The 144179-nt window shown below is 39.1% G+C and overlaps 1 protein-coding gene across 3 annotated transcripts; it reads left to right on the top strand.

Annotated features, from left to right (window-relative positions):
• Positions 1 to 33794: 33794 nt before the first annotated feature.
• Positions 33795 to 116564, top strand: FBXL4 (F-box and leucine rich repeat protein 4). Of its 3 annotated transcripts, XM_042986854.1 has the most exons (10): positions 33795 to 33913; positions 51364 to 51481; positions 52138 to 52721; positions 61635 to 61980; positions 69788 to 70032; positions 77639 to 77648; positions 77748 to 77852; positions 98814 to 98885; positions 102926 to 103238; positions 115778 to 116564. In XM_042986854.1, the coding sequence occupies exons 3-10, from the start codon at positions 52210 to 52212 to the stop codon at positions 115939 to 115941; spliced, it is 1767 nt and encodes a 588-aa protein (XP_042842788.1). In that variant the 5' UTR covers positions 33795 to 33913; positions 51364 to 51481; positions 52138 to 52209; the 3' UTR covers positions 115942 to 116564. The 3 variants fall into 3 exon arrangements, with proteins under 3 accessions (XP_042842788.1, XP_042842787.1, XP_042842790.1); XM_042986853.1 differs by having other exon boundaries at positions 77639 to 77852; XM_042986856.1 differs by lacking the exon at positions 115778 to 116564 and adding an exon at positions 105028 to 105650 and having other exon boundaries at positions 77639 to 77852.
• The last annotated feature ends 27615 nt before the right edge of the window (positions 116565 to 144179 follow it).

The raw sequence follows: 144179 nt of genomic DNA, 5'->3' as shown, positions 1-144179 counted from the left end.
AGCAAGAGGAATGGGAAACAAAAAAGCCACACCATTCCGCGTCGAAGGTTCTGAGCTAGCGGCAAAGGAGAAACTTGAGGATTTGGACACAAAGTCCCGATAAAGTAAAGTAAATTATTTTAAGTATGACAAATTATGTTTCTAGTTTGCATCTATCTTTGTGGGATAGAAATGGAAGCTTAAGGAATTGTATGCCATTTTAAGTGGCCGCCTATATCAAGCACATCTTCAGGGGTAATTTTGATATCTTTGACTTCTAGGAGATAGTGGCTTATAGAGTCTATAAAATCTACTTGGTATTATTAATATCCTTAAGCTATTCCTCAAAGTTAACACTTAAAAATTTTGCGTACCAATGATCACGATCTTCTTGCATCGTGTTGTAATTTTGTAGGAACATCAAGGTATTTCAGTATTGTTGACGGTTTTCCATTCTTGCTATATATAACATGTCTAAATTTGAAAGTGAAAGCAAAGTAATGAGGAAATTTGCAAAGCACAGAAATATATTCCATTCGTTCCCTCCCTGCATTTTTTCCTTGCAGGTAAGGAAGAAGGTGCAATGTGCAAGTTAATCTATTTAAATGAAACCATAGCTTTTTAAGCTTTGAGGGAAAATATTTTTCAGACATTTACATGCATAAACAATTGCACTATGAAAGCTAAACTTAGTCATACAATCTACCTAGATCTTTAGAACATGCGCATACATTAAACCAGCTCAAAATTAATAAAACTCTCTAAATTATGCATGGCGCAGAGGGTGAAAAAAGTTGATAACAGGAACTGTTGCCTGGCCTGGTGCTATGAATTTGGTAATGCAACCCTATGGCTATGCACTAGAGAAGATCGTAATAAGGTATAATTGTTGCTTGCTCATTTGTTTGAACTCCAAAACTATATCAAATAACACTTAATTATACACATAGAATACCATTACAGCGAAGAGCTCGCACTTGAATAGCTTAGTATAAGTGAGGACATTTAATATTATTTGGCTCCAATAGGTGCAAAAAGATACAGAGTAGCAGCTGCTAATTAATCTGGAGTTCTAGGTTTGCAACCTCAAAAGAAAATCTAAAGAATATTTCCTGGAGTTTGAATATGTAAAGTTTTAACAGCTCCATCTGGTACATGCCCTCTGATTACCCAGAATGTTGGCTGGCAGTTTGAGGGACGCATTTGATAGCTCGCCAAGTTTAAAGGTCTATTGGAGGTAAAACAATGCCCACCCTTTAACAAGAGAGCCATTGTTCCTTAACAATGAAGCTCTCTGGCTTATTTGAATGTCAACAATTCAGAAAAGTTGATGTTTGGAGCCATCAAATAAAATGTTTTTGTGAAACAGTTTATTATTTCAGTGGTAATTATTTGAATCATTCATGGTAAAGGATGTTTGCTAATGAGAGCTTGGCTGCTGTAAATTCCAGAGAGACTGAATGCTCTTTGTGCTGACAAAAAGACCCAAATCACTGGAGAGCGACTGACTGGACAAATCATTCATCTATGCAAATGCCAGCCGAAATGGTCAGATGCATTTATTACCCTCCTCATTATAGTAAACAAGGCAGGAATCGTGACTGGCAGTTATCAACTTGCCCCGAAGTCTGATTTGGTCTCCTACCACTATTTAAATGAGAGGAAAAAAGGCATGCCGCTAGGGACTTTGTTGGTTTATAAAAGAGTAAATGTCACATAGCCCGGTGCTTAAAGACTTTTGATTGACAAATGTTTTATTTGACATATCAAACAATGATGGTTTTCATATCAAATAGTCCCTATTTGTTAGCAAAAATCTTAACCCCTTGAAGTTTGGCCAATGCTTTTAGCTCACTTCTGCCAATGCTGAGAAACTAGAACACAGATGGCAAGTTACATTAAAGGCAATACCAAATATCTCTACACATAATGTGCAAAGACCTAAAAATACTCTGCATTGGGTGACAGAAATGACACAGTGTTTTATCACAACACATATAGTGTAAAATGTTCTTCTGAACTGATAATGCAAATTAAAGTGATGTTGACCTACTTGCACTTACTAAGTATTCTTCTGCTGTTTAGTGCAAGATAAGCTAAACATTAAAGAATTTATACAGCATATGTCACAGTGAAATCTAAATTGTCTGGTGTAACTCTTCTTAAATGTCACAACAGTGTCACAACATGCTCAGGGTTTCAGGGCTCACAGTTAAAGCCACAGTACCCTCATATAACCTCTTGTTCTCATGTGCTCAAAACTTTTCCAGTCTTACTTCCTGGAGCTTAAGTTTTGTAGACTTCATTCCTGCCAGATTGCCATCTACAAGGGTACCTCCAAATACAGAAGTGTGCCAGGCGGATACGTGAGCTTATGGAATTTGTAATCAAGGTATGACTTGCTAAATGCCACACAACAACTTGCCTTGGAGACGCTTAGGATGATGGGTTCCCACACGTGCTTTCCTTTTCCCAGATTTTGGGCTGTCGGCACTGCTGCACTTTCAAGCCTCTTCTTTCTTAGGACCAAGGTGGAACTGTTCGTTGGGAAAAACTGGAAAAGCTGGAAAAGGTTCTAAACAAACCCAAAGCTGTGGTATGTTTTCCTGGCACGGACTACAATGTGGAATTTACATAACCCTCAACTAAGGGTTATCAGTCAATTGTGTTTCGTTCAGTTCATCTGTCATACTTTTAGGCATGTATACTGTTACCCTCAACATAAAAATAAATGTAGTCAGGGCTGCTGGGTGGCTCAGTCGGTTAAGCATCTGACTCTTGGTGGGGGCTCAGGTCATGAGCTCAAGGTTCGTGAGATCGAGCCCTTCATCGGGCTCTGCACTGACAGCACGGAGCCTGCTTGGGATTCTCTCTCTCCTTCTCTCTGCTCCTTCCCTGCTCATGCTCTCTCAAAATAGATAAATAAACTTAAAAAAAAATAAATGTAGTCATTTTTTTTTTTATAGAATTTGAGCATCTGGAAGAGTGTTTTTATCAGGAGAAATAGTAGTATTCCTCCTTTAAGTGCATGATTGTGAAAGGGGTGGTTCTCAAGTAAAATCATAGCATCTTGGATCTCAGCTTTCTCCACAGAAACATTTTCATTTTCACCGGAGAGAATGTGAGATTAGAGAACACTGATTGCCAGTACTGCTGTTTCATTCTATGTGGAGGGTCATCCGTTAGGGAGCTCTTAGCCTCTGTCACTCAGTGGCTTCTTTGGTGCGCTTGAGAAAAGGCTGAGCCCTTTCCTCTGCCTGTCACTTAGAGATGTGTCTTCCTGACTGCCTGGAGTAAGTGTGGGCTCAGATCTGTCCCTGGAGTGGGAAGGTTAGATCTCCAGCTCCCCGCCCCCCCCCCAGACTGAATGAGTAAATCTGCCTAACTCTGGGTACAGCATTAGAGAGCCCGTTGTTACACACGAATGTCATAGTATGATAGGAGAAGATAGGATTCAGGAAGCAGAGAGGGAAAGGTTAGGGCCTGAGATCTCCTGGGTGGGGAAAACACCTCATGTTGCATCCACCTATTCATCCTTCAAAGCGGCAAGAACATGAATCCCGGATATTGCGGTAAAAAATCCTGTAATGATAGTCGTCATAGTTTTTTCAGAAGTTTGATCATTTTCCTCTTGACTCCTTTATTTGTCAGTTGGTTCAAAACTTGGGTGAGCAGGAAAAGTATATTAATATTAACATACAGTGAAATTTGTTTCATTGATAAGATTTTGGGAATACATTTCTTCTGAACAAAATAGCACAAACACGTTAAGAAAGCCTGGACTCTGACCTCAGCTGCAGCAATTTCTTACCTGACACATCCCCAAAGGCAAGGGAATTAAAAGCAAAAATGAACTATTGGGACCTCATGAAGGTAAAAAGCTTCTGCCCGGCAAAGGAAACAATCAACAAAACTAAAAGGCAACCAACGGAATGGGAAAAGATATTTGCAAATGACATATCGGACAAAGGGCTAGTATCCAAAATCTATAAAGAACTCACCAAACTCCACACCCGAAAAACAAATAATCCAGTGAAGAAATGGGCAGAAGACATGAATAAACACTTCTCTAAAGAAGACATCTGGATAGCCAACAGGCACATGAAAAGATGCTCAATGTCACTCCTCATCAGGGAAATAAAAACCAAAACCACACTGAGATATCACCTCACGCCAGTCAGAGTGTCTAAAATAAACAAATCAGGAGACTATAGATGCTGGCGAGGATGTGGAGAAACGGGAACCCTCTTGCACTGTTGGTGGGAATGCAAACTGGTGCAGCCGCTCTGGAAAACAGTGTGGAGGCTCCTCAAAAAATTACAAATCGATCTACCCTATGACCTGGCAATAGCACTGCTAGGAATTTACCCAAGGGATACAGGAGTGCTGATGCATAGGGGCACTTGTACCCCAATGTTTATAGCAGCACTTTCAACAATAGTCAAATTATGGAAAGAGCCTAAATGTCCATCAACTGATGAATGGATAAAGAAATTGTGGTTTTTATACACAATGGAGTACTACGTGGCAATGAGAAAGAATGAAATATGGCCTTTTGTAGCCACGTGGATGGAACTGGAGAGTGTGATGCTAAGTGAAATAAGTCATAGAGAGAAAGACAGATACCGTATGTTTTCACTCTTATGTGGATCCTGAGAAACTTAACAGAAGACCATGGGGGAGGGGAAGGGGAAAAAAAAAGTTACAGAGAGGGAAGGAAGCAAACCATAAGAGACTCTTAAAAACTGAGAATAAACTAAGGGTTGACCGGGGGTGGGAGGGAGGGGAGGGTGGGTGATGGGCATTGAGGAGGGCCCCTGTTGGGAGGAGCACTGGGTGTTGTATGGAAACCAATTTGACAATAAATTTCATATTAAAAGAAAAAAAGAAAGAAAAAGGAAAGCCTGGACTCGGGGGGAAAAAAAGCAAAATTTAAAGAGGTGCCTGGGTCGTGCAGTTGGTCAAGCACAGCGCCCAACTTTGGCTCAGGTCATGATCTCACTGTTAGTGGGTTCAAGGCACATGTCAAGGTCTGTGCTGACAGCTTGGAGCCTGGAGCCTGCTTCGGAATCTGTGTCTCCCTCTCTCCCCGCCCCTCCCCTGCTCACTCTCTGTCTGTCTTTCAAAAATAAAGAAATGTTAAAAAAATAAAAATAAAAAAAAAGAAAGCCTGGACTGAGCTGGCCCTGGTAAGTACAGAGATGCCAAGGTTTAACAAAGCAGAGACAGGACCACAGTAACATACAAGCTTTACTGGGGAGTGTTTGGATAGGGCTGCGGGATAGGGTAAGCCCTTCCCAGCAACAGACCTTCCAGAAACAGCAGCAGGAGGCCACCACCCAGAAGGGGAATAGGGCAGATGAAATCCTAGAGAAATAGGGGGAAATCAGAGTGAGGGCGATGTGCTTAGGTGACGTGGCTCAGCAGTAAGGTGGGGAGTTTCTGGGTCAGAGAGCTCTGAAGGGCAACAGGGGTTTGGCTTCGTTTATAGCTACAGGCTTTGTCTTATCTATGGTGAGCAGATATTGGGTGGCTTTCACGGGGTATGTAAAGTAGTTAGGCTCCAAATAGGCTAAAAATATGTTTATTTGGAGTCTATTTAAAGCAATTGGATGTGTGAAAATTTGAGTTTGGTGCTGACAGGCTTTGGGCTAAAGGTCTTAGCCTGCTGTGAAGAAGTAAATAGCACGGGGGCCATTTTAGGCTACCAGGGGCTGTCTCTGGCTCATTTACATAACTCTAGCTCTGTTGAATTTTGTTTCTTTTAGATGTAAAAAAATGTCTCTTTAGGACTAATGCACCAAGGTTTGTTCTCTTCCAGCACAGAAAAGTCTCTGGGAGTAGAAGTTTTGCCTTGAGGAGTATGGCCTATAAAAGGCCTGCAGTGAAGGCACTTTTCTGATCAAATGAAGAGTTCGTTCTGAAATCACTCTAAGCATATGGCTGCTCATTTCACTTCCCACAGGGGCTCTAAAGCCCCTTTTTTGATGGAAAGCTTCCTGAGGGCAGAGAAGCCTTAGGGACATCTGGAACGGGTCTTTCCCCTTCAAAGCAATGACTTTTGTCTCGGCTTCAGCTTGTGGCATGGCAGTTTTTCTTTGGCGCTGAGATTATATGTGTGAATTTGTCTAGTCAAACCTGGAGTGGACCAGCCGTGTTTCTAACGCTGTCTGTGGCCAAATCCTGCCTGTTGGTCTGCGGCCATAGCTGCTCCTTGCAAGAAATAACCGTCTTTGTCCCGGGGCTTTTGCTGAAAAAATTGTTCCTTCTTGCATGACAATTGCAGTCTACTACTGACAATAAATATATGTTGCTGTTGCAGGATTTTTTACCTCAATACCCGGGGTTCGTTGTCTCGCTGCTTCGAAGAATGAAGAGGTGGACACAAAATGAGGAGCAGGCAAAAGTTTATTAACATATAAGATGGGAAAGGAAGAATAGTATGAAAGCTCTCTTTACAGAGAGGGGACATTAGAAAGTGAATGCCCTCACTGTAGGCAAAGGGCTTTGTTTTATAAGGTTCTGGTCAGCATGCTCTTCCCTTCTCCCCCACTTCCTTCTTGGGTCCTACCCTTAATGGCTTGATAGCTCTAGGTGCTGGGTGGTCCATTCCTGATTAGCTTGGTTCCAGTGTATGAGGGGTAGCCTATGGCCATGTCATTCCTTGTGAGTCATACCTTTTATGATCCAACACTTATTTTTAGTCAGTCTTTTGTCAAATTCCTGAGGGAAACCTGAGGGGGAGTGGGTGGTGTCTTTTACATTCTTAAGAGGAAACTTACACCTGAGGGGCTTTGCTGTGGTCAGACACTGCCAGCATTGTTCCAAAATATGTGTCCCCCCCCCCCCCCAAGTCATGAGATCAAGACCTGAGCCTAAGTCAGACACTTAACAGACTGAGCCACCCAGGCACCTTAGGGTTACTTACTTCTTTAGCTTGTTTATGTTATCTTTTTGCTCTCCTTGTTTATTTTAAAATTAGGAAAAGATTATAAAGTTATAATTAGGAAAATAGATTCAAACAGTATCATCAGTTGCTCTCTGGTTTCTCTCTCTTGACTGCTTTGAACGAAATAGATATATTGGTCTCTGCTTCTGGTTCCTGACACAGAGCCCTTAAAACTCTTATAAATTCCTAAGTGGTAAGAGCACTAAGAACACCTTTTCTCCTATTGAGATCACTGTGGGTGGGCTCCTGGATGAGGACAGGTTACTGGAAAGACAAAACCTTGATTAGAAGTTGGGAAAAGTAGTGATTTTCATCCTTGCTCCTCATTCCCTAGAGAGAAGAGAGAGTCAATGATTGATCATACCTACATGAGAAGCTTCCACAAATCCCAGTGATAGTGGGTTCGAGAACTTCCAGGCTCGCAAACACACTCATATCCGAGAAGGTGTTGCACCCCCATCTCCACAGGGATAGAAGCTCCTGTACTCAGGAGCCTCCCAGACCTGACCTCACTCTATGTATATCTCCATCTGGCTGTTTATTTGTATCCTCTATCATTATCTTTCAATAAACTGGTAGATGTAAGTGCTTCGCTGAGATTTGTGAACTGCTCTAGCAAATTAATTGCCCCCAAGGAGAGGGTTGTTGGAACCTGCAATCTGTTACCAGTTGGTCAGAAGCACAGGTGACATACTGGACTTGCAATCGGTGTGTGAAGTTGGGGCAGGGAGGGAAGAGACTACAGTGTTGTGGGACTAAACTTTAACCTGTGGGATCTGGGATCTGATACTATCTCCAGGTAGATAGTGTTAGCACTGAGTAAAATTGTAGGATACCCTGCTGGTGTCACGGAGAGTTCCTTGCTGTTGTGGGGAAAAACCTCTACACATTTGATGACCAGAAGTGTCAGACGTGTTCTGTGTGAGTAGAAAAGGAGACTCACTAGGGAAAAAACTAGTAGTAGGGAGGAAGTAGATTTTTCCCCTACTTAAGGAGATGGAAACTGAGTTTTTCCTGTGCACTGCTGGACTGTGCTTTTTAAACTCTGTTGATCTTATTCTTAGACTTGAACTCTTCTTGTGGTTGCAAGATGGCTGCCATTTGTCCTTGGGAAATAGCCTTCGTGGCTTATGCCCACCAGGGAAGTATGAGAATATTTTTTTCCAGTATTCTCATGAAAAGTCCTGACATTTAGTCTGATGGGACCGGGTGAAGTCATGAGCCCATCTTGGAACCAATCACTACAGTCATGAAATTTAACATATTGATTAGTGTAGGTCTGGGTTTACCCCCTTGGGCTAGCAGAGGTCTCATCTGACCTCTGATAATGAGAACTACTAGTGGAGGAGAGATGCATCACTAATCAAAAATTATCCAAGCAGTGTACAAGTGTCTACTCTTTCTGGCTATCTTCATTTGAAATGACCAAGAAAATATACACCAAAGCCACAATGTTGATAGTCTTATGACTCTTGCAACATATGCCTGAATTACCTTTCCTGTGTTGGCCATGATTTTTGCCATGGAGAGTTTAAAATGTGATCTTATTTTCTAGAAATTTCATATTGCTTAGTGTGCAGCATCTCGAGTCCCAGTTGTAGTGTTTTTTTCTTAAATTTTTTTTCCTAAAAGCCTGTGAAGAGTATGAATATGTGTATGGTCAGTCTAACTTTTTTTGGAAGGCTAATTAACAATGGTAATCAATGATGATAATAAACTCTTTACAATACAACTCATTACTTTTCTATCCTACATATATCTTCTAATAAATCATGATGGAAATTTGGTCACATCTAGAATATTTAGATACAAATTTTGACAAAAGAAGAAAATGACCAAATTAGTAATATATCAAATTTCATGAGGTTAATGCTTAGGAAAGGTAGCACATGTCCTCTGGATGCTTCTAGAACTGTGTTTTAAAAAACAGCCACTCAGGGTACCTAGGTGACTCAGTCAGTTAAGCATCTGACTCTTGGTTTCAATTCAGGTCACGATCTCATGGTTCATGAGATCGAGCTCTGCGTCAGGCTCTGCTCTGACAGCACAGAGCCTGCTTGGGATTCTCTCTTTCCTTCTCTCTCTGTTCCTCCACTGCTCTCACGCATGCTCTCTCTCTCTCTAAATACACATTAAAAAATACAAACAATGAAAAACAGCAATTCATTAAAGTACGCATAGAGTCCTGTAAAACATACAGGTCTGCTAACTCAACTTTCGATAGATCTACAGTGAGGGACTGAATGTGCAAACAGACAATGGCCAAGCCATAGATAAAAATAGAACTATGATATGAACGCCAGAACGCTAGAAAATAGAACGCTAGAACTGGATATGCTCATAACTTTATATCTCCACTCAGGTATAAGCTTTATGAGTGAAACATCTTAGTTTTATTCACTGATGTATCCCAAATACCTGCGTAGGTAGCAACCAGCCCAGGAAACGATACATTACCTACAGTAGCTAGCCTAGGAAACCAAACTGCTATAAGTCAGACTTGTGGAAAGTCCGATCACTATCTCTAGCAACTAATCCCGGAAGCCAAACAATAACATCTGTAACAAAATGGTCAGGACTTGATTGATAACTGACAGCTTCCCTAATTCTTGTCTCTGCTCCCAAGAACCAGCCAGAGAAAACCAAATATACACTCTTAACCCCTCACTTAGGATGCCCCACTTCTCGCTAGTCTGTTGACAGCTTCCCCATGCCAACAGCCTCCAATCAGAGCACACCTAAAAGGTCTCCTTTTTCTACTATAAAATTTTCCCACTCCTCTGCTTGCCTTTGGTCTCTACTACAATGCAAGTGATGGTGGCTGACTCCCTTGCTACAGCAAGTTCTGAATAAATAGCCTCTGTTTGTTCTCATTTAGACTGTCTTCATTTTTTTCCACAACAGTTACTTGAGAAGTCACCTGATTGTCTAGTGCATGTATTCTCTGATGTTTTCTATGCATGCAATGAAAACTGCAATTTTGTTCACTTAGCTGGTATTTTCAGTTGCATAATATCAGATGTTCTTAAAATATTAATTAACTCTGCCAGGGTCCTCATGTTGGTATCTCCATTTTATAAATGGAGCGACCTGAAACCACTAAATTGAATAACCTGTAATAAATGAAAGGCAGAGTTAGAATTCAAACTTGACATTTTCGTTTCACAACTGATCTTTAAACAAACATATAATAGGAATTGTAAGAGAAAAATATAGCTAGAACTGGATTTCATGTTTTCTTTAAATCAAAGTCTGAGGAGAGACAAGATTGAAGTTTATAAAATAAAGAAAAGTGTGTTTACCATGGGCATCCTCTGATATTTGAAAGGCAACATAAGGGCAAATGAAAGAAATCACTATTTTATTTGACTGATTTAAAACATATTTCTTAGTTGCTGTGTTCTTTGGACTGGTAAACGATAATAGGCAAGTAGAAAAATTGTGTAGTTAAATGAAAATCAAAGGCCTAAATCCTGCCCCAGGACTGATCATATCTACCTGAGTAACCATGGTCAAGAAGCTCCACCTCTCTGGAGCTCAGTTTCCTCATTCTTCTAAAGTGAAGTTTATAACCTCTATCTGCCGGACTCTTGTAGGAATTAAACGAGATAACGTGTAGCATCTAATACATATTGGTTCTTCTTTTCTTTCTGTTTAGAGTGCTGTCATTCTCAGAATCCTAGCTGTGTATCCATCCTGGAGTATCACTGTTATTGATTTGCCGGCCATTTTCTCTCCAGGTTGAACTCCTCCAGGATAGGGAGAGAGTCTTATTTATCTCTGTATAACCAGTTATATTTAACTGTGAAGGCTAGTTAAATACGGATGAAGCAATTTCGGACTTTAGGAAGCATAAACTCTATAAGAAAAGAATTACATGTGTGATGTAATAAAGGAATGATACAAGACAGCAAACATTTGAGGGATAAAATGTGTGGCACTGAGTGAACGAAAAAAAAAATGGGTCAATACATTTAAGGAAAACATCACCAAGGATGGATGAACCATGAGGTAGACCTTAGCAAAGGAGAAGATTTTGCTACCAAGATAAAGGTACAAAATATGGTGCCATGAGGAATGTACAAAGGCATAGAGGTAGAAGTAGACGTGAATGGCTTGGAAGGGTGGTGAATACATGAGCTTAACAAGCAGAAAATTTGGGGAATGGAAGAGTGAAGAAAAGGTTGCATAGTTATGGCCAGATAAAAAGCCAGTTATGGCCTTGAGGTTGTCAACAGGCATGTCAGAGCACCTGTCCATGCTTATGCTTATGTCTATGTCATGCCTATGTCCTCTGCGACCCCCCCCCCTCCACCCCCCGCCAAACCTCCCTACTTGCTGCTTCTGGAACATTCTATCTTTCTACTTCTATCTCACCTCCTCCACAAGGTCTACCTTGATCTCTATATTTAATATAGCCGTTTCTCCACCCCACCTCCTCTCCTAATTCCTCCCTAGCCTACTCTATAGTTTTCCTGTTCTCAGAGAACTAATCACCTCCTCATATACCACAGATAAACTTATTTATTATGCTCATAACTTTATATCTCCACTCAGATATAAGCTTTATGAGTGAAACATCTTAGTTTTATTCACTGATGTATCCCAAATACCCGGTGCACAGTACGCCTAAAAAGGAGTTATTGAATGAATAAATGGAGAAGAGGAAAATATTTGAAAACGAGACTGAGGTCTCAAATTTAAGTAAACCCTCTGCCAGCCGGTATTAGGATTATTGACATTTAAGACTCTGACCATTTTGGCAATACCTGCTAAAACCTAAACACAATCTGGACTTGTATTTATTCACCTGAAAGTCAGTTGAACTTTATAGAGGTCAGAGGAAAAAAGAGAAAGTAATGGATAAAGAGCGACAGATTTCACACTGATGTTGGGTGAGGCTGAGGAGACAAATGGAGAACAGAAAGCTCTCAATCAATGAGTTTAGTTTCAAATGTGTATTAAAAAAGCCTGAAGTCTTAATTCCTTTTCTCAGAAATGTAGAAAGGTCAGGAACCTTTGTGACAGAATTGTGTTTGATCTCCCAGCTGAAGTTTCCAAATGTTTTGCAGACATTTAAATGTGGATAAAAGGTCAAACATCTCCAACCAGAAGTTACAATCAGGCTTTAAAATTTGGTGCATTAAATGGTTACACAAACTAAATCTCCATTCATCAGGGAGCAAGAGTAACTTAGAAACAAAAGCAAATGGCACTTAAACATCATCAGCACAAACAGGAATTTGGCAATCAGCTTAATTCTGGGCAAGAAAACTTTCTTTCCCAATGGGAATAATGGTTGTAAATATAATGAGACTTTTGTGCCACATGGAGAGAAATAATTTAGCCATACAAATTCAGATTGAAGTTCCTTATTAGAATGAATAATATTTATCCATGGGACTCCAGTCATGTGACTTTGGTACTTAGCCAGGAATTAACAGTTGGAAGTTTGACTCATTTTTCCCCCCCTTCATACATTGTATTCTATTAATCAATCATCAGAATCTATGGACTTTCCTTTTGAAAGTTCACGAGTGCTTAGGCCTCTCCTGTTCTGTCACATCCTACTTAGAGTACGTTGGGTTTTGGTTTCCCCTCTATCCAGGGCCTGTGACTTATTGCTTCCAGAATAATTTTCCTAAAATTCCTCCTCCAACGTTCAACTTAATAAAGATTTATTAACCCCTCCTATGTGTAGTCTACCATGCACGGGTTAGGTCTTCCTATGCATTCCCTACTGGAAACCCGGGACTGATGCATTCTCTGCCTTGCTCTCATCTAACCCAGAATGTGGCCATCATGCCAGATCCTTTCCAGCATGTCAGTTTTACTCTCTGAATATCTCTTATCCAAATTCCTCTCCACTCCTACGGTTACTGTCTTTGTTCAGTAGTTAGTTTTTGCCTTAATTAATGCAGCAACCTCCCAAATTGGCATCCATTCTTGTTTCCCTCAGTCCTCATTGTGTTCAGAGCAATATTTTAAAAATATAAACCTTAGTCTGCAGTGGCCCATGTAAATTCCTTCAATAACTTCTCAACTCCAGGATAAATCCAACTTCTTTAAAATGGCATGCACTATTTTTCTTGGTCTGGCCTTGTCTAACCTGAAATGTTGAGAGTGGGCCTTTTGGTGTCATTAAGATTGGCATCATTTTCATCTCCACCCTTCGTGTCCCCAGACCAAAAATTCTGGTTATGAGGGAGATAGGGCATTGTCAATCCAGAATACATGCTTTGTTTTGTAGGGTCAAAGCCCAGGCTTGCAAAAGATTGTGTCTAAAGTCGTCTAGTTAAAGGGGCACCTGGGTGGCTCAGTCTGTCCAGTGTCTGAGTCTTTTTTTTTTTTTTAATTTTTTTTAACGTTTATTTATTTTTGAGACAGGGAGAGACAGCATGAACGGGGGAGAGTCAGAGAGAGAGGGAGACACAGAATCTGAAACAGTCTCCAGGCTCTGAGCCGTCAGCACAGAGCCTGATGCGGGTCTCGAACTCACAGACCGCGAGATCATGACCTGAGCCGAAGTCGGATGCTTAACCGACTGAGCCACCCAGGCGCCCCCCAGTGTCTGAGTCTTGATCTCAGCTCAGGACATGATCTCAAGGGTCGTGGGATGAAGCCCTGTGTTGGGCTCTGTGCTGCCAGCTCAACGGGATTCTCTCTCTCCCTCTCTGCTCCTTCCCTTTGCACTCTTTCTCTCTCTCTCTTTCACTCTATCTCTCAAAATAAATTAATAAACTAAAAAATACTACCGTAGTCTAGTTAAAGATTAATTTCTGCTTAGTGCCAAAGAAGAAATTGAAAGCAGTTTCTTTTTTTCTAACCAAATGTATCTTTTCACGAGAAATCCAACTCACCAATTCCAAACCAAACCCAGGCAAGCTTCTTTCTAGCTTCCCCAGGCCCTGTGAATGAGGAGGAGGGGCTGTGTTTCTAGCCCGGAGCACAGTAGAGGGCTTCACTTCTTATCTTTTTAGGCAGGCTACATTGCGAGCTAGAAGTAATGGTGACAAGCGGGAGTCAGAGTGGCATCACCCCAGGAATGATGAAAATACCTAATCTGAGCAGAGAAGGGTCAGCCTTTCAGCCACTGGGTGTTTCCTGTTACTTCAGACTTCCTGGGAGAAAGTCATGGTGCTCTTCCTCTTCTCATTCTAGTTGGGTGTAGACCAGGTACTTACTGATTGCAGCCGGGTTCTCAGGACTTGGGCTATAGGGGCAGAAAAGGGTTAACTCAGCAGACCACCATAGCTCCAACTCAGTACATTCCAAAGACTTGTCTTCAGCCTGGCCCTTAGCTAACTGCTAGGAGAGAACTTCTGAAGCCTTGGAATATTCTGCCTAATCAGTGTTTTCGTGTGCCTCGGGCCATGCCACACCTGTTTGACCAAGTAAGCTTGCTCTAAAGGTGTGATTTATAGGTGAAGGTACAGGAACTCTCATTCATTGCTGGTGGGAATACAAAATAAAACAGCCATTTTGGAAGACAGTTTCTTATAAAACTAAACATATTTTTTTTTTTAACGTTTATTTATTTTTGAGACAGAGACAGAGCATGAACAGGGGAGGGGCAGAGAGAGAGGGAGACACAGAATCTGAAACAGGCTCCAGGCTCTGAGCCTTCAGCACAGAGCCCGATGCGGGGCTCGAACTCACGGACCGTGAGATCATGACCTGAGCCGAAGTCGGACGCTTAACCGACCAAGCCACCCAGGCGCCCCAAAACTAAACATATTCTTACTGTGTTCTTACCAGCAACTGGGCTCCTTGGTATTTACGCAAAGGAGTGAAACACATTTCCACAGAAAAACCTATATGTGGATGTTTATAATTGCTTTACTCATTATTGACAAAACTTTGATAGTTTTTTTTAATGTTTATTTATTTGGGGGTGGGGAGGGGCAGAGAGAGGGAGAGAGAGAATCCGAAGCAGGCTCTGTGCTGTCAGCGCAGAGCCCAATGTGGGGCTTGAACTCATAAACCATGAGATCATGACCTAAGCTGAAACCAAGAGTCGGATGCTTAACTGACTGAGCCACCCTGGCGCCCCTATTGACAAAACTTTAAATTCACCAAGGTGACCTTCCGTAAGATAACGGATAAAATACTGTGATAATCCAGACAATGGAATACTATTCAGTGCTAAAAGAGAAATGAACAAGCCGTGAAAAGGTATAAAGGAAAGTTAAATGCCTATTACCAAGTGAAAGAAACCTATTTGGAAAGGATACATCCAAATGATTCCAACTATATGACATTCTGAAAAAGGCAGAACTATGGAGATGGTATAAAGATCAATGATTTCCAGGGGTTAGAGAGACAAAGGGATGAATAGGCTGGGCACAGAAAGTATTTAAGGCAATGAAATTATTCTGTATGATGCTATAATGGTGAATACTTGTTATTACAAATTTGTTCAAACCCATAGAATGTACAACACCAAGAATGCACCCTGATGTAAACTATGGACTTCTGGTGATAATGATGTGTCGACGTAGATTCATCAGTTGTAACAAATGTACCACTCTGGTAGGGGATACTGTGAATGTGTGGGGCAGGAAGTAGATAGGAAATATTTGTATCTTCTATTCAGTATTTCTGTGATTCTAAAATAGCTCAAAAAAAAAAAAGCCTATTTAAAAAAATAAAATGTGATTTGGAATACCTGGTTTTAGTCTGGGCAGGTAGTGGATACTGAGTAGCTGTGATCGTGCAGCCGTGCATGTCTACATGACTGACCTCCAGTAAAAATCCCTGGACACCAAAACTCAGTTGAGCTGTTTATTTGGGAACACTTTTTATGTGCTGTCAAACATTGGTGCTGGGAGGAGCGCCTGGGTGGCTCAGTCCGTTAAGCATCCGACTTCGGCTTAGGTTGTGAGCTCACAGTTTGTGGGTTTGAGCCCCGCGTTGGGCTCTGTGCTGACAGCTCAGAGCCTGGAGCCTGCTTCAGGTTCTGTGTCTCCCTCTCTCTCTCTGCCCCTCCCCTGATTGTGCTCTCTGTCTCTCTCTCAAAAATAAATAATAAACACTTAAAAAGTTAAAACAAAACAAAACATTGTTGCTGAGAGTATGAAGTACGTCCCTGTGCAGTCCCACTGGAAGGCGAGACTGGAAACTTGTGCCTGGTATTTCTTGACCTTCACCCTGCATACCTTTACCCTTTGCTAATCTTCATCTGTATCTTCTCACTACAATAAATCACTACAATAAGTCCTGTGGGTCCTTTCAACAAATCATTCAGCTTGACAGTGGTCTTGGGACTCTTGAAACAGCTGTCTGTACACATAAACCACCTAAGTATATTTTTATGCTTAGATTTCAGACGTCATGTTTTCACTTAAATTTAAATTTTTTTAAGTTTATTTATTTCTTTTGGGGGGGGAGGGGCAGAGAGAGGCAAGAGAATCCCAAGCAGGCTCCGCACTGCCAGCGCAGAGCCTGATTCGGGGCTCGAACCTACGAATTGTGAGATCATGACCTGAGCCCAAATCCAGAGTCAGCCTCTTAACTGACGGAGCCACCTAGGCACCCCTTAAATGTAAATTTATCGCATCATAAACAATGGTCATCATCTACTATTACTTTAATGCCTACAAGCTACACTATAAGGCTGCTGTCGCTTCACATACCAATCTCTTCCCCAGTCAGGAGTGGCTAGAGCGGCCCGTGGTTTTCACCTGAAGCTGGGGACACATCTCATCCCAGCTTTTGAAGAAAGAAAAAACAAAACCAAAGAAAGCAGTTCAGGAGACTCCCCTTAGAAAGTGGCGGGCCCTTAGGTCTTCATGGTGTTGTGCCACATGATCAGTACCTCCCTCTCTCTCTACCTTACACCTTGTATGATGAACTTAATTATAAATAAATATCAAACACTATAGCACATACCCAGGATGGTTCCAGGTGTAGCTAAGGTAATGGTTTTTGTCCTGCCCTTGTTTGGATGCTTTTCTCGTATTGAGCTGGATCACTGGCTTTTTTCCGTTGCCCACTGTTTGGGTCCTCTATCACCTAAGTTAAAGCATCACCAGAGCTGTAGGGTCAGTTCCAGACAACGATGAGCGTTTGCATCGGCATTCGTTCCGTTAGTGGTATTTCTCCCTGACAACATGCTCATTACAATGCCTGCCATGGCTTTCTGCTTTCCTAGGGGTGGGGTTTTTATCCGTGGGCCACGTTCTCTGCTCCCTGCATTGACTCCCTGACTCTATCTATGCCCACTCTGCCCCAGGGCAGTGATATGGGTGGTGCTTTGCATTTCAGTCTCCATTTCTGGGAGGAGGGAGAGATAGAATTGGGCTGAAGCAGGCTGGTCCACTTTCAGAGTATCTGGAGTTTATGATACCTTGTGACATCTTGGGGTGTACTGTCTATTTCATACCCATTTTAAGAGCAAGTTATAGTTATGCCAACCATGGAGTGTCTGTGCATCTTCCTAGTTCAAGTTTATAAAAATAAAGGCCTTTGGGGGCGCCTGGGTGGCTCAGTTAAGCATCCAACTTTGGCTCAGGTCATGATCTCAGGGTTCATGGGTTTGAGCCCTATGTCTGTCCTGACAGCCCAGAGTCTGGAGCCTGCTTCTGAGTCTATGTCTTTCTCTCTCTCTCCCCCTCTCCTGCTTGCACTTGGTTTCTCTCTCTCTCAAAAATAAATAAACATTAAAAAATTTAAAAAAAAATGAAGGCCCTTTTTTTTCTTTGCAGGACAGGATAATAATATAATTTCCCTTTTTATCTCTTAATACGTTTTACACTATTGAACTATCCTTGCATTTTTGAAATTACCTTTGCTGGGTCATTCTTTAACATTTAAAAGTATTCAAAGTAAATGGGTTGATCTTTTCCTTGGGAGTTTTGTGTCAGTTCTTTCAAGGGTGATTGGTCTGAAGTTTGCACTCTTCTTGTTAAATGGATGCTAACTTCGTATAAGGAAGAGAAACAGTTTCTTTCTTTATCTGTGTTCTGGACCAGTTTATATAACATAGAAACAATTTGTTCCTGGAAAGTTTGAAATAATTCATCTGTAAAACCATCTGGGTCCTGCACATTTTTAAGTAGTAGTTCTGTGACAACTTTATTTTTTCCATGAAAATTGATTTATTTAGATTTACTACCTCTTCAAGGGCCAATTTTGGAAATTTATATTTTCTTAGACTACTGTTCATTTCTTTAGATTTTATTATTATAGAGCTGTGCAAAGTATTTTCTTGGTGTTCTTTTAATATCCTCTTTGTTCTCTTTTTCATTTCTAACTTTGTGTATAGGGCACTTCTGACAGCATAATTGGTTCTTAAAGGATTGTTAGAAGTCGAGTCATTCTTAGACAAATTTTTCATCTTATAGATATAGTGTTATAAATCAGAGTTCTGGTCCTATTCATACTATAAAAATAGTAATGTTAATCATTGAAGTAAGTGCCAGGAAAATGCAAAATATTATTGTTAACTAGAAGCAAATATTTATAAATTTATGAAACAAATATTTAGAATAAAATATAGATTGCAAACACCTTTTTTTGAGGATTCCGCCCCCCCCCCCCCGGGAATTATACTAGATAAACTTTCTTAAAAAGAATTCAGAAAATTTTGGTTGGGATAGTCTTTTTCTATTCCTTGAAGCCGATAGAAATGGTCTTCGTTGATCACTTAAAGTCTTCTGCCTTAAAAATTCCATTGTGCCAAGTTTTCGAATGGAAAGTTCTGCAAGGTGGGATTCTTTTTCATGATAAATCCATATGGCTGATCAGAGGGTCCAAGGGGTAGAGATGAATCTGGAGAAAGAAGTAGAGAGGAGATTACAATATGTCTCATCTGTAGAATTTTGGGCTAGGTCCTACAGACCATGAAGAGCCACTGAAGATTCTTAACTATTCGTGCGGTAAATATAACTCTGGTAGCAATGGGTCAGAAGGGAGAAAGCATGAAGGCAGAGATACCAGTTATAAAGGCAGGGAAAGGAGTTAGGAGGCAGGAGGACTGATTAAAATAATATTTACAGGGTAAAAATTCCTAGAAACCAATTAAATGTAAGGGGTAAGGTAAGGGGAGACATTTAGATTGCTTTCCAGATTACCCATGGCCTGAATGATTGGGTACATGATGATATCATTAGTTAAGGCAATTTGGAAAAGGAACAGGTGACAGTGGGAAGATGACAAATTGCTTGGCACACATTGAGTGTTCAATGAACGTTCTGTGGAACATTCAAGCTGTATCTGGGATCCAGCTGTGTGTCCTGAAGTTCAGCAGAGGGGTTTGAGCTGGATTATGAATTTTGGCATGATTAGAAAATGCTAACCAAAGCCATGAGATGAGTTTACACAGAGAGAGTGGGGGAAGAAATGTAGAGGCCCCAGGACCAAATCCTCGTAAGTACCAACATTTTAAAACAATTATATTTAAATAAAGCATTTTAATTATTCCGTTCCCAAATTGAATACTTTCTTCTGACTTTTTTTTCAAGTACTCAGGCTCAAAGTTGGGAGTTGGAGTCCTTGCTCTCCTTTTGTGTGCAATTTTCAGGTACCACGGAGTCTCCTTCTATCATGTCTCCCACTGCCCCTTACTTTCCATTCCCCCTGCCTTGCCGTAGACCCCTAGCATCACCCACCTGGCAAGAGCCCTCCAGACAGTGAAGAAGCTCTTGTCTCTGATCATTGGGACCAATGGCTTGTCAGAGTTGTTTACAAGTATGTTTCAGCAAGGGATTATAAAAACAATACCTTGTGAACATATGAATGTTTCTTCACGCCCTTACATTTTAGTGTAGCCGTAGCTTCTTCCCTTTATTGGTGTTCTGCATTGTCCTTCTTTTAAAAGCCATATCTACAGTGCATAATAATGATTAATAATAATAATAGTAATAATAGCCTTCTTTAATGCTGTCTAGCAGGTACTCTTTTATGCACTTTACTAATTTTACCTCTATTAATCCTCACACAAACTGTGAGGTAGGCACTATTAGTAACTTTTTTATAAATAAGGAAACCGAGGCACATAAAGGTTAAGTAAATTACCCCAAGTCACATAGATAGCAAATGGTCGAATTGGAACTAGTTTCATTAAATTTAGCTCTATGGGCTCTTAACCACTGTGCAACACCATAATGTCTATTCTGAAAGTGCAAAACAAAAATCTTTCCAGATTTTCATTCCCCCGCTCCACTCCAACCTTTTACTTTTGCTCCACTCACCCTTAATCCTCCAGCAATTATTAAACCCTTTTTCGGTCTTTCCCAAGACAGGTAGTTTGATTTTCACAGAAACAACAACCCTCTTTCCTTTTACATCATCATTACTTTTGTCTTGAAATATTTAATTAAATTATGTAGTTGCCACTATGGCTCATAAACAGATTTGGGAACAAACATCCTGACTCTCCGTGAGCAAGCAACTCGTCTGGAAGGAATAGGAATACAAGGGAGTATTAGGGTGCACCTCACTGGTCTCAACATCCAGGGTGTCTGGCACATCAGTCCATGAATTTTGGAGACAACATTGAGAGCTGGGATTAATGAGGCATTTCTGTTCAAAGAATTTCTAGTGTAGTCCCCACCGTTTAATTTTGCTTTTGTTTCCCTTGCCAGAGGAGATATATCCAGAAAAACGTTTCCATGGCCAATGTCAAACAAATAATTGCTTATGGTTTCTTCTAGGAATTTCATGGTTTCAGGCCTCACATTTAGGTCTTTAGTCCCTTTTGAGGTATTTTTTGTGTATGGTGTAAGAAAGTGGTCCAATTTCATTCTTCTGCATGTAGCTGTCCAATTTTTCTAATGAAGACGTACAGATATCCAAAGACACGTGAAAAGATGCTCAATATCACTCATCATCAGGGAAATGCAAATCAAAACTGCAATGAAATATCACTTCACATCTCTCAGAATGGCTAAAATCAAATGCACAAGAAACAACAGGTGTTGGCAAGGAGAAAAAGGAACCCTCACACACTGTTGGTAGGAATGCAAACTGGTGCAGCCACTGTGGAACAGTATGGACTTTCCTCAAAAAATTAAAAATAGGATTACCATATGTTCTAGTAATTCTACTGCTGGGTGTTTATCCAAAGGAAATGAAACGCTAATTTGAAAAGATCTATGCACCCCACCCACCCTGTGTTTACCACAACATTATTTACAATAGTCAAGATATGGAAGCAAACCAGTGTCCATCCATAGATGAAGGGATAAAAAAGATTTGGTGTGTGTAAAATGGAATATTGTCCAGCCATGGAAAAGAATGAAATCTTATCATTTGCAACAACGTGGATGCATCTAGAGAGCATAATACTAAGGGAAATAAGACAAAGACAACACTGAAAGATTTCATTCATATGTGGAATTTAAGAAATAAAATAAACAAAGAAAAAAAGAGACAAACAAAACACCAGACTCTTAAGTATAAAGAACAAACTACTGTTTGTCAGAGGGAAGGTGGGTGGAGGGATGAGTGAAATTGGTGAAGGGGATTAAGAGTACACTTATCATGATGAACACTGAGTAATGTATAGAATTGTTGAATCACTACCTTGTACACCTGAAAATGAATATAGCATTAATTATATTAACACATTAGTACATTAATTATGCTTGAATTAAAAAGGAGAGAACTTCTGTTTTCTCTCAGTTACCAATTTCTTGCCATCTGGCCCAGAGCTTTAGGAACGTGTCATTTTCTGGGGTGCCTCCACGGCTCAGTTGGTTGAACATCCAACTCTGGTTCAGGCCATGATCTCACCATTCATGAGTTCGAGTCCTGCATCAGGCTCACTGCTGTCAGCATCGAGCTCCACTTCGGATCCTCTGTCTTCCTCTCTCTCTGCTCCTCCCCTGCTTCTGCTCTCTCTCTCTCAATAATAAATAAAACATTAAAAAAAAATGTGTCACTTTCCAAAATGATTATGTCAGTCACCTGATTAAAACTGTGCAGCCATTTGTCCATTGCCACAAAACAAAGTCCCAAGTCCAGCATAAAACCTAAATTCTCAGCATGGCATTTAAAGTCCTCAATGATTTATCCCATGCTACCTCTTCAAATACTTTTATCCTTCCCACGCTCTAGGAATATGAATCTATATTGAGTTTGAATTTTGAAAACCCATAATAAGCTTTATTAATAATTCCCCTAAGCAGAGTCCAGGCTTCTTGTTAATCCTCTGTCTCTCTCTTCATTTAAGAAACCACAACAGTTACAAAAGTACAGGAGAGGGAGGGAGAGGGGCAGTAAGAGTTTGTTCTATGAACTCTTTCGGGCCCTCTGGCAGACCTTATTTTCCAAATATGGTTATAGCGGTAATTCTGGTTCAGCCTGCCCTTCAGAACCTTGCCGATCCTCCTCCCAAGTGGTGGTGTCTCTGTTTTCTCACCTTCAATTTGGGCAGGAGCTTTAAGCCCTTCCACAGGCAATATATGACTGAAGTGATGCCATCTGACTTCCAAAGCTAGGGCACAGAAAGGACATGTGGCCACATGCGGCTCTATCCCTTTGCACTCCACCGCCATATTGTGATGAGGTCAGACAAGCTTTTTTTGCAGAGACACCACATGGAGAGGCCCAGGTGGAGAGGAACTCTGCAGCCAACAGCCAGGGTTAACTGCAAGATACGTGAGAGAATGAACCTTCAGATGATCCAGTCCCCACTTTCAAGTCTTCAGGTGAGGCCCAGGCAGCCTAGAACAGAGACACCAGCTGGTGCCACTGTGACGTCAAAAACTTGGCCCACAGAATCTATGAGTGTGATAGTTATTTTTCTCGATGAGGTTGGAGAGTAATTTGCTAGGCCGTCACAGAAAATGGAACAGGCCCTTTGGGCAAACGAGTAAATAAATGGTATATCTGGGGGGTTCCCTTCCCAGAATTTTGAGTTAGAAATGGCGGAAGAAACCCGTCCATTTCAGGATTACTCGCTCGATGCCATCCCAAACTCCCAGTGTCCTTTACCATGGGGTTGTAACTGTAAGATGAAATGATACTTGGTGCCCGGACTCACAGCCTCAGCTGACAGACTCTCACCCCTGGGCCTCTTATGCTTTGCCGGCCATCTTCTCTGTGCACTGGGCCTAATCAGATGATTTTTTTTTCCCCCTTTGGGTACTCCCTAGCCCTCCGTGAATGTTCACGGTGTTAGTTAATACCATCCTCAGTTGTCTTTGGCAGTTCACAGCAGTGAAATTATGGTGTAGGCTCTCCTTCGGAAATCACTCTCTGCTTTAGAATTTCTTCACATATCAATCTGTATTCAAAAACAATTTTTCACAGCACTGTTGAGAAGGAGGTAAGATTATCACAAAGTGCTGAGGGTAGGAAAGAAGTAGGACATACTTTGCCAATCTTTGCAACTCTCTCTCATTACTGATCCCAAAACGCTTTCTGCCTCTTTTTCCACCCCCCTGCAGGCTTTTTATCATGTTGTTGCCTTTGCCTGGAAATCCCTGAAATTGTTATCGTTTCAGCTCAGTTAAACATGCCAACTCCTTTAAGTGGCCATGCTTAGTGACAAGTTTGTCTAACTTTATGCTCATGCAGAATTTTGTTTAGAATGCTTTTAAACCCTCCTCTCATGATTAAGATATTTGTACACATGGATATTTGTAAGCCTAGATGGCGAAGTCCTTGTTAGACCTTATTTCCTCTGCAACATTTAGCAGAGTGCCTTTCACATAATAGATCCTCAATATAAGATTGTGGAGTTAAATTTCTAAATGAAAGGGATGGTGAAATATTAGAATAAAGTTATATTATAATAAGGCATATATGTAGTGAAATGCTTTAGAAACTTAAAATTGATTAAAGGCCTCAACTTGAGTCCAGAGTGTGTGTGTGTGTGTGTGTGTACATTTATACATAAGTCTATGTACATATGATGGAAATTGTGATATAAACTGGTACCTCATTTCCTTCAGCGTTTCTATAAATTGTTGCCACTATGGGCTTACCTTTGTATATAAACCCAGAAAAGGCTCTGAGAGACCTACCTGAAGGAAGTCAGTTATGGCAAGTTATCACACATACCTAGTATTTTATCTGTATAGTTAGTGAAAATCCAGTTCTGATTAAGAGTTAAACCCTCCAGTGACTATGACAATTTAGAGATTGAAATTAACAGAAAATATAAGAAAGGAGCAAGGAAGAAATTTCAGTGTTTCAACATAGCTTTTACTTTAAGTTAAAAATGTGTTAGCGTATTTCCATTTCAAAATGTTTCCTAAATACATTGAATAGCTTGTACTTTAGAAGGAAGATAAACCACATAAAATAATTGTTTAGAACAAGTACACATGAATGGATTATTTCTTACTAACAATATGATATACATCTTCCATTCAAAGGTATTAATATCAATCCTTTCATTATGCAAGACTTTTTTCCAGCTGCAGCATTCCAATTAACATACCCATCTATTTCCATATGAACAGGGATCTGAGCTAATTTTACACTAATTCCTAAGATGAATAATTGAGATATTGGACGCAACACCTCAAAAAACAAAGTCTTGTTTGGTATTTGAAGTGACAAGTCTTGAGCCATGAGTTAATCAAGAAAACTATACATAGGTCTTCATTAACATACTAAGAATCAGCCTACCAATAAAGAAATCACTGAACATGCACATTTAATGGTGTAAAATTCAATCGCACTTAACTCAGCCTGAAAATATCAGTATCTTAATAATTCTTTGTATTTATGTAGACCAGAACCTTTCCTGTGGAGAGAGCAAAGTTCTTTTGCATATCTTCTTTGATTAAGCACATTTAAGAGGAGATGCCATTATCCACACTTGACAAACTATCAAAAAGGTGAAGTAGCTCAGCCAAGGTCACACTGCCAGAGAGAAATCTAACTCAGCTCTAGACGTCTTGGTTGCAATTAGCACTCTCCTGAATCCAGAAATAAACAGGACAAAATCTATTTCTATACTTGGACACTTCCAAGATATTATAAGATCTCAAATACTCTCACCAACCTCTGCCTGCCTCGCAGTGCTGGATGCAATGCATGAGGAAGTGTGAAGAGAGATAAAGGAAGCACCTGACAGCAGTTACTGATTCTGGAAAAGGAATTAAATGGAAACCAGAGATATATCGATGTGTCCAACTGTTGTGAGCTGTGGCTTGGTTATAAACATTTTATAGTGTGGTTCAAGGGTTACTGTAATATGACCATACAGGCACAAAGCACTCACAGTAATATGGACCCCTGTGGAAATGCTAGAGCACAAAGGCCATCATGGAAGTGGTTCTGGGGAGCCCCAGGTGCCAGTCAGTGATGGAATAAGTAGGAGAAGTTTGAAGGGGAGGTTAAATGGATAGGGTTGTCCTACGCTCTTGGTATGACCCTAATCCTTCCCGAGATTTAATTTTGAGGTCAGGTTGGTACTTGTATTTAGCTAGGGAGTTGTATTTTAGGTGGAGAGAAGAAAGAAAGATAGAAAAGAAAAAGGAAACAAAGAACAAGAGAAGGAAAGCATGGACTAGAAGTTAGGTTTGATACTAGACCTGGATTAGAAAATGAAAGGTACATCTGCCCTCATCCCTCCATCCTGTGGCACTAGAAATGAAATTCAGTTGTCATCCTGGACAAGATGCTCTTTAGAAATGCTTCTAGTTATATCATTATCTTACCCTGCTTAAGTAAAGAGCTTTTACAAATTATAGACCAATACAATTTATTCCCCATATGCCCTCCCTGCATGCACAGAAGTGTGTTTTTTTTTTTTTTTCCTTAAGAGATAGCTTAAGGCAAGTAAAGTACTACAAAGTCATCTCAACAGCAACAGGTAAAAGGGCAAGATGTCCTCTATTTAGATATGTCAACAGCAAAGCTCACAGAGAACGTGAACTGACTGATTCAACACGTTTCCAGAAGATGAAGGTATATTAGAATCCCGAAGAAAACGAGGCTAAGAAAACTTTGCCCATAAATCAGCAATTACTGGTAGTTAGTCAATATCACAGGTTTGATAAAGTGCCAGAGCCCACTAATGGTATGAGAACATTAAGTCTTTGGTCACAAAGTCACAGCAAGACCTTGCTCAGATTTACTTTGGAGCTGTCTGGGCCTGGAGCTGTTGCTGTGAATAACAAACCTGATGTTTTTCTTATGCCCTCGTTTCCTTGCTGCACTTGCGCTGGGTGAAAACAAAGGCGGGATGCAGCAGAACAGCGGCTGGAGATGTGACATTACTGGTGGAGAACTTTGACATATAGAAAGTTAAATTGGTCAAGCCCATACGGTGTTGGCATAGGCCAGAATTTTATCCCCAGACTGTTCTAATATTGACTGCCGGCTCTCTCGATTACCTTGCAAGATGGGCCTGCCACAGTCTTCTGAGACTAAAGCGATGACCATTTGTGCCATCGCTTCACAGATTTTTCTCTTGTGCCTGCTTTTTCAGTAAAACAGAAAGAGACTGTGGATTACCTGTCCCTATTCCCAAGGAAATCTAAAACTATTGGAAGGAGTCAATACAAATGTTTGACGAGACGCTATGCATTTACTTTATTTGAGTCTCCACTTGAAGTCGAGGTGTTGCTTTGTAATATTAGTACCTGTTCACCGTAAGTCTTCACAATTCAGACATAATACTCTGCTGGTGAAATGGCCTAAAGCTTTCTACTGAAAGTGTAGTTCAGAGGTCAGTAGCACCCGGATCATCTGGGAGCTTGTTATGAGTTCAGAACTCAGGCTTTACCCGCAATCAGGATCGTATTTTAACATGATTCCCAGGAGGTTCATATACACATTAAAGGGTTTTTTTTTAATTGGATAAATTGGATATGTGACATTGTGTGAGTTTAAAGTACACAATGTATTGCCTTGACACATTCATATATTGTTTTTTAAAAAATGCTTATTTATTTATTTTGAGAGAAAGAGAGAGAAAGTGTGAGTGGGGGAGGAGCAGAGAGAGAGAGAGAGAGAGAGAGAGAAAATCCCATGCAGACTCCATGCTGTTGGTGTAGAGTATGATGCGGGCTTGATCTTGTGAACTGTGAGATTATGACCTGAGCCAAAATCAAGTCGGACACTTGGCTGATTGAGCACCCAGGTGTCCCCTTTTTGGGGACACACATATATATATATATATATTACATATAACATATAATATTATATATTGTAATAAGATTGCCAATGTAGCAATATTTATCACATTACATAATTATGCTACATTATCAATCTGTATTCATGATACTGTGCATTAGATCTCTATGGCTTATTTACTACTTGTTATAAGTTTGTACCCTTAAACACCAGCATTTTAATCCTTCCCGCCCAAACCCCTAGTAACCATCATTTTATTCTTTTTTTTTTATAGTTTTAACTTTTTAAAATTCCACATAAGTGAGGTCTGCCTTATCTCACTTAGCATAATGTGCCCAGGGTCCTTTCATGTTGTCACAAATGAAAGAATATCTTCCTTTCTCACGGCTGAATAATATTCCATTGCACATTGAAGTTTTAGAAGTATTGGCCTATAGGACTTTTACTATTTTTACCTAAATTGTATCCATCAATCATTCCATGTAAAAGAATGCCTGCTTAGATTCTTGTCTGTAGTTGAAGGCACAGACAAAATTGGAATAGAAAAGACATCAAACACAATTTGTATGTGAACTCTTTTAGTCTAAATGAACATGAATTATTATTAGTGGAAGAATAAAATACTAATATTGTCCCTTAGAAATATTATGGTGGCTCCTCCTATCCTCAATATGACTTTCAAAGAAAGTAGCTCAAAGACCCACTCTTCTGAATTTCAAATACTTGCATTGCTTCTCGAAAGAGGTACTTTTGACTGATTGCATTAAGCTTGTTTTCCAGCTGCACTAAAGGCTATGGAAAAATATTCATTATTAGGGAAATAGGACATACAAATATGAAATTAGCCCAAGACATCTTATCCTATAAAATAGTCCAACACTATATGAATAGCAATCTACTTAGTAAATAGTAAAGAAAGTGCCCGGTTCCATAACAGATCGATCCCAAGTGCCCATCGTTAAATCTTGTCTGGCCCGTCTCCAAGTTGTTTGTGCCGTCCTGGCAGCCACAGGCGTTCTCAGAGGGCAGGGGGCCAGGAGGCGGGCGGAAGGGGGAACGCAGCCAGCAGGCCATCCTGGCTTCTCACCCTCTTCTCTTACTGACTTGCTTTATGAGTCATTTGATTTGGAGGAAAAGACCCCTACTCGAAAGCACTCAAATCTCTCACCATTAAAGGCTGAAATGATACACAAAACAAAAGAATAGCTATAGAACTGTATATAATAGGGAGCTTTGTCTTCAATAATGTTCTGAGGAACCTATTAAAGAAAAGCCAATTTCTCCTCAAAATTCTGGGACTTCTACCAATTTAAAACCAGGAGGGAAGAAAAGCAAGCCTATTTGTAAATTTGTTTTCTGTCTTTTCTTTTTAAATGACTTTGAAATAGAGGAATTTTTCCCAATAAGGCATTGAGGAATCTAACCAAGAAACTCCAAACAGTTGGAGCATCTCAAAGATTGATATTTAAAGATGCACTTTTAGGGAGCTTTTGGTCAGATTACCACTGTCCTTTCACACACTATCGACGAGAGAGGCAGGGCTGCTGGATGAAAGAAACGCACTGGCAAAGAGTACTGGGTTTGAGGGAAGATTTATAATAAGGGTTCAACAATTGTGGTAAAGATTTCATTTTAAATTATGCTTAATAAATTATTCTTGAGTCATTTGTAGTTACTATATACATTTTATTACTCATATTAACCAGATGGGGAAAATATTTATGGCTCAATAACACAAATAGGATACACTCCTTTATTTTCCAAAGGATTTAGGTTACCCAGAAAATCATATTTTCAATTTTTTTTTAATAAGAGGTTTTCTCTTTTAATTTTTGTAACGTTTTTTATTTATTTTTGAGACAGAGAGAGACAGAGCATGAACGGAGGAGGGGCAGAGAGAGAGGGAGACACAGAATCAGAAGCAGGCTCCAGGCTCTGAGCCATCAGCCCAGAGCCCGACGCGGGGCTCGAACCCACGGACCGCGAGATCGTGACCTGAGCTGAAGTCGGACGCTTAACCGACTGAGCCACCCAGGCGCCCCTCAATTTTTTTGTTTTAAATACACAGATGATATTTCAGTGGGGAAGGGACAGTCACGGTTGTGCAAGGGCACAAATAAATAGGTGAATGATGAGTGTTTATCTGGGTAATCCAGTCCTCTCGAATCTTCCATTGAGGACAAAATAATACTGAGGGATTGCAGATTGAATTATGTGGAACATTAATATTGAAACCCTCACGTATTTATTTTACCTGCATGGACAGAAAAACTTTGCTTTTTTCTATTGATTACCATATCACTCTATGAATAGACCACAGGGATCTTCCTCATGCAAACACACAGGAACTCTTTCAAAAACATATTCACTTAAAAAAAGAAAAAGGAGGAAGAAGAGGGATTGTAGCCTCACTTGGCCTTAGCTGATGCCCTGGCCATGAACATCAGTTTCATGGCTGTGTTTTCCGTCCTCACAGAACCCTCGGCAGGAAGTTACCTCAGGAAGAGATCCACTTCCAGTGTTCTGTCCACTGTTTCCAGGTGGTATTTCTCCCATGTTATTCTCAACCATTGACAATGTTTTATTAATGTTAAGTTTTTAAGTAAATGATCCAAGCTATAGGAAAAGGAATAATACAAGTCAAAACAGCACAAACAGTATGAGTTAGATACGTTTTTATTTTTTAAATATATTTTTTAAATACTTGTAAAAGCGTTTCAAGATATCCCTTCTAAACTTGTATAAATTCAGTTTAGAGTTTAATCAGATTTGGGGCACCTGGATGGCTCATTCAGTTGAGTGTCTGACTTTGGCTCAGGTCATGATCTCGCAGTTTGTGAGTTTGAGCCTTGCATCCGGCTTGCTGCTGTCTGCACAGAGCCCGCTTCAGATCCTCTGTCCTCCTCTCTCTTTGCCCCTCCCCTGCTTGCACACACACACACACACACACACACACAGTCTCTCTCTCTCTCTCTCTCTCTCTCAAAAATAAACATTTAAAGTTTTATCAGATCATTTTAAACCATCTTACTGGTTTGTAGTTAGTGTTCACTTATCAAACATATTAGAAGTTCATTGAAGTTGCAAGTTAGGAGACTTAATTCAAGTCCTGGCTTGCCAGCAACTTGCTATAAGTCTTTGGATAATTTATCCTGTCTTTTGAGGCTTTTCTCTCCTCTGGTGACAATTCAAAGGATTAGAGGAGAATGAACATGAAGGTTCTATTCTGACATTTTGTGCTGGAAAGATTCAACTTCTTATCTTCAACATGTTTTAATAAATATTAATAATATTCATACATTTGCATACTACTTCATAGCTTGCAAAGTGCTTTCACATATATGATCTCTTTAAATCTTTCCAGTGTGTGTGAGTTAGGCACATTTCATAGAAGTGAGAGCAAGCTCAGAGAAGTTGTAACTTATCCAAGATCACAGAGTTCTTATACAGCAGAGCTGGATAGACAGGTCTTCCTACTCCCAAGTTCAATTTTCTTCTACTGTATTCAGGGTACTTGAAGGTGATGGTAATATGGATAGTTAAGTTTCTGTTAAATCATAAAGTAATGTGGTATTATTTTACAGAGGGTATTCTACCCTCTAGATGTAGAGTCAGAGAACTAGGTTTCTTTGACAGACAGTATGATTTGGGGAAGTCAACCTCTCTGAGCTTCAGTTTCCTCATTTGTAATAAAGGGATTTGGACTACGTGACTTTTGGGCTTACTTCTTGCTTAAAATTCTTTTTTTTCTTAAGGCTGTCACTATGCCTAGATTAAAATTGTGGTAGACTAACATAAAACTTTTTATAGACTATAAGAGGTTGAAAAAAGTTCACCACAAGATCATTCCTACTGGCTATTATTCATGCTCTCTGGCCATTGGCCTATTAAAAACCTTGGACTGACTGATATTACTGACCAACTAATAGTTTTCAGTAGACTAGTTAACTGAAGATTTCATAAAGAGGTACATTATTCTGCCTGAGCTACATAGTCCAAGGCCTGGAGTTGCATTTTCAGAGAGATCTTGACTCGACAGAAGACCTTACTTGGTAACCAGTGATAGGAAACCTCAGGGAGCACACTGTGAAGACATTTTTGGCCCTCCCTGCAGTGTGCTGAATATATGCTATCTCTGCCTCTCTGATACACTGTCTCGTTGTCATGCATACGCCTCACCCTGAAAGGTTATAGTTTGTAGGCATTTCGTTTTAAGACACAGACGAATCACTTGAAAACAGTCGAGGGTATGATGGTGAGTGTTTTAAGAGTTAGAGACAAAGAAGAGTTTTGAACCTGCTGCTTCTTTGCCCGCCTCCCCATCTGAGTCGAACATTGTAACTTTTGAAGCGAACATAGAATGGATCATAACTAGCTTGCTGAGCTGGTTCTTTATGCACAATTAAGCTTTGTTGGGACTTTCTTTATTTGTAATAGTGCTGTTACGGCGTGGGATGCTATTCAGCTCCAAACAACATTCCATTTAATAACTAGGCATTAGTTCACCCATTAAATCAGCGCCATCACTAACTGATAAGTATCGCCCTTTTCCTTGGCCCCACTTGGCTCTTCCGCTTAGAGAATGAAGCATGGCAATGTTATGGCACTTGAGAGGAGAAGGTTGGAGGGAGGACAGACTGAGCCATGATGACCCAAATTCCTCTAGTCACAGAAATGGAACTTTGCCCCGGTCTTTCCCTTTCCTTAAACATAAACTTATATACTTCCCAAGCAGCACTCTAAGTGCCTTTAAAAACAAAACTAAACCAAAGCACTAAGCAAAACAAATAATAGCACCAACTACTATATCTCTTATACACCAAAGAGACAAAACTGTATTGGGGGGTGTGCAAAAGATTTGCAACAAAAGATGTGAATAAAAATGTTCATAACAGCATCGTTTGAACATTGTTTGTCAAACCCAAAAAATAGCTCAATGTCCATTATGGTATATTTATACAGTGGAAACTCAAGAAACTACCACTATACTCAACATACTCAAAAACATGAATAGTTCTCACAAACCTAATGTTGAGAGAAAGAAGCCACACTGAAAAGAGTGTATAATGTATGAATCCAACTACATAAAGGCAAGAACCACTCTGGTATTAGAAGTCAGGAAAATGGCTACCTTTGGGGAGGAGTGAAGGATAGAGATTTAAGAAAACAAGGGGGTCTTCTGAATGCTAGTAATGATCTATTTTTTTTTTATCTGAGTGAATACATGAGTGTGTTCATTTTTCATGAAACTCTCCATTGGTATTTTGTGTCCTTTTCTGAATATATATTTTATACCTCGATGAAAAATTGATTTCAAAATAATGTTAGAAATGAGAAACTGTTTTAGTTAGACTGGGGCTGAGTGCCCTAAAGGTGTCAACTCAATGAAGTCTCACGGGCAAACATAAAAGGGCAGGTTTTATTTACTCATTAGTGAATTTATTTGCACTCCACTTTTGATTTTAGAATGGACTTGAGATTTGCAGAAAAGTTGCAAAGTTGCAATGGTGGTACAGAAGATTCTGCATACCATTCATATATTTCCCCCTTATTTGTTAACATCATATATTATAATAGTACATTTGTTATGACTAAGAAACCAACATTGGTACATAACCGTTAACTAAATTCCATTACTATTTTGCTAGTTTTCCCACTAACATCCTTTTCATGTTCTAGGATCCCATTCAAAATACCATGTTATATGTAGTCAACCAAGTGTCCATCTGGTCTGTGACAACTTCTCAGTTTTTCCTTGTTATGTTTTTTTCCCATTAACTTGACAGTTTGTTCAGGTGTTTTGTAGGCTTTCCTGGTTTTTCTGATGTTTCAAGGTCAGACTGGGTTTATGACTTTTGAGGAAGAATATCATGGAGATGAAGTACCCCTTTCTCATCACAGCATATCAGGGTGCATGCTAGAACTTGATTTATCACTGATGCTAATTTTCATCTGGCCAAGATAGTGTTTACCAGGTTTCTCCACAATAAAGCTTTTTTCTCCCTTCCATATTCTTTGGAAGCAAGTCACTAAGCTGCCCACACTCAAAAGAGACTGAAAATTAAACTTCAATTCTTTTTTAAAATGTCTAGTTTTGCATACAATTTTTACCACATATATCAGCTCAGTTCATATACTTTATAAATAAATATCTTTATTTTTCCTCTTTAGGAGCAATTAAATAGTAACGAGTAAGCATCTCTTCAGTATTCAAGGTTTTTCCATCTTAATAAAACCTTGTAACGAGATCAATATAATGCAAACTTTAAAAAAGTGGTATTGTATCTACTGAAAATAAAAGTAACCGAGTAAGGGAGATGTGAGAGCATCTCGTTCATGAGAGGTAATGGTCACAGTTTCCAAACGTTGTGAGGGAAATGAGTTTGCAGGACGGATTTGTATCTGGGGCAGAAGAGGTTTGCAAATTTGGTGAATTATGCCTCTAGAGCGCCTGTAATTTATTTTCCGCTTTTGCTCTGAGGACCTTACCACCCCTAGGCATCACCTGACCCACCAACTCTGGACTGCAAAAGCCCTAGCAGGAGTACACTACAGATGGCAGGCTGGCGCGAGGAAGGGATTACTCCTGCAGCGAATTTAAACCACTGCCTGCTGGGGAGTAACTGGGCGATTTATAGGGCAAGACTGAGTCTGGGAAGTCTGTAGGAAGCTCCTCCCCTCAGCCTAGGACAGGGCGGTCCAGACTCCGCGCAGCGTCTCAGGCCAGAGCGGCGCCCCACCTCTCCCCTAGCTCCGCCCCTTCCCCGTCTCGGCCCCGCCCCTCCTCGTGGCCTTCGCGTCTTCCTTCCGGGTCGCGCTGGGCCGCGCTCGCCGCCGCCGCGCCGCAGCGCGGGACTCTGGGAGCCGCCCCCGCGCCGGTGTCTCCCGGTGCCGCCTGGGTCGCTGGTGAAGCCCACGGCGCGCACCTCTCCCGGACCCTACAGGGTACGGCCCTTCCTTTACTTCTTCCTCCTGCGGGTCTCCGTCTTCCTCCTTCGGCGCTGGGGCGGGGCCGGGCCAGGGCGGAGCGCCGCGCTTCGGGGAGCCTGGGCGCAGGGCAGAGGTCCCCACCGATCGCCCCTCCCCCGAAGCCCGCGTCCCGCTGCGGAGCTTGCTGGGCACCTGTGAATGGCTTACGTGCCTTGGGTGCTGCTTCTCTGTCCCGCTCTGTCTGCAAGACGTGAGGCGTGCCGGCGTTCACCCTGCCTAGGGTTGTTTACACCGCGGTGTCCCTGGGCCGTGCTGACCCAGCAGCCACCCCGTCGGCCACCTGCCCGGCTGTGTACTTGTTGCTCTTGTGCGTGTTGCCTTGACTCCCCTCTGGCATCGATGGTTTTTGACTAATCAGGCCCATGTCTTCAGGGCTGCCACAAGATACCGGCAGTTTCTATGTTTAGGGGTGTCCTTAGAGTGTCGTGTTGACTTTAACCACCCACTGGGCTTCCTTGTCAACCTGTTTACAATGGGAGTGATTTTGGATTGCCTTGATGGTTCCCAAATGCTTATTGTCACATAGCCTCAAGAGGCCGTCACTGATTGAAATATATACGGATAAATAGAAAGTTAAGGTGATATAAACCTGTGGTCAGGTAGTGGCGTTGACAGGATACCGTGTTTGGCGTTATGCCGTGGAGGACTGACTCTACGCCAGGGGCTGTGATCTTGCTTGTTCCAATTTGGTTGAGGACACAAGCTGCCTTTACTGCTGCCTGGCCTGTATTCCTCGGTATCAGGCACATTTTATCCTTAAAAAGCTCACCTAATGCGTCTGTAGATCTGTACTGCATATTGTAGCTGTTGGTTAAGTAAAGGGACATTTTCCTAATACATCATCAACTATCCTATAGTCCTTTATTAGATACTAAGTTATTGGGAGAAAGAGACGGTGTACTGGTCTTCCTAGTGGCAGTGTGCATCACCCTATGGTAGGAACTCTCTTACTTCTCATTGAATTGGATTCTTCTTTTCATGCTTCTTTTCTGAGTACCAACTTCTTACACTGTCTCAAATGTTGGCTTTTCTGAACCTTCAATTTCCTGCACTTCTCTTCTGTTACTGACTTGAAAAGCAGGGAGGTCAACTCAATGTAAAATGGTTAATTTCTTCTTTATAATGCTGTGATCTAGTGATGCAATTATAGTACTCTGTACGTGGCATCTTAAAATATTGCTAACTGCTTATCTTTTACTTTGAACATGGTCAGTTAGCAAAAACTGCCCCTTTGTTCTTTGCTCTCTTAGTCTCTGCCTTAATTTTCCTAGGATCAACATTCTGTCTTAAGGAGCTAACTTTGCTGCCCTCTTAGACCTTTTGCCACATGAGGGGTGTGTGTGTGTGTGTGTGTGTGTGTGTGTGTGTGTGTGTGTGTATGTATGTATTCACCTCTGTTTTTTTCTAGTACTTTTTTAATGTTTGTTTATTTTTGAGAGAGCACCTACAGGTTCTTGTGTAGGAGGGATAAAGAGAGGGAGAGAGAGAATCCCAAGCAGGCTCCTGTGTTCTCGGCACAGAGCCAAAGGCCAGGCTTCATCTTACAAATTGTGAGATCACAACCTGAGCTGAAATGAAGAGCAGGCACTTGACTGAGCCAAGCAGGTGCCCCTCTTTAAGTACCGTTAATGATCTTATTCTTCCCATCTATAAATCTTTAACCTACCTCAAGAATATTTTCATGTGAGAAAGGAAGTAGGGCGCTTTCCCCCACCCAAAATTGTTAGCCAGTGATCCCATCTTTATTTGTGGGATTCTGTTTTTTCCTACTGATAACAAATACTCCCATTTATCCAAGGCCTTAATTCTTGTGTATTCTTAGGATGTTTTCTGAACTGTTGTTCAGTGATCTCTGGCTTCTTGTGCTGATACCGTGCTGCTTTTCTTATTCTAGCTTTATAATGTGTTTAATATTTAGTGATTAAAATAGTGTCTGGTATGTTGTAGGCCACTAAATATTTTTGGAATGATGACACTTGGTAGGGGTAACTTGATTTCCTTGTTACTCCTCTCTGCCCCCCCCCCCCCTTAAAGTCTCTTGTCTATTCTTGAAATTATTTTTTAGCTAGACTTTTTCATGGTGAGTTGAATTATTAACCATTGTTAGATAATAAATCCCTTTTCTTGGTACCTCAGAACTCGCCATGTAGAGTTGCTCCTCAGAGTTGTAGGTAGAAAAGCAGCTGTTCAAAATCCTCCTGTCTCTAGACTTTGCATTATGTTATTTACCAGTAAGTGTAGTGTGTCTCGTCAGCTATGACTCAGGACTTTCTCTACCTCGTTTCAGCAGCTCTGAGGGATAAGTGCCGATAAAAGTGATACCCAGGACAGCCCCATGTCCATTTGTATTTTACCATCCCAACTGGACATCTTAAATGTAATGAATTTTCAAGTGCTGCTGTAATAGATCCTCAGAAACTTTATTAGATTATAAAATAAATATATACATTCTTCAAAAAAAGTCAAGTAATACAGAAGTAGCCAGAGGAGAAAGTGAAAGTGTTGTGTGCCCACCTACCCCATAACTCCATTTCCCAGAGATCATCATTGTTTAATTATTCTCTCTCCTTCCGGACGTTAAAAATACATATGTATAAGTCTACATTTATTTCATAAATGGCACTGTAATATATATATATATATATATATATATATATATATATATGTATATATGTATATATATAATTTTCTATAATTTCCAGCTAGTAATAATTGATGAGCATCTTTCTATGTCACTGCATTTAACATTATCTTTTTAAAGTCTTTTTGGTATTTCAGTGTAGGAATAACCTAAAATTTATTTAACTGATCCCCCTGTTGATATTTAGGCTATTGCAAATTTATTTCTATCAGAGACAAACTGCAGGGATCATTTTTGTATGTATATGTTTATTTGCACTTTTGTTTATTTCCTTCGTGTAAATGCTTAGATAAGCAACTGCTGGGTCAAAGGCTGTATACATTTTAAATTATGATAGATTGTCATATTGCTCTTCAAAAGGTATTGGAAGAGTAAATTTATATACTTTATAAGAATGCTGCTGCTACCATATCATTGCCAAGATTTGTCACAGATCTGAGATTTTACCCTATTTGCAAACCAACAGTTTCATGGATACTGGCAGAAGACACGAGACTCCTGGGCCAGAGACAAAGCACAGCAACAGCAGTAACCAGAGTATCATCGTTTTCTTGTGCTTCCTTGAACCCCAGTTTCTGTGGGGTGATGTGATAAGGACTAGGTGACTCTAGCACACACAGTAGATTGCATTATAGGACAGGAAGCCTGAGTGTAGGAAACCTGAATCTTTCATTATGGGCTGCAAGTAAACTTGCTTAATCTTTGCCCTACAGAGAGGCATTATATTTGTTTTGCTGGTTAATAAGCAAACCTGCCCTCTGCTCCAAAGGGAAACCTCTCTTTACCATGGACGTTTGCTATGTAGACATCCTTGAAAAAATAATCTGGAACAGAGGCCATCAGTGCCTCTGCTTATAAGACCTACAGAAACATGAGAGACCTGTGAAGAATTGTCTCAAAACATAGCTGCTAAGATGATACCATCATTTTTACTTTTTTTTACATTTTAGTAATTTTATGGATGAAAAATGCTATTTTTTTACTCTTAATTTTTATATTTCTTTGCTTATTGGTGGAGTTAAATATCTATAAATGTTTACTGATCATTTGTATTCTTTTGTAACTTACATGTTCTTCCTCTTTGCTTAGTTTTCTGTTGAAGTATTTCTGTTTTTCTTAGTGGTTTGTAATAGTTCTTTACATGTTGTGGCTCTTAGTGACTTGGTATACCATTTGATAATATTTTTTTTTCGTAGTCTATATTCTTTTAATGTTTCTGGGAACTTTTGCTATATATACATTTTTATAGTATTTATGTTGTCAGTTCTGTTGTTCTCTTCATGACCTCTGAATTTCTACCCCAAGATTATTAAGATACTTTGTACATATTCTCTTAATTGGATATTTTGTATCATAAATTTAGATTAAGAAATAGTTGCTATGTTAATATCCTAAATTTACTTTTCTAAATACCTGGATATTTTTCTAAAACATTTATTTTCATAAGCCATCCTTTCCCTGTTGTTTTCATTTGACACATTTATTATGTTATATTATTTTTTCTTCAAAATTGACAAATTAGTAAGTAAAATATGTTGGTTTCCTACTGTGACTACGAATGTGGTTGAATTTATCCTATGTGTAATCGCTTGGATTTTAATCTTAACAAAATACAAAATATCCTTTTTTCCTTGTTTAATGATTTTTTTTGCCTTGAAGTCTATACTGTCTGATATTACTGTTGGCATCTCTGTCAGTTTTGTGTGTGCCAGATCTATATTGCCCATGTTTAATTTTAATCAGCCTACATCATTTTGCTTTACTTGCCTCTCTTGTAAACCTCAGACATCATATAGCTGGACGTTTCTTTCTCCAGTCTTTCCCCTGTCTTAAACTGAAAGTCTGTAAAAGAATAATTATAGATTCACATGCAGTGATAAGAAACAATATAGAGAAATGCCTATGTACACTTCACCTAGTTTCCTCCTGTGGTGCATCTTGCATAACTAAAGTATAATAGTACACCTAGGAAATTGACATTGGTACAATCTACAGACCTCATCTAGATTTCATAACTTTCACGTGCTCTCTTGGGTGTGTTTGCATTTAATTCTCTGTAGTTTCATATAGATCTTGTGACCACCACCATAGTCAAAATACAGAACAGTTCCATTACAAAGATTCCTTGTGCAAAGGCTTTATCTTTTCATAGGAAAATTTAACCTATTCATATTTATCTTTTTTCTTCTCCCTTGCAAGTTTGGAAATTATAAAACCATCTATATAACTGTTTCCCTTATACTTCCTTTTAATAATATGAGACTGTGACTCCTTGCCTTCCCTACATTCTTAGTTTTATTGACTTGATTTCTTTTTTATATTACTTGTTTTTCCCCAACTGTCCTTTTCACCTTCACCAGTACTGTATCTGTAATGATTCGAATTTGACTATAAAGTCACTAGTGACTTGAATATTATGTCTTTCCCTTTTAAAAATATTTATTTTAACTCTTGTTTTTTGATTGGAATACTTTTTAAAGACTGTTTTTAAGGAGAGTTATGGGAAGTATGTTTGCATGTCGAGAAATATTTTTCATTTTGTTCTTTGTTTTTCTGTGTGAATAAGAGTTTAAGTACATTTTTTTTCTTTAGAATTTCTGAAATATTACATTATATTCTAGCATGTACTTGAATTTTCATCAGCTTCAGTCTCTTGAATCCATTTTATATAGGCATTAGGTTTCTTGCATTTGTATTCCAAGTCACTTATCATTTTTTCATTTAAATTTTTAACTTTAGCCACCATGTTTTTAATTTCAAAGACCTTAACATTTTTAAAAAATTAGTTCTACTTGTTTTATGAATCCCATACTCTATTAATCCACACGAAAGATAACAACTGTTATTTGACAGTATTCTTCTATCATTTATTAACTTTTATTGGAGACCATTTGTTCTAATTGCCCAACTTGTTTCCTGGTCTTTAAGATGGCTAATTCTACTCATATCTATAAATGCAGATCCATGTTGACTGATTTGTACCTGGTTGGGAATCTCTGTGGTCATGAAGGTCACTGTTCACTCTTCTGCACAGGTAGTTTCCTAAAGCCAGGTGGGTGGTAGGGGCTCTGTGATGCCGCTTTGTGCTAGACATAATGAATGGGCAGGACATGCCAACTAATAGGTATCTTTCAGGGTATGCTGGTCAAGAAGAGGCCAATAAAGTAGGGCTCCCATAAACAAGCCGGTATGGGGATATTAAATCTCCAGTTTGACTTTCTTTTGGTCCAAAACAAAGACTGAAATCGAAAGCACACAGAACAGTTCCATTACCCTACGAATTCCTTTGTGAGGGCCGTTTGTAATCATTGGAGTCAACCCCTGTCTTTTCCCCTAACTCTCTGGCAACCACTGACCTGTTTGTCTTCCCTATGGTTTTGCTTTTTCCTAGAGTGTCTTATAAATGAGGTTATACAATATGTAGCCTTTCAGTGTGGCTTCTTTCACTTACAAAATCATTTTAAGATTCATCTGTGCTAGTGGCTGAATCAATGGTTCATTCCTTTTTATTACTGAGTAATATTTCATTGTATGGATAGTTGTTTAATCTTTCATCTGTTGAGGGATATCTTGGAGTGATTATGAATAAATATATAAACATTTGTGTACAGATTTTTGTCTGAAAATAGGTTTTAATACACTTGAATAAATAAAGTAGGAGTGAGATTGCTAAATGTTTTGGTGAGGGTATGTTGAACTTTATTATAAACTGCCAAAGTTTTCCAAAGTGGCTATACCACTTTGCATTCCCACCGGCAATGTTTGCAGCATCCAATTTGGTATCATCTTAAAATTTCATTAATCTATAATTAACTATTCCCAGGTTTAAGATATTAAATACTATCTGTCCCAGGGTTTGCCTTTTTGAAATTATGCTTGACATTGCTCTTATGTAAAATGTTTGCTAGGATACACAAAAATATGCAATAAAAGAAGAAAATGATAGATTGGACTTAATAAAAATGGAAAACTTTTCTCTTTACAAGATATTATCAAATAGATGAAAAGCCAGGCACAGACTGGGAGAAAGTGTTTGCAAAACACATCTGATAAAAAAAACTTGTATCTAGAATGTATAAAGAACTCTTACAACTCAATAATATGACACCAAGAAAACCTGATTTTAAAAATGGACAAATTAGACATCTCACTAAAGAAGATACAAATGGCAAATAAAGATATAAAAAAATGTTCCACGTCATTAAAACAAGATATTTCCACCCACCCACTGGAATGGCTACAGACTGACAACATTACCTACTGATGAAGGTGTGGAACAACTAGAATTGTCACACTGCTAGTGGAAATGTAAACTGCTGCAGCCATTTTAGAAACATTTTGGCACAACAAAACGAAATGTTTATCAGCAGGTGACAGGATATGTCCACATAATGGGTATGATTCAGCAGTAAAGGGGAACAAACTGCTGATACACATAATAACAGGGATAAATCTTAAAGATAGGCTGTGCCAGATAAACTAAACAGAATACAGATATATTATTTCACTTATGTAATTCTAGAATAAAGGACAATCTGACTTACAGTGATAGGAAGCAGATTATTTTTTATCTGGTGCAGGAAGTGGATGGGATGGGACACCTGAGTGGCTCACTCAGTTAAGCATCCGACTCTTGATTTTGGCTCAGGTCATGATCTCGCAGTTTGTTAGTTCAAGCCCTGCATCGGGCTCTGTGCTGACAGTGCACAACCTGCTTGGGATTCTCTCTCTCTCTCTCTCTCTGCCCCTCTCCTGCTCGTGTGCGTGTACATGTACTTGCACCCTCTTGCACTCTCTCTCAAAATAAATAAGTAAACTTAAAAAAAAAAAAAAAGGAAGTGAATGGATGATTGGAAGCGGGCACCAAGGAAACTTTTGTGCTGAATGGAAACATTCTATATTTCAGTTCTGGAAATGATTACATTGGTATGTGTCTTTGTCAAAACTCATTAAACTATACTCTGAGCCTGGGTGGCTCAGTTGGTTAAGCGTCCGACTTTGTCCCAGGTCATTTTCTCAAAGTTCGTGAGTTCGAGCCCTGCATTGGCCTCTGTGCTGACAGCTCAGCACCTGGAGCCTGCTTGGGATTCTGGGTCTCCCTCTCTCTCTGCCCCTCCCCCATTCGTGCTCTGTCTCTGTGTCTCTCTCTCTCCCTCTCTCAAAAATAAATAAACATTATGGGGCGCCTGGGTGGCTCAGTCGGTTAAGTGTCCGACTTCGGCTCAGGTCATGATCTCACGGTCCGTGGGTTCGAGCCCCGCATCGGGCTCTGTGCTGACAGCTGAGAGCCTGGAGCCTGTTTCAGATTCTGTGTCTCCTTCTCTCTGTGACCCTCCCCCGTTCATGCTCTGTCTCTCTCTGTCTCAAAAATAAATAAACGTTAAAAAAAAAATTAAAAAAAAAAATAAACATTAAAAAAATTAAAAACAAAAACTATACACTTAAAGTGGAGTACTTTTTTTGGAATGTAAATTGCACACCAAAGTTAATTTAACAGTACTATACCATTTTAGTTAGTTGGTCTTTTTGCAAGAATGGCTAGAAGTGACATATCTATGATCTTGTAGTTGGATTTTTGTTAGGGAGGCTAAGTATAAATGTAATATATTTCTGTTAGGTAAAATGCTCTTTGTTTTACTGTACAAAAATGTACAGTTAGTATTTGGCTAAAGTAAATTCAATATAATGTATGGTCTTAAGAGCTAGAAAGATTTTTTCTGGCTTCAGTGAGTCTATTAAAATTGCCCTTAACCAGATATTCCAAATATTTTAGACTTTAGTTAAATGTACATTGTGTATCTGCCAAAGGTTTAGGGTTATTTTCCCACTCAGATGGTTTATTCTTACCCATTATTAACAATGAAGAAAACGGTAAAATATAGATAATATAGCATGGTGGTATCTGTACCTAAGGTACTTTATGTATCATATCTGTGTTTTTAGGAACATGTCCTTCCTTGTCACTTTTTTTTTTTTTTAACTTTAACTCAGTTTATTGACACAGTAACACAGCACACTTGCCTCCCTGACACCCCCACTCCCCTCACCCAATCTAGAGCTTTCCCCCTTCCTCCCCTGTTAGAATGAGCTGTTCAGTGAAGACAGAAAAGGGCAGGCCACTTCTACACCCCCAGTCCCACCTTTAAGCCCTACGGGGCAGGGTCTCAGGCACTACTCAGAATCTGTTGAGAGAGAGGAGGGGCAGTCAGCACTATGCAGGGCCAGGCAGAGGCATCCAGCCCCTAAGAGCAGATTCCCACACAACCCCCAGTTTCCTCTTCCTCTCTGCTCTTTGTGACCCTAGGAAGGGGACATGTTGGGGCCTGGGCCTGCAGCCGGGAGCAAGAACTCCTGACTCTGATTTGCAAATTGGGAGTTTGGCTAATGTTTTAAGGCCTAGGGCCCTGGCACCCTCAAGAAAGCCCTGGTGGTGGGAGTGAACTTCAGTGCCCCTGTTTAAAATGTATTGATAACATTAAACAGATTAAGCCGGCTTAACCAAATGCCAGAATAACCCTAAACTGTAAAGAAGGAGGGGATCAGACCTGGTTTCTCCAGGCCAGACACAAAACTTTTGTTTGCTTTTTTTTTTTAAAAAACAAAGCAAAACAAAACATTGACTCCTTAATTCCTTTCTCTTGCTACTAAAGAATGGTCATGAAGTATTTCATAAATTGAGATTTGGTTGTTAAAGTATAGGAAAGAAAGAGAGAGAAAACATTCTGCAAAACTAACCATGATCAGTTTCTAGTTTAAATTGATTCTAAATCTTATCCCTTGTTTTCTGACAGGGTTATTTGTAATTTGACTTCCTCTGTACTTCTTGCTTAGTCCTCACCGATCATTCATCACCTCAGCAGAAGTTTTGAAATGCTACGTTTTGTAGTTTTGAGTGCTACTTTGATTCCCAGAAGAGAAAGAAGTACTGTTTGTCTTTGGTTTTCAGGATTTTTCCTCCACCTTTAGATTTTTCTTTCTCAGTGGTTCCCCTGCCTTCTTTTGCTCTAGATTTTCAAGAATCTTTGAAGCTGGATAGGAGGCTCTATTTTCCCAGTTCCTACGCTTGGTTCAGTTAAGGACTCTACACATTTATTCTATATTGGGGCCTTGTTGGATAAAAACTAATCAGAGTAAAAGTGTTTTAACTGGAGGAAGATTTACTTAGAGGAAGGGAGAGGCACATCAGGTAGTAATATTCCGTCTCCGGTAGTCTCCTTGCTGACAGTGTTACATTATTTTAATATAGTACATTGTAATGTAAATAATTATGGTGAAGACAGAGGGCTGCTTTGCCTCGGTCTGTGCTCCTTCGTAGCTCATCTAATACCAGAACTGTATCAACTTGTCTTTTTACCCTTGCTCTTTTTTATTGTTGCCTTTCTCAGCTTGTCTGTGCCCTCTTGCTCCTAGGTTATCACTTTTTCTAAGAATTTACTTTTCATTCATAGTTTTTCCAGTTCTTAATCATCCTCCGGTCTTTAACATAGATTTGGAGTGCTAAAAAAAAAAAAAAAAAAAAAAAAAAACTTCATTGTATTTGAGAAAATAGTTTCCTTTTACCTTTCCAATCATCTCTTTCATGAATCTTTCTTTAATTTCAATCAGTTTCTTTGTAGCCAAGGTCAAGTCTCTTTTATGGGTTCTGGGGCTGCTTTTGTACTAACAGAGGTTACTACTTTTTTACATTCTCTTTGAAAAGTAAAATTTCAATATGTATACTGTTCCTTATTGGATGGCTTCAAAGAAGGTCCTACATTTGATTCTTACCTATTGTGTTTCGGTTTTTATTATCCATTTTTTCCCCTCTTTTGCTCTGTATCAAGGTATGGAGCTCCTTTTGCTTCATTTTTCCATCTATGTGTTCTTACCTTGAAGAGTCTCTGGCTTCATTTCTGTGTTTATTTTAATTCTGTCCAGCCATCTCCTGTGCCGGTCTTCAAAAAACAGAACAAGTGATTCTTGAGCATATATTGGCATGTGCTAGGCCCTAACAGTGTAGTTACCATTCAGTGACATCTCAGAACTTGAGGAATTCATTGTCTGGGAGGGCAGAAAAAATGTCTCACCATGTAAGAAATGACCCAGAAAATGTAAGAGCAGAGAAACAGTGAGTGAGCTGACGGACCCTAACAGATGAATAAGGGTGTGCCAAGTGGGGGAAGAACAGGGGCATTCCAGAGCAGCCCAGCCTCAGTGGAAGACTTGAAGACGCTGAGGTGTGCAAGCCCAGGTGTGGTGAGGGCCAGGCGGATGTTCTTCGGCAAGAGTGGTGAGTGTGTAGAAGCGGAAGGGAGGGGGAGAAGACTGGTGCCCAGGTAGGTGGAGCATTCTGGAGTATTTTATCAGAAAGTCAGCCCTTGTTCAGTGGTACCTCTGTATATTTGAGGATGAAGAGGAAGAAGCCCCGGAGAGAAGTGCTCCAACAAAAGGAGGAGATATAGGAGCATGTGATGGCAGAGAAGCCTGGAGGGGGCAGGCCAGGAAAGAGGGCTGCTTAGGAGGGGCAGCTGCTGCCCTGAATTCAAATCTGATTCCATCCACTCTTCTTGACCGATATGTTCCTGCATGCGCCCGTGTCTTGATTGCAAGACACCTCTCCTCAAAAGCGCGTCTCTTGGTCCGTTTCAGCAGGATTCAGAAATGATACCATTTCACGTTTGGCCTTTCTTCTTGATACCTTACCACATTATGCACTCTTACATTTTGGTATGTTGCTGCGGAGCGGCCCCGACCCTCGTTTTCCCCCAGCTCTTCTCGGGCACGTCTCCACGGGCCGCTCTGCGGAGGTACCGTGATGGGAATTGCCTTCAGTGTCTGGCCGTGCCTTGTTGCCCGTCCTCTTTCCTTTTCCCGGATCTTTTCACTTGACGCGGAGAATCCTCCTTGAGTTTTCGACTTGTCTCTAGCTTCTTGCCTCCCACTGTGAACCTAGCCTTGGCGTGGTCCTGGCTGCGGTTCCTTCTGATTGCCTCCTTTTGTTTATTGTATGAAAAGCCCTTTCCATCCCTCCTCTTCCCCGTGCCGGAGCTCTAGCCGCCTTCTCTGCAGCGCCTGCCATCCTGCTTCTCTCCGCCTCATCGACTCCCCATCTCACTTCAAATCTCAGTAGAAAACATATGTTCTCCCTTGTCTACACCTCTTAATTTCTCTTCTCCACTGTTACTGCTTTCTCTGCAATTGTATTATTTAACTTTGTTAAGCATTTTAGAATATGAAAGATGTAGTTGAAAATAAAGTTGTATTATAATAAAATCATGTTGTGTAAAGCACGTTGTTTCCCAAGGAGTATGAGAGTCTCAGGATAGAAGTTCAAATGGCTGTCGTTCTGTATTCCTTGATTGTGCTAGTAGAAAAGTTCCATGTGTTGTGGAGAATTTCTCACCTCCTAGCCATTGTTGGCGAGTAATTGGATTAAATGACTAACAAGATAACAATCACCCTATTTCTAATTCTGACTTGTTAAGTGGAAAATAATATTTGTATATGTTGTAAGAGTTTTAAAAATTAAAGGTGCATTTTGAATGAACCAGAAAAGAAAATGCCTCTCAAAAGGTATATTTTATAATCATCCTTTTGGACCAGTTTAGTGTAACAGACTAATATTTATTTATTTGAACCAGGTGGGAAAAGTCATTTTGCCTTTGAATCCCATTCTCCCCATAAAATAGAGTTATTGTATCTTTTGCATTTGGTTCATTGCCCATTGGGATATTCATTGGTTATCACAAATTGCCTCCATGCCTTGGCTAAAGTCCAGACAGTACGTAGACAATTTGGACTTAAGCATTGGCCATTGCCGCCCACATGAGTCCTGAGACTATGGCTCCAATCCCCTTTTCAGCAGCATTTGCCAGGGAAAAGTAGAGTGAGCTAGCCTTTCTTCTCCATATGTTCTTCCCCAGCCGCCCCAAACATTTTGATGTGTCATCTGAGTGATTGGAAAGGAGTTTAGAATCAATGAAGGGTGTTAACAATGGGTTTGCACATTTCCTTTTTTATTTCTATGCCTTGTTTATTTTCAAAAAGCAGGTTTTAACTTTATTACATTTTTCTGAATAGTACTGCTGGAAAAGAATAAATATATTTGCTTTTTCCGTGTACTATACACTGCTTTTCCTTCTTTCAAAAATTTCTTTTGTCATTTTTAGCTTTATCTTAAAAAATAACAATTATTGTTATTCGTGGTTGGAAAAAATAAAGCATCCATTTACATTTCTCTTCTACTCTGCAGAAGTTTGAATACATAATACATATATTTACAGTTTATAACTCACTTTTACATATGTTGCTTCAATGTAAAATTTTACTCTAACACAGCTTTAAAATGATATTGCTCATATGGCACTCTTGCTGCTTTTGATATTATCCCATATTCTGTAGCAGTAAAAGCTAGCTGGGAAACAAAGTTTGTGGCTGAGTATGTCAAATAGAATTTGGCTATCCCAATTTGTCTCCATCTTTTTGCCCAGAATAATTGTGAAAGTTCACATGAATGATGATAATCTTATTTTGAAGATGTATCTTTGGTTTTATGAAATTTTTACTTTCTGATAAATGCAGTTTTATAAAGAAAGTGAAAGAAACTTATTCGAAGCAGTTTACAGACTGTGGAGTGAGAAGTGATGTCCAAAGATTATAAAGCCAGACCCATCCGTCCACCTTGCAGGTGGCCTACCTGTCACGCTCATGAAGATTTCCAGGAATAAACCTTGCAGTCTTCCAGTTGTCTGTCACTTGAGTTGGATACTTACAAATTGTTCTTTATTTCCTAAATTTCATTTTGCAGTTTATTTTACTCTTTTTCTTTTAAGAGACAGAAGGACAAAATAAATTCTTTGGGAAATTACCCCTGTTGATTTACCTAGGAGCGTATTTTGGAATGAAGTGTATATGATCGAAGAGCTGTATCATTTTAAATTTTGGCATTAAATATTTGAGATTTGTGCATTTGTAAATTTTTTCTTTGCAACAGATTTATACTTGTGGTAGGTGAAATATTTGAATAAAGAAGTGCATACTAGATAATTTTTTTTCCCACACTGATAACATGACCTATACTTTAGCACTTGGTGTTACATTTTCTGAGGTGAATCCAAATTGTCGATTCCTGGTACATCAACTCTAGGGACATGTGCTGCAGACCCACCTTATTTATTTTAATACATGTTTTGTTACTCTTCTCCAGAAATTGTCTTGTTCAGATTGTTCTATTATTTCTTGTTCTTGGAGTGCAAGTTCCTCCACTTAGTGAGTCTGCCTACTGACTGTCCTTCATCGTGGTTCATTTTGTCTTGTAGTCTGTGAGTTTTTACTGTGCCGTATCTTTAGTAAGGGTTTAGTCTGTCCTGTGTCGTGGAAGCATCCCCGCAGAGAGGTTTCCCATCTACCCCTATCAGCTTCTAAAGTTTTACCAGCTCAGGACTACTTTTTTTTGTTTTTTTTTTGGGGGGGGACTTAGGGATGGGGTAGCGTGAATTTAGGCCCATGCTTTTTGGCTTAGGGATGAAGGTAGTGTGAATTTAGGCCCATGCTCTTTATGAGGCATGATATATGCCTAATAGGGTCTGATTTCCCTCTAGCAACTTTTCTCCATTGCCTAAATTGGTGTCCTATCTTCTTAAGCTTCTTGGCCATTGAGCTAAGTTTTTATATACCTGGTTTCCCAGATAGGATGATCTTTCCTAATGTTTGGCTTTATGAAGATCTTCCAGAGGTCACCTCTGGCTTGAAATAACCTTTCTGCATGGGTGTTAGAAAGTCCCCTAATAACCAATAAGGCCTGTAACTGGTTCCGAGAGTTGTATTAGCTTCAGCGCCTGCTGTGTGCTGTTTGTTTCTCACAGCTGTGGATTTTCCTCACTTGTTTCAAGCTCAGTTCTTTCATTACTGTTTTACTGGTTATATTTCAGTGTGTTTGCATCTGGCTGGGATTAAGAGGCACAAGAATGCTGTTATATAATTTTAAATTATTTTAGACTTTTATAGTGTTTTTTGTTTGCCCATCACCTTTCTGTCAACATGACAGTATTTTGTACCTACCATGTTCTTCGTACTTTGAGAAATGAAGATCTTTGGCTGGATTTCCTCCTTCAAGAAACTTAGTTTTAGTGTAAACCCTTGTGGAGCTAAGGTATATATCTGATACCAAGGTGGTGTCAGAGACTAAACATAGTGAGTAAAGTGGCTGGAAAAGGAATGATAGAGGCAGACAGACCTAGAGTAATACAGTGTTTAGAGGTTGACTGAGTTTACTGGGTTAGACAAATAGATGTGGGTCTAGCTTGAGGAGAACCTTGGAAGGTCAAACTGAAGAACTTAGATTATGTCTTATAGGTAAGAAAAAAATTATTGAAGGCTTTTGAGTGGCAGGGACATTTAATGTATTAGTCTTAGTGTTAAAGTTTTGAAAGGCTCACCCATCACTCTACTAAAGAAAAGTTATGTTTTCTTAGGAGAAGTTAAACTTCTGTTAAACTTCTAAACCTTAGGTACAGGCATGAGTATATTTGAATTCCTTGTTTGTGTAGACCAGAGGTACCTACTCAATGTGGACAGAGGTTAAGCCTGTGTTACAAACTAATGAAGTTGGCTGGGAATAATGGCAGCTGCCTGGAGAGTATAGAGCTCTTCTAACAGGGGGTCCTCTTGATTTTTTAAGGGTTACAACCTAGTCAGACTTTTAAAAAGTACTATTTGAGTATGGTATTGGCACAAATATAGACATATAGATCAGTGGAAACAGAAAAGAGATCCCAGAATAGACAGCCCATGCTTATATGATCAATTAATCTATGACAAAAGAGACAAGACTCTACAATGGGGAGTAAACAGTCTCTTCAATAAATGCTGCTGGGAAAACTGGACATCTACATGTAAAGGAATGAAACTGGACCACTTTCTAACAGCATACACAAAATGGATTAAAGACCTAAATGTGAGACCTGAAACCATAAAAATCCTAGAAGTGAACCTAGATAGTAGTTTCTTTGACATTGGTTAGAGCAACATTTTTCTACATGTGTCTCCAAAAGCAGAAATAAACCATTGGAGCTACATCAAAATAAAAAGCTTTTGCACAGCAAAGGAAATAGTCGACAAGGCAAAAAGGCATCCTACTGAATGGAAGAAAATATTTCAAATCATATATCCAGTAAGGGGTTAATATCCAAAATACATAAAGAACTCATGCAACTCAATACCAAAAAAAAAAAAAACAAAAAAAAAAAACAAAAAAACCAGTCTGATTAAAAAGTGGGCAGAGGACCTGAATAGTCACTTTTTCAAAGAAGACATACAGATGGCCAACAGACACATGAAAAGATGCTCAGCATCACTAATCATGAGGGAAATGCAAATCAAAACCACAATGAGATATCACCTTACACCTGTCAGAATGGCTAAAATCAAAAAGACAAGAAATAACAAGTGTTGGTGAGGATAGGAGAAAAAGGAACCCTCACGCACTGTTGGTGGGAATCTAATTGGTATAGCCGCTGTGGAAAACAGTATGGAGTTTCCTCATAAAATAAAAAATAGAAATATGATCCAATAATTCTACTACTGGCTATTTACCTAATGAAAATAGAAACACTAACACAAAAAGATACATTCACCTCTGTGTTCTTTGTAGCATTATTTATAATAGCCAAGATATGGAAGCAACTTAAGTGTCCATTGATAGATGAATAGATAAAGAAGATGTGGTGTGTGTGTGTATGTATGCACACACACAGGAATATTATATGGCCATAAAAAAGGATGAGATCTTGTCATGTGACAACACAGATGGACCTAGATGGTGTTACACTCATTGAAATAAGTGAGACAGAGAAAGACAAATACCATGTGACTTCACTTATGTGTGGAACCTAAAAGCACAAATGAATAAACAGCATCAGACCTATAAATACAGAGAACACTGTAAGTTGCCAGAGGGAAGGGGGTTGATGGATGGGCTAACTGGGTGAAGGGGAGTGGGAGATACAGGCTTGCAGTTACGGTATGAATAAGTGATGGGAATAAAAGGCACAGCATAGGGAATATAGTCAGTGATATTGTTATAGCATTATATGGTGACAGATGGTAGCTACACTTGGGGTGAGCACAGTATAAGTGTATATAGTATATTGTAGAGATGCTGAATCACTATGTTTTACATATGAGCCTAATGTAACATTACGTATCAATTATAATCAGACTTTTAAAAAAATAAAAATAAACAATGAGATAAAAAGTACTGTTTGGTCCCCATAACATGTGTCTGCCCACATACTTTGACCCGTAAGCTATAGGTTTGTAGCGTTGATATAGAAAGGGGTCATTATATTTTTAATACATTCTGTCATGAAATTTTGGTTTTTCATTAAAATTTTTTTTAATGCTTATTTATTTTTGAGAGGCAGAGCATGAGCAGGGAAGACTAGAGAGAGGGAGACCAAGAATTCGAAGCAGGCTCCAGGCTCTGAACTGTCAGCACAGAGCCTGTCTTGGGGCTCAAACCCATGAACCACAAGATCATGACCTGAACCGAAGTCGGACACCTAACCGACTGAGCCACCCAGGTGCTCTTGTCATGAAATTTTAAATAAATTATTCAGAATTGTCCACAAGATTCAGAAACATGTAACCTGTTCAGTTAGAAAGTTCTATATCAAATAAATAGCTGTTTATGTTTATCTGTCTAAAAGATGATCTATAATCTTTTTGGGTTATTTGACTTCCTAAATTGGAAATAAAAGTATCTTCTAAAACTCTTATCTTATAGGTAAAAGAATGTGACATTTCAACATTTGAACCTGAAATCAGCATGCAATTTTCAAGGCACATGGATGAATGCCAACTTTTACATTTCCTGTGTGTATCCTGTGACCATTCTCTCTGGGGTGAGTGATTTCTAAGAGTGTCTGGCAGCTAACCAGATGCCAGCCAGCCATGGACTGCCCTAACAAATACTGCTAAGAGTTATAAATTAAACACTGTCTGGTGATCTGTGATGTGTAAGGCAGTTAATTTAGTTGGTCTGGATTAACTGTCAGCTCCAGAAAACTATATTCCCATAATGTGAAATCTGTACTTAGTATGTTTGGAGGTAAGTAATAATTAACAATAGGGAATCATTTGTTAAAATGTAAAATTAAAAAATGCCTTAAGGTTCTTTCAGATTCACAGCAGTGTTTTAGTGGTTCACCGTATATTTTAAATAATTTTAATTTTAAAAGTTCAAGGATTTTAGTATTTTTTGAAAGATAGAACTTTGTATGAAATGGAGTTTTTTGGATCATATATACCTTCCATTGCCTTATAATATCAGTTTTGCTTCCCACATAGCATAGAATTATATACATTTTCAATATTTAGGTTTCTTAAAAATATATTTGATAAGTTATGCCAGAGATTTCACATTTACAGTGAGTTTGCTTTTTCAGTTTCATTCTGGGAAATTAGATTGGGAAGAAAACCTAATTATTACCTTATCCATGCATTTTTCTGCTTATTTAAGTTATTTTACTTTACCAAGCCATTCATTTTTTTTTTTTAGAACATCCTTCAAAGAGTTCATGCGTCTTACTGAGGACACCTGACCTTTTGAAGCTTCATAATTCACACCTAGATGTCACCAGTCTTTCCCATGTTAACCGTTCTGACTATGTTTTATTATATATGCCTTCGGCGCCGAGCCAGGACAGCTACAAGAGGAGAAATGATGAACAGCCATAGAACTATAGAATCAAACAGCCGGACTTCCCCTCTCCACGCAGAGGTGGTCCAGTATGCCAAAGAAGTAGTGGATTTCAGTTCCCATTATGGAAGTGAGAACAGTATGTCCTATACCATGTGGAATTTGGCAGGTGTACCAAATGTATTTCCAAGTTCTGGTGACTTCACTCAGACAGCCGTATTTCGAACTTACGGAACATGGTGGGATCAGTGTCCTAGTGCTTCCTTGCCATTCAAGAGGACGCCACCTAATTTTCAAAGCCAAGACTATGTGGAACTTACTTTTGAACAACAGGTGTATCCTACAGCCGTTCATGTTCTGGAAACCTATCATCCTGGAGCAGTCATTAGAATTCTGGCTTGTTCTGCAAATCCCTATTCCCCAATTCCACCGGCTGAAGTAAGGTAAGACTCAGTTTTTAATGACCAGATTTTATGGCTGGAAGGTTTTGGATGTTTTAATATTGGAGGTCTTTTTTTATTCTCAACTAATTTAAACAAATTGGATTAAAACAATTTTTTTTTAATGTTTATTTATTTATTTATTTTTATTTTTTTTTTTTTTTAATTTTTTTTTTCCACGTTTTTAATTTATTTTTGGGACAGAGAGAGACAGAGCATGAACGGGGGAGGGGCAGAGAGAGAGGGAGACACAGAATCGGAAACAGGCTCCAGGCTCTGAGCCATCAGCCCAGAGCCTGACGCGGGGCTCGAACTCACGGACCGCGAGATCGTGACCTGGCTGAAGTCGGATGCTTAACCGACTGCGCCACCCAGGCGCCCCAATGTTTATTTATTTTTGAGAGAGAGAGAGACAGAGCTTGAGAGGGGAAGGGCCAGAGAGAGAGGGAGACACAGAATCTGAAGCAGGTTCCAGGCTCCGAGCTGTCAGCACAGAGCCCGATGCGGGGCTCGAACTCACGAACCATGAGATCATGACCTGAGCCGAAATCTGACGCTTAACAGACTGAGCCACCCAGGAGCCCCTAAACAAATTGGATTTTTAAAATTTTCCTTAGTTTTCTAATAGGGAAAGAAAGATCACACATTTTAAGATATGATGAATTCTTTGTACCTATAACACCTTACACTGTAGCATTCATATGTCATGAGATTTGTGTGTCAATTTACTATAAACAAAAAAAGCATGATTTGAACTAATTGGGATGTGGGCCAATCTGAGAAGTTAGTAGGATATATGACCTGTAACATATTTAAGAAAAGTATCATATGATTGCTTTTACATACATTGAGTAACTCAAAGTAGGCCTATAGAGTAATACTTAAGTGGGGTATTGGGGGGATTAGCTTTAATATTAGGGGGATGTTTTTGTAACAAGCATATTCATTAAAAACATGTTGCTTTGAGAAATTCATGCATTCTTTCTAAAAGCCTATTTATATCAATTTGCATACCAGTGCCTCTCTTTTGTAGTTCAGCCTCCTGTGTTCTAAAAATATAATTATTTGGGGTGCCTGGGTGGCTCAGTCTGTTAAGCATCCGACTTCAGCTCAGGTCATGATCTCATTGATCATGAGTTCCAACCCTGCATCAGGCTCTGTGCTGATAGCTGGGAGCCTGGAGCCTGGTTCGGATTCTGTGTCTTCCTCTGTCTCTCTTCTCTTCCTCAGCTCACACTCTATCTCTCTCTCTCTCCCCTCTCTCTTACTCTCTCAAAAATAAACATTAAAAATTTTTTTAAATAAAATAAAATAAAAATACAATTATTTGACTAGGTAATATATTCGTACGGTTCAAGAATCTAAAAAGTACATAATGCAGTCTTGCATATATCCTGTTCTCCATGTGCCTAAGACCCATCCCTCCTCAAAGAAACCACTTTTATCCACTTACTTTTTCCAGAGTTTATGTGGATATAAGCAAAAACAAATATTTTACTTTCTTTATACACAAAATAAGCATACTATTCACATTGTCCTATACCATGTTTCATTTAATACTACATATTGTGTCTTTTCATATAAGTACGAAGAGAGAGAGGTTCCTTATTCTTTTCTATAGTTGCAAGTAATGCACAGTGTATATGTATCAACTTATTAACCAAATGCCTATTGATGGGAACTTAATTTTTCCATGCTTTTGCTATTTTGAGAATTAATGCAATGAATAACCTTGTCATGAATCACCTCACGTGTGCAAGTATGTCTGTGGGTTAAGTTCCCAAAAGAATTGCTGAGCCAAAGGTCTGTGTATTTGTAATTTTGATATATAGTGCCAAAATCTCTTCAAAGAGTCTGTTTATTTATATTCGTATTAGCAGTGTATGTGCATACGTGTTTTGTCAAAGCCTCACCTACAGAGTATGTTAATTTTAATATTTTTGCTAGTTTGGTAGGTGAAAATGTTATATAAACCTTAAGTTGGAATACTTTTATTATCTTCAAGCTTGAATATGTTTTCATGTTTAAAAGCCATTTAAATTTCCTTCTCCTTGAACTGTCTGATCATCTTATTTGCTCATTTTTCTATTACTTGTTGTTATCAGTTTTAAGATCTTTATATCACTTTATTAATTTGTTCATTAAACATTTATGTGTGTCTACCATGTGCTAAGCATTGTTTTGGGTATCGGGGATACCTCAGTGAACAATGAGCAAAATAGACAAAAAGCCCTGCCCTTTTGAGTGTATTCTAACTCCAGAGCAGTTTGTGGGCACCTGTTAAATAGTAAGACTCTAGCTGCCAGTGGAGGAGGAGTGGGGACAAGGATCAGTTACCACCTGCCACATTGCTTCCTTGAAGACCCTTGTCCCCTCAACTCTAAGGGAGTACCTCCCCGGTGTCAGGAAATAAATACAGCTCGAGCTGGAAACTGCTGGAATAATCTCTATTTGTTCTTTTCAGAATGACCTCGAAAATTCATTGTGAATAATACTACTGATAAATCTATTTTTTTTTTAAACACAAAACCAGCATCGTTCAATATACAGGTTTGATTTTTTTTCCCCCTGAGGGAGAAGTCCTTTGGGAAGGATCCTTTCTTACATGAGAATTGTTTAATTGGACTCTGTCATTCTTTGTCTTTTTCCTACAAAGTTATCCCCTTTTTTCCTGAAAAGCTAAACAAATTTGGGAATGAGATCTATGAAACATGCAGTATCTTTAATCTAAAACATAATGTCTGCATAACTGATTTTGAGTGTAAATCATGCTCTTGGATTCCTAGCTGAGAGTTGGAGTGTGTGGTTGAGATTAAAGTGACGACTTTATTTATAGATATATCTAATTTGTTTAACTGAATTTTATCTTTATTCCACAGACAATACCCTTACATTTTAAGAGAAAAATAATTTAGCCAATATATATTATTGCAGAATAAAAAAGGACCTTTAAAATTTTACTGATTATGAAATCAATAGGTGTTTCATTGTTTAAAAAGACTTGTTATAAAATATCAAGAAAGAAAACATACAGGAAACAAGACCTCCACAATTCTCCCCAGACGCAGTAACTGTTAACATTTTGGTGAATTTCTTTAAACAGTCAGAAACATTGAACACCTTCTCTGCCAGTTCGCTGCTGCGAACAAAACAAAGAACCAGACAAACATGGCTCTTGTGCTCTGAGTTGTTGTAGGTCAGTCTGGAAGAAGGCCATAAGATCACAGGGAGCGTGTGTTGGTGGTGGGAAGACCTAATCTGTGGGGCTCAGAGAAGTCTTCCCTGAGGAAGTAACTTAACCGAGAGCCGAAGGTTGAGTGAGGCTTTAGTTTGGATGGGAGAGGTACAGAGAGAACCACACATGCAAAGGCGAAATCATGACATGAGATCTGGGTGTTTGAAGAACTTTCTGAAAAAGGTTCAAGAGTGCGGAGAATAAGCTAGTGAAGGGCCACAAGCGTGTAAGTGCCATTCTTAAGATCTAGCCTAGTGGTTTCCACACTTTGGGAATCGCAGGGCTCTTGGATCCAGTTTTCCAGAAGCAGACCTTCAAGACTGCTGTTATGCAAATGATTTGCTCTGGAAGTGCTCCTGGAGAAGCCAGGAGAGCTAGGGAGAGGAAGAAGTCAGGCAAGGAGGCGCTTTCACGTGAAGTCCCAGTCTGCCTGGAGGAAAAGTTATTAGGGAGGTGGGCTCTTATACTCCCCGCACCTGTCTTGGGCTGTGGCCAGGGGAGTGGGAAGGGGAATGGAAGTCTCTTAGGCACATGCTGCCCTCTGGATGGAGAGACTGTACTTTGAAGAAGGCTGCAGGTCGAGGCCCTTAGGAGCAAAGCAAGGAGATGTGGAAGGTGGGCACACAGAACTGACCAGGAGGTCTAAGTGGACTACAGGGAGAGAAAGCTGGCGGTCTTAAACTAGTAAACATAATAAAAATGATCATAAAAACTGATACAGGTTGTCACATTATTTACTTTGTTAAGTAAGTACGCGTTAAAAACACAAACAAATGGAATACATCATTTGTCATCACCATCATGTCATAAAAGAAACCTCAGTTTATACTGAGAAATTAGCATGATCAGAATCTTAAAGAATGGTTGGCATTTTACATGTATATTTGTGCATATTTTTTAAATATGAAATTTATTGTCAAATTGGTTTCCATACAACACCAGTGCTCATCCCAACAGGTGCCCTTAAATGCTCACCACCCACTTTCTCCTCCCTCCCACCCCCCGTCAACCCTCAGTTTATTCTCAGTTTTTAAGAGTCTCTTATGGTCTGCCTCCTTCCCTGTCTAACTTTTTACCAATACATTCCTTATTTTTCACATTTATTCATGGAAATCTCCATCACACGCTGTTATTTGGGAACCACTGGACTCTACTACCTAGTATTTTAGTTGAGTACATGGTTTTATGCCTATCTTAAGAGTTAGCAAACAAGGGAGTGTGTTGGAGTCGTTCAGGAATTTGTTTGCAGGAAATGGACTTGTAGTCCCGGAACATTCAAAATTCAAAAGCAGTCTTTCCCCATTTCGTCTGGTTGATTTCTTTGTTCAGTGAATGAAGTAGATAAGTTACAGGTAGTTCTGTAAGATCTCAGAGTCTTCTGACTTCTTGCCTACTGCCCTATTAAGAGAAAAGAAAATAGGTACTACACAGTGTCCTGGTCCTGGGGATAAGATCTTACTGGATGCTTGTGTAAGAGTCAGAAAAAGGCTAGTACAGGGTTACACATTGGAAGAGAGAGACAGAAAAAGAGGAGAAAGAAAATGACAAATTGAGGTCCTGTTAAAGAAACTGACTGGAATAAAGTTATTTGGGGATAAAATTTAGTGGTGTGGATTTTTTTTTTTTTTGAGCGTTAAAAGAAAGCATTTAATTATATAATACTGAAGTCAAGAAAGGAGAGGAAAAGAAAGTGGCTGTCACATAGAGAATTTGCTGCCAAAGGAAGTTGCTTAAGTAACGGTTTCCCAAATTGGTCATAGTCTAGTCCTGATTTTGTAGGCCAAGAAGCATGATTTTGTCATGGAAGTCGCCAGGCCCTAAAGTGGTTGGTTCTTAAAGCAGATGCTAGTTAGTTCCAATTAGAGATAGGCTGGGAGGCAGGGAATGAGTAGGTATACTATCGGAATCCTTTTCTTTTATTCTTGTTGGTTTTCCTCTTCTATCCATTTACTTTCAGCTGGTGAAATGGAGCAGTGTTGCCAAGAGAATTGTCTTTGTGCTGACTACTACATATGCTTACTAACCAGGAGAAATTTTGGTTATAGGAAAGCTTTTTGCATCTGTGTGCTTGACTTCCAACCTAAATATGTTGGAAAACTTGCTTTCTCTGGTTTCCATTGGTGAACATCTCTCTCTCTCTTTTGGTTTACCTGTTGCTTCCTGGGAGCCTTGGAGAGCCTTTCTCAATGGGGAAACGAGATCAACAGCATAGAAGGAGTGGTTTGTTTCTTTGTTTCTAAGAACTGGACACATAGTAGGCGTTCAGTACCATCAACAGAAAGGGAAATAAGTGCGCTGGTGAAGTGAATGTTATTGGTTACCATCCTAGAATTAAGTGTTCTATAGTGCAGCCAGAATGGGATTCAGAGCTGAATCCTGCATACGCGATAGTGTAGATTTAAAATACTTACATAGGGCATTTAGAGTTGGTCAGACTTGTCTGGTAGATATATACAGTGTGTGAGCATATATAGTAAACACTTAAATGTGTGGACTAGGGAGCACAATTTAAAGCGGTTTAATCTTGTTAATGCTGTCCTAAATCTAGAGGATTAAAGGAGTTGGGGCTATCTCACAGAATAGTGTGTGTGTGTGTGTGTGTGTGTGTGTGTGTGTACATACACCCACACGTGTGCACATGTACATTTGTTTGCATTTGCTTGTTTTCATGGACTAGTTTTAAGATTCTGGTTTTAGTTTTCCAGAATAAAATAATACTGGCATATTTTCTTGTTGGATAAAATAGATACCTTTCTCTTGCTAACTTTGAAATAATACATTCTAGTTCTATTAAGAAATTTTAAATAAAAATTCACTTTAATGCACATACCTCAGGATCAATTTGATTGATCTCATAGTTAATGTTAACTTAATTCAGTTGGCCACAGACCTATAAAATAATTTTTCTTTTCATAATTTTTTGTTACTTTTTACGTTATCAAGACAAAGGTGAAATATAAATAACCAATTTAGATACTTGAAAGTTTTTATATTTAGACATATTTTTAAATATTTCTAAACACTGATAAGATGATGATGATGTTCTCCTTTAAGTATACTGTCACATTTACAACTTAAGTTATATGTATAGGTAAATATATAATATTCATGCTACATAGAAAAGCGAAGGTGATGCTAAAATAGCATTAATCCTGATATACCACAAAAGTTAAGGAAGTCAATTTGAAGCATCATCTAGCCTTGTCCATTCTGCAGAGTAGGTAAGGAAGACTTTGGTAGATTAATACCTTATTAACATAGAATATTGCTGCTCTAGTCAATGCTTTTCTTTAAGCTTATATTTGTACATTTATACAATATACAATATACAGTTCAAACTGCACATGAAGAGCATGTATTAGCTGTATTTATTTATTGCAAAGGATCTGGCACAGATGATTTCTATGTCACATTTTCAGTGTTTCCTGTTAAGCTTTGTAAAAGCTCCTCATTGAAGCTAAATAATAAAACAGACTGGGTTTAAGATCACATGTGTTGTGAACCAGTACAGGCAGTTATTTCAAAGGGTCCTGACTGGTCCTTCTTTCCTAGACATGAGACATTTCTCTAACATCATCTGATGTCATTTTGCCATAGCAACAAAAGAATGAATAAAACCGTTTACCTCCTGATTCGTGGAAATATACTGTTCAAAATTAGGAATGCATTTTCCTACCAGCATGGTTTTAAATGATTCATACGTCAGTTCCTTTACATGCATTTATGTAAATGCATAAATTTATGAGAGATTGTTCAAATCAGAACTATTAGGAACCCTCAAGAGTTTTGCGATTAATCTGTAGGGGTGCCCAGGTCTAGGCTGGCATTCCAAGTGTGCTTGACTGCCATGTCACAGGAAGAGGAAGATGCCCAGCCTGCTTTCCTTTCCTTCTTATACCCGCCACAACCTGCTCTACTCCTTAGAGTAGAACTCTTCCCCAGTTTGTCAAGGTGGGTCATAGAGTGGGACCTGTCTCTCCACTCTTAACTCTCATGTTGTCTCCAGATACGGGACTCACAGGCTCTTTGTGTTTGATGAGTTTTATTTCTAATTTTCAGGAAAGAACCAGCAAAAGTAGCAACTATGAGGTGATTATAAAGCTTCTAGTAAGTGCGAAAGTTCCTACTATAGTGGGTAGTGATCCGTTTACTATGATCCCTGTGAGCTTCTGCTGTGTGCTTTTATTCCCACAGGTAGAAATGATCATGCTTCCTTTCTCCATTCCCCGTATGCCCTTCTTGCTGCCATCTTGGCTTAAAGACCATGAGGGTACCTACATGTTGATGACTCACGCTTTTTTGTCTATTTCAGTTTCCTAAATGTCTTACCGTAATCAGTTTTTACTTAAATCTTAATAGGTCACTGGGCCAAGGAAATGAACTGGCAATATATTAGAGGAAAAAACCCCTCATATGATTAATAAGTTTATGAAAATATTTTAAATATTGTTAGTAATCAGTGAATTATAAATTGTCATGTGGAGATATGGCTTACCATAAAATTAGAGATTGTTTTTAAAAATAAATAATACTTTCAGTAGCCATTCTTGTATACTATTAGCATAAGCTTCTTTGAAAGCAGTTTGTAGTATGTATTCAGATTTAAAAATATTCTTAGTCTTGACATAAAATCTGTATTTAAAAAATTCTGTAGCTAAAGTCAATAATTAGAAATGGAAAGATGTTTATTGAAGTATTTTTTTTATCTGTGTTTCTAATTGTTTTCTGATGTATTTGGAAAGAGTATTAGAGAAATGGTTACTTGTGACACATGTGGAAGAATATTACATATCTGATGATCCTAGGTTATGAAGAATCTTTACATAATTTGGGAGATTAGTTTTATTAGGAGACTTCTATGAAGAGATGGAATCTGAGTTGGGCCTTGAAGAAGAGATGGGCAGATAATTGCAAACTGGGCATTTCTTTGTGGGGAGACAACATGAGCAAAGACACAAAAGCAGAAATAAGTTTATTATCTGGAAGGTAATGATTAATCTGGCTGGAAAGTAGAGTTCGTTTTGGAGGAGTAGAGAAGATATTATTTATCTGTTATGTGTTAGGTACTTGCCAGATAGAGACCACACTCAGATGACTAAAAGAGGAGAACAATGAGAATTTAGAAGAAGAGCATAGAGAAAGGATGATTTCATGAAAAATTTGACAAAACTTAATGACTCGATAAGAGAAAATCAAAGATAATGGACGTGTTGAGTTTGTGTGATGTCAGTAACAGAAATGGAGAAGCTGGAAAAGGAGAGCTTGGGGTGACAAGATGATCATGTTCGTTTCCACTGTTGGCTTTAGGACATGTACACAACAGAGCTTAATTCCTCCTGTGTACCTCATTCTGACTTCAGGTATCCTTTTCCTTTAAAACTGCGTGGTGTTCTTCATGTAACGCTAGCTCTTCCAGTTTCTAACTGACTGATATGGAATTAGCAAAAAAGTACTTTCTAGGACGTTAGGAAAATAATTCAAGTAGTACAAATATTTCAAGGTCTGTGACATTTAGTTTATAAATTTGTTTATAAACAAACAACACTTGTGTTTGATTCTGTTCACCTTATTTAATACCTTTGTGTGTCACACTATAACGTTTTGGGCGTGGGGCCATAACCTTAAGGTAACAGTAAATCTCATTCTAAAGTGTATTATAGGTAAGTTTCTTTCTTTGGCAGATGGGAGATTCTTTGGTCAGAGAGACCGACGAAGGTGAATGCTTCCCAGGCTCGCCAATTTAAACCTTGTATTAAGCAGATAAATTTTCCCACAAACCTTATACGGCTGGAAGTAAATAGTTCTCTTCTGGATTATTACACCGAATTAGATGCAGTCGTGTTACATGGTACGAAGGACAAGCCAGTGCTTTCTCTCAAGACTTCACTTATTGACATGAATGATCTAGAAGATGATGACTATGAAGAAAAGGACGGTTGTGGAATGGACAGTCTTAACAAAAAGTTTAGCAGTACTGCCCTCAGGGAAGGGCCAAATAATGGATATTTTGATAAACTGCCTTATGAGGTAAGCCAAAGATAATCAGTAGCAATATTGGACATAACACTATAATTTTTAAATGTTTAGGTATTAATGTTTATTTTGCTAGATATCAGAGAAATAGAAACATTGGTATGGTGTACATAATCTCATGTATCATATACAGTCAACCTGTGAACAACACAGGTTTGGACTATGTGGGTACACTTAGATATAGAGTTTTTTATAGTATAGTATGATACATCTGTTTTTCTCAGGATTTTCTTAACAATTTCTTTTCTCTAGCTTACGTCACTTTAAGAATATAGTACATACTATGTTTAACATACAGAATGTGTTGCTTGACTGTTTATGTTATCTGTAAGGCTTCAAGTCAACAGTAGGCTATTAGTAGTTGACTTTTGGGGAAGTCAGAAGTATATATAGATTTTCGACTGGTGGAGGGGAGGTTGACACTCTTAACCCTTGCTGTAGTTCAAGGGTCACCTGTATTTTGACTTTGAAAAAGCTGGACAAAATTGTGTTAAGTAATTTTACCGCTTTTGTTTTGCATTAGAGTATTAATAAGACCATGAGAAGGATGCCTATTCTCTTTGATAGTCCACAGTTTCTCCAAGTCTCCTTTATGCTTCTATATCAATTCTCTTTTATATCCTTCTGGCTAGCTGAAATTTTTGGTCTAGGCAGGTGCAGAGTGCCTTTACTTAAAGTCTTATTTTCAGTGTGTCTTTGCAGGCACCTTTCTGCAGTATATGTAGCGTCCCTGGCCCCGAGGCATCGTATGCCAGAAGCACACCCCCTGGTGGTGGGGGATCCTGCCAGGCATTTCTGTCCCCTGCTGACAAACTGCTGTGTGTGGCTAAAAATAATATAACCAAATCTTTTTAAGAAAAATGGTGTTTTTTTGTGTTTATTGTGTTTATAACGCAAATTTTAGCCAATTTAAACTAGCCGCCTTCCAAATTGGTGGGTATTTCAGCTTTCACTGTAGTAACACAAGTAGCTTAACTTGCATAGAACAGCAAGATAGTCTCTTGAAAGCCTAATGGTTACTACAATGCCTGTGCACCATTCTGCGGTTAAAATGCTGTCGTGTCCTGTGAAGTAGCTAGAGTTGCCACATAAAGATGAAGCGAAGGATCCAAGGTAATTGAGTCAGTAAGCCATGAACAGGACCCCACCCAGGCCGTCTAGGTCAAGTCTTGTGTTACAGAAAGAAAGCTTCACGGATCGGACAAGACCCTCTGGCCCTTAATGGGAGGACTGGGGAAAGGTGAAGGAAGAGTTGAGCTGGGGAAAGAGAGGAGGGGGTAGGGTGTTGACAGTGTTGTTCCCCAGGGCTTCAAGGAGCAGTTGTCCTCACAGCAGTGGGAACAGTTCATCAGGAAGAAACAAAAGCACTTATTTGATTCTCACCCATTTCCTAAAACGACAAAATAGAAACTTAAATTTGGCCAATACATTTGAACAGTGTTTGTTTGAATTTTATCCAGACCTGATAAAATGCTGACACGTAGCATTCAAATGAACACCTGAGGGGAACTTCCAGCAGAGGGAAGAGAATGTACAGAGGGGAGAGGAAGTATAACTTTGTAACCCGTTTGGGAACAAGATGGCTGCAGAGGATGAAATTGGATGGAGGCTTAGGACTGCCTCGATGCCTGACTCCCCAGGACACCATTCGTGTAGATGACAGTGATTGGGACAGTCTAGCATTGGCAGTATGCGGCCTGCATCACTGCTGCATCAGTTTACTTTTGATGAAAAATTAGAGCAGATCCAAGATTATACCTGTAATAGTTTCATACTCACTTTCTTGTGTTGTCTTGTATTCATAATGCTTTTCTGAATGGGAGAGAATGGTGTGGAATAGCTAACATTCCAGGAATCATCCACAATATGTAGGCATTTTTGCACACTTCTTGGCCCACAATTCGAATAATTGCCCAGGTGTTTGGCCTTCGTGTAAATTTTGTCTTTCATATGTGTCATGGTATAAACAAGAGAGTGAACCTTTTCTGTGGTCATTAGGGAAACATCGAAGGTTTTATTTTATTTATTTTAAAAATGAGAATAACAAAGTGAGATTTCTGTCTTAGGTAACTGTGTTGGTAAATGAAGAATAGGGCAAGAGGAGGTCAGGGTGGGGAAGCAGGGACACCAGTTAGGAAACTACTGCCGTAATTTTGGCAAAAAATGATGAAGCCTGGATATTGGAAGATTTGGAAGGGAGATGAGTAGGAGAAATATTCCGGAGATCAGGAGGTAGGAATTGAAAGTAGTAAACGTTTATCTACAGATGAAGCAGAACATCAGAGACCCTTTTAGGTTTCTGGTTGAAATGACTAAGTGGATGGACATGCCATTAATCATAAAACAGTGGGTGAAGGTGGGAAGGATATACTGACTTTGAGGTGCCTGTGATTCATCAAAGCATCTCCGCTGTCTGGTTGAGGACAGTAGGCAGTTAGTGTTTCAGTTTGAAATGCAGGAGGCAGGTCTGAGTTTACATTTGAGTGAGTCCACTTGAAAGAGGAGAGGGGCATCATGGTAGATGAAATTAACTGGTGACACTCTGTAGAGTGGGAATAAAGGGCCAAGGACAGAATTCTGGGAATACTAACATCTAAGAGTCTCATAGAGAAGACCTGTCAGAAAAGGCGCTTGGGATAACAATGAGAGAGTCTTAAGAGCAAAGCAAGAGGAGGCCTAGAAAACACAAAAAGGACCCAGTCAGCCACATGGCTGCAGAGAGCTAAGTTACAAGTGCCCACAGGTTTTGGTTATTGGGACATCTTTGATAATCCTTTACTGTTATCGGTTCAGTGGAGCCATGAACATAAGGTGAGGGATGAGAAAACCTTGCCATATTTGGTTAAGGCATAAAGGAGGGAGAAAGAAGCAGAGACAAAAACTGTTTACTCTGAGTATAAGCAGAAAAATACTTCTGTTAATATACTCTGGGGGCTGTAACATGGATAAGACTGTCCGCCAATAATGAATAATATTGTCATCTTGACTAACACTCCACCCCTTTGTATGGCACTCAAAAAAGGCATATCAAAATGAAGGAGAGTATGAATTAGAGGTATTATCTGTTCTAACTTGCCTTCTAAAAGGAGAAAAGACAAATGGTGGAGGAAGCAGCAGATTAGGAAGTTTTCTGTTTGTGATGCAGTTTGGGAGAGGTTTCAGCATGTTTCTAGGCTGAAGGGAAGGAGGCAGTAGAGAGGGAAAGCTTCCAATACAGGCAAGGGGTTTGGTCAATACAACAAGGGCACGTGGGAGAAGGTGAGGGACAGAATCTGTAGTCCTGAGAACATTAACCAGCCATGATGAAAGCAGAGTACATTGCATAGAGAGTTAATGCTGCAGAACACTGAATGATCTCACGGTGACTAAAAGGAGAAATTAAAAAAAAAAAAAAAATTACCCGAATTATTTTTAAGATAATCTAAATTATTTAAAGTGAAAAAAACCCCCAACATTTAACTATATCAAGTGAGTGTTTCCACAGTTGAAAATAAGGGCACAATTGAGCCCTTGCCAACATCACATCCTGCACTCACTGTGGTAGCAAATGGTACTTCATGCTGGGATACCCCTGTATGAAAACATGTTTTTATAGACACTAGACAAATAATGATTAATGGGTATTCTCCTGTAGGCCTGAAACCAGTTATCTCTCATTTAATCAAAATCCCAAAGTGCATTTTCACATGTCAGTGTCCTGGTCTCAGTGACTTTTCATTATTCTTTTTCTATTTGGATATTTGCTTAAAATGTAATATTAAGTTACCATAGAATGTTTTCACACAAAATATACATCTTTTCATATTGGTGACTTTTGTTTGGAACAATGCCAGAAATTGCTGGGTATTATTTAAATTACAAATCATCTGGAAAAAGTAAATTATTGATCCTCTGATACAGAGATATACTTAATTTTTAATGCCTTTTTGCGCTAACTGCCTTTACAAATTCTCTTGAAATAACTTTTAATATTATAGTTAAACCAATGGATTTTTAATTCATTCTACAAATATTTAAGGTCCTACTATTGCCAAGTCCAGGTGGGTCATAGGTTCTTTCAAACATTTAAGAAACAGATAAACCCTATATTATTTAAATTATTTCATGGCATAAAGAAAAAGAAAAGTTTTCATCTTTTTAATGAAGCCAGTATAACATATAGTACCTAAAAATACCACAGACCAATTGTACTTCAGCAAACAAATAAAATAAATAGACTTATTTTGAAAGATAATACAATAAAATCATTCAGCATGTATTCCTGGAATTCAAGAGTGTTTTGGTATCAGAGAATTATATAATAATACCATAGTACTAGGTCAAAGGAGAAAAATCCTATGTCATCTTAGTGGATAAACAAAATTTGTTGACAAATGACAGCTGGACAGATATCCAAATTTTTAATCCATCTCTGTTAAAAAAATAAATACCTTGTTAAGCTATATGATAGTAATTGTCTACTACCAAATATCATTAACCAAAAGCTAACATATTTAATTATCAAACACTAGAAATGCATTATCCAATATGGTAGCCACTAGCCACATGTACTATTGAGCACTTGAAATATGGCTGGTCTGAATTGAGATGTGCTGAAAATGTAAAATACAAGATTTCAAAGACTTCATACAAAAAAAAAAAGAATAAAATATCTCAGTAATTTTATATTGATTTACATGTTGAAATGATCATTTTTAATGTTATTAAATATATTTAATATTACCTGTTCCTTTGCCTTTATTCTTAACTTCATTAAGGAATAATTGGTAAATATAATTGTATATATGTGAAGTGTACAACATGATGATTTCATATACATATACATTGTAGAACGATTACCAAGATCGAGATAAGTAACACATATATCACCTCACATCGTTAATTCTCGTTTTTTGTTTGTGTTGAAAATGCTTAAGATCTACTCTCAGCAACCTTCAAGTATACAATAGAGTATTATTAACTAGAGTCTTTTGACTTAAAAAAATGTATTTACTAAAAATTTGAAATTATATATGTGTATCACATTTGTGGCTCACATTTAAATTAAAGCCAGGAACAAGACAACAATGTTACTTAACATTGTTCTGGAAGTACTAGCCAATGCTGGAAGATGTGAGAAAGAAAAGGCATAATTTTTGGAAAGGAGGCTGTAAAATCATCATCATTTTTTAGATGATAGGATTCTGTACTAGAATACTTTGGAGACTAGACTAAAAACTATTAAGAACAGTAGGTAAAGTTGGCAGGTTACAAAGTTAATAGACAAAAGTCAATAGCTTTAGAAACTCTAGGAACATGAAAGATCATTAAATGATAAATCATCCCATGCCCTTGAATAAGAAGATACAATGAAGTAAAGGTGTCAGTTTTCCTTCATGTATTCAATGAAGTCCTAATTAAAATACAAACAGAATTTTTGTTCTTTAATTGAAAATTTCACCCGAAAAAAACATGAAAATACTCAGGAAAATTCTGGAAAAGAAGAGTGCTAGAGGGGGGCACTAGTCCCACCAGATAACAGAGCATATTATGAAGCTATAGGACTGATATTTGTGGGTCAACAAAGAAGAAGATAGAGTCTCATTTGCAAGCAAACAATCCAATGCACTCCCACAGATAAACTTTTAAAAAATTAGAACAAAACTCATTTGACTCACAGGGCTATTGATAAGAGAGAAATAATGAATAAATAAATGGAACAATAGAATCCAGAAACAGATCAGAAGAAAGAAAGAAACTTTGGCAACTCCCTTGGCAAAGGGTTACATTTCTGTAGTAAAAACAAAAAAAGAACAGCAATAAAAAACAACAATGTCACACTATTTTATTCTCGTTTCTTCCTTATTTGCTTTCAGAATGGCAAGATTTAAAGCATTGATACCAGTACTGTCTAGGACATCCGTGAATGGGTACTTTTTTACACTGTTTCTAGTAAATTGATGCTCTGAAGGGCAATTACCCTGAGGTATATTTGCAAATTTTGCCAAATATGCACACACACAATGATATTGCAGTATCATTTGCAATGGGGAAAAACCCAGGAACTCTGTAAGTGAGAAATTAGTTGAATAGTATGCCACATCTTTAAAAAGGAATGGGGTGGATTTCTATGTGCAGATAAAAAGATGCCTACAAGATAAATTATTAAATGAAAAAAGCAAGGTATAGCTTTTAGTGCAAATCCAAAATAGGATTTCATACATATTTTATACATATTCATACATAGGATTTTATACATATTCATGCATATTTGTCTGGAAGAGATCAGAAAAATGAACAGTGCTTACCAATGGGGAGAGGGTTTGTTAGATTTGAGGATAGATAGGGAGAAACTTCTCATATACTACCCTTCTTCAGTGTTGGGTTTTTCTAATGTTTTACCCGAATTTTCTTTTTGTTTGTATAATATTTTACATGTCAGCAGTTTACCTGTTATCGGGGTAATGAGATTTTAGACTAATTTTTAATTTCCTTATATTTCCCTGTTTTTTTTTTTTTATAACACATACTCTTAATATTTTTAAAGTCTAGTTCAGTGTTAAAAATAAATAGTAAAAACCCTCCAAACCTCACGGAGCACAATATTTATGTTAGTTAGCAGTGCTCATACTTTATGCACTCTTTATGCTTATTTTAAATATCATGTTGTCACTATTTTGTAATCTTTTGGCCTAAAACAGTGAAATTATGACTTGAAACTAGTATTGGGTTTACGTAGTCAAATAAATAGAAGAACATCATTTGGGTTAAGGGGCATATTTGCAAAACAAAAATGTAGCTAGATAAACATACTGCGTTAAGCAAGAAACTCAATATTCTGTCTCATCTAAAGATTTTTACCATTTAGCAAATATTTGGTCTTTTTTTTCTTTGTGTTTCTTGGTTCAGAATAGGCTATTCAACAGTATTAGTTTAGAAACCCCAAATTGTGCACCGTCAAGAAAAAACAAATCTTGAACTAGTTTGAGGAAAACGATTTTAATTAGAGGTAAAAATCCCTTGGATTCCTCCCCTTTAATACTTTTTGTATCCGTGTGCTACTCCATCATCACTGCTAGCAGGCCCGTGGTTTCTCTTTCCTCTGGGAATTCTGTAATCGCTCCTTGACCGGTTTCTCTGCCTCCCTGCCTCCCTGCCTCCCTGCCTCCGTGCCTCCAGTAGTACCCTCTGCAGTGGGCTTTCCAAACACAAATCTGACCCTGTCACTCTGCAGTTTATATCCCTTCAAGGCTCCTTCTTGCTTTCAGAATAAATTCAAGTTCTTAGTAACCCAGACCCTACCACTAACTAGTCTCTCACCTCATTTGCCTCTCGCCCTTTAAAGCTGAGCCTTCCTCGTGCAAATACACTCTTCCTTCAAGGTTAGGCCTTCTCTTCCATAGCAGCCTATGCTCCTCTTTTTCGAAGCTATTAAAACATCTTATTGCACTAACCAGTTCCCACTGGGCCCTGCAAAACTCTGGAAGTCGGAGCTCTCTTCCGTAACCATGCTTGCTGGGCTGTAGATGTTCAGTAAATGTTGAGTCCATGAAAAATTGATTACCAAATTGTTTATACTGGAAAAAAATGAGTAGTCAATCTGAACTTGAAGTACCTTGTAAACAATTTTGAATGTAATATAGTCTTCTGCATGCATGCTTTCTTCTAATTTGGATAATTTGGATGAATCTTGGTTTATCTAGTATGTGAAGACACTGTCATCAAATTTGATACGATTGTTCTTTATTAGACCATGTGATGTACTTACGTGATACTGTTTCTTTCTCCGTCCTGATGGTCTTGGTTTCTCTGTTTGATGTAGCTCATTCAACTGATTCTGAACCATCTTACACTGCCGGACCTGTGTAGACTAGCACAGACTTGCAAACTACTGAACCAGCACTGCTGTGATCCTCTACAGTACATCCACCTCAATCTGCAGCCGTACTGGGCAAAACTAAGTGACACCTCTCTGGAATTTCTGCAGGCGCGCTGCACCCTTGTTCAGTGGCTCAACTTGTCTTGGACTGGGAACAGGGGCTTCATCTCTGTTGCAGGATTCAGCAGGTTAGTGCCAAGCCTTGTTGCGGTCGTTACTACGTGGTCTTTTCCGTAACCAAAGTTCGAAAGTATCTACCATATACCATACGGAAATAAAAAGGAGATCCATTCTGTGTATCGTCGTGTTCTGCTTATAAACGTGAGTTTCTTCATCCCCTTCAGCGAAACTTTATAATGAGATAAAAGGAAAGTCTGCCCTTTACCTCATATGTTTTAAGTCCCAAGTAACTTTGAACAGAGCCCCCCCTTTTTTTTCTTTCTCATATTTTCGGCATAGATGATTAACACATTTTAAAAACTATTTCCAAATCAAAATCCACCTCTCTAATGTGATTTGTCAGAAATGGAAAACAATTTATTATGGAACATTTTTAATTAAATCTTAATTACATGTGCAGTACATCACCCAAATTTAGAAGCTCATTTAAACTAATTATGTTGAAAATGCAATTGCATGCTAAGTAGGCGACCACACTTGCAGACCTGCCCAGGTGTTTCTGCTCCTTTCTATTGAAGCATTTCATTTCCTTACTATTAAATGTCACCTGTTAAACATTTGAAAGCTTGCACAAGTGCATATTCATTTAGTAATGCCATATTAATTTTTCTTATGATACAAACAGGTGTTTTTCTCTTAACCTTGCTGAGAGTTATTCTCATTGTATGTTACACTCTAATCCCATCATTTCATTAAGTTAAATAATGAAGGAGTAGAAACTTTGGGGAAATTACCTGTGATTTTTGATTAATGAATAATTTTCTGTCCCGTTTTTAGAATTTAAAAATGAACAACAGCTCTCCCTTCACGCATCCTCAGTGGATACATTCTTAAACAGAGGTTTATGAATTAGAAATTTGTATATTGAGCCTTGTTTTCCCTTGACTAGACTATAAAAATAAAGATGCAGTTCCAAAAATAAATATTTGATAGCATAAGATTCAGATGAGATAACTAATGTCACAATGTGTTCAAAGTGCTAATATTGATAGTTCATGCATCAAAGTAAAAAATAAACACAAGCAGTGATGGCTTATGGCACATGTTGAAACCATGGATGCACCGAATTCCTTTCTTTTCCTCCAAAAATAGAGCCAGGGAAAGGAGTTCTTCGATAAAACATTATGGTGTGGTGGGTCAGAGGGTATAACGATTTTATAACATGCTATGTATACAAAATGGTTTCCATTATGTGAATTTTCTTAAGAGGAGATGTCTGTGGTAGAAAAATGGGCATTTCTCTTTTGGCAGTGTGATTCTGGTGAATTTTTGTAGAATCCACATTTTAAAAATTGCTAGACATTTGACAGCAATCCAGTGGAACACAGCTTAATCCTTTCTACTTCCCCTTGGCCCAGATACATACGCTTCATTTGAAAATTGTGCTCTCTGCTAATAGGACCAAGAAGAACTGAGCTTAATGATAACTGTGGATATTTAGAGCAGGCCCTAAGGTCAGAAATCAAGGCTAACTGACTCTTAGAATAACTGTGTCAGTAAGCATTATTTTACATTCTTAGGACCTTTCAGGTATTTTCATTCCTCTTGTAGCTCTTTCCTTAATGTTTCCCACTACTGGGAATTTATTGTTTGTTTTCACCCTTTGTGTATAAGGAATTATAGTGAGTGTTGTTGGCCACATCAAGAGATGTTGAACACAGTCCTACATCAGGCTACAGAAATGATAAAGATATAAAGATAAACATGTAAACATCCTATATTTTTATTAATAAAATTAATAAAATAACAGTATGACAACTAATGAGTGTAGACATTAAAGAAAACATTGATGGCGAACAGCTGAAGCCCAGCTTCTTTGGGAAAATGTTGCATATGACCGTGATATACTGAGTAAAATGTAGCAGTAATATTAAATCATTGTTTTAAAACTCCCTTTATGTAGCTCATCCTGATGCATGAGCAGAGACATAAGTTGTAAGAAGAAAGTTTAGTAATGCTACTTTTTAATTTTAGACTCATAAGGGATAAAGATCTGCAAGACTAAATCTCCAATCTACTCTCTCTCTAGCAATTTCTCTTCCATTTTCAGTTCAGCCATGTTAGTTGCTGTGGGGCTGTTTAAATAATCACGAAGGTACATACATACATTTAAGTTTTCCATATTTTACTGTAGTATTTCAGATAGTAAAACTATAAATCTTGATAGCATTCCTTTAAGCATAGTCCTTGTTCCCATTAAGAAAGTAAAAAGTTTAAATACCAGGGAGAGAAGAGAGAATTCTTTTTCTGGGTGGGAGGTATTGGAGTTTTGCCTACTGATTGCTGTTGGCCCCCTTGACTTGACTGCCGAATTGATAGTCATTATGCCTTGTAGGCAGCATTCCCAGAATAAACAATAAATATTCATGGCTTGATTATTAATGAATAATCTATGAATAAGTACGGTCTATTTATGCTCATTACTGTGAAGAAGACTTATTTATAATACTTTAAAGAAAAAAAAGTACATTTTTAAACCAGAGACCAGTGATGATGAGTAAGTCTTTGGGAAAAGTTTGATACCGTTTGTTTTTGTTGCCAAAAAACCTTATCCTCACAAGTTGGAACTGTTTAACTGGATTTCAAAGAACTTTTTAGGAATTTATATTATTCAGAAGATCAGGAAAATAGGTTGAATCGGAATAACAAGAACTTAAAAGTTTTAATCAGTTATTAAAATCCTATTCTATCCCCAGATTTGTGATTTGCAACTTCAAGTACTGCTCATGCATATCATTACTCATTAAAATCACATCTTTTATAATTCCACTTTTCTTTTATAATACAGTTCCCTAAAGTCTTGGATATTTCTTTGCCCCCCTGCCTGTTTGTGCTCTGAGGCTTAATCATATCACTCTGATGCTCAAAAAGCCTTAGGTTTATTTTTCCACTACTGTTTTTCTTCGGATAGTTGCCCAAATTAATCACCTTGATCTCCACCTCAGCTATGCAGAGATTTTTACCCCTGACTCCTCTCATTGTTTCCTTTAGAAAACATTCTTGGATGCTTTTTAGTTTCTAGAACTTTATTAGATGTTTTGACACAGAGCTACAATTTTATGGGATAAAGAGCTCATTGCCTGTTTATTTGTTTACTCAGTTGCCTACCTATGCTTTATACAGTTGTCTTTTAGAATGTCCAATTCCCAGAGATTGGAGACAACTTTAAGACTTTTTTCCCCTGCCAGCAAGTTTTGTTTTTAACGGCTTCATTTTGGATCAGATGTATTAAATAATGTTCCAAATTACATGGGATTAAAGATTATCTTAAATATGCTATTTTATAAAACTCAGTGAGAGTCAGCTAACAAAATGTACAATTAGGAATCAGAAGCCATAGATATTTGTGTTTAATTCTCCCCTTATCTTTATACATCAGGCAAGTGTGAGGATTAGTGTCTTTTATTTTGATGAGTAAACTCAAATCATTCATTCATATGATTTTATTATTTTAGGCTGCAAGTTTCCATTTAGTAAGTTACTTCTTATGTACTTACATTACTCTGGACAAATTAATTCACCACATAACGATAAGCCATTTATTTCTTTTCTTATAGCAGGAGACCTAGTTTGGGATTGTTCGTGTGAAATTAAGTCTTCTCATAATACCCCCAATATCAAGAAATACTTTATGAGAATTCACACCGTGGAATGAATAGGCTGTAGGAAATAAAGAAGCTTAGTTCTCATTTTGAGTGACCAGTGTCGTGATTGAGATGAATGAATACATGACCAAGACAAAAACATACATGTAATTATGCATTAAAATAAAATTTAAATGAGGAGCATTAAGGAAAGAAACGAGAGTTGTGTTCAGCTAATTAATTGATTCTGCTGCTACTTCTCCCTTCTTGAACTGGAGAGATCATGAAAAATTAGGTAGTGTAGATCCTGTAAGTTCAGGAAAACAGAGTATAGGGATATTGACTAATCTGCTCACACTGAAAATATGTAATATAAAAGAGAGAGGGAAAGTCAGAAAGGTAGTACAGGCATGATCATTATCTTCATTGTGCTTTCAAATTCTACCATTCATTAAATCAATTTGGGAAGTTTTCTAGTCTGTTAACCGGTTGGTTTTCTGCTGATTGGCCTGTAAATTCTTTAGAGGAGAAAAGTTCAATAATGGGAGTAAGGAGAAAAGGGATGTCCAAGTATTCCAAGTCCAATTTGGGAAAGAATTATAGAACAAAGTACTTTGCCAAATAATGAAGACGTTCAAGAGATAAGATGCGAAAAGATTTTAAGAGTTAATATGCTCATTTAACTTCTATAATCTTCAAATATTTATAGAAGTATCAAAGCAAAATAGGTTCTCTGAAACCCTACGTCCATTTCTAGGTTGCTAGTTTATAAAAATACGAAGAACCACCTATAACTATTATTTATACCCAAAGCTAGGAAAACTGTTAATTTTGTCCCATTTCTTAGGAATAGTTTAACCTACAGGAAAAATACCCTGAGTCCATAGAATTTAGTCTGTTTAAGAATAGAGGAAACATAAATTCTTCAAGTGGAAGAATTTTCATAAGTGGAATTCAAATTTTCATAAGTGGAATTTGAGGCAGCTTATAAAGCTCAATATAAATAAGTTAGTAAGGGAGGAAATTGTAGTTAAGAGAAAAAAAAGGGGGGGGCGCCTGGGTGGCTCAGTAGGTTGAGCATCCGACTTCAGCTCAGGTCATGATCTCATGGTTTGAGGGTTCGAGCCCCACATCGGGCTCTGTGCTGACAGCTCGGAGCCTGGAGCCTGCTTCGGATTTTGTGTCTCCCTCTCTCTCTGCTCCTTCCCTGCTCACATTCTGTCTCTCTCTCAAAAATAAACAAAGATTAAAAAAAAAAAAAAGTGAGAGAGAAAAAAAAAGTAGTAGTTGAGGAATAGATGAGCCTGAGTTCAATTCAGTGTATAGAGGTATGTCATTATTTATTTATTTCAAAAAAATGTTTTAATGTTTATTCGTTTTTGAGGGAGAGAGAGAGACAGTGAGAGAGAGGGGTAGGGGAGGGAGGGGCAGAGAGCGAGGGAGACACAGAATCCGAAGCAGGCTCCAGGCTCCGAGCTGTCAGCACAGAGCCCGACGCGAGGCTGGAACTCACAAGCCGTGAGATCATGACCTGAGCCGAAGTCAGATACTTAACCTCCTGAGCCACCCAGGCTCCCCTGTCATAATTAGTATACATTGCCTACCTTTGAGGTAGATCCAGAACCTGAATATTGAGCACCACATTCACTGCTACCACCTGGATCTCGTGCACCATCTTCTCTTTCCTGAATATTGTGACCTGACTGCCCCCGTTTTCACTCCTCTTCCCCTTGAGTCTCTCCTCTACCTAGAAGCGAGAGTGATCCTGCTAAAACACAAGGAGTTTGTGTCACTCCTCTGCTCAAGACCCTCTGATGATTGAGAAGGCCATCCCCCTCAAAGTAAAATGTAGACACTATATGAACTGCCTCTTATCTCTCTGACCTGCGCTTCATCTCCCCCTCACTTTGTACCTCCCGCATTAGTCTCTTCACATTTCCTCAGTCTGTGTGGTGTCCTGCCCCTGAGCCATTGTGCTTGCCTTTCCCTCGGCCTGGAAAGTTCTTTCCCAGATACCTGCTTTGCTTATACTGCTAGTTCCTTTGGGTCTTGAGTCATCTCAGTGAGGTGTCTCCAACCACCCTATCTACCCTTGATAACTTCCTGTTGCCCTTCCTTGCTTTTATTTCCTCCTTGACACTTTTCATTTTTTTTTTTAAGTTTATTTACTTATTTTGAGAGAGAGAGAGGGAGAGAGAGAATCCCAAGCAATGTCAGTGCAGAGCCCAGTGTGGGGCTCAAACTCACGAACCGTGAGATCATGACCTGAGCTGAAGTTGGATGCTTAACCTACTGAGCCACCTGGGCGCCCCGACGCTTTTCACTTATTATTTGTTTTACTCATTTACTTGTTTATAGCCTGCCTCCTACCAAAGTGTAGTAAGCCTCCCGAGAGCAGGGACTTTGTTTTGTCCACTGCTAACTCCCCAGTGCCCAGAGAAATGCCTAGGTCATACTAGGAGCTCAATAAATATTTGTTAAATGAATTAATGAACATGATTGATGCAAATTGCAGTTTACCTAATTCAACTTAGCAAAGGTAACAGTAGTGGGATGGGTTTGAAGAAATCTGGGAGAGGGAGTAGCTTGAGGAGTGTCAGGGAATCTTAAGGAAGGGATGGGCAGTTGTGCAAAATGCCACAATAAGTCAAGTAATTCAAGCACTGAAAAGAAAGGGCACTGAATTTGGCATTTAAAAGGAAAGGGCGAATTTAGGGAGAACAGAACATATATTGCATTGGATTGAGAATAAATGGCGTTCAGGTGTAAATAAGATATGTGGGCAATAGTTATTTTCAACATTTAAAATAAATTGGTAGCAACTGAATTTTTTTATTGTTGTTTGAATGTGAGTTGGCCACGATTTAACTTTTATTTTAATGTTTGTGGGGTGCTTTGACCTTTACCAACTGCTTTCACATATTGTTTGATGTTCAAAACCATGAGGCAGTGTGGTGAGTGCTGTTATGTAATTCTCGTCTGCCTTTTACAGCTGAGAAAATGCTAAGACTTGGGTAAATGCCTTTTCCAAGGTCACATGCTTGGAAGTAGTGGAACAGGGCCAAAAATTAATCCTTTAGTGTTATTTCTTTTATTTTCGTGATTGATTTAGTCAGTTTTATTTTATATGTGTATTTGAAAGCTAATGAGGAAAAAAGATGTGGCATAAATAAACTAACAGTATGTCACTGATGTGACATTGTCATAGGCAAGAAAATGTCGAGAGACCTGGACAGGGATGATTTGGTACACTTAAGGGTTCAATTTGCTTAGGTGATAAAGTTTCATGAATTCAGATACTCTTAGACTCACATCTCCTTTTATATTATTTTCAGATGATGATTATGGACAGGACTGTTCCCCCCCCATCTGTAATGCAACTGAGATAAATATTGTTATTACCAGTCTGATACGGAATTTTATGCCCACCGTGTTGAATAATTTCTGTGTACTTTACGGGAAGCTGCAATTGAATATCTTGTAATAATTTCAGCATCAGTATGGTAAATAGTAACAAACATAAGGAACATTACAATAGTATGGTTAAACCAATTCCACGTTTCCTTAGTTAAGAGGAGGTTAGTCTGATGTATTTTGAAGTCATTTAATTAAAGCTTTCACTTTGTGTTTCATATTCAAAGTAAATTATCCAGCACTGAATGGATATTGTTTAGGGGGAAATATCTTCTAAGAGTTTTGTTATGTTTTTGGATTTTGGCTCTACAAACTCAGGTGTGAATTTTAGATAGATAGGAGAAATGCATTCTTTGCTTTCTTAATTTTTCACTTAGCATTGGCTGACTTTTTCCATGATGTGAATACATCTTATCATATCGGGTTGATTTATTTTAGCCTAATCATGCCTATTTCGGTAAGCAGTAAATGAGAATTTAAGTGAAACGAGCTTTACATTTTCCCTAGTAGAAATCCATTCTTCTGAAGATGCCTATTAAGAGTTGAGGTAATTCCAGTGTACTTGTAAAAGTATCATTTAGTTTTACAAAATTCACATGGAACATTGTTTTTACAGGTTTCTAAAGGTTTGTGGATCTGAATTAGTGCGCCTGGAATTATCCTGTAGCCACTTTCTTAATGAAACTTGCTTGGAGATTATTTCTGAGATGTGTCCAAATTTACAGGACTTAAATCTCTCATCCTGTGATAAATTACCACCTCAAGCTTTCAACCACATTGCCAAATTATGCGGTCTTAGACGACTTGTTCTCTATAGAACAAAAATAGAGGTAAGAATAACCATCCTTTATGTCTTTGCTACTGTGATAGCCAACCGAATACTTAGTTGCCTGTAATTGCTCATGATAATGTGCTTTCTGATTTTTAAATAGATTATGATGCCACCTGACTATTCTAAAATCAATAGAACTGATTCAGTCATTTCAAAATTATTTCAAGTGTATTGTGTTGTTTTTATAATTATAAGAAGAGGTTCTTCTCTGTGTTCTTAAAATTTTTGTAATACTGTTCATGTAATAAGCAATGAGCTGAGATGAGCTGAAATGCTGGCAGGGAATGAATTAGAAAAAGAGGCAGAATGATAGTATGCAGGAGGGCTACGAAGCAAAGTGGAATTTATCCAGGGCCAGACTTAGGAGTTAAAATTCTTGATACCATATTTTAGGAGGCTCATTAATGAAAAATGGAATCTTGTCATGTATATTGACCTACTTTCTTTTTTCATGTAACACCTCTAGGACTTTTTTCCAGATCTCTACATATACCACCTGACACTTTCCACTAACTGTGTAGTGTAGGTTATACCATAATCTATTCAGCCATTTCCCAAGTGATCAACATTCAGGTTTTTCCAGTTGTTTTCCTTTTATAAACTATCTAGCAATAACATTGTTTTGTGCAGAAATTTGCATATACATGCTGTTATTGCTGTAGGATAGAATCCTGTAAGTGGTATTACTGGATCAAAGAGTATGTGGCTGGGACCTACTAGGGGCCACTTACTGTCATATACTTGTTTACTTTTCTTCAGTCATGTTGGCCTTCTTTCTGTTACTTGAACATTCTGATCTGGTCCCAGCCCTTCTGCCTGTCTAGAATGTTTTCTAGCTTATTACATGGCTGCCCTTTTCTTAGCTCAGTGTTCAACTCAAGTATTTTTTTTTTTTTTTTCAGAGATCACTTCTTGGACATTGATAAAAAGGTAGCCCCTTTCTGGCTCATTCCTTTCATTTTATCCAGTATTATTTCCTTTCTAGCATCTGTATCACTCTGAAATGATTTTGTTTTCTTGCTATTATCTGTCTCCTTACACTGGGATATAAATTTTAACGAAAGTAGGAGCCTTGTCTGTCTTTTTCATTGCCGGGTTTCCAACATCTAGAATAGTACTTGGTAAAGATTGGCTCTTTGATAAGTATTTATTAAATGAATGAATACAATAACCAAATTACTTTTCCAAAATGGGATACCGGTAGTTTTCCCACTATAGCGAACTCTTGCCTGTCTTGAGTGTTACCTTAGTCAGCCTCTGGTATTTAACCTCTGCTTTTTCCGTTTCCTTTTCTCTAAAATGGAGAGACTAAAAATACAGATATTAGGGTCATTGTGAGAATTAAATTACATGTAAAGCGCTTAAAGGGTGCCTAGAACATAGTAAACTCTCAATAAACATTAGCTGCACGTAACAGTAGTAGTGATAATAGTACCATCATGGTAGTTTTGTAGCGTGTTTTACTCTGTGGTGGGGGAAGTCTCATTTCTAAGCTTTTAAACCTTTTTTTAAATCCTTGTATATTCTTCTGTCACTTACAGCTTCTGGCAAGGGATTTTATCAGAAGTGTATTCGTTTTATTTCATTTTGCTTTTTAATAAGGCTTCCTGTCTGTCACGTAAGCCTTGCTTTATGTCCAAGAAAGAGCGTATTGTTGTTTTCTTCACTTAGGTTTTGTATCTTTCTAGTTAAAAGGTTTATCTTTTGCATTTTGTAGTCGCAGGTACTGTTTTCTATTTAATTTTAATAGGTTATTGTTAAAGTTCATTGTTTTTGTATCATTATCTTGTATCTGCTCACTTTCCTGAATGCTTATAATTGTTCTAATTTTTATTTATGTCTTTTGGATTTTCTAATGATACGATTACATAATCTCAAAATTACTATACCTTGTCTTTTTTAATATTTAAAGTGTTGCTTTATTAGATAGAAATTAATAAATAATGTGCAGCAAGAGTCATAGCAGGTGTACCGGTGTTATTTTTAATGTGGTGAGAATGTCATTAATGTTTCATTTTAAAAACATCTATACAACAAACGTTTGACTATTATGTGCTAGGTACTGTTTTAGGCACTGGAACTTTAGTATCGAACTAAATAGACAACTCCTCATGCAGCTTACTGGGTTTATATGTTGTTTGATATTGCTTTCTGATAGTCTTTATAATTTTTGTTTGCTTAAGAATATTTTATCAAAAATGTATATTAAGCCTCCATTGATACATTCATCTTTTTTCTTTCATCTCAATATAATGACTTATGTCGAATAGTCCTTGCCTCCCTACATGTTTTTAATTTAATACAAAGCTGGGTTAATTTCCTAATATTTTGGAGCCAAATTAACCTGAGTTTGAATTCTAGCTTTATCACTTATGAATTGTTACCTTGAGGAAGTTTCTTGACCTCCTGTACTTCAGCTTTCCCTTCTGTAAAATGGAGATAATAATAGTATGCACCACAGAGAGTTTTTGTGAGGATTAAATGATTTACTATACATGAAGTTCTATAGCAGTGCCTGGTTCGTAGTTAGTATCTTTTAAGGATTTATACTTATAAATAATTTTTACATCTGCTTTATTAAGTGAGATTGAGCCGTAGTTCTCCTTTTCCTGCTGTTTTATCAGGTCTGAGGCTAGGATTATGACAACGCAGCAAAATGATATGGGAAACTCCCATTTTTTTCTTTGATCTGGAATAGCTTCGATAGATGGGAATTATCTGTTCTAGAATTGACCTATACAACCATCTGGGTATATAGCCTTTTTTATTGCTGGATCAGAGTATATACCCTTGTATAGACATGGCGTTTTTTCTAATCTATGGAAGCCTGAAAGTATGTGAGTATAAGAGCGTCTGTTTAATACAGTATTTTCAGTTTGGGGCACAATGTTTAGCCAGAGTTTAACCGGTAACCTGGTATAGTGGAAAGAAGACTTACTCTGGTTCTGGCCCAGTGACAAGCTTGATGATCTAGGTTGAGTCACACAGTCTCTCATATTCCCAGATTCTTCTTTTGTGAAATAAAAGGGCCGTTATCCCTGAATGCATGTTTAAGTATAGTGTTAGCCCATGTTTTAATTGGTCTGTCGTGAAATGACTTACCACTTGTGAGTGTAAAATTGTCAGCTATCTTTTCTTGGGTAGGTCTGTCCATTCTTAAATTATGCCATACCTTATTTTTACTGATATATTAGCTCTTTTATTGGCCTATGTACTATAAAGTCTGAGGCCCTCTGAGCAAGATAATGCCTCATTTAAAAATTTTCCAGTGAAATTTAACTTTAAGAAGAAATATAGCACAGTTAATTATTCAGGGAATCTTCAGGAAGAAAAATAGGATAAAAACAAGAAATTATACTAACTTGCTAGGCACCTTACATCTATGGTGATTTTTAAGAATCACTGGGTTCTACTCCTGAAGCCAAGACTACACTGTGTGTTAACTAACTTGAGAATAAAAATTGATTAATTTAAAAAATAAATTAGATACCTTAAAAAATGTATAGCCTGTGGGATGCTTTTGAAATGTTCTATATCAACAATATCTAAGTGTCAGGAAATCATGAAGTAATCCAGTTTTCTTTAATTTACCTCAAGAAACTGATAGAATATGACTAAATATTGTTAAACTCATTTTCTTTTCTTAGTTTCAGGGATACAATATAATGAGTCAACAATTCTATACATTAGCGCTCATTGTGTTAAGTGTACTTTTGATCCCCTTTTTCTGTTTTACCCATCCTCCCATCTACCATTCCTCTGGCAGCCACCAGTTTGGTCTTTGTATTTAAGAGTGTGGTTTTTTTTTTTGTTTGTCTCTTTTTCCTTTTGTTCCTTTGTTTCATTTCTTAAATTCCACATACGAGTATATTCTTTAAGAAGTGTGATTTGTAAAAGCCTGAGAAGATTTCCTATCTCCAGAGTGGAGATCTATACATATCTAACTCTAGATGGCAAGCATCATCTCCAGCTTCCCTCGGTTACTTAAACACAGATGTAAAATCATTGTAGGAATGCATTAAATAAAATTTGTGTGGTAGTTCCATCTGCTAAAATATTATAAAAATAATTCATACACTTATTTTATACAATTTTCTGACATTGAGTATATAAAAAATTTATAAAGTTACATTTTAATGATTTACAATTAACTTACAGTAAAATAAAAATAATGCCATTTGAGTGCTGTAAATGGGAAAATTCAAAATTGGGAAAAATTTACCCAGGCAGTGTTTACTTTTATTGCTTCTCAAGTCTATATTCAGTGCTCTCTACCTATACTTAGTATTCACTTCTAGTGTCTTCTCATCCTTGGGATCTGTATCAGATGCTGACGTGGGCACTCAGTAGGTCACAGGAACAAAGGGAGAAGGCAGCACAGTCCTCTGGTCTCTTAAAACAAGCAGAAGCTACAACACTGGCATTCATATCAATCTGCAAACACCTCCCTTGTCACTTAGGCACGGCATCATGTCACCCCCTTCTTTCTTCCATGAATGTACACTTCTGTCCTACACTCAGTGATGTTGGTGGATGGAGAACAAACAGGGAATAAGACAAGATTTAGGGGCTTGGCTTCTCTCTGAACCTCCCGTGTAATCATTGGCAGTACATTCAGATGTTATGAACTGTTTTGAAAAAAAGGAACAGCAATTAATTTTAAATGCCTCTGTCTGCTCTGAGGAAATATATGAGAAGAAAAAAATAAACAAAACAAATTTCAACTTCCTGGGTGAGTTTTTTTTTTTTTTTCTTAACAAGCAATACAAATTATCCAGTGCCACTTTCACCTGTTTTTCTAAATTCTACAAATTTTTTAAATAAGCAAAATTAGTATTATTAAATGTTGAGTCTGTTATAGCATTTAACTTCAGAGAGATCAGATTGATGGTGTCGTAGAGTTATACTTTACAGGCCTCTATATAATTTACACTAATAAACATAATACATCTGTGCCATTTTATAAGACTTAAGTCTGTGTGCCTAGTGAGCAAAGCTTTAGAGGATGTTGGAGACATGGGTTTTAGCCCCAGTGTTTGGGAAAGCTTACTGAATGTATTCTGTTTGCTGTCCTAGACATTTTGCGTATTATTTAATTCTTTGCACTAGTCCAGTGAAAGTAGGTGTCATTCTCATCTTACAGATGATCAAATGAAGGTTCCAAAAGATTAGTAACCTTCCCAGTGACACAGAGCAATATGTTAGAGTCAGGATTTGAACCCAAGTTTGGTGGTCTCAGTGTCATAGTTAAAATTGTATGCTATGTAAAAGCACAGAATGGTGGTTATTCTAATAACTTGACTGCCTCTATTTAAACTAGAGATTTTTCCTTACTACCTATTAGAAAAGATTTGCGATTGGTAAGGAAATATAACATTGTAACTAACATACACAACATCGTGATACAGTGTAAAGTGCAAACTAGTAAGTTATATTCTATAAATATTTTGTAGTTGAAACTTCTACAAGGAAGTGGAATTCTTGTCTTTTGTTTTTATTATAAACAAACTTACTTTGAAGTCTTAATTGCTCTGCATTTATAAATAACAATTATTTAAATTACATTTAGAAAATTTAAGTAATAGTTTGTGGAATCAATACATAATAATGCTTTAAGCAAATGGGTTCCATAGGCCACTTCTCAATGTTATACCCTAGTGGACAGTAGCATTGGGACACATAATCCCCCAAATAATTTTAGCAGGTAAAACTATGTGTTGTTGATGTCTAGGTGGTATGTTCCTAAGTTGTTAGGCATAGCCAGGCATGTTGCAGTTCTGATTACTCAATAAGACTGAGAACCCAGGAGAATGAAAGTATAATCGGGTCAGAATTGCCTAATATGCCGGTGGATAGATCCTGACATGCTGACGTGGCCCCTTCTGAGCCAGCGGTGAAACAGGCCGTGAGCCCAGGGCAGTGGGCTTCTCTCTCCCCGACAGATTTCACCATCAAGGCTGCTTGAGCCTCATGAACCTCATGGGTAACTTTGTCAGGAGCTGGGGTTGTATTGTGGTTCATATCCTTCATATTGCTTGATTGCTGCTTTGGTAGTACACTGAGAGCAACCTTAAAATAAGTCCCAGGGCCATTGTCACCAATTTTTGAGCCCAACCTTTACCTGGCCTAGTTCATTAAAAAAGTCAAACCCATAAATAGATAAAACAGAATAAAATGGTAGTTACCAGGGGATAGAGGGTGGGGGGAGGGTAAGACTGACGGTGTTTAAGAGATCTAATGCACAGTATAATGAGTGTAGACAATAATACTGTAATGATACAATTCAAATATTGTTTCAATTGTAATTGCATTTCAATATATAAAAGTATTAAAGTAACTCACTGTACACCTTAGATTTACAAATTACAATGAATCAAGTTTATCAAATTAAAAAAAAAAAAAAGATTTTCTGCCCAGTTCCACTGCTTTGGCTCACTATGGCCAGTACCCTGAAGTGAGAGAAAGCAGCAGTAGGATCTTGTTGAGACTTTAGCTATGATTAAAACTTTTGCTTAGCAGTAGGATTCAAGTATCTGATTCACACACTATTTGATAATTTAAAAACTGAAAAGGTATTTGTTATTTAGTCTGTATCATAGACCCAAGTCATACAACTCAGTCCTTATCTTGGCTTTTCCACTTAAAAGATTTATGTGTTTGGGTAAGCCACTTGTACTAAGCTAAAAGTTTATTTATCTATTAAAAAAAAGCCAAACTTACCCTATCACATAAACTATTGAAAAGACCAAATTAGGTCATACGTATTTAAAAAAAAACAAACCCACACTTTATAAATTAGATGGACCTGTATAGTTGTGGAAATGATAGTATAGATTTACCCAGCATAGTCCTACACAAATATTCCCACCTTCGTCAAGTATTCTTGTATATCTTCCTAAATAGAAGTATCTTTTCCATCATGTGTGAAGGGAGATTGAGGCTGACTTATCTCTTTTACCCTTTTGATTTATTTCTGGTGAAAGGAATGTTCATTCCTAAATTAAAAACTCCTTGACAGGAAGGACCATGTTTTTGACTGTTTACTTTTTTTCACGACTAGTGCATAGAACAGCGTTCATTATAGTGAATGTACATAGTAGGTATTTAGTAAACTTCTGTTGAATGAATGAGTGATAGCTGTCTCTTATCAATTCATTTTTTCATTAGTAGATAAGCATATCTATTGAACAGATGGACAGTTAGATCTGCAACTTGAAAAACGTAGAAGAAAATATTTGAACAGATCTGTATTTGTTCAGAAGTTTTAGCCCTAAAAGATAGTGCAATATAGTTCAACCTGTTTTGTTCATTTGTTTCATGAGATCTTTTTCATTTTTTAGATGTGTTTAGGGTTGAGATGAGAACTGGTTTCATCAGAGAAATAACAAATGTCTTCTTAAAACATCAACCAAAAAACATCACTAAATAAGCTATTTGCAGAGTCAGTGGTATACACTTGTTGGAATTCAGTAGATGCAAAGAGCAGTAAACATATGCCTAGTGAAGAACAAGCTAATACTATGATAAAGAGAGACAAAGCAGGCTGGTGTGCAGTAAGCCCACATGCATCCAAGAACGTCACAGGTGTGTGCTTGGTTGGAGAATGGTCTGTTGTGCAACCTTATTGGGAGAAATGACCCTCCAGCCAAGACTTAGGCCTTGTTTACTGTATGATTCCAGAATGACTAGTGAAGTGGGTTGATAAATAGGGTAATTTTCTTTGTAATGAATTTGGTGGATCTTTTAGGTGGATTTGTTAGGCAAAAGGTGGGAACTTAGAACAGACAGGAAGGAAGCTTTGTTGTACTTAGGATCTTCTGCTATCCATGACAAAAGGGTAGCTATAATGTATAATGATGTATGTACTATAGCTATATTATAGTATATATTTAGTATATTATATATACTAAAGCTATAGATGTATAAAGATGGGGCGTACTTTGTTTCAGTCCCTTTGGTCCTTTTCTTCTCTGTTCACTAGATTCTTTTTATGTTTGATAAACACTGATTGCAAGCATTTCTCCTGCCATATACGATGATGTCTTTTCGTGAGAGGAGGGCTGTAAAAATTTAACTCATTAAATAGACCTTGAAATACTTAAAAGGAAACCTTTAATTTCAAACTAATTTTAGACTTAAAGAAATGTAGCATAAAAAGTAGATTCCCTTACCATATGCATAATTTTTTTCCTGAACCATTTGAAAATAAATTAGAAGATACAATTCTTTGCTTCTAAAGGGACATGTATCTGTAACCTACTGTTAAATACTTGTGTTATGAGCTGAATTGTATCTCCCTAAAATTCATATGTTGCAGTCCAACTCCCAGTACCTCATAATGTGAGTGTGTTTGGAGCAAGGGTTTTTCAAGAGGTAATTAAGGTTATATGAGGTCATCAGGGTGGGGCCTAATCCAATATGACAGGTGTCCTTATAAGAAGAGGAGATTAGGATACAAAGAAGCACAGAGGGAAGAGCGTGTGAAAACAAGGGAAGAATATGGCCAGTTTCAAGCCAAGAAGAGAGGCTTGAGAAGAAGCTAACCCTTCTGACACCTCAATTTCAGACTTCTAGCCTTCGGAATTGTGCAAAAATAAATTTCTGTTGTTAAAACTACCTAGTGCACGGTACCTTGTTGTAGCAGCCTTAATAAACTAATGCAGTTTGTAAAGGATGGCATAACAACAACTTTTTCACATATTGCATAGAAAGTGTCTTGGAGAGAGGTCATGTGCATTTACTAAAACAATGTGGATTAGCGGTGGAAGTTTGAACCTGTTTATCTTTTCTTTGTTTGTAGAAAAAAAAATATCTGGAATGGGTGTGAGATGGGGCATGATAGTAGCTCAGTAAGAATGTCATTCTGTTGCTTAGCAGCAGACAAGAAAACCAAGTGTGTTTTTTAAAAGTTGGAGTTATAAATGGAACACCTGCATCCAGTTTTGATTGCCTCACTTCAAGAATGATAGAGCATAAATTGAAAGAATCTGAAGAAGTGAAAAAACTGATTATAGGTATTGTGGGGGACTAGTGTATGACAGTAATCCGAAAGTATGGTTCAGCAACTGTTTACTTGGCCTACTAGGCAGGGACGACAGTTTCAAGGACCCCACTGGCTTCATCTTCATCAACTAGAAGACGACAAAAGTAGTTGATCTTTACTTCTCTTGGATATCCGCACTCTCCTTGTATTTTCTGCTTTCTGTACCAGTTCATTTGGCAGAGTAGATATGTAGGTAAAAATGCATCCGACCCCCGTCTATTGATGAAAGCGCCTGGGCTTTCCCACTAAAGATATATACACTGTCTTTTGAAAACAGTTTGGCTTGATTTAATGACATGAATTTGCTTCTTGACACAGAGATAATGGTGGCCTCCTTACTGCATTCTTACTTGACTTAAAGAGCACATTTTTTATACTGGTAAGTAGAAGCAGGGATGGCCTTTCCTTTAATGGAACCAGTGCAGCTAATAAACTCAAATGAAAGGGATGGCCTCTCACTTAACAGAGTCAGTGTAGACAACCAAGACCAAGAGGAGAAACTGAAATAGAAAAAACCTATGCTGGTCATGTAAATTGACTAATGCAGGGCACCATTAGCTAACTGCCACCTAAAATGTAGTCCACTTCAGACAGATTAATTTGGCTAGATAACACATAAAACAAAAAGATTAATAATTACTTTGTTCTTAAATAGCTTAAAAGTTAAGATTTTTAATAACTTCTATATAACTGAACTATCAGATACTAAAGTTAACAATTTTTAAAGCCTTTAATATATGTCTCCAGGCAAGAATATATCTATACTTTTCTTTATCCTGATAGGCTTTATAGAAGTTCCAGTGGGAATATGAGGCTTTTGGTGGGGTTGAGTATATGTGGCCTGAGAGAATAGGCTGCGGTTCATTCAGGGTCAAGAAGCCTAACTTGTCAGTGCAGTGAGGTGGGATATAGAGAGAGTGTCATCTCTTGGGGGTCAGACTTGTTATCATCCACCAGTAAATCAGGTAGAAGAAATCTACCTGGAATGGACATCATTCATTAGAGATAGCTGATCAGCATATTCTCTCACTGTTGGCATGCCACTAGGGAAACTATAGTTACAAGACTTACTTGGTGAGTTTAGAATGAGAACACTGAGAATTAGTTATGTGACTTAAATGATTAAAGGCATCAGCACAGAACAGGTTGACACTTTCATCTCAACAGGAAGGAAAGAAGATAAAGTCTTTGCACTAGTACACTCTCTTTAGACGAACAGTGTCAACCAGCATATGCCTCAGACTCCTCTTACATGCTTCTTTGACGGTCCAGCCCTTCTACCCCTCTGATTGAAACATTCTTTTTTTATATGCTCAGTAAGGTTACTGTCAAGTCCAGCTGGTGTGGAAACTGCCCTGACTTTGTGACTGTAGATATCTGCTATCACCCATTATGGAGTGATACGGAAATTGATCAGCCTATAGTCATCTGTGAGCAAAGATGCATTCAACTGTATGATTGTAGGAGAGATCCACTACAATAGTAAAATGGTTCTGAAATGAGACTACAGAGCAAGGCAAACGTGTGGTTTAGTCTTAGATTTTGTTCTGTCACACAGATGGGCTTTTGGAATTTAAATTATTTGAACCTTATTTTGAAACTTGTACCATATAGCCAAATTTCTGAGTCTTTGGTCTAGGGTAGCTTTAACTCTAGTTAGTTTTAGAAAGCTTTCCTTTTTTTCCTCGAAGGTAGGTGTAAGAGCTTTATTAATTTATGTCATTTATGGTCTTTAACCTTTTCTTTTTAGAAACCAATGAGAAGTCTAACTTTTCCACCACAATGTTGATCTTAAAGTTTAAGGTATAAAAGACCAAAATTATTTTCAAGTTGTGATTATGTATCATTGTATAACCTATACTGTACTGTATATTTGGACTGTATAAAAGAGAACAATTTGCAGTAGATGGTTTATAGCAAATCTCTATAAAGTAATTGAACTGAAGTACTCTGGAATGGTGATTGTTTCTGCATATAGTTAGTTTCAAGTGCTTTAAATAGTTCTCAAAACGCTTCAACTTTGATTCCATATTCACCTTCCTCAAATTTATTGAGATTGGGATACTAGGGCAAAAAAATATTAAATTGAAGAAAGATTCATATATACAGTGTATACTTTTTTTTTAAAGTAACGTCCATGCCCAATGTGGGGCTTGAACTCATGACCCAGAGTTCAAGGGTCACATGCTCTACTGAGTCAGCCAGTCAGTCACCCATACATACATGTGTATTTTAAATTCTACTAATTGATTGTGTTCTTTGGATTTCTTTGGTGATATTTGTTATGCAAATTTATGAATACTCATGCAGGGAATATACTTGTATAAAATCCCATCTCGTTACTCTGTTGTGTTTGAAATATATCACGGTCAGTGAATGTACATTTGTTTGTGATCGGGTGATGTCACTAGTCTCTATATTTTAGCTAATATATATCTGTAATACATAAACTTATTTTAATGTTGCTTCAATTTTTTTTTAATGTTTATTCACTTTTGAGATAGAGCACGAGTAGGGGAGAGGCAGAGAGGGAGAGGGAGACACAGAATCCGAAGCAGGCTCTAGGCTCTGAGCTGTCAGCACAGAGCCCGATGCAGGGCTTGATCCCACAGACCACAAGATCATGTCCTGAGAGGAAGTCAGATGCTTAATCAACCGAGCCACCCAAGTGCCCCTATAATGTTCCTTTAGAATGCTTTCTAGGAGTCATTTTCTTAGAGTTAGAGAATACTGATTTGGAATCCTATCTTCCTGTAGTAAGAGTGTTATAATTAAGGGTTAAATTCTTTACTGAAGATAAGCAACAGTTAATTTTAACTGAGCAACAAAGGTCATAAACTAGTTATAACAACTATAAACCTGTATTAATGTAAAGTGGTAAACACAGTACTGCAAACATTGATTAACCAATGTCTCACTGTATTATGAAATGTACACGGTATGATAAGTAGAACTCTACTAAGCCATAAACCTGGACTGTCTAAAACTTATATGTGAGTATAATAAACATCAGTTACCATCTTACTAAGTATTTTTCCTTAGTACTTTCAAAGTCTGGAGGATAGAAGGTTATGTAGTGTATGGGTAGCATTTCCTGAAAAAAATGTGAATGAAAATTTGAATTTCCTTCTTTTACCTCTTACTAAATTTCCTTATAGCAGGGAGAGGCATTAATAATAATTCTCTGTGACTAATAGCTATCTGTTGGATTTTGGAGCTTTTGAACAGGGTTAGTAGGTAGATTATAGGTGGAATGCAAAGGGATTCTTTTTTTAGGAACATATATTCTACTACTAGATGCCAGCATTCACTTAGGGTATGTTTTGATAATTCTGTAGGAGAAATTAACATGGATCCAGTCACTCCTTAGTGGATTCCTTTCCATGGCAATTTAAATAAGGTTGGCCTTTGGGGCGCCTGGATGGCGCAGTCGGTTAAGCGTCCGACTTCAGCCAGGTCACGATCTCGCGGTCCGTGAGTTCGAGCCCCGTGTCAGGCTCTGAGCTGATGGCTCGGAGCCTGGAGCCTGTTTCCGATTCTGTGTCTCCCTCTCTCTCTGCCCCTCCCCCGTTCATGCTATGTCTCTCTCTGTCCCCCCCCCAAAAAAAAAAAAAAGTTGAAAAAAAAAATTTAAAAGAGTCACTGGATATTTAAAAAAAAAAAATAAGGTTGGCCTTTGTTTAAAAATGACAAACTCATTTGAAAACGCATCTCCTGCCTTGCATTATTAAAGCTGATAGCTATTTAAATAAATTGTATTTTGATTTTATAGAGCTACTCTTGTGTTCCTATTGAATTTTACTGAACTAACCAGCAGAATTTGTGGACTTTAGGACCTAATAGATGTCTTAAGTCTTAAGTCAGAGGTTCATACGATTTTTCACTTTTTTATTTCTGAATGCCTTTTTCACGGCATACTTGCTAATGTAGCCTTAATCCATCCACTTGTGTGTTCTAGAAGCGCAAGTACCCAGTGTGATAGAATTGTTCTCTTAAGTAGGGGTGGGCAAACTTTTTCTGTGAAGGCCCAGATAGTAAATGTGTTAGGCCTTGCAGGTCATATGTGTAAGTGCAGATGCATTCAACCTGCTGTTGTAGTGTAAAAATAGCCATAGACAATACATAAATGATAGGGTGTGTCATTGTTCCAGTAAAACTTTATTTACAGAAGCAGGCAGTGGGCTGGATTTGGCGTTGGGGCAGTAGTTTGTCAACTCCTGCTCTAAGTCATTGAGTTTGTGGTCTCTCCCAAATCAGGCCCTTTTATATTTGGAAACAAAGAATTTCTTCTCTTTGCTTCATCATCAATAGCAGAACTTTAATTCTGAATACTAACAGCATAGAGAAGATCCTAAACATTTTCTAGGAGGAAATTGGTTAAATGGATTTAGAGAGACTGCAAACTATTGTTGTGTTTTCTAAACCTGGGTACTCCCACAGTCTCGGGCTTCTCATGAGCTCTGCTGGAGAAAGTCATGGAACTGTAAACTTGTGCTTGTTCACCTCAGTGCTTCCTGTCGGCCCTTTTATTGATCTCTGTTGACTCCTTGTTATATTCCTCACAGCATCTCTTCCTAGGCCATCCTTGTTCCCCCTAGCCATCACCTCCATCCCCTCGTGTGGTGGTCTCAGCATGTCTCACAGCTCTTACTTAGCAAAGATGTGTGATGGCATTCAACATGAATCTTTTATCCTATATTAGCTCCTTCTTTAAGGTAAGAATGAAAATAATAGTTCTGTCTACCATTAAATGAATTTTTAATTCCCAATTTAACGTGCAGACTGTAAGTTATTGTACAATATTTGCATGAGTAAGTATAGTATGCCATGAATTCCTCTTCCACGGCTTGTAATTCCTCTAGAATGCATCTGCCTTTACACAAGATGTTTCGTAGTTACGTAATTATGAGAATTTGAATTCAGAAGTGTATTGTCTGTGCCTCAAAATTATAATTGGTAAGCTAGACAGTAAGGAATACACATGGCTCCTCAAAGGAATAGTCAAGACAGATTAATACGGCGTTCTTGGCAATACATTTTTTTGTCTTACTCTTACCTTTAATTAGAAGAACTGATTTAACAGGAGTTCATCTCTTGATAAAAGAGAATCTTACTGTCCCAACACGGGTGTAGTCAGAATCAGGGGACTGTGTTACGTGACTGTCCAAGCCACCCCAGGGGTTGGATGGAAATCTTAGAGAAAGGAGGGATTTGGGCCTGGGCACATACAACAAAAAGTATATAGTGACCTGGCATTGGCTGTACCTCATTGTCAGAACTGAGCCAAGCCTCTCCTGGTTCTGCAGTATCTCCGGTACCACTGCAGAGCAGGACCACTGCACTTTCAGTAGAAGTCCTGGTTCTGGGGACACCTGGGGGCTCAGTGGGATGAGTATCTGACTCTTGATTTCAGCTCAGGTCATGATCCCAGGGTCATGATCCCAGGGTCATGGGATCGAGCCCTGCGTCAGGGCTCTGAGCATGGAGCAGCCCCTCTCTCCTGCTCATGCTCACTCACTGTCTCTCTCTCCCTCTAAAAAAAGAAAAAAAAGGAAAAGTCCTGGTTCCAGACAGAGGCAGTCTGCAAGACCATTAGACAGGGAAGAATACAAAGAGTGAAGTCAGGGGACGGGAGTTCAAAGAAGTAAATGAAAGCATCCTTTAAAATGGAACAAGAAATTATGGAACATAGAGTCAAACAGCAAGAGCAAGTAGTTGTGGTAAAGAGCTAGTTAGAAATCTAGGAAATAAATGATAGTCATTATAATAAAAAATTAATTAAGTTCTAAATTGGACACAAAGATATTGCTAAATTAGAAAGGTTTGAGGAATGCACTTAAACTTGTAAAAGCTTTGGATGTCAAGCACTATTATATGTAGTTTGTATGCATTAAATATATATATGTATATACACACACACACATATACACACACGTACACATACATTCGTACATGCACACATACACCTCACTTAATCCTCATAGTAATCCTGTTCATTGCCTTAATAAATATATACTGTGTCTATTCTATGTGCTAGTCACTGTATTATTTATTTATTGTTATCTATAGGCTACCCCAAAACTGAGTGGCTTGGAAAGGCTGACATTCATCATCTAACATAACTTCTCAGGAATCTGGGAGCTGTTTGGCTGGATAGTTTGGGCTCAGGGTGTCCAACAAGGTTGCACTCATCTCAGAGCTTAACTGCAGCTGGAAGACCAGCTTCCAAACTCACACCCATGGCTATTAGCAGACTTCCTCTTTAGCTGTTGGCCAGAGACCTCTGTTTCTCTCTACACGAGCCTCTCCATAGGCCTCATGAGTGTCCTTCTGACATGGCAGCTGGCTTTTCCTGACTGAGAGATGGGGGGAACCAAGAGGAGCAATAGCCTTTTATAACAGTATTAGTCAGGGTTCTCCAAAGACATAGAAATAAGAGGGTGTGTGTGTGTGTGTGTGTGTGTGTGTGTGTGTGTGTGTGTATAGCTTTATTCTAAGGAACTGGCCTACATGATTATGGAGGCTGGCAAGTCAAAAAGCCCACAGGATAAGTCAGCAAGCTGGAGACTCAGAGACCAATGGTGTAGTTCAGTCCAAGTTCAATGGCCTGAAAACCAGGAGAGCCAGTGTTTCTGGTCTGAAGGCTGGCAGACTTGAGACCCAGGAAGAGTCAATGTTTCAGTTTCAGTCTGAAGTCAGGAATAAGCTGATGTCCCAGGTTGAAGGATACCAGGCAGGAAGAATTCTCTCAACTTGGAGGAGAGTCAGCTTTTTGTTCTATTCTGATCTTTGACGGTTAGATGAGGCTCATCCACATTAGGGAGTAATCTGCTTTCAGTCTGCTGATTTATCTGTAGATGAATGTTCATCTCATTCAAAAACTCCCTCTCAGAAACACCCAGAATAATGTTTGACCAAATATCTGGGCACCCTGTGGCCCAGGCACATTGACACATAAATTAATCATCACAATAACCTAACATACCATCACTCTGCTATGTTCTTTTTGTTAGAAACAAATCACTAGATCCAGCCCCCACTCAAAGGGAGAGGAACTAAGTGAGCTCCATCTCTGAAAGGAAGGAGTATAGAATAAACTGTGAACATACTTTTTAAGCTACTCTGGGCACTGGTTCTTGGGAGACTCAAATGTTTATGTAATAGGAGTTCCAGAAGAAAAGAAACCAGACCAAATGATAGAGAAGCAATATTCGAAAAAAAGGATTGTTAAGAATCTTCATCTTTCTTTCTTTCTTTCTTTTTAATATTTATTTATTTTTGAGAGACAGAGCATGAGTGGGGGAGGGGCAGAGAGAGAGAAGGAGACACAGAATCTGAAGCAGGCTGCACTGCAGTCTCTGAGCAAGCTGTCAGCACAGAGCCTGATGTGGGGCTTGAACCCACAAACTGTGAGATCATGACCTGAGCCAAAGTCGGATGCTCAACCGACTGAGCTACCCAAGCGCCCCAAGAATCTTCATCTTTCATGATGACAGTTGGAGGTCTTCCAGTCAAATGTTCACTCAGGATACCAAACAGAATAAGTGAAAATAAATCTTTGGACACATTGTGATGAAATTGCAGAATATGAGATAAATGGATAAGAGCCCCCAGAGAGAAAAAATATATTACTTACAGAGGAAGACAATTAGACTGCCTAAAATTTTAAGCCTGGCTAAATTTTCACTCAGGACGGAGCGAAAATTAAAGACTAACTATGGTATTTAACTTTCTGTGACTCAGATTCCTAATTTATAAATGAGAATAACAGTATCTACCTTATAGGTTATTATCTGCTGTGTTTACTGATATATCCCAAGTGTAAACAGTGCCTAACACAGAGTAGACATTCAATAAATATTTATTAAACAAGTGTGTAGGGTTGTTGTGAGGACTAAACAATGTATGTAATTTACAGCAGTACCTGACATGTTGGTAACTACTCTATAAATATGTGTTGTTAAGGTTTTACCACTCACAGACACTCGCTAAAAGAACTCTTAAAAATATTCTTCAACAAGAAGAAAAATTCAGTGAGAAGGTATCAGATATAATAGACAGTTAATGACACAGAAATTGATAAAATGCCAGTAAAGTAAATACAGTTGACCCTTGAAGAACTTGGGTTTAAACTGCATGGGTCTACTTATGTGCAGATTTTTTTTTCCAATAAATGTAGTTCAGTACTGTACGTGTATTTTCTCGTCCTTATGATTTTCTTAAATTTTTTTTAATGTTCATTTTTGAGAGAGACAGAGACAGAGCTTGAGCGGGGGAGGGGCAGAGAGAGAGGGAGACACAGAATCTGAAGCAGGCTCCAGGCTGAGCTGTCAGCACAGATCCCAACACGGGGCTCGTGAGATCATGATCTGAGCCGAAGTCGGATGCCCAACTGACTGAGCCACCCAGGCGCCCCGACATCCTTATGATTTTCTTAATGACACTTTACTATCTCTAGCTTTACTGTAAAAATACAGTATATAATACATACAGCATACAAAATATGTGTTAATTAACTATTTATGTTACTGGTAAGGCTTCCCGTCAACAGTAGGCTAGTAGTAGTTAGGATATAGGGGGTCAAAAATTATACCTGCAGAGTTTTTACTGTGCAGAGGTCAGCGTCCCTAACCCTGATGTTGTTCAGGGACCAACTGTATTGACCATGGGGTAAGAAAGAAAGAAAAACTAATCTTTTTGTATTACTTTTAAAAAGGTAAACTAAAATCCTCAAGGTGTTTCTAAAATTCATATCAAAGAGCAAAGGATCAAGAACAGCTAAGAGTTTTGAAGAATGAGGAAAAGGTGTTTGCCTTACCACATATATAGACTCATTCCAGATTATAATAGGAAAGACTGAAGTGTTGGTACAGGGGAAGGGCAAATAGACAAGTGAAACAAAATACCCAGAAATAGACTCATACACATATGGAAACTTGAAATATAACAGAAGACACCGCAAATAAGTGGATAAGGTAGAATCTTCAATAAATTGAACCAGGACAACTGGTTATTCTTAAGGAAAAAATGAAATTTGATATGCTCCCATGTATAAAAATCAGTTACCACTGGGTTAAAAACCAGTGTAAAAAAGAAAAACTTTAATGGTGTCATTTAAAAAAAAAAGAAGAAGAAAAAAAGAATATTCTCCCTTGGGTAAAGAGGGACCTTTTGGAGAAGACAACAGAATACAAACATAAAGGAAAAAGATTGATGTGACTATATTAAAATTTGACGTTTCATGTCACAGAAGATTCTATAAATAAAGCAAAAGACGTGTTAGATTTAGAGAAGATATTTGTAATGGATAAAACTGACAATGATTGGTATCCAGCATGGAAAAGAATTCCTACAAGTCAGGAAGGAAGGAACAATCTAATGGAAATAATCAGTAAAGGATATGATTAAGCAGTGTATGGAGCAGGAGATAAGAGTGGCCCATAAACATATGAGAAGATCTTCAATCTCACTAGTAATCATACTAATAAATATTCTAACATTCCATGCTCATCAGATAGGCAGACATTAAAAAGGATGAAAAGATTATATGTTGGCAAAGATGTGGGACCCAGTGCTCTTGCATTGCTAGTGGGCACGTCAATTGACGCAGGCACTCAGGAGCGCTGTTTTGCAAAATCTGATAAAGTTTAAGCATACCTAAACACCTAGAAATTCTTCCTCTGGCATGTGCTCTAGAGAAATACTCTTCTATAAAATGCACAAGGAAACACATATAAGAATGGTTATTTTAACATTCTTTGTTATGGTAAAAGTTATAAACAAACTAAATATTCACCAAATGGGAATATATGTTGCATAATGTAATAGGATATACAACAGTTAACAGGTCAGTGAGCTAAAGCTGTGTCAACACGGACAAATTTCTCACAAACATTGTCGAGGAAGATGCAAAAGTATGTGCACATTTATATAAAACCCCTGTTTTTATATAAAACCTCCCTGCAGAGGGAAAGAGAGAGACAGACAGACAGACAGACAGACAGACAGACTGAGAATCTTAAGCAAGCTCAGTGCCCAGAGCAGAGCCTGACGTGGGGCTCAGTCTCATGACCATGAGATCATGACCTGAGCCGAAAGCAAGAGTCAAACCCTCAACCAACTGAGCCACCCAAGTGCCCCAAATTATATAATTTTCAATCATGTTTTTAAGCACTGAGTGATGATAAAGGTTACCTCTAAGGAAATATATAAATGGATGGAGGGATTCACAAATAAATAAGGATAAACAAAGCAGTATGCTAAGATTTGATAAATCTGAGTTGCAGCTACCTGGGTATTCATTTCATTGGATTCTGTACTGGTTCATATACCTGAGGTTTGCCATTGTAAATAGTTTAAAAATAAATTATCAGCAAGTTCTTGAATGGAGTGTGCGTATAGGGGTGGGGGAAGGGGAGCCATTTATAATTTTGAATTGACAAGAATATATGGAATTCTCTATAAAAGTTCTCTAATATGTCCTGGATCTTGCTCATGGGAAAGTCTTATCAAGCAACCTTGTCATAGGGATCTGGTATTTTAATAAAAACAAACCTGATGTCATTTTCCTATCTGTTAGTAAGTTAAAATAGCTAAGTATTATGGAGAAGCAGAAAATTAATTTATCTTGATAGATCTCTTCTAATGTCAACATTCTGAGAGCTAGATGGGATTGTCTTATAAATGTGATAAGTTGTGTTGAAACTTAGGTATAAAGTCATAAAATGAATATAAACTTTTTTTTTTAATTTTGCTTAAAGAAATGCCCAACAGTGAAACAATTAGTCTTAAGTCTAGTTTTGTTCTAGGACCTCTTGTAACTATTATTTTATTTTTGCCTTAACTAAGTTTATTTTATCTGATATAGTTCATTATTTTCTCTGGGAAAATCTTACCTGGGTTCGAACTAATGTTTTGTATCATCATTGACACATTCTTTGTCCTTTCTCCAGCTAATACTGTTCAGGTTTTGAACACTTGGAGCAGATTAAACAGAGGTTGTACAGTGTCATCGTCATTTTTTTTAGATACGATTTAGTTGAAATGTTTAGAAAGAAATTTTGCCATGTTAGTTCGAGTAGTTTTTTGTCCTAATAGAAAAAAGAAAACTAGAAATGTGAATGTTTTGCTGCTTTTTTTTTTTGGTAATTTTTCATGGCAGGCATTTCATCAAATGAACTTATGACTAGAGATATTTTAGGTACCATGATTATGTAGCAGTCTAGCATATCTTTGGGTTTCTTCAGTGGTGAGACCGTTTTCATTGCACAGAGTAGATGGGCTTAAATGGCAGGAACATGACTAGAAAGTGCACGTTATATATGTTTCAGTCAGCATGTTGCTAGTGACAGGTGCTCAATGGTTGTTGGTATCCTTGTCAGCAAAGAGAATCCTTTGACATTAACGTCACCAGCTCAATCCTGATTTGGGGTGACTCTATTGGCAGCTCCATCAGGCGGCAGCTGATCAGTGAATGTCAGAGCTGCCGCTGTTCTTCAGAGTGTCACCAGGCCTCTCTGGGTTTTTGTTTTCTTACTTTTTTTTTTTTTTTTTTTTTTTTGAGGGCGGGGTTGTTAAGCTTGTCTTGCCGTTCAGTCTTAACCAGACTTTCAAATTGCTTACCTTTGGGAGATGAGCTGAGAGGTCACAGGGAACATAGGTGTCTGTGGGGCCCACGAAACCATCTACGAAGTGGCGACTTACATGGAAACTAGTAATGATTACCTTGACTTCAAGCCAATCAATGGTGGGAGCACCTGGGGACTCATTAAATGGCATTTGTGCTGTCTGTAACCTCGGGTTTGAGCTCTATTTCAAGAAAAGCGGTGACAGCCTTTAATGTCTAATTGACCTCTCCTCTTTGTTTCACTTTCTTTCGCTTTCCATATTTGCCGCCAATGTGGTCCCCGATGGCAGCAAACAGCACTGCTCAGCATTTTGAACTTCTGTTCAGAGCTTCAGCACCTTAGTTTGGGCAGTTGTGTAATGGTAAGTATTTGAAAATTCTTTACCTATACTCCATCGCTTGTTCTCTTTTTCTTCCCATGGGTGAATTTTATCCTGACCCAGCCACTCCACACTCACCCACAGCTTTTCAGATTTACGGCGAACTACCGTGTACCCTACTTTCAAACATTTTTCTTAAATTCGAGAGGATCTCTTTGAAACATCAACATGATTTATCCAGGAGAGCAAGGAAAGTAATGTGTTGTGGTAAAAAGAGTTTGGTTCTGCCTCGAGCCAGACAAGCTTCAGACAAGCTATGTACCTCTCTGGATTTTTTTTTTTTTTTTTTACAAAATAAGATATCAGTCATACCCAAATGCTGGTAGTTCAGTACGTTTGTCACAAAGCTAATTTTAGTTTTTAAGTTCTGAAATTATTTCCTGGAAATGTTGCTGATAGTAGGTAGGTTTATCTTTGTTTGTTTGTTTTGCTGTTGTTGTTGTTTTCAGTGTGTGTTTGTTTTACTGTCCTTACTGGTTAAGGTAAATGGACACCCTATGTTAGAACTCAAATTTTTTTGAAATGTTACTGGTCCATTAAATCCAAATGCCTAGGGACTGTTGAACTAGATAATCTTTAAAGTCCTTCCAGATTAAAAATTTTAGCTTTATGGTGCCATTGAAAGAGTTCATGGGATGAGTTAAATTCTTTTCATCTAAATTATGTGGCTTATAAGTAATACTGAGACTTCAGGGACAGGAGAACTCTTGGTATTTGTATGTGCATGTGTGTGTGCATACATGTACACACACTCAGAGGAAATGCATCTCCCAATATAACTGACTGTAGGGCAATCCATCCCTCTTTTCTTTCTTACCTTCCCCTCGCAAAACAGATTCAGGAGATCCCAAACCATTCCGATTTTGTTTTGTTTTGTTTTTAATTTTTTTTAATGTTTATTTATTTTTGAGGGAGAGACAGACAGAGCACGAGCGGGGAGGGGCAGAGAGAGGGAGACACAGAATCCAAAACAGGCTCCAGGCTCTGAGCTGTCAGCACAGAGCCTGACGTGGGGCTTGAACTCACAAACCATGAGATCATGACCTGAGCCCAAGCTGGACGCTTAACCAACTGAGCCTCCCGGGTGCCCCCCCCCCCCAAACCATTCCAATTTTGTATCCACTTACTAGGAAGACCTGAATAAGCAGGATGGTTGCAAGATCAGAGAAGTTCTCCTGGTGTCCTAAGCTTGGATTCAACCTAAAAGAAATTCCATGTGAACACCTTTTAGAGTTCAATGATGGCTTCTGAGATGCTCCAAGATTTGGCAATGTAGGCTAGAGAGACCTGTTACGACCACTTGTTTATCTCCATATCACCATATAAAAACCATCCTGGTGGTTAGGCCTGATTAAACTACCAGGTGTGGGCTCAGACCAACCCCGGTCTTTAGAAACAATCTTGGGAGCCCGTTAACTCAGCATTAGACTTTCCTTACTTTTGATCAAATTCTTATCTTCGTAAGCCATTTCATGGGCTTCTGTTGGGTCCCTCTGATGACTTTTCTGGATGGGCCCAGTTACATTTGATGGGACTTTCTGTGATGACAGACCAGCCAGTTACTGCCGCTTGGATTGTTGCTTATTGCTAGCTCGCCCTCTTTAGATTGGTAAGGCCGCTGTTTAACCTTGGCCAGAGGTACCTTTTTCTGCCTGTTACTTACCTCCCTTTAAACTGAAACAACATCTTCTAGAAAAGCAGGAGTCTGGTCACACATACTTGAGATTTGGAATCACATACATGTTTGTAGTTGGAATTAGTATGTTTTAAGTCAACATTTTCAAGTTGACTCATGCAACATTAGTCCTAAAAGATATTCAATTAAGAAAAGATGTGTATTGGGGGGCAGTGAGGTAGGGATTCCTGATTAAGATTAGGAAATAATGCTACCCTGCCTTCCTCCTAGAGTTTTCAATGGTATATCCTACAACAAAGAAACTGTGTGCCTTTGTGTATGCCAGTGTTTTGCAGCTTTACCTGACTCCTGAACCCATTTTCTCCTTGTACTTCTGTTAATATATGATATACTGTAAGAAATGCTACTTAAGATAAGTAGGCTATTATTAAATTAAAGTATGTAGTTGCCAGTAAAATATTGTTGCTTTTGATATTTGTTTGTCAGGAAATTAAGTTTTAAGGACTTGACATTGAAGTTCAGAAATATTCGTGATATTGCTGATACTATTATTTACGTTGTGGTGGAAACGTTCCACACTTGTCATAGAAATACTGTTCCCATTTCACAGCAGGTCCAGGGTTAACCAGAACAGTAACACAGACAGATCTTTGTTGATATTTTAATACCATGTTTATTTCAGCTTCTTTTCTATCAGTTGACCAAAAGGCAGGATGATTCATTTGATTTTATTTTTGACTATCAAAACAATAGCAAGTAAGCATCATGAGTGTTGGAAAGCTTGACAATTCTTTGTAAAGGAGTTGATTGGCTGCACTAATTTTCAGAGTTAAAGTGTATTTGGGTACACTCACTTAAGTAGTTGTATTCCCCTCAAATCGTTTCTCATGGTCTTCTGCTTGATTCTACCATAACAGTTCCTGAAGACCGTAGAAATCCCCATGACTTCATCTAAGCCATCAGCCCTTAGTTCTGACTCAAAATATAGCTCTATAGCTCCAAATGTGTCCATTTCTCGTTTCACTGCTTGCAAACTCATTGCAAGCCCCTGCCTCTCTCCACTAAGCTAATGCAGGCCTCTTTGCTGGGCTTCCTCCCTCCAGTCTTACCGACCATAGACCATCCTCCACACAGAAACCAGAGGGGGGTTTTGTTTTTGTTTTAGTGTAAGTCGTATTTGTTTCAAACCCTCCATTGATTTCCTTGGTACTTAAAATAAAAATCCAAACTCTTTCATGGCATCACAGCCTGGCGCCTGCATATCTCTCTGCCCTCATGACCTCTCTCCTCACTCCCCTTGGGCCATTTCTGATCCTACTTCTGTTCCCTGAATACACCAGGTTCATTCCTGGAAATCCCAACAATCACCCCTCTCTCCCCTGCTCCCTTCCTCCACTGCATGTGACCCTCTGCGCATCTGGCAGTCTGATCACCCTATTTCATTATTCTAACACCACTTACCACTCACTGGATTTATTTTGCTCGTTTGTTTGTCTTTCCCAAAAATGTGAACAAAGTCTTTGTTTTGGGGTTCACTGTTGTTCCTGGCCTCTGGAGTGGTCCTGGCACATGGTAGTTGAAGATATGAATAAACAAATGAACACAAGGAAATGATACCTGGAAGTGTTAGCTATTTTGTTTCCTTTTGACTTCTGGTGATAATTTTGATACCTGATTAAAAAATAATCAAATCAAACTCTAAAGAAACCTGTTAAGAAAAACATTATTAAAGCATATAAAGCCCGTGAACTGAAATGTTTAATCCCTGTTTAGTAGAGAATTATCTTGTGATCATGAAGTAAATCGTCGGACACTTCCAGTAACTGAGACAACATATCACAATCTAAATTATTTTTGTGTTGTACGTTCAGTCCCTAAAGGCCTCATTTAACCCCAAACTAGTATCATTATTAGGACTCTCAACATATTCACATACCATTTTAGAGTGTGGTGAAGTGCCCACCTCTATCAGGGGGCTCTTACATACCTACCACAGTTGATGAATTATATATAAAATAGAAGAAACGAGGTCCCGTGAACCGAGCGAGTAGCAGCAGCAAGGTCAAAATGGAAGGCGTGCAAGAACAACACAAAATCCTCAAATTCTTTGTGAGGGACTGAAGATTTCATACTGCTCTGGGATTTAATTCATGAAGCCCTCTGTCTAGAGTTCTGTTAGGTGGATTTTTAAGTAAGCGATTATTCTTGCTGTTGTAGGAAACAGTGGCAGATCTGTGAGATGAGTGGGTAGATCTATATTAACAAGAACGTGGGTCTGTTTACATGAAGCAAACAATAGGAGATGATTATGAATGTTTTAACTTGCTCTATGCAGTCTGTATTTCTGAGCATAATATGTAAGAGACTGGAATGATTTGATTTCCAGATTGAAGACTATGATGTGATAGCCAGCATGATAGGAGCCAAGTGTAAAAAACTCCGAACTCTGGATCTGTGGAGGTGTAAGAATATTACTGAGAACGGGATAGCAGAACTGGCTTCTGGGTGTCCGCTTCTGGAGGAACTCGACCTTGGCTGGTGCCCTACACTGCAGAGCAGCACCGGGTGTTTCGCCAGACTGGCACGCCAGCTCCCAAACTTGCAAAAACTCTTTCTTACAGCTAACAGATCTGTGTGTGACACAGACATTGAAGAACTGGCATGTAATTGTACCCGATTACGGCAACTGGACATACTAGGTAAGGATACAGTATATATATTTGTTTTATTTTTTATTTTTGCTTTTTTTTTTTTTTAAGATTTTTTTTTTAATTTCTGGGAGAGCGCAAGTGGGGGAGGGGCAAAGAGAGGGAGACAGAGGATCCAACCCAGGTTCTGTGCTGACAGGCTGACCGCAGTAAGCCCGATGCAGGGCTCAAACTCATGAACTGCAATATCATGACTTGAGCCGAAGTTGGATGCTCAACTGCCAGAGCCACCAAGGTGCCCCATGTATAAACTCATTTTAAAGCCTTGATGTGAAAGCCAATCTCAGACTTTTTGCAAGGGGGGAAAAAAAACTTAGGTACAATAAAATTTTGTCCTGATAAGCCTGCTTGGTTTGAAGAAGTGCAAGATAGGCCAGTTGATACAGAGAGTAATTATATCTGTACTTAAGTAAAAGAGTGAGGACAATAACAGAATTTTATAGTTGAGCCTATCAGAAAGCTCTAAATAAACATTAATTCTTGGTCTAGTAAGAAGAGTGAGAATTTATATAAGCTGTGTTCTCCATTTTAAAGACAGAGAAGAAATTAATCCATTTGTATAATGAGTTATACGTGTGTGTGTGTGTGTGTGTGAATGCTTCTTGATGTTAAACTTGTGATTAAGGAATATTGTCAAATCTTCATTTCCAATAATTCTAGATTTTAGGAGTAGTTCTACCCCAGGGCAGATCTATTGAAAATCCTTTCCAGTTCTGGGATTCCTTGTGTCCTTCTTGCAGTTTATCAGCTGGGAGCCCTGTGAGGCTTCGTTACTTCTTACTTTAGCCGGAAGTGCTGGCAGCACCATAGTTAAAATTGCCCACAGAGTTGGAACTTTGTGAATTCATATAGCACCTGTACTGTGTTCTCTGGTAATCTGTTAGTGTTGATAGGTTAGTCCATGGAGTGGACTCTGTCCTTTCCTGTCTATTAAACATTCAACCACGGGGAAATGTGAAGATTTTCAGCATCTGAATTTGTGGTTTCCTTGAAAATCTCTGCACAGTCCAGGTTTATGATACATTTGTGGATGTTGCTCATATGGTTGCATATTACTTATTCAAGCTACTTTTATCAGAAACTCTTGCCTAAACATTTAGGGAGAAATTCTTGCCTGTTACAGGTACACTTTTGGCTAGATACCTCATCTGTGTTATATTTTCTTTATTCTTCATAGCTCAGGGAATTGGATATCATTGTGTTTTCATAGAAGAGGGACTAGAGTCCAGCAATTAATATATGGCAGAGCCAAGGGTTCAAATGCAAGGTTTTGGGCCCCAACATAGTCAGTACTGATTTTTTATAACATCACGACTGCTTTCCTTGCTTATTTCTTTTCCTTTCTGCCTACCTACCACTTTGAATTAGTGTAGACTTTTTACAGGAGAGATATTTTGGAAAGTTTAAGAAAATGAGAGAGAATGAGGAAAGGTAGCTGAGGCCTTTAAAATTGGATCACTGATTACATTAGGCTTCACTTCAGAGGATAGGGGCTGGCGTTGGTTAATATCTGTTTTACAGTCACCGCCCCCGCCCCCCCCCCCGCCCGAACCTCATACAGTAGAGATGAGGAGTAGCCAGTGTCTTAAAGAGATGCTACAGAACTACAAAGAAGTTGGTAATGATGATTCTCAGACAGAAGCACACTTGTGAGCACTGGGGTTGGTTTTCAGGTGGCCTAACGGCCTACAAACATATGAATTACTTGACAGAGACATCAAAGACAAATAGGGAAGAAGTATAATGGCTTCTTTTTGAAAACATTTGTAACTTTCCCAAGCAAGAGCAAGGAAATATGGAGAGTTCCAGTCCGACATGGCAACATAGGAAGACTCTGAACTCAGCTCCACAGAACACAGCAGTTTATACCTGCTTATAGAGCAGTTCCTCCTGAGAGAACTGAGGGCTGACTAAACAGCTTCTGCAAAACCATAGAATGGCAAGAGAACAGCAAGAAAAACTGAGACACAGTAACAAAGGGAACCTCCACCTCTGACAAGGCCAACAGCAGTTGGGGGGGGCGAGGGGGGATAGTACTGAGGGACCAGGAACAGATCTCTGTCCTTGGGCACAGGATAAAAGCCTCAGTGGAGAAGAACAACTAACACATAAGAGAGACAACAGTAGAACTCTACCAAATTGTAGAGGGACTATGGGTCACTCTCCAGGTCAAAGGGACTGGAGGACAACACAGTTTGTGTTCCCACCCCACCTTAAAAGCCTAGACCCCACCAGGATCTAGACACCAGCAGGTCCGGTCATCAGAGTGCACCTGTAACCTCAGCAAGACCAGAGTCCACAGCCCATGCCAGCTTTGGGGGCAGTGGCACTGGGGCATAGAAAATAAACTGGGTTTTTTTGTGCGTGTGGTTTTGGTTTTGTCTTGTTTCGTTTTTGTTTTCCTTTTTTTTCCCTTTTTATCCCTTTTTTTCTTTTATTTTTCTATCATCATCATCATCATCATCATCACCTTTCTCTAAAAGCCATGGTTTAAAAGAGCAACTAGCATATAAAAGAGTCAACTCTAGAACTCCACCAAACAGTGGGGAGAGCTGCTAGAATGCTCTCTGGGTGGGAGGAGCTTATGTACATGGTCTGCACTCTCCCTCCACCTTAAAAGCACAGACCAGTGCACAGTCTGGCACCCTAACTGGCCTCCTGCCTCAGTGAACCCTGAGCCCTTAGCCCACACCAGCCCCAGCTGTCCTACCTAGGCAGCCACAAAGTTGTACACACCAGGACACCCCTGGTTAGTGCTCACTCCAGCCCCAGTCTTCACATCAAGGTGACACAGGTGCAGACATCCCAGAACACTCCAGGCGCACACCAGTTGTGCTTCCAGTGACTTGCTAGGGCACCCACAGTGCAGAGTGCTTCACCATCTTTGGCTGACATCTGCTTCAGCTCCAGCCATCCTGCCAGGGCACACCTGTGTGGAGCACCCCAGAACACTTCCACCCATGCCAACCTCAGCTCCATCCACCCAGCCAGGGCGCCTCCATTGGACAACCTGACTTGCTCCTAATTCAGTTTCAGCTGTCCTACCAGGGCATGTTGTGTGTGGAGAGCCCAGGGACCACATCTTTGCTTTAGTTGTCCTGCCAAGATGACCCCTGCATGGAACACCCCAGGACCTCCCAACCTATACCCCACACCAACTACAGCCATTATTCAGGGCACCCTCTGTGTGGAAATTCCAGAAACACCCAAGTTTATATCCATTTCTGCTTCAGCTGTCTTTCCAAGGTGCCTCTGTGTGGAGAGCCCCTTGTCCCCCCAGCTTGGACCCACTTTAGTTTCAACTCTCCTGCTAGGGTACCTTCTGCCTAGAGAGCTCAGGGATCTCCTGGCCTGCACATTGCATCAGCTCCAGCCATTCTGCCAAGGTACCCCCTGCACAGAGCACCCTGGGACACTCTGACTTGCACCCATTTCAGCTTCAGTTGTCCTGCTAGTGTGCTCTCCACACACAGAACCCTGAGACATCCTGACCTGAATCTGCTTCAGTTTTAGCTGTCCTGACAAGGGACTCACTATGTGGAAAGCACCAGGTTCCCCTAACCCATGCCAGCCACAGGTCCAGCTTGCCAGCCAGCAAAAGTCACCAAGCATATAGTCTACATAGGGGATGACCAAACACAAGACCATTCCTTCAAGTTCAGGAGAATTAGCTGCACCTCCTAATCCATAGAAATAAATGCAGAAAGTCAAGCAAAATGAGGAGACACAGGAATATGCTTCAAAAGGAAGAACAAGAGAAGGACCAAGTGAAATAAAAATAAACAGCATGCCTGAGAAGGAATCTAAAGTAGTGGTCATTAAAATACCAGGCTGGAGAGAACAGTGGAAGAACCCAGTGACACCTTCAGTAAAGATATAGAAAATATAAGCAAGAACCGATCAGAGTTGAAGAATACAATAACTGAAGTAAAAAACACACTAGAGGGAATCAACAGATTAGCAGATGCAGAAGAGATCTGGAAGACAGGGTAATGGAAAGCACCCAAGATGAACATCAAAAAGAGAAAAGACTTTTTAAAAATGAAGATAGATTAAGAGAACCCTTGGACAACATCAAGCAAACAAACATTTACATTCGGGAGTCCCATAAGAAGAAGAGAAAGGGGTGAAAAACTTATTTAAAGAAACAGTAGCTGAAAACTTCCCTGATACAGGGAAAGAATCAGACATCCACATCAAAGAAGAGAGTTCCAAACAAGATGAACCCAAGGAGGTCCACACTACAACATGTAATAAGTAAAGTCTTAAAGGTTAAAGATAGAATCTTAAAAGCAAGAGAGAAACAAAAAGTTACCTACAAGGAAAAACCTATAAGATCATCAGCTGATTCTTCAGCAGAAACTTTGCAGGCCAGAAGGGAATGACACGATACATTCAAAATGCTGCAAGGAAAACACCTACAACCAAGAATAATCTACTCATCAAGGGTGTCATTCAGACTTGAAGGAGAGAGAGTTTCCCAAACAAAAACTAAAGGAATTTATCACCACTAAGCCAGACTTAGAAGAAATGTTAAAGAGACTTCTGTAAGTCCTAAAGGAAGTGGCCATAATTAGACATAAAAAAAATTATAAGTAAAAAGATGTAAAATAGGACCACATATTCATAAAACATGAAGGGGAAAAAGAAAAAGAAGGTTTTATTTTTTTCTTTTTTGTTTTTAGAATGCCTTTGAAGTTCATCAAAGTAATATAGACTGCTGTATACTTAGGATGCTATATTTGAACCTCATGAGGTACACAAAAAATAAGGAGAAAGAAAGCCAAACATAACACTATAGAAACTCATCACTCATAAGGAAAGAGAGCAAGAGAAGGAAGGAAGGAACAGGAGAGAACTACAAAAACAACTAGAAAACAAATAATAAAATGGCAGTAAGTACATACCTATCAACAATTACTTAAATGTAAATGGCCAAAATGCTCCAATCAAAAGACATAGGGTGGCAGAATGGATTAAAAAAAAAACAAAAAGCAAGACTCATCTTTATACTGACTATAGGAGACTCACCTCAGACCTAAAGATACATACACTGAAAGTGAATGGATGGAGAAATACCATGCAAATGGAAGTGGAAGAACAAAAAAACAAAAACAAAGTAACAATACTTATATCAGACAAAATAGATTTTAAAACAAAGACTATAACAAGAGACAAAGCATTGCATAATGATAAAGGGATCAATCCAATAAGAGGGTGTAACAGTTGTAAGTATCTGTGCACCCAGCACTGGAGCACATACCTACAAAGAGCAAATATTAATGGACATAAAGAGAGAAATTGATGATAATACAGTAATAGTAGTGGACTTTAACATTTTACTTAACATCAGTGGATAGATCATCCAGGTAGAAAATCAACAAGGAAATAATGTCTTTGAATGACATACTGGACTAGAGGGAAATAACAGATATATAGAGAACATTCCATCTGAAAACAACAGAATACACATTCTTTTTTATTGTGCATGGGACATTCTCCCGAATAGATCATGTATTAGGCCACAAAACAAGCCTCAATAAATTTGAGAAGATTGAAGTCATACCATGTGTCTTTTCTGATTACAACAGTATGAAACTAGAAATAAATCACAAGAAAAAAATAGAAAAGACACAAAAACCTGGAGACTAAACAACATGATAATGAACAAGCAATGAAGGGGTCAATGAAGAAATCAAACAAATGAACAAAATTAATGGAGACAAATGGAAATGAAAACATAATGGTCCAAAATCTTTGGGACACGGCAAAAGCAGTTCTAAGGGAATTATGCAGTGATATAGGTCTACATCAAGAAACAATAAAAAGCTCAAATAAACAGTCTACACCTAAAGGAACTAGAAAAAGAACAAACAAAATCCAAGGTGAATAGAAGAAAGGAAATAATAAAGATCAGAGCAGAAATAAATGATATAGAGACTAAAGCAAAAAGCAATAGAAAAAAAAATCAATGAAACTGAAAGCTGATTCTTTGAAGAGATAAATAAATCAAACCCATAGCTGAAGTCATCAAAAATAAAAGAGAAAGGACTCAAATCAGAAATAAGAGAGAAGTAACAAACTGACACAACAGAATACAAAGAATTATAAGAGAATAATGTGAAAATTTACATGCCAACAAACTGGACAACCTAGGAGAAATGGATAAATTACTAGAAACATTCAATCTTCCAAAACTGACCTAGGAAAAAATAGAAAATCTGAATACGCTGATTACAAATAATGAAATTGAATTGGTAATCAAAAAAGTACCAAAAATGAAAGTTCAGAACCAGATGATTTACAGCTGAATACTACAAACATTTAAAGAAGAGAACACTGGTTTACCTAGGTGGCTCAGTTGGTTAAGCATCCAACTTTAGCTCAGGTCATGATCTCGCGGTTTGTGAGTTCGAGCCCCACATCAGGCTCTGTGCTGACAGCTCAGAGCCTGGAACCGGCTTCAGATTCTGTGTCTCCCTCTCTCTCTCTGCCCCTCCCCTGCTCATGTGCTGTCTCTCTCTCTCTCTCTTTCTCAAAAATAAATGTTAAATAAATTAAATAAATAAATAAATAAATAAATAAATAAATAAATAGAGTTAGTACCCATTCACCTTTATCTATTCCAAAAATAGAGGAGGTAGGAAGGTTTCCAAATATATTCTATGAGGCCAGCATTACCCTGATACCAAAACCAGACAAACAGACCACAAAAAATGAAAACTATGGGCCAAAATATTACAAACCTCATACAACAATACATTAAAAAGATCATTCACCATGACCAAGTGGAATTTATTCCAGGGGTGCAAGGATGGTTCAGTATTTGCAAATCAATCAGTGTGATACACCATATCAACAAAATGAAGGATAAAAATCATATGATCATCTCAGTAGATGCAGAAAAAGCATTTGATAAAATTCAGCATCCATTCATGATAAAAAAAAAAAAAACTCAACAAAGTAGAATGAACTTACCTCAACATAATAGTAATAATAAAGTGGACAACATACCTCAATGTAATAAAGGCCATATATGAACAACCCACAGTTAACATTACACTCAGCGGTGAAAAACTGAGAGCTTTTCCTCTAAGATTGGGAATAAGACAAAGGTGTCCACTCTCACTGTGTTTATTCAAGATAGTACTGGAAGTCCTAGGCATAGCAGTCAGACAAGAAAAAGAAATAACAGTCATCCATATTGATAAAGAAGTCAAACTCTCACTATTTGCAGATGACTGGTTACGATACATGGAAAGTCCTAAAGATTCCACAAAAAAAAAAAAAACCGCTAGAAGACATGAATTCAGTAAAGCTACAGGATATAAGATTAGTATCCAGAAATCAGTAGCATTTCTATACACCAATAATGAAGTAGCAAAAAAAAAAAAAAAGAGAGAAAACAACACCATTTACAGTTGCACGAAAAAGAATAAAACACCTATGAATAAACTTAACCAAAATGGGGAAAGAACTGTTCTTGAAAACTATAAAGCACTGATGAAAGAAATTGAAGATGATTCAAACAAATGGAAAGATATTCCATGCTCATGAATTGGAAGAATTAGGATTGTTAAAGTGTCCCAAATATTTCCCCAATCAATCTTCAGATTCAGTGCAATCCTTATCAAAATACAAACAGCATTTTTCACAAAACTAGAACCAACAGTACTAAAATTTTTATGGAATCACAAAAAACCTCAAATAGCTAAAGCAGTCTTGAGAAAGAACAAAGTCTTGAGGTATCACAATCCCAGATTTCAAGATATACTACAAAGCTGTAGTAATCAAAATAATATGGTACTGGTATAAAAATAGACACATAGATCGATGGATCAGAATAGAGAGCCCAGAAATAAAGGAGGCAAGATTATATAATGGGGAAAAGACAATCTCTTCAGTAGATGGTGCTAGGAAAACTGGATAGCTATGTGTAGAAGAATAGAACTGGACTACCTTTTAATACCCTACCGCAAAATAAACTTAAAGGGATTAAACACCTACATGTGAAACCTGAAATCACAAAAATTTTAGAAGAGACCACAGGCAGGCATTACTCTAACATCAGCTGTAGCAACTTTTTTCTAGATATGTCTCCTAAGGCAAGGGAAACAAAAGCAAAAAGAAACTACTGGGACTACGTCAAAATAAAAAAAAAAATGCACCATGAACAAAGCAAAAACACAACCTACTGAAGGGGAGACGATATTTGCAAATGATATATCTGATAAGGGGTTAATATCCTAAATATATAAAGAACTTAAAAACTCAATATGAAAAAACAATGCGATAAAAGAATGGGTAGAGGATCTGAATAGATATTTCTCCAGAGATGACACACAGATGGTGAACAGACACATGAAAAGATGTTCAACATCATTATTCATCAGGGAACTGCAAATCAAAACCACAGTGAGATATCACTTTATACTTATTAGAATGGCTAAAATCAAAAACACAAGAAATAAATGTTGGTGAGGATGTGGAGATAAAGGAACCCTTGTGCACTGTAGATGGGCATGTAAACCGGTACAGCCACTATGGAGAACAGAATGGAGGTACCTCAAAAAATCAAAAATAGAATTACTGTATGTTCTAGTAATTCCACTATTGGGTATTTACTCAAAACAAACAACACAAATTCAAAAAGGTATATGCACCCTTACGTTTGTTGGAGTATTATTTACAGTAGCCAAGATATGAAGTCAGCCTACGTGTCTATCAATAAAAAATGGATAAGGAAAATGTGGTATATAGGTATGCAGTGAAATATTACATGGCCATAAAAAAGGATGAGACTGTGATAACATGGAGGGTATTTTGTTAAGTGAAATAAGTCACACTGAGAAAGATAAATAATACATGATTTCACTTGTAAGTGGAATCTTTAGGAAAAAAAGCAACAAATGAATAAACAAAAAGAATCAAATCTATAAATATAGAGAACAAACTGATGGTTGCCAGAGGAAAGGGGGGTGGAGGGATGGGCAAGATGTGTGAGGAGGAGTGGGAGATACAGGCTTCCAGTTATGGAATGAATAAGTCCTGGGAAAAGAAGACACAGCATATGGAATATAGCCAGTGATATTGTAGTAGCATTGCATGGTAACAGATGGTAGCTACGCTTGTGAACGTAGCATAATGTATAAACCTGTTGAATCACTACCTTGTATATCTAAAACTAATATAACATTGTGTGTCAACTATACTAAAAAAAAATAGAAGAGAGAGCAAGGAAGTATTATTATGGCAAAATAAATTATAGGAAGAGGACCATCATGCAAATATATTAGAACATCTTATTTCAAATATAAAGAACAAAGTAAAATAATGTTAACAGCAATGGGACTGTACGCTTTATATTGTTCCGAGCATATACTAACCGATTTAACCCTCACAGTGTTTGAGATAGCTGTTATTATAGCCACAGAAGTGGAAACAGGCTGAAAGAAGTTACGTGATTTGCCAGAGTCTCATGTCTAATGAGGAATCTGAATTTTTTTTTTTTTACAATTTTTAAAAGTTTGTTTATTTGAAAGAGAGGCAGCGTGAATGGGGGAGGGGCAGAGAGAGAAGGAGAAAGAGAGAATCCCAAGCAAGCTCGTGCTGGCAGCACAGAGCCCGATGTGGGGCTCGAACTCTTGAAACCACAAGACCATGACCTGAGCCGAAACCAAGAGGTGGATGCTTAACCAACTGAGCCACCCAGGTGCCACAGGAATCTGAATTTGAATCAGAATCTATGCTCCTAAACCACTATGCTAAAATTTCATTTTTATTGTTGTTTATGGTTTCCTTAAGTGTTTGAATCCATTTTAAAAAAAAGATTCTTAGTTAAACCAAGCTTATAGTCATTGTTTTGTCATTTTGTGATTGGTTAATCACAAATTAATGAAATGTTAATTGGTCTGGCAAATGTTAAGTGGCATACCTTCTTCATACTGAAAATGCTTACTGACCAGTACAAAGCTGAGTAACATATAGTCCCTACCTTCAGAGAGTTTATGACCTGCCCCCCCCCCCAAAAAAAACCCCAGTAAAACAATTATAAGTAACTTTAATGCAAGCCAGAAGCAAGTTCATTTGGGGGCTCAAAGAAAAGAGAGTATATATGATTAAAGAAATATGAAAAAGTTTTCTTGAAAAGGTTAATAGGGGGCACCTGGGTGGCTCAGTCAGTTGAGCGTCCGGCTCTTGATTTCAGTTCAGGTCATGATCCCAGGGTGGTGGGATTGAGCCTTGTGTTTGTGTCTGTGCTGAGCCTGAAGCCTGCTTAGGATTCTCTCTCTCTTTGTCTCTCTCTCCCTCTGCCCCTCTCCCCTGCTCGTGCATGCTGTCTCTCTCAAATTAAAAAAAAAAATTTTTTTAAGGTTAATAGGTATTTGAAAGGTATCCTTGAAAAGGGAATAGAAAATAGGAGGAGAGCATTTTAAGCAGAATGAAGAGCATGAAACAAAAGCATAGGAGTTAAAAATACAGAATACCTTCAGAGAATTGGCAATCTAATTTGACTTAGAACGTTAGTATAATGCAGGCTTTCGTGGAGAGTTTTGAACACAAGGATGAGGAATCTGCACAAAATTAAACAAGGAAGAGCTATTACTGGGTTTTAATTTGGAGCATGAGTGATATATTTAGAGCTGTGTTAGGGATATTAATCTAGAAACAAGTGGTAGGTGAATTGGGAGAGCAAGGAAATCAAAATCGGGGAGATTAGCTATGGTAATCCATCTAATACGGGTCCAAACCAGGGTAATGGTATTGTGAAATTAAACACCATCCCTTCATTCTTTCATTTATTACACACTTACTGAGCATACACTGTGTCAGGCATTGTTTCCAACACTGGAGATAGGTCAGATAGACAGATGTGGCCCCTGCCCTGAGGGAGCAAACTGACTGAGAACATAGTTGTGTTCTAGGTGGATAAGAAAACAAAAGCACACAGTCCTCTGGAAGCATAAGACAGGACACCTTAGCCTTGTTAAATTTTCAGTCTTCCAACTTCCTTCCCTGACATTCTATTCTCTTAGGCTTTTAGGAATTTCTAACTTACTAGGAAACTCAGATGCTAATGACCAAGCCTGGCAAATAGAAAACAGTCACAACCCTAGGTGAAGAACACCGACCACATAGGCAAGTGTCCCAGCTGAGGTTCTCTTATCTTGTACAACAGAAGCCCACTCACACTAACTTCCACATAAGAGAAGAAACATTATTGTGAAGGTACAAGTGTCTCTCTGGGATCCATAGGTAGGAGTTATGGTCAGACCTCAGCAGAGACTGGAAAACTATCAAAAGGCAAGAACGTTGTTTTCTCTTTTTTCTGCCTTTTCCTGTCCTTCATGCTCAGGCGCCTGCCCCACCTCCACTGCCCTTGTACACTCACCAATAACTTTTACATCTGCTTTTCCCTTTGTTTTTGCCTTACTCTTTTCTTGTCATGCTGGCCATCTCTGTCTTCCTATGTACATGTAGCTATATGATACAACAGTCCCAACCCAGTTTTTCGTGTCTTTAGTTCAAGGGATCTATGGACACTGAAGGCTTTAGTGAGTTCCAGTTCTCCTGATTCCCAGGAGAATCTGTATGGGTTTGGCACGGGGCTAGCCGCAGTCAAGGTAGCAGTATACCGCTTCTGGAGCCCACGGCAAGGAGGGGAGCAGAAAGGATTTCTCAGGGGAAAAGGCATAGGTTAACGTCTCAGAAACTTCAGTTCCATCACATTAGATGTGTTTATGTGATATGACAGTGATTTTTTTTCCTCCCTAGAAAACCCACAGTTAAAGCATGCATGCGTGTTTTACAATAGATGATATCTTCAAGCCTAATGATATTTGTTATTTATTGAGTGCTGACTTTAAGCAGGTGCTTTTCATAACGTATATAATGTGGCTTCTATCTGAATAGCCAGTAGTCTCTTCAGATTGAACGTGGGCTAAATGGAGTACTGCTCAGCCATTATGTGACTTCCGATAATGCCATTTTATACCCATCACTTATCGAGTTGTATTGTAACTATTTGTTTTCAACTCTGGTCAAGGAGTTCCTTAGGGCAGACACATGTCTTATTCATCTTTGTATCTCCAGTGCCTGAAACAGAAGTTTCTGCAGTGGTAGTTGCTCAGTAATTGCACTGCATGGAATATGAGGTTGAATCACTGTAAGCATTGCTGTATGATTTGACCCATGGGTTGAGGAAAACGAGATGTGTAGACAGTTTTGAACTTGGGTGACAGAAATAGGAAAAGTCTGGAGGAGCTGATTGGAATGGCCAGGAGGTAGGAATGAAGATAGTGAGTAGACTATTGACAAAATCCAGGTCCTAGATGCCAAATTGGATGGAACAATTCAGTTTGTATTTTTTTTACAAGGCTATTTCAATATGTCTTTTGTTTAAAGAAATGCTTTTAATTTTTAAAAGGCAGTTTACCTTAAATGCATTTTAAATAATAAATAATAAAGGGGTTCTTTATCCGGACATTATATAAATATGATACTTAAGGTGTTTTGTTTTATTTTAACAGGAACAAGAATGGTAAGTCCAGCATCTTTAAGAAAACTTCTGGAATCTTGTAAAGATCTTTGCTTGCTTGATGTGTCCTTCTGTTCACAGATTGATAACAGAGCTGTGCTGGAACTCAATGTGAGCTTTCCAAATGTATTCATAAAAAAGAGCTTTACGCAGTGACTTCGTATATGTTCTATAATAAAATCCATGTGCTTTCGTAGGGTTTTATTTTGGCGTTGGTTTTGTTTAGTTTTATAATGGTGGGAATGTCTTGCTGCTCCATTAAGGCATTTGTAGATTTTAAAGAAAGATATGAAATTGTCCATTAAATCAAGTAAAAATGTAAAGAAGTGTTTTCATAAAATATTGTAAACGCTTTTCTTCAAGAATATGTGAGTGGGTCACATTATTTTTACCTTATGTTCATCAGTAATATTATTCTTTAGTCAATAATTACATGTGTAATAAAAGAGTAATATGGAAACCTTTTAACTTATTTTTAAAGGAACACGTTGAGCCAGAAAGTATCATGATGTTTAAAAATAAAATTAATTTTTCACACCCTCATGTAAAGATGTCTTATTATAATAAGCCTTATGTCCTGGCCAGTGTTTTGTTTGATGTATACAGAATTTTCAGAGTTAGTTGGAGGAAGAGTCTTATTTTTTCATGTTGTAATTATTTTTTAAGCTGATACATTAACTCTTCAATTTGACGGTTTTAGTTTTTCCATTTTTCTTCTGACTTATTTATTTTACTACTGGATAATACCAGTGTAGAAATGTGGGCGTAATCAAGAACAAGAGGTAAACTACTAAACAAAATAACTTTCCAACTATTAGCAGATGCCTTAAAAATTTGCCTGAGGGAGAGGCTTAAGACTTCTGAAATATACGTGGATTATATCTATTTTTTTCTGTGTCCCAGCACCTTAAATCATTAGAAATCAGTTACAGTGGAGGAAAAACAAACATTGTTTTGTTAAAATAGTGAGTTGGTTTAGTTCTGTTGCTAAGAAAGTAAACAAAATATTTTGTGGCATGAAAAGACAGGGCTGTTTTGAGTAGCAAACTAATATTAAGTGTGTAGTATAACCAAATTTACTTTCCCACATAGGACAGACTGCTAAATTCCAACATCTGCACATCCCAGACTAATCCTGTAGAACTCTACTGTCCTATCTGGCAGCCACTAGCCATATATGGCTGTTTTATTTAATTGTAGTTAAGTGTAATTAAAAATTCCATACCTCAGTTGTGCTAGCCACATTTCAGGTATTCAGTAGTCACCTGAGGCTAGTGGTTATCATATTGGACATCATTACTCTAGAATTTCTTGTAGCCATTTAAGAAGAAGCACACTTAGTTAAAAAATTAGCATGCTTAATATATATCTCTGGGCAGTTTTTGAGGGCATTCTCAAAACTACATATATGAAAGCATTTTTCCCCCAAAGTGCATAAGCTAGTGAATTTATGTATATGACAAATATTAGGCAGTCAATAAATATTTATTGAATGAGTAAGAATATATTATTGAGCTAAGCCATATAATATGTCAAACCTTAAAAACGTAAAGGCTATAGGGGCTCCTGGGTGGCTCAGTCAGTTGAGCATCAGACTTTGGCTCAGGTCATGATCTCGTGGTTTGTGAGTTCGAGCCCCACATCGAGCTCGCTGCTGTCAGCATGGAGTCTGCTTTGGACCCTCTATTCCCTCTCTCTTTGTCCCATCCCCCACTTAGGCTCCCAAAAAATGAATAAAACATTAAGAACAATTTTTAATGTAAATGTTATAAACTAGTACTATGCTTACTCTTTTCTAGAATATAAAGAATGCAATACTGTGACATTTGAAATATTAAAATAGCAGTACAGTCTCTTCCATATAAGAAACCATCTATATGAAGATTTCTGTCATGGGGCAGGACCCACCCTATCTTCTGTTTTCATGGCAGAAGCAAGGGCCAGTTGGGAGAGGGCTGGGTTATCCTACACATTACCTTCATGCACTTGTATTTTCTTTCCACTCACAAATGTATATAAACATTTTAGATGTTTTATCTGGTGGAACTTTTAGGAGGATGAGATTTATAATTTGACTACCAACTGGGTGAAGTGGTACTTTTATCGTAAATTAGCAACCGACATTGAGTTGATGCTTACTTTGGCCAGACCCTCTTTGGTAGGCTTTGTATTCCCTGAGTCACTTAATCTTCACAACAACCCTGTAAGATAGATACTGTTGCTTGCTTCCGGTTACAGTTGAGGAAACTGAGGCAAAGAAAGATTGAAGAACTTCCTCCTGTCCACATACCTGCTGGTGGCAGAGCCATTTTACACACCTTGGACATCTGGCTTTTACACACCTAGGCAGTGCGTTTAACCTGTGTTTTAAGTGTGCAGGGTGACTTCTGATTCCGGAGCAGAGGTCAGCAAACATTTTCTGTAATGGACTAAGAGGCAAAATTGAGATTATTATGTAGGTATTATATAATGAGAGAGAGAATGAATTTCCACAAAATTTTTATTGACAGAATTCAAAACATAGTAATGGAAAACAATTTTTTTGTGATACGGTTCTACTAAAGAAGAATGGAATACTCATGGGGAGGATAATATTTCACTCGATTGGGATTCAAAGTTACTATTTCCTATCATCAGAATTGATTGTAAGTATTCATCTGTTAATGTTGATCTCTAGTAAGATTTTACATATTTTGTCTTTGAAAATATCTTTTCAGACAGATGAGAATTGCCAAGTACATATGTTAATCCATGAGAGTATTTTCCGGAGCATATTTATCACTTGGAAGGCATTGGTAGAATTCTATTAGATTCTTTCCTCCCTTGGTCTTTTCCTTTTAGCCTGCTAGAGCCTTGCAGATTAATCCCTTCCAATTGAGGGTTACAGCGTTGGTGGTATAGTGGTGAGCATAGCTGCCTTCCAATTGAGGGTTACGTGGAAGCTCCTGAATTGCACAATTGAATGGATTTTGAAAAATGGAAATTTCCTTTACATTTGCATCAGGGTCCAAAAAACACTGCCGGACCTGTGGTTTGAGCAGAAAATGTATCTGCTGCAGATTTGTGCGACAATGGAAATACTGCTTCTTGTCTTCCCTCTTGAGAGCACAGGAATATATAAAGCTCCTGGGTGTTACTTTGTGATTCAAATCATGTTAGTTGTCATCAAAATTACTCTAGTGTATGTTTCCTGCGTGAACATTGTTTTGCTGTCTCCACCTCCAGAGCTTCTGATTCAGTAGAATTTGCATTTTAATGAGTAATCAGTCGATGCTGATGCTGCTGGTCTGAGGGCACTCTTTGAAAAGCACTACTCTAGAACACTCTGAATCTGGAGGAGCCTTTTCCTGAATCCTACAGACAGTGGGGATAACTGTTCCCATTGTTTTGCACTGTCTCAATTTTTGGTTGAATTCATTACAGAACATCATCAAGTCTGCAACCAAAGCTAGATTCCAAAGCCATTCAGTGTTCCATAACAGTAGTTGAGGGTGTTTTCTTTTGGTCCAGAAAAATTGCAGTGTCAGTTCTGAACTCAGAAACTCACAATAAAACTACTGCTGCTAAGCCAACTGGTAGAACAAATCGGGATGTCACCTTCCATAGCTGACAAAAGATAACAACTGATGCCGGTTACATGAAGTTCAATGTTGAGAGCACTAGTTCATTAACACAAGATGAAAGTCAACCATATTCCACAAAAACCTGCTGTATATAGTACAGTGAATAACCATAGGGTTTTAATACTTTGCATCTTCACAAGTTTTGTAAATTTGACCACCTAAGCCTTTTTTTGCTCCACACGTTCTTACCACCAGATGTAACACATCTTAGCAGATTCTACTTCAGCTTGTACCAAAGTCACGTTTTCTTAACTTCTTAGAAAACACTCTTACCTATAGTTGTTGCACACAGACTATTCATAGAAACTAACTCTTCAATCACTTCAGCCTCAGCATTGACTTATCAAATAAACCACAATAACCAGGCAGTAGCAGTAACATCTGTTGACTCATCAAGAGCCAAGGAAAACTACTCAGAATCATTTGCCTTGTTTTTTTGTTTTGTTTTGTTTTTGTTTTTTATTGACTATTGATGTTGTTCCCAATGTTCTCCACCCTTTGAGCGACTGTTGTTGCCAAAAGGCTAATTAAATAGTCTAAGCAAGTTTACTTTGGACACTTTACTTTAGTTGATGAATCAAAAACATTTTAATTAACTCACCATTGGTAAATGGCTCTCCTTGCTTGGCTAACAAGTGAACCGCTCAGAAGCTTGTTTTGGCTGCGGCTGTATTTTCATGTTTTTATTTTTATAAAGAAATTCTGTAATGAAATGAGATACCTTGCTTTAAGTTTTCTAATTTTTCTGGCCACTGTGATGAGTACTTCACTTTATGATTCCAACGTATGTATAGTATTCTTCCAGAACAGCCGCAGTGTCACTGCATGTTGAACACAGTGCTTTGCCATCTAATTTGATAACAGAATTATCCAGACTGCACCGTGCCTTCAGCACATGAAACTTGGAGTCCACATTTCTTTTTTTCCTTTCCCTATCTTTGTTCTGGCATGATGAGTATCCACTGGTAATAAGTAACTATTGTGGAAGGACCAGATGTGTGGTATTCAGAAGGCGAAGAGTTATAACTGCATCACTGGGATTTGTAATGAGCCAAGCAGAAGAGCAGAGCAAGGAGAGCACCGTAGGTCTCTGTTGTAGCCACTTAACCTCTTCCCCTGTGGTGTGGTAGCCACTATAGACGATGTATAAATGAATGTGGCCACATTGCTTATGGACACTGAAGGTTTAATTTCATGTAATTTTCATGTGTCACAAAATACTATTCTTCCTTTTATATTCTTTTCTTTTTTGCCAATAGAAAATGGAAAAACCGTTTTAAGTGGCAGGCTGGTGGAGCAAATTTGTAACCCGGGTTCTAGGATATTCTCAAATCAGTGACTAAGCTCAGGTTTGCACACTCCTAATTTTATAAACCGCTCTCAAACCTCTTCTCAGCCTTTATCTTTCTCACTTTACCATTTAGATTTTAATATGAAGAACCATATTTTATTGACTTAGAAAAAAACAAAAATTTTTGCCATAACAAAAGAGAATTTTGAACTTTTCTTTTTTAATGAGGTATATTTGGAAACTAAGAATTGTATATGTTGAAAGTATACAATTTGATGATTTGATACACGTTATATAGACATTGTGAAGTCATTGCCACATTCAAGCTAAATAATGTATCTTTTTAGATAGTTACAGCTTTTTTTTAAATTTTGGTAGTGACAAGCACATTTCAAGCATACAGTAAGTACTATTTACTGTAGTCACATTGTACATTAGATATCCAGAAGCTATTCATCATGCATAACTGAAACTTTCTTTTAACCAACATCTCCCCATTTCTCCCTCCCCTAGTCCCTGGTAACCCTTACACTCCTGTGAATTTGACTGTTAGATTCCACATAAAAATGAGATCATGCAGCATTTGTCTTTCTGTGTCTGGTTTGTTTCAGCAAAGTGTTCTCCAGGTTCATCCATGTTATTGAAAATGGCAGTATTTCCTTCTTTTCAAGGCTGAATACCATTCATTCCGTTATTATATGTGTACACAGTATAAATGATATGTGTGTGTTGTGTGAGTGTGTGTGTGTGTGTGTGTGTGTGTGTGTGTATAAACACACATCACCTATTTTTGTTATCCATTCATCTGTTGACAGATGCTGAAATTAATGTGGGAATGCAGATATCTCTTTGAGATCCTGATTTTATTTTCTTTGGATATATACCCAGAAGTGGGATTGCTGGATCATATGGTAGTTCTATTTTTAATTTTTTGAGAAACCTCGGTACTGTTTTTCATAATGGCTGTACCAATTTACATTCCCACCAACAGTGTACAAGGATTCCGTTAACAAGCGAAAATCTGTAGACTATCCATTAAAATTTGAAGACAACTGACCCATTATTATTAGTATTGTCAGCTAACTTAATTGTTTTAATATTTGTTAGCATTTTGGTAAGATAAAATATCTTTCCAGTGACTAGTAATAGATAAAGCTATGTCCCTGACTCTGAGCATAATTAAAGGAGCCTCCCAATTTAAACTGCCCTAAAATAAGACCCTAAAAATATACAATATATAGAAAAAACATTTACATAGTTAATATTCTTCTTTCTTGTTGGGGTGATTAATTTTAAGCCAATATGTAGCAAAGAAAAAGTGATATTTTTTTTTTGCAGAAGTGTTTTTATTTTTGGTGTTTCCCAGGAATTAACTAAAGACTGGAAACTCATATTTACAAGTATAGTAATACTAACCAAAGAGCTATAAAACCAAATGAAAATTTCATTTGGCTACCACTTAAATTAAAAATGATTGTTTGATTTTTCATTTTTTTACTTTACAGTATTAAAGGATACCTATTCTTGACACAGTAATTTTCATTTTCAAAGCCATTTATCACACATTTCTTCAGTGCTGCATCTAGTTTCCTCCTGTTTAGCACATTTAATACTAAATTAATACTTCAGAAGAACTTTTCATTTTTAGCCATTCTGAAAATGTCAGTGACCCTTACCAGAATGTTAGCTCTTGCTAAAACACTATTCTAGCAGCTGTGATTTTTTTCCTTGTAACCTGGTTCTCTAGCAGTTACGTTAATGTCAATAAGCAAATGAGGTGATGATTGACAGCAATAGCCACAAGTCAAAAGGGAAAAGATAAATTACTTTAATCAGATATCATGATTTATTATATATATTTTATAACCGTGGACAGAGGCCAAGATTTTTCCTTTGACACAGCAGAAAGTATATAAAGATTTTTGCCTATAAGTCTAAATTTTGTGCTTAAATTTTTGTACATATGAATACCATTAATGGTTTGTTTGATTACATTTTGAAAGGAAAAATGTAATTATGTTGAAATTAACATTTTCAGAGGAAAGAAGTTTTTTTATTGGTGTATTTGGCAAGTAAATTAGTGCAGTTTTAGCTATAAAATTTCAATGAAAAATTTAAAAGCAAAGCAGTCATGTGATCAGATATATTGAGTAGATTGCACTAAAGATAAAACAGCTCTTTCTGTTACAAATGAGGATCTGTACAGACAACTGAGATGTTTTAAATTTTATTTGTATAAAAATGCTGTTCAATATCTAATGATTTTTATTGTTTGTATTATTCTGTACTTCAGAATAATAAGATAAGCTTGAGTATCTCATTAGCTCACTTTCAAAATTGATCATTTCAAGACACTGCTGAATATAATGGAAGGTTTGGGTAAATAGGTTTGTGTCACAGCCTCTATGAAATTAGACGAGGCTAAGCCTAGTAGATGAGCGATCATCTGTGTGCTAAACACTCACAATCCGTCCTCATGTTACGAAATGACATCCGCTCATTTTAAACTCAAAAATTACACGAGTCTGCAACTAAACTGCAGCCTGCATGCACACTATTATTTACTTCTCTTTCCTTTCTCAGTAATTCCCCCATATAACATTTATTTACTTAAAGTTTGGTTGGCTTGTTACTTAAACCAGAGTTTGATACAGTGTTTAACTGATTTTACTTACAGGGTATCGTGTACTGTGGCATTTGCTTTTTGTGGAAGCCAGTCCCTTTCTTACGAATTAGCTCCTAAGTACTGCAGTTCTTGTCGCTCCCAAACTACTTAGGTGAACTAGAACGGAATGAAGTACACAAGATAAGACACATTCATCCATCCACTTAGTCAACAGTATATATATGGACAACAAAGACGTGTTGAGATCTCTTGTGCTAGCACATAATTAGGTGGGCAGATCAGGTTTACAGAATGCATATAAATCACCAAAGAGCGCATTTCAAAAGGGGTATATGTGCCAAGAAAAAATTCTATGGTGAAATAAGCACGGGATACCAAGAATTCAGCACAGTTAGGCAGGTTTCCTTACTGCTGAACTTCAGAACCTTGATATTTAATGGACGCTGTGAAGGTGAGATGAGGTAAGGTTTGTGGCGTTTCCCAATTTTCTGTGGAATACTTGTCAACATTTCTTGGAAACTAGTCTCTCAGAGCACTTTGGCAAGTGTTACTAAGCAGTACACAGTGTCTTATAAAAAGTATTGACTACAGGGGCACCTGGGTGGCTCAGTCGATTAAGCGTCCGACTTTGGCTCAGGTCACGATCTCACAGTTTGTGGGTTTGAGCCCCGCATCGGGCGCTGTTCTCAGCACAGAACCTGCTCCAGATCCCTTGTCTCCCTGTCTCTCTCTGCCCCTCTCCAGCTTGAGCTTGCTCGCGTGCTGTCTCTCTCCACAAATAAACATTAAACAAAAAGTATTCACTACAGTTACTTTTAAATGCTTCCTCGGGGCGCCTGGGTGGCGCAGTCGGTTAAGCATCCGACTTCAGCCAGGTCACGATCTCACGGTCCGTGAGTTCGAGCCCCGCGTCGGGCTCTGGGCTGATGGCTCAGAGCCTGGAGCCTGTTTCCGATTCTGTGTCTCCCTCTCTCTCTGTCCCTCCCCCGTTCATGCTCTGTCTCTCTCTGTCCCAAAAATAAAATAAAAAAAACGTTGAAAAAAAAAAAAATTAAATGCTTCCTCAAGATCCTGCATTGTAATTTCTTAACAGTAAAAATATTTAAAATGTATTATTTAAGAGGAAGATTGGGAAGTTGACTGGTGCTCTGGTGATACGATGAAAAAAATATTTCTGGGCATGATTTCTTTTTATTTGGGCCCATAATTTCTAAGTCCATTTTTCTTCCTGTATTAGATTTCTAGAATATGTATTTACTTTAGGTATCCTAAAATTTGGGGAACATGAATGACAGTCTAGTCATTGGGAATGGCTAAAGGAATTGCCATCATATGATGATTTTTCATATTTGTATGTAGGGTTTCACAGTCAAGTTGCTGTATTTACTCTTTATATCTTGTGCTAGTCCATAAACTATTCTAATCATCAATTGTGTAGCCATAGAAAGAGTAGAAATTTTAGATTAACTTCTGAGCAGTGACTACTTAAAAATGTGTAATATGCAGTATGTGTTTTTTAAAGTTACAGTAACAACAGTTCGGAGCTAGCACCTGTTTTGCTGAAGTCTATGAATCAAAGAAGCTGGTAATTTATTACAAGACCATTTCTTCCCAATTAGATACTTTTACATTACGTGAACCCTGTTATATGTGTAGTCATACATACATTCATATATTCTTTTCAGTCTTTTAGGTAAATATGTGTTTAATTTTGTTAATTTTTTTAGTGGAAAGTTATATTTCTGCAGTGCTTTCCATAGAATATTTGTAAGTTGCTGCTAAGATTACAACCATAAAAGCTAGAGAATTATTAATACTAATACAGATTCTGTCACACCATTGTTTCATTTGAGATGTTTCTGCTCACAGATACCACAAATAAAGAATTGATCGTGTTGATTCCTTTGTTGAAAAGCCCTAAAAATAATTCCACCCAGTAAAACCTAAAATAAATATCCATAAGTATTTATAACCAGAAATATTTGTAAAATCGAAAGACTTTCACATGTGTGTTCCTAGTATATGTTACCTTAACGTTTGTCAGCGCTGTGTCTGACCATGCGTAGCTACACAGAAAAGAGAGAAAATATTAGACTATTGAACAACTATTCTGCTTCTTTCAAAGCATCTTCTGATCACCCATGTATATGCGCTCCTTGCCAAAGCCAGGGGTCTCATTTCCTACTCTCGGCTCTGTCTTGTTTACCGGAGCCTGGAGTCTGAGCAGAGTGGTGTCCTGGGGCCTCCGCCTTACCCCTCAGCACCTTCGGTCCTTAACCTCTGTAACAAGCCACTAGCTTCGGTTTTAACTCGGTAGCCTTCAGTCCTCCCTCATAAATCAAATTAGGCCATCTATTTTTTTTAATGTTTTGAACATTAAAGTACCAAATGTTAAAGAAGGTGACTTTTTAAGCCTTTTGATAAATATTCAACCACCTACTCTCTGGTGGGGGAAAAGCCCTGATTTGGAGTGCCTCCCAATTTTTGTCATGCAAATATTCCCTGATTTGGAGCTTTCAGTGTGAAGTGACTCAATGCTGATTTGGGATGAGATGCACACACTTTGTTCTTTTGAGCTGATGCGATCTAGCTCCCGCTCACCAACGCCAGATGAAAATAGGCAAAAGAAGCTATAGCTAGTTTTCCCGCCAAGGTGGTATTATCTGTACTCAAGTGATCCTTCAAAATCTATGAAATTCTTCCTTGCCACCAAATACATTGAAAAGAATAAAATTAACAAAGTTTCCTACACTATTATCAAATCATCACCAGTAGGAGGATTAAGAATACTAAGAAGAAAAATACTTTGAAAAAACTTACAAGGAGAAGCAAAATATTTTTGCTGATGTAAATCTGACATCGGTCATGTAAATTGAAAGAGCATTGTGTGTTTGTGGGATTATAATTAAAAAAAAAACATTTCCCTATATTTCCACGGACTTTGAAAATTATATCCCCAGATAAATTGTGACATTTCTTTTCTGCATGTTGGTGCCATTTTACATTATGAAATTGTCATGGAGATTCATTACATCTATTTTCCAAACACAAATGACCATAATTCAAACATGTACCTATCATATACCAAACTCTAAACTGCATAAAAACACTCTATCACTAAGGTATATGTAGGCACATTGATAAGATGTGTACACAATTTTGTAACAAAGATTTTGAGCTTGGGAACCTCAGAATTTTTACTTTTGATATCCTTCTGCCTCAGGTACCAGATTTTTGGTCCAGATTTGGAAGCATTTATGTATTAGCTTTTATCAGGCTACAGTGAATAACGACTTAAGAAATACAAGTGGCTTCCAAGAACATCTAATTCTCACTCATGTGGCATGTTAGCTACTGTGGGTTGATTTCTATAGCTACCTCCAGGATGTGGTTCAGGTTCAGGTCTGCTCCATCCAGGACCCAGGCTGAAGAAGGCCCGAACTGGGATATGCCCTTCCAGTGGCAAAAGGCGTGATGGAGAAGAAGTGGAAGCAATGTGAAATGCATCTATAATGTCGAAGTGGATAGGCTGCTCATTAGGTCCGCTCACACTCTGTTGGGCAAAGCCAGGCATGTGGCCAAGCCCAATCATCAGGCAACAGGACTGTTCTCCTTCAGGGAGCCATTAGAGGTCATAGCCAAAGGTGTTGGGAACAAATAATTCTGAACAACAATACTCCAGATACCGCAATTTTCCACCAATGTTTGAGCTCACTGTAAGCAGCCAAAGTATGTCAAGATAACATGAGAGGAAATAACATCTTCATTCTTTACAAAGAAATGTATTACTGATAACGTTGGTTGACGTTCAGAATTTTTAGGAGGATCCCCACTCTTTCTATTTCACCCCTGGGAAAATAAAAAGCTTGTCTCAAATACCACTATCACCTAATTCTCTAGGAAATAAAAAATAGGATAAACTAATTGAAATGGCCCTAGAGAATTGATGGTGTAGGAATGGAAACAACAGAAGGGGAACAGGAGTCCGGAGGAATCCACAGTCTGGACTGTGCTACATCGTAGTTGTTATTTAACTTTTCTGTGTCTCGAGTTCCTCATGTGTAAAATAAGAAAGTTGTTCCACAAGCTTCCTAAGGTCATTCTTACTATAAAGCTCTCATTCTAATGCTTTTTTATTGTCGTCTCATTAACAAAGCATATCCTTCTTCAATTTTTATTATAGTTTAACTCGTTGTTTTTCTTAGAATTATGGCAGAGCAATGGGATTTTAATTTTCTTTTATTCATATCCTACCCAATTAAAAAAGGGAGTCAAGATAAAGTAATAGAATACAATCCTCCTTGTTTTTAATCTTAATATTCAAGCTAATACTTCCTTTACTCTGAGGTTGCTGATTTAAACATCACTATATGTAAGAATCATCTGGGAGCTTGTTTAAAATGTAAATTTGTAGCCCCCAAACCCCCGGAGATTCCAAGCCTAGACAGAACCCAGAAAACTACATTTCTAACAAGCATCCCCAGTATCCACACTAGTCTGAGCAGTACAAACTCTATATATTGATGATAATAATGACAGTAACAACAACCCCAAACACTGAGATACTAAATACCTAGCCTAATAATCTGAAATCAGTTACTGCCATGCCTCTCAATTATACATTCCTTATTTGGTGGCTGTATTTTGTCTTCATTAATTTAACCTTTTCTTTTCTGCATTTAGCTTATTGGACCTCTGTAAGGTATGGAATTATGTTCATATATAAATTTTAGAAACGCGGCAACCAAAATATCTTAATACTCCTTTGAAGTGAAAGTGCTTCGGTTAGTATTGGCTTCTTCAAATCCATAAGGGTAGATCCACCTGAGACTGAAATACTACAAAATTAGCACTACTGTTAGATTATTACCCCCAGTCCCCTGCTTCTTCCCTTGTTCCTCCAATCTAATCTCCACATCCACATACTCCTTTTAAAACATGCTCACATCATGTCATTTCTCTGCTTAAAATCCTCCAGAATAGAAACCAAAACCCTTATCTTCTAGGATCTTATCTCTCCAACTGGCCCCCACCCCCACCTCTGCACCTGCTCTTTGCTGTAATGCTCTTCCCCCTGTATCTCCACCATCCCAGCTCTCACTTTCCTCAGGGCTCTGTTCAAATATTGCCTCTACAGAGAGGCCCTTACTGACAGTTGATAGAGTAGTGTATTCTCTCCCACCTATCAATCACTACCCTTTGTACCCTGTATTTTTATTTATAGCGCTTAGGACTCTCTGACATACTATGTGTTGATTTATATCCATCCCTCTATAAGTTTTACCTCTATAAGTATAAGGGCTTTGTTTTGTTCACTGCTCTGTCTTCCAGGAATTAGAATAATACCTGGCACAGAGTAGGTACTCAATAAATATTTGTTGAGCAAATGTTGGAGATTGTACACAGATTGGCCTGTCTCCAGTATAAGGCAAGACTATTAAGATCCAAGTTTTATAAGATAGGCGATGTTTTTAAAGGCAGTTTTATTTTCTCTTAATGCCCCATCTATTTTGAAAGTCGTTTTAATTTATTACTTTTAGATTTATCATCCCTTTTTGCAAACTCTCTTCTTTCCATCTTTTTCTAGTCTCTTTTTTAATTATGTGTGATACTTTATTTTGAATTATGGCAATTTAAAGATGATATTTCATTTCAACAAGTTTTAATTACTTAATTGAAACACGAAACTCCCAACTATGAATTCAATGTTGGTGAAAGGCACCAGATTTACATTCCCATAAAACTGAGCACTTATCTTCATGTGATACATATATGGGATAGGTATATGAATGTGTAATAGCATTCAGGATTTCCTCTGAAAACTAGAAATCTTCTTGATTAAAAAACAAACTAAAAGGATAATTTATTTTTCAGTACCGTCTGATACATGCCCTCTAAAGCCAACATATGTACTGGTAGATATTTTTATGACCTAAAAATATGCCCGATTGGGGGCGCCTGGCTGGCTCAGTATGTAGAGCATGTTAACTCTGGATCTCAGAGTCATGAGTTCAAGCCCCACGTTGGACATAGAGCTTACTTAAAAAATAAAATAAAAATAGATGCCTGACTGAAACAGAACTGAAGTTACATAGATAACAGGTCCAAAGCCCTTTGAAAACTGCAGGAAAAAAATAGCTGCTGTAGTGTTTACAACATTTTTAGTAGAATAAGTTTAGACCACATTAAAACAACCCACTTATTTGGGCATTTTCCCCTCCCTGGCCTGGATTTCCCTAATTGTTCCTTACTGCCTGGTCTGGTCCTAGAAATGTTCCAGTACACGGTCAGGAATGAAGGTCTGGGTCACCTCACCATGTAAATAACCAAGACCAGCAGAGGTGCTTGCTAAAGGCAAAGGGAATACCAAATGGCTAGTGGAAGGAGGTAGTCGTGAATACCAGCTATGACCTCATGACCAGTTACAAAAACGAGGGCTTGTTGTCATGAGTACTTACTCTTATTTCATTATGAAGATGTTTGGGTATTTAGATAGCACACAACTTTGTTTTAGTCTCTCTTTTATCCCCTTATCATGTAATAAGATGTGTTGACTTTATATCATAGTATTTAAGTATTATTAATTTTACATCATAGTATTTACATTACAGGATATCAAGAAGACTAAACATCATCTAAGGACCGTGCATTTTCTTCCGGCGAAAGTGTTAGTGGCTTTTTCATCGTATGCAGGGTACTTGTATCATGTAGGGTGGAAATCTGACCTTATTTTCTTCATTTGGAGATTAAGTACAGTTTCAGAAGCTGTGTAGGGATGCCAGGTTTATAAGGGGTACACGTGTGATGGTTGATTTTATGTGTCAATTTGGCACCACTAGGTGCCAGGATATTTGATCAAACATTATTCTGGGTGTATTCTTTGTTGACATTAACATTTAAATCAGTGGACTTTGAGTAAAGCAAAAATGCCCCCATAATGTAGGTGGGCCTTATCCAACCAGTTGAAGGCCTGACTCCGACAAAAAGCTCGGCCTCTTTCAAGCAAGAGAGAATTTCTCTAGCATGCTGTCTTGGGCCTTTTTTTTTTTTTTTTTTTTAAGTTCATTTATTTATTTGGAGAGAGAGAGCAAAGATGGGAAGGGGCAGAGAGAGAGGGAGAGAGAGAGAGAATCTCAAGCAGGCTCTGCACCAGCAGCGCAGAGCCCTATGCAGGGTTCAAACTCCTAAACTTCAAGATCATGACCTGAGCCGAAATTAAGAGTCGGATGCTTACCTGACTGAGCCACCCAACTGCCTGTGCCTTTGGGCTTTATCTGCAACATTGGCTCTTCCTGGTTCTATAGCAAACTGCCATCGGACTCAAACTGGAACACTGGTTTTCCTGGGTCTCCACACTGTCAGACCACCCTGCAGATTTTGGATATGCCAGCCTCCATAATCCCATGAGTCAACTCCTTTTGATATTGTATGGATATTTTAAAAAAATTGTTTTTAATGTTTATTTTTGAGAGAGAGAGAGACAGAGCATGAATGGGGGAGGGGCAGAGAGAGAGGGAGACACAGAATCGGAAGCAGGCTCCAGGCTCCGAGCCATCAGCCCAGAGCCTGACGCGGGGCTCGAACTCACAAACTGTGAGATCATGACCTGAGCTGAAGTCGGACGCTCAACCGACTGAGCCACCCAGGCGCCCCTGTATGGATATTTATACATACATACATACATACATACATATAGACATAGCCTCTTGGTTTCATTTTTCTGGAGAACCCTGGTTGACTAATACACTTCCCAACAAGGCCAAAAAAGCTTGTGACCTAAAATTATATATGAGAAAATAAAGACATTTTATTAACTAGATTCAAAACATTGTATATGTACTAATGACCATGTCATAGGATCCCCTAAAGCTAGCAGCAGTTTGCATAATGCAGCTTTATTGACGAGATCTAGTCATTCACTGGGCCTTCCACGTGTAGCCTTTTCTTTAAAAAAAAATTTTTTTTAACGTTTATTTATTTTTGAGATAGAGAGAGACAGAGCATGAACGGGGGAGGGTCAGAGAGAGAGGGAGACACAGAATCTGAAACAGGCTCCAGGCTCTGAGCTGTCAGCACAGAGCCCGACGCGGGGCTCGAACTCACGGACCGCGAGATCATGACCTGAGCTGAAGTCGGACGCTTTACTGACTAAGCCACCCTAGACGCCTCTCATGTAGCCTTTTCTATCACCATGCACTCGCTTACCTTACAAACATCTTACTTTATTTTTCAATAAACATGATTTTTGTAGGACTTTTTGCTTTTTTACGAACTTGAGACCCAGAATATTTAGGTTACTTTGTCACTGCCAACATTTTTTGTAAATCCTATAAGTTAACATAACACTGATGCACAATGAAATCTATTTTTAACCTTCTATATTGCCAATAATGGTAACTTAATTTTTTTCTTATAAAATAGTAGAAAATGTTTTTGTTGTTTCTGTCCTACCTAATAGCTGAATACAAGCTTGGACAAAAAATAAAAATCAGATGTATATGTTGGCTACTAGATTCATTAAATCAATTACATCTGAAATTGAGCCATAGAATAAAGAATTATGGGATATTGTTTCTGAATCATTTGAGAAACTTCTGTGAGATACTGAGGCTCTGTAGGACAGTTTACAAAACAACGTACAAGAAATTAGAGTATAACATTAGTCGGCTTCCTACAAGAAAAAAAAAGAACAATTTTTGAAGTTCCTTCAAGGACAAAAGATAATGGATGTTTTTATAGTTTGCATCTGGACTAACTCTATTAGCATCATTAGTGGTAATGTATTCCAGAAGCCATTTAATGTAATTATGCAGATAATATTTTTTCGTTAAGAATGTTGTGGAATTTCAAATAAGTACATTTTTAGATGAAATCTTTTAATCTTCTAAGAGTAGTTTCCTAGAAAAGTGTATTACCTCTGCAGTAAGAACTAGGGAAACTGTAGGTTAAGAGACCAATAACATTCATTTTTGTAACTCACTTAAATAATGATATAACCTTTTTTTTTTTTTTAAGTTGCTAAGTCAAGATAGAGTTCTGCAAGTATCCTTTCTTTTAGGTCGTAGTCTAGAAATGTCTTTTTTTTTTAATTAAAAAAATTTTTAATGTTTATTTTTGGGAGAAAGAGACACACAGAGCGTGATAGGGGGAGGGACGGAGAGAGAGGGAGACACAGAATCCCGAGCAGACCCCTGGCTCTGAGCCGTCAGTACAGAGCCTGATGAGGGGCAAGATCATGACCTGAGCACACATCTGGCACTTAACTGACTGAGCCACCCAGGCGTCCCTAGAGACTTTTTTTTTTTTTAATGTTTACTTATTTTTGAGATAGAAAGAGAGCAAGCAAGCAGGGGCTTGCTTCAGAGGCTCTGAAGCAGGCTCTGGTGCTGACAGCAGATAGTCCAAAGCGGGGCTCAATCTCATGAACCGTGAGATCATGACCTAAGCCGAAGTTGGACACTTAACTGACTGAGCCACCCAGGCGCCCCTAGCCTAGGGACATTTAAAAAATATAAGCATTACTGTACATTGATTATAGTAGACATTATTTTTCTTTATTCCTTCCCCCCCCCTCACCCCCGTTCATGCTACCTTTTAACCCTTCTGGCACCACCACCCCCCCCCCCCGACTTCCTTTGGGAAAACCCCTCTTGGACTCTAGGGACAAATGGTTTAGAAAGAGCTGATTCCTTATATTTAGAAGTTGACATGTGAACTCAGGCTGGCCAGTCAGAGCACTGCAGCTCTTACACACGCAAGCACACACACATACACACCACACACTGTTTAAAAAGAATGAGCAGTGAGACTAATTCTTGGCCTCAGGTGCAACTCTTCAAGATGAGGCTCTTTGTAGTACAGAATACAGACCTAACTTTTATCATGAAGCCAGCAATTCTAGTCACCAGAAGGAGTTCACCTGTCAGGAGATGAAGAGAACCTGACTCAGTCCTGATGATGCAATTTGTCTCCCTGGGCGAAGTCATTTCAAAAGTTCTATGTTTCATGATCCAATAACTTCCTTGGTGTGTGTGTGTGTGTGTGTGTGTGTGTGTGTATTTGGAGGGGCAGTGGTTAAGCCCGCTTTATTTAGTTTCAGTGACATGCAAATGGGAGAGTTCTAATAGTCAAATACTAGAATTCAGAGGAAGAAAATATTCTTATAAGCAGCTATTCCTCCCACCCATTTCCTATGAAGGGAAAGTTTCCTTTGCCTTTTCCAGTTGTTGCCTCCGTAAAGCATCAGCCCTTTTCTGCTGGATCACATCTCCTCATCTTACTGAACATTGCTAAATCGTTTTCTTACATTACTCTTCTGAGCTTTAAATTCTCCAACTAAGAATTCTGAGTCAGCTTACCCATAATATTCATATGCTTTTTAAAAATTTTTTTAATGTTTATTTTTATTATTGAGAGAGAGCTAGAGAGAGCGAGCGTGTGAGCAGGGGAGGGGCAGAGACAGAGAGGGAGACACAGGATCCAAAGCAAACTCCAGGCTCTGAGCCCTGCACAGAGCCCGATGTGGGACTTGAACCCAGAACCTAGGAGATCATGACCTGAGCTGAAGTTGGACACCCAACCAACTGAGCCACCCCCGCGCCCCTTCATATGCTTTTGTTGTCCTGGAAACTGGTACTGATTTGTCTACTCAGGTTATAAACTCCTTTTGGTAATTGTAAACACTATCAATATCAGAATAGTTCAGGATTCCCGCACACTTAGCTATAAGTGCAGTGTCATTTGACCTGGTTGTTTGAAAATTTTCATCTAGTGTAAAGGCTCACTCCTAATTGACATACCTCAGAGGACGGTGAACGGGCAGGAGTGGCACCCTACGAATTTTTGAATATTTAGTTTTACTAAGATGCAGAACTGCTAAGACTCTTTTGTGAGCATTTTTTTTTTATGACTTCACCTCACAGTGCAACTATGCCAGACCTACGGCGCAAACCCATTCTCATATTTCTCTTTCTTTCAGTTACTTATTGCTGCATGGTAATTACCTCAACACGTATGGCTTAAAACAATAATGATTTATTATTTCTCACGACTCTGTTGTTTGGCCCGTTCTCCTGTTCTTGCCTGCAGGCACTCGTAGCTGCTTTCGGCCAGCTCATTGGCCAGACTTGGGTTCAGCCAGGTTGTTGGCGGATGCACCTCACCTCTTCTTTCCCTCCAGGGGTTCCAAGAGTTCAAAAATAGAAGTCACACGGACTCTTAAACCTTAGTGTTGCAAGCCAGGTAGAGGCGTTCCTAATGGCCTCATTTTCTTGATCAAAGCCAGCGGGCCAGCCCAACTGAGATAGGACTTGTGGTCCTATCTATCCACCATGTGATGAGACAATGGCAAAATCTCATTGCAGAGAATGTGCGGGATGGGGGCTATTGTTGGGACCATCTCTGGAAACAACCTACCTCAGTGTTGTTTTTATTCACCATTGGAGAAGGAAACTACTGTACCTTTTTATTTCCAAATTCTCTTGGCTCATGTCAGTAGAATCCTTCCTGAACCATTTAGTACTTACAAGAGTACCCAAAATGAGAAGACAATGCTTTCCATTGGGAAATGAATATTTCTGAAGTGGCAAGTATTAAGACATACAGTTATTTATAAGTACACACATAGGATAGTCTATTTGGCTTATATGTACAACTAAGGTGATAATTTGTAAAAATATATAGGTTTTGCTTATTGAAAAAGGCCAAACATAAATATTGCAATTGTTATCCATTCTTCATTTTAGTACGTCCTATGGAGCTTTAATTTTTGAAAGAATAACTGGTTTAGAATAGCCATATAGGCTTTTGAACCAATATATTACGTCTGAAATAAATAAATTGAACCAATTATTAAGTCTGAACAGGATAGCAGTGTATCCAAGATGTCAGTCTTTTGCATTTGAGATCTTTAACATTTTTTTATGAAGTGTGGCTTATTCAAAGGGTTTTTTTTAAAGTTTATTTGTTTATTTTGAGGGGGGTAGGGGAAGAGAGAGAAAGAGAGGGAGAGAGAATCCCAAGCAGGCTCTGTGCTGTCATCACAGAGCCTAACATGAGGCTCGATCTCACAAACCATGAGATCATGACCTGAGCTAAAACCAAGAGTCAGATGCTTAACTAAGCCACCCAGGTGCCCCTCAAAAGTTTTAACTCATTTATACAATACAAAGTTTGAAAAACACTAAAAACTCTTAAGAATAAAAATATATGTGTAATAATATAAAGGCATTAATGGGTAGAAAATACTAAATCCAGGACAGTAGTCACTTCTGATGGAGAAGAGAAGAGAAGGCCACAGCGAGCCATAACTGAGGGGCACATAACATATTGGCAACGTTCGATTTCTCAAGCAGTGTGGTAGGTAGGCAGGTATAGGTGATATGTTCCTTTAGATCTTTCTATATGAACTACTGCAAAATTATAAAGAGAAGGCTATACTTTATCATCTGATTAAGATTACCTTCAAATTGATGCTACCTGAAACTCTTTCAGAAATACTTTTTTGTTGGGTTCTAGAATGGCGCTCCACTATACAGATCATTCTAATCGCTCAGCCCCCACCATGTACTATTTTATACTAGCTCTTTCTCTTCTTTCCAAGTTAACTGTGGTGATGACAGGCCCAGAAAAGAGGCAGGCAACACTGGCCAGTCCTCCAGTATACACGTGCACCCTCTAACTCAGAGGGCTGCCCATCTACCCAGTTGCCCCCGAGAGGTTTTTACAGGATGCGTTTTGTAAAATATTTCAGGCGGTGGTGTGGGCTGAGAGTAGAATGTTTACATCCCAAAAAGTGCTTTCAAAAGGACTCCAGAAAACTCTAATTCCTTTAACAGAGAAGGACTAAATCCTATTCTGACAAATATTGCAGAAAATGGTTTCTCATGTTTTTTCCCCAGGATCCCCCAAATATTCATTTGTCACAAACATTTTCTGGGGAAAAGTTCTTTTCTGAAAAATGGAGCTCCCAAGGGAAAAAAAAATCAAGACCGTCTGGCTAGTGTGCTTTTACATGGGGAGTGGAAAGTAAAAGTAAGCAATGTAGGCTGACGATCTGAGGCATACAAAAGAGGAAGAGAAATCCTATGGAAGTCCGTTCATGCTCTCTTAAAGCAGGCACTCGCAGTTACTTTATGCCATATTCAAGAGAGTATCAACAGACTCCTGTTCCACTGGCCTCTGCAAATTGCCCTCCTTTCTTCCTAACTCAAAGTAATCCACTATAGTGTTCCTATTTTTTCTTTTCTTTCTTTCTTTTTCTCTTTCTTTCTTTCTTCTTTCTTTCTTTCTTCTTTCTTTCTTTCTTGTTCTCTTTCTTTCTTCTTTCTTTCTTTCTTTCTTTCTTTCTTTCTTTCTTTTTGAAGGCAAATAAATCTTGGAGAGGGGTTTGTGCACTTTAATCGGGAAGTAGTAGTAAATATAAACAAACATATTATCCCCAAATCTAACCCCCCCCATTGGTTTAGATCCTTGACTTGTTAAATAAGGCAAGTTTAATGTATATCTAAATTTCTTTAAAACAGACTTCTTGGGGCTTCTGGGTGGCTCAGTCATTTAGGCAGCCGACTTCGGCTCAGGTCATGATCTTGCAGTCCGTGAGTTCAAGCCCCGCGTCGGGCTCTGTGCTGACAGCTCAGAGCCTGGAGCCTGTTTCAGATTCTGTGTCTCCCTCTCTCTCTGACCCTCCCCCGTTCATGCTCTGTCTCTCTGTCTCAAAAATAAATAAACGTTAAAAAAAATTTAAAAAACAGACTTCTTAAACTCCCTTAGAAGCAAGTGAAGATTTAGATGAAAATATGTAGTAGAAAATACATGAGGAAAAAAAAGTGATATGCCTTAAACAGGACTTCTGGGAAGTTACAAGAACCCTGGCTGTGGTCTATTAAGATTTCTCACATGGTTGGCACCTAGTATGTAGGAAAAACATTGTGACCTCTGATATATGTTTGTTTTCTCTTCCTTCCTATTCTTTCCAGTTCAGTTCTAGAGATGTCATTTAGGAAAGGGTCTAACATATGATAGGTGCTTAATAAAAATTTCCAGAATTGAAATTAAGTTGATTTTACTGGCTTAGCCTCAGAGGTAGATTCAACAAATAGATAAGTTGTTGCTGAAAAACCTGCTACAGTGATTACTGTGATACTGTGTGTGTGTGTGTGTGTGTGTGTGTGTGTGAGAGAGAGAGAGAGAGAGAGAGAAAGAGAAAGAGAGAGAGAGAGAGAGAGAGAGAGAGACTAGTGAAACCAGTACATCTCAAACTGAACACAATTTCTTTGTTCCCATTTCTTCTTGTCCATCTGATCCCGCAAGAATGTAATCATGGTCTCGCAATTCTTTATCTCCCCTTTTAGCCCCTACAGCCATTTCAGTACCATCATCTGCCTGTCTGTTTCAGACTTCCCTGACAACTCTGAGTCAGGACTGCTCCTGCAGCCCCCTAGCTAACCTCTCTGCTTTTCATCCTCTCTAATCTATCTGATGCACGGCGCCAACTCTCTTCCTTTCTGAAGCATTATTTTCATCGGATCACTCCTCTACAATGGCTCTTAATTGCCTTTTGAATCTAATTAAAACTTCTTCAAGATCCTCTACCAATTAACTCTGTATGCAGGCTCCTTTAGCAGCCTTCTTATGCGGGCGCCGGCTCCTGTTCTCAGGCCTGGCTCAAACCTGCTCACCCTCTGCCTTTTCCTGCTCCCCTGCCTCACTTTGTGCCAGTTTCCTCCTACCCACAGTGCCCACTCCACTTCTTTCCTCTTTGTGCCAAAATACTCTCTCTCTCTCTCAAAAAAACAAACAAAACAAGATTGCTAAATTACCGTTCCCTTCCAGCTCTGATTACTCTAAGAATCGTAATGGATTGAGCATGGGTCTGTCCTTTTGGAAATGCCTGTGTATTCATGTACCTGCATTATCGACGCCTTGCTGCGGGGAGCAGTGCCCACACACCTCTGCTCAGGGACTCCGCGCATTTGGAAGAAGTCCTGCTGCCCTGGGGCTAGTGGTTTAGCTTCTACAACCAGGCGAAGGTGCACCTAGTGTGCAGTCCTTGGCTCACGCCAGATAGGCATGATCTGGGGCGTCTTGGTACTACCTCGCTTCCCTTCTTCACCGGCAAGGCGTGCTGCCCTTGGCGGGGGGGGGGGGGGGGGGGCAGGAGGGTCCTCGGGCAGCCTCGGCTGCCCCTCCCTCCCCACCCCCGAGCGCCTGGACTGAGGAAACCCCAGGGGTCTCCAGGCGTTCGGAAGGTAACCATCTAGGAGAGAGGTCCTTGGAGCACGGCTGGGGCCACCAGGGCGGTGGACCGTAAGGTGCAGGTCATTTCCCGCCTGGGCCACCTCCTCTTCAGCGCGAGGCGTGTTTGTCGGGTCCCGGAGGGGGCTCCGATGGTGGGGCCCAGCGGGACGGCGACCGCCTCCATCTTCCCCAGGAGAACTCCTGGGAGACAAAGTGTAAAAGTTGGCCCTGGCCACCCCGCGTAGCCAACAGGGAGAAGAGGGGGCAGCCCAGAAGCGGCCCGGGGCGAAACTCTTGCTCCGCCTGCACTTCGGGCGCCGGGAGCCTGCCCGCACCTTCGAGTCTCCAGCGCGGGGACCCGCGCGCAGACTTCGCCCCAAGGGCACGGGGACCCGAGGCTGCAGCGCGGGCGGGGAAACGCCCAGAACCTCTCCCTCTACCCCCCGCCCGGCTGGGCGCCCCAAGAGGGCCTCCCGACGCAGGCAAAGGGAGGGACTGGCCGGAGCCACTCCTCCTACGCCAAAGTGTCAGAAGGGACCCCCGGACCGGCGGAAGGGACTTTAGGGTGGTGGAAGGACGCTCCGAGTGGGATGGGATCCTCTGAGTAGCGAAAGGGACCCTCCACCCCCCAGAGTGGGGGACCGGCTTCCGCCACAGCGCCCCTCCGGGGAACTCCCGGGTGTCGCAGAGTGACTGTTGGATCCAAACTGTCTTTATTGCCCAAGCCCAGTGACTGGATGTGGCCCGCGACCACTGGAGCTCTCCACAGGTGGGAGGCCTGCTAAGCTGCCGGTGGTTGGTGCTAGAGTTGCTGTTGCTGCTTTATGTGTGTGTGAGTGGTTCTAAGTGTATGATCCCAGGATTCTCTTCTCGACTAATGCAGGCTGCTATAAATGACACCTAGAGAAAGATGCTATAAATGTCAAGAGGTTGTAAGACGTTAAAGAGAGCTGGGGCGGGGGGTGGGGGGAGGGGGGCAGTGGTTCACTGGAGTACTGGGCTGACCCTGGCATCACAGCGGAACTACAATCGCTGCGACTACTGTTGCTGGCGCTGGAGGCCCTAATGATGGTTTTAGCCACAAGCCAGAGGTTGAACATCCAAAAAATAATAATAATAATAATAAAAAATAAAAAAAAATAAAAATAAAAATCCCGTGCAATGGTAGCCCTGATTTAAAGCTAATCAGAATCCATGGTTCCCTTCCTAGATAGTGCAATTGAGATGGCTATTTTTTTTCCTTCCTCCACACTGATAGACATAAGGCTGCATCATTATTTTTTAAGCTACATTTTTTTTTTTTCCTGAACAGTCAGCAGAGGCCTCGGGTGGAGTTGGCGGCAACAGCTGTTCACATCGGTCTTGCACTTTATACACTTTCTGGTACGTTATTTCAGTTGAGCCTTACTTTAAATCCTGTTGGAAAGAAAGAGGGGGTATTATCCTCATTCTGCAAAAGAGAAGGACTGAGGTCTGGAGGTGTCCGCTGACCTCCCCTAGGCTGCTCACACCTAAGTGCATGCAGAGCTCCTACACAAATGCAGGTCTTCTGACTGTAGGCACATTGTCAGCTCCCTTAGTACTGCGGCCTGTGGTCCTTGGCCTCCTCTCGCTCCTTATCACGTTGCTGGGATAACAGAAGAGGGAGGAATCACCATTCGTGGCGAAAATGGCCTACAGGGTGGGAGAAGGACTAATTCACTGGGCTCTGAAGGAAGCAAAGTTCAGCTCCATATACCGAGTTGCTACTTTTGGTAGTTTATTTGGGGGAGGGGTATTCTTATTCTGGAAAGCTCTTCCATGGATCGGTCTCTGTTCAAGTGACCGCTAGAAACTCGCTTTTGAAAACTAAGACTGAACAAACCTACTATCACAGGTGAAACCTAGGCGGAATTAAAATAGCATTTACTGGGGCTCCTTTTTTCCCCCCGACGAAGCATCCTATTATTAACCATTACTTCTTACCTAGTATTCCAATGCCCCTCAAAGGCTGGGGCTTCTCTGAGAGACTGAACACTTGCCAAAGTCCAAACACGTAAGGATCATAGGTTGGGGAGCAGTTCTTTCTTCTTACCTTTATTTAGGGGGAACCTTTCTGGTATAAAATGTATGGTCTTTGCCGATGAAGCCTTTCAAGTCCGTACTCAGGAACTACCTAGACCCGGATGTTTAGAGACTTTCGTATGAGTCAAATGTACAGAGTCACCTTCGTAAGTGTTTGGCTAGGAGGAGTTGAGGGAAAGTACGAGTGGAGAGGGAGAGAAAGAGGAGGGGGAAGGCAATTGGTTCTGAAACAAAACATTCGAACAGATTGGGAGGCTGTAAAATCAAGAGTCATTCCGAGCCGATGCCACTGTGGGGCGCCAAAGTTCTACTCGGCTAAGGCCTGCGGCCGTGGTGCGAGGTGCGAGGACAGAAGTCGTGGCGAACAGATGCACTGGGGGAAGAAAAGGGGGAGGAAGGAGGGAAGGAAAGGAGAGGAGGGGTGGGGCTGGGGTGTCCTTTATTCTCCAGTTAAACCCGCCGGGGAGATTTTGTTACATAACAAGTCTGTGCGTGGTGGAGGAAGACTTTGTTGGAAGGAGGAGAGAAGGAGGGTGTGAATGGGGGGGCGGGGGGGGGAGATCCTAGAAAAGAAGACAATCTCAGACCACTGGGCTGACCAAAGAACACAGACGCTCCTCTTCGCCTCAGAAATTCTCGGGCTTCTTCTCAAACTGGGGCCACGACCTCTTTTAAAGGGGCGTGTGAGGGAGGAAGATAGATTAGGAGAGGATCTGCTTGCTCCCCACAAACACTCCGGCCTCCCCGCCCCACTTCCTCGCCTCCCCCCACCCCTGTTTGGGGGCTGTCGCCTCCGGGAACCGGGGCTCGCTCTGTCTCCTCCAGGGCGCTGCAGGGCGGCCCAACTCCATCTGCAGCCCCCGAGGACTCCTCGGCCGGGATAAAGGGCGGCCTCCCTCCGCCTGCGAGCGTCCCGGATGCTCAGCCGTCAGCTGCCGGGCCGGGAGGCGCTGATTTCATTCCCGCGCGGCTTTCGCGGCGGGCGGCGAGGGGCGGAGGGCGGGGGGCTGGCGGGGCGGGGTGGGGGCGGGGGGCGGGAGGCTGCGGCCGAGACCCCGGGAGTCTGAACCGCCCGGCCCCGCCAGGGTTTATTACATCGCAGCCACCGGCAAAGGTTAGGAACGCGCATTCAGAGACGGGATAATCCGAGTTTAAATATTAACAGTAAAAGCAGAACCGGTGGAATATTTACCTAGAAACTGAGCAGATCTCCTTTTGCCAGGGGAGAGGAGCGCGGAGGAGGCCGGGCTCCCAGGCCTGCGGCTCGGAAGCGGCGCTTCCCGGTGGCGTCTCCGGGCCGGCCAAGACCCACCTCGGGAGCTTCCTCAGATTGTGCTTAAGGCGGGGAGGGCCGCTGACCCCCTCGCCCTGCCAGGTCGATCCGAGTCTGCGGGACTCGGTCCAAATCTTCTGCTTTGTCATATTCTCCTTTTTAAGGGTCTCCCCGAGCAACACAAAAGGTGCAGGAAAGTGCGTTGGATCAATAGCAAAGATTGTTATTTAGATAACGAATTAATCTCCCTGTTATAATACTTTTATAGTGAACTTTGCACCCCTTCCATAAGAAAAAGGAATTTAAAGGGAAAAAAGTCTCAAACAGGATTAAGGTTTTAATTACAATTCCCTATCGAAATAGTATGTTTGATGAGCTGATCTTATCAATTAATAGTAACATTAAAGCCCAAGAAACAGATTCACGGAAAATATGCTTAAGGGCGTCTTTTAAAAGTAATCGCACCCAGGGAACCAGCGGGGCAGCAGGGCAGCGATGCGGCGCCGGAGCGGGTTTCGGATCCACGACTGCCTGGACTCGGCCAGTGCCGGCGCGCATCTAGGGCTCGGGATGGGGCGGGGGCGGCGGGGCCCCGGCGCTGGGAGACGCGGCCGCGCGGGTGGGAGGGAAATAATAAATAACAAACGCCTCTTCCAAGCTGAGGCCCACATCAAAGTTGGGGCCCCACAAGGGCCGTGCAGTTCACTGCGTTTGGGTCAGCGTTATATTCCAGGGGCAAATAAAGTAATTTGAACATGCACCAACAGTTTTCCATAAAATACGAGTTAAAAGAAGTAATAGAACTAATCACTGTCTCCTCAAATCAAGTAGAAAACATTTCAATGCACTAATTAGAGTAATTAGAATAATAAGCCTCTGCCTATATGTGGTAAGACAATGTGTACAAACAACTTTATTTAATGTATACTGGTAATCAGCGATGCGTGCCTGCTTGAATGCTTAGCGCAATAAAACTACCCTCCGTCCGCCCAAACAATCAAATACAAATTAGTTTAATGATTGTGCCTGCTGAATGTCTTAGAAATCCACAGGCAGAGGCGAGTAAATAGAAGCATCCTTGTTTGCGTGCGTCCTCGCCCGGGATGGCCGCGGGGCCCGGTGAGTGGCCGCAGGCTGGCGCGGCGGGAGCGAGCAGGAGGCCCGGAGCGCCCGGCGGAGGCCGGGCCAGGCGCCAGCACCGACCTGCGCCCCGCCAGAGCCCCTGCTTCCGTCCCTGGCCGCCTTCCCACCCCTCCTCAGCCAGCTTCCCGCCTCCCTGGCCCCGCCGCGCCCCCCAGGCCCCAAGAGCCCCTGTTCCCCGCCTGGCCTCTCCTCCTCCAGAGGCGAAAGGCCGTGCTAGAACTCCCAGCACCTGTCTACGAGGGTTTTAAGAACTGAGGATCTCTTCCCATTAGGCGACTCCTCCCAGGACCCTTGGAGGGCTGAGGCGGGGGTTGGGGGCGTCCGGCCCGTGCTGTGAATGCCCAGACTGCAGAGGGGAACTCCGTGCCTCTGATCGTGGGGTGTGGCCCCTCCCCGCTCGCTGCCCGCTTCTCTGACTTGGGATGCTGGGGTGCCCAAGAAGGGCTCCCTGGTTCCCTTCGCTGGGGAACTGGTTTTCCTCCTGTACTGTAGATACAAGAGCGACTTTAGGCCCAGCAGGGAGTGGTCCGTTTCCGAGGGGTTTAGAGGTTCGTTTTCTTCCAAGCTTCAGCATTTGGTAGGTAGGTTCTTCTTCATTGGAGGCAGGGAGCTGAGGTCAGGAACAGCCAGAAGTTTGATGGGTGTGGGCTGAAGGGAACATGCTTCAGAACTTCGTTTGCCAGCTCTTGGCTCCTTTGCTCTACTCTTTGCCTCCCTCCCACTCGCCCCCCCAAACAAACAAATAAACAAGAAAGGGCCAAATTGCTCTCCTTCCCCCTTTCCTCCCCAGTTTTCCAGCAGTTGCCTCCTCTGCCCTCTTCTCTTGGGGCATCTTCTCCCACGATTGCCTCTCTTGTGAGGAAAGCAAGGTCCTGGGCCCAACTTTGCAGAGTCGAGCGGAAAACCCGCGCAGGCACAAAGCTCGGAGATTCCCTGGCGCCTGGACCCTCGACCCTCGGTCACCTCTGCGCCCCATTGCATCTCTGCCCCAGCCGCACGCGCCCCTAGAGAGGCCCCGCCAACTCGCTGCGACTGTAACCAACTTTCCCGGGGGCGGCAGCTGTGCCCAAGGCATCTGCCCTCCCCCGCCCCCACCTCTACGTTCAGCTTCGGGTGGGAGAACCCACCACTCGTTGG

The sequence above is a fragment of the Panthera tigris genome, chromosome B2 (assembly GCF_018350195.1).
Source record: "Panthera tigris isolate Pti1 chromosome B2, P.tigris_Pti1_mat1.1, whole genome shotgun sequence".
Taxonomy (NCBI): domain Eukaryota; kingdom Metazoa; phylum Chordata; class Mammalia; order Carnivora; family Felidae; genus Panthera; species Panthera tigris.
The sequence above is the reverse complement of the archived record's forward strand: the minus strand, read 5'-3'. Positions and strand labels throughout refer to the sequence as shown.

What these genes read in the sequence shown, in the direction of transcription:
- FBXL4 (XM_042986853.1), top strand. Translation starts at nt 52,210, where the DNA reads ATGTCACCAGTCTTTCCCATGTTAACCGTTCTGACTATGTTTTATTAT. An exon ending in TTGATAAACTGCCTTATGAG is followed by an intron (nt 61,981 to 69,787) that starts GTAAGCCAAAGA and finishes TGTTTGATGTAG; the next exon opens with CTCATTCAACTGATTCTGAA. An exon ending in TCTGTTGCAGGATTCAGCAG is followed by an intron (nt 70,033 to 77,638) that starts GTTAGTGCCAAG and finishes TTGTTTTTACAG; the next exon opens with GTTTCTAAAGGTTTGTGGAT.